At 40.6% G+C, this 144,179-nt stretch overlaps 2 protein-coding genes across 2 annotated transcripts; one reads left to right on the top strand and one right to left on the bottom strand.

Moving 5' to 3' along the window:
• Window positions 1–22,680: 22,680 nt before the first annotated feature.
• Window positions 22,681–71,137, bottom strand: LOC117346185 (vomeronasal type-2 receptor 26-like). The gene is made up of 6 exons (XM_033915587.1): window positions 70,896–71,137; window positions 69,788–70,079; window positions 52,860–53,621; window positions 28,585–28,809; window positions 24,639–24,765; window positions 22,681–23,576 (listed from the first exon to the last, which is right to left on the bottom strand). Exons 1-6 carry the CDS (start codon window positions 71,135–71,137, stop codon window positions 22,681–22,683), a joined length of 2,544 nt encoding a protein of 847 aa, XP_033771478.1.
• A 13,725-nt stretch (window positions 71,138–84,862) lies between these two features.
• On the top strand, window positions 84,863–128,882 carry LOC117346184 (vomeronasal type-2 receptor 26-like). Its single transcript, XM_033915586.1, has 6 exons — window positions 84,863–85,108; window positions 85,150–85,218; window positions 92,835–93,356; window positions 97,653–97,880; window positions 122,125–122,251; window positions 127,987–128,882. Exons 1-6 carry the CDS (start codon window positions 84,863–84,865, stop codon window positions 128,880–128,882), a joined length of 2,088 nt encoding a protein of 695 aa, XP_033771477.1.
• The last annotated feature ends 15,297 nt before the right edge of the window (window positions 128,883–144,179 follow it).

The following is a 144,179-nucleotide window of genomic DNA, read 5'->3' as shown; positions in this document are numbered from 1 at the left end:
AATGGTAAAATTTTTATGGAATAATAAAGTTCCTCACATTGCCCTAAGAAAGTTAAAATGTACAAAAGAAAATGGTGGGGTTAATTTCCCAAGCCTTTACGATTATCATCTGGTCTTCCTTTACAAGCAAGGATCTAACTGGCTGTTGGATATGATCTCTACACCTATGCCTGCTTGGCTACAACTGGAGCATCGACTATTTGACAGTCAATGCTTGAAGTTTGTTCCCTTTACATCAGCGGAGGAGAGAATTCGATCTAATTCTATAATGGCCTCCACCAAAACTGCTCTTTCTACCATTGATTGTCATGCTCCTCTTCCATGGAATAGTATTTACAGTTCTGCTTTGTGGCGTCCCTCATCTGAAGATCCAAGGTCAATACATGGAATGGAAGTCTCTGTGTAAGCGAGGCATCTGGTCAATTTATCAGTTGCAGCCAGCTGGTGCTTTCCTGGGAAAAAAAAACCCAACGATTCCAGAACCTTGGGAGTGCTGCAAATGGACGTGTGAATCACAGGCTCCTCCATCCCAGGCTTTTTTCTGTTATTTTATGAAAGATTTTATGATAATTCTTCTTTCATTATGGCTTCTACATCTAAACAAAGCAATATGGAATCATTTATATGTAAGCCAAAGAGACAAAAGCAAGAACAAACAGCTTCTTCTAAGATCTCTTTACCTAAAGAAATCACAGACAACGCTGAACTTATGGATGAATTGAGAAGGATTGGATTATTATTGAAAGGAAATTCTGAGAAATTAGCAGAGCTCAGAGAGGATGTTTATAACTTGACAAGGCAGAATGAGATTATCAATGACAGAATTGAAAAGATGGAAAACAGACTGAGCAATATAGAACTTAGACAGATTCAAATTCAAACTGATCAAAAAAAGATCAGCATTTTGGAAAGACAGATGGAAGATATGGAGAATCACTCATGTAGAAATAATGTGAGACTTTTAGGATTAGAGGAAGGGGCAGAAGATAAAGATACAATTTTATTTCTAGAATCTTTTCTTCCAAAACTTTTCAAGCTTACTTCAAAGTTTCAGTTGGAAATAGAACGTGCCCATAGAGTTCCTATGAGAAAAGCAACGAACCAAAAATATTCTAGGCCTTTGATTCTAGGCCTTCGATCAACAATCGCATGTTAAGATATCAGCAGGCCATGGAAATATTAAAATTGGCCAAAGAAAATCGAAATTTGGAATATAAGGGGAAAAAAATCTTCTTTGTTCCTGATTTTGCTAGCTCCACAGCTAATTAAAGAAAACAATTATTGATGTTTAGGCTTCAATTAAAGCAGCTTGGTGCAAGATATGGTCTTTTTTACCCGGCTGTCATGAGAGTCACATATAAAGATAAAACAATTCAATTCACTAATCCAGAGAAGCTAAAAGATTTCATTTTTCAACAGGAAGAACCTATGCAATAATTGGACCACATATTTAATGAACAGGGAATTCTTTGGAAGCAGGAGTGTAAAGAATATATGCATTATATGGATACAGTTAAGTTGTTTCATCTTTAATTCACTATATTTGAAAGAAAAATGTTTTTTTCAATTTAAAAGATAACAGGCTATGGAACTTTATCAACAGGCTATGGAACTTTACCTATGGCAACAGGATTGATTCAAGATTCCAGGGAAGAATTGTTGTTTGATCTTTGCTGACTCCACGAGGACAATCTTTGGATGTTTGAAGCTTGCGTCACTTGGAGCGTGAGTGCTATACTTGGGACCCTCTTGCAGGTATGCAGAGATGCCACTTCTTCATGTTTGGGTGAGGAGTTAGCTCCTGCGAAGCCGCCTGGTTCCGGGTCTGAGCCTTGATCTGAAGGTGACTCATGGCGGCTCTGGAGATCATCCATGATGCCATCTTCACCATACTGTGGTCTGCTGCAGGCTGGGGGGTTTAGGCCTCGGCTCCCTAAGAAAAACTTTGCTTGCGCTCACAGCCATCTGGACTGCTGGGCTGAGGCCGAGCGCCGCCGCCTTGTTTTGTTTTATGGTGTCTTTGCAGGGAAGAATTTGTCTTATTTCCTCCCCTCCCCTCCTCTGCAAGGTTATGGGGAAAGTCCCAATGTAAGCGTGTTTCTCATTGGCTGTTTGATAGCTTAATAATGCAACACCCATCCCATTCCTTTGATATTCCTTTGATATCCTTTGATATTCCTTTGATATTATACATGAATTTAAATTAATTAAACTTAATTTTGAATTAATCAATTTCTGATTATAATACTATTTTATGAATACTATTTTATTTGTTTTATATTAAATATGGATAGTTGGGAAAATAGTTGATTCCATATTTTTAAAGGAAACAGAAATAGATTATTTACCTGGATAACATATTATTTTTGAAAAGGCAGAATGCAGATATATACTTTATCCAAGAGTCACACTTATCTGAAATTGAATCTAAAAAACTTGAAAATGATTAGGTTAAACATTGTTTTTATGCTTCAGCTGTAGGGAAAAAAGCAGGAGTGGCTATTCTGGTTCATAAGAGATGCATGGCTAGTTTTACGTTAAAGGATAAAGATTCTTCAGGAAGATGGGTATATGTAGAAATGAAGACTGGGAATAGTTCAATGGCACTCTTGAATATATATGCCCCTAAATCCAATCAATTAGAATTCTTTGTTTCTCTTCAGAAACTAATTTTACCACTGGCTACTACGAATTTAGTAGTGGCTGGAGACTTTAATGCTGTAATGGATCCATTGATAGATAAAAGTCCTAGTAGACTAATTAAATCAATGGGACTTGATAATTTGATACAATCTTGTGGTTTAGAAGATATATGGAGAATATTGCATTTTGATGCTTGGGAATTTTCCTTTTGTTCTCATGTTCATAATTCATTTTCAAGAATAGATTATATTTTTGTTTCAGATTCATTAGTTCAAAATGTGATGAAAGCTACCATAGATCCAATCATATTATCAGATCATGGTGGGGTATGGATTGAACTAAGATTTGATGTAGAAGATGTGGTAAGACCTGTATGGAGATTCAATAATGCATGGCTTGCTGATTCAAAATTTCTTGAAGAAATTCAAAATAAGATAAAAGAATATTTTCATATTAATGTTTCCACAGAAATTACAGATGAAATATTGTGCGATGCATTTAAAGCAACTTTAAGGGGACAAATTATTTCTTTTGCATCATATGTAAGGAAAAATCTTAAAATGGAATTTATTAATTTGGAAAAAGAAATAAAGGAATTAGAAATAAAATTAAAAAAACAAAACAACAACATTTAAGGCCTTAGGCTAAAAGGACTTAAACTTTTTTTTATTATGCCCTTCTATGTCACTGTGCTTCTAATCCCTACTTCATTTCCCTGCTCTTACCCAGTTTTCTCCCTCATTTTCTCTTTGTGCAATTGATATTATCTTATCTGTTTGATACAACCACTCCCATTTCTTACTATTTGGAATTCCTTTCTTTCTTTTTTGGGTCATAAACCACTTAGCCCTCCGTTGTCAGATTGAGTGGTACAACAAGTTTCCAAATAAATAAATATGTGATCTGTGACAGTATGCCAAGCATTTTCAAAACTCACAGACTGCCGACACCTACCTACTTTGAGAGTCAGTTACATGAGAGAGCAACTTTATATTAGCATGTTTCCTAATGAGGTATGTGAGAGTCTGCAAACCTAAGTCCGAATATAGATGACTGTGAGTTCTTTACTGTCATTGCTGACCAGATTAATAGTAACTATTCTGTCCCATGTATCATTGGTGGTGACTTTAATTTAATTCAAGACCCACTCAAAGATTTTAAAAAATCCATTTACCACCACAGGAAAACCAATGCTTGGCATAAATTGAATGACATTATAGCACATTTTAATTAATTGACCCCTGACGCATCACACATTTAGATGATCAAGACTATACTTTTTATTCTGCACCTCATTCTTCATATTCAAAGATCCATCATTTTCTAATCATTCGCCCAATGTTCAAATTAATTGTGCAGTCAACATTAAAGAAATTAGTGTCTCACTTGGATCATGCCCCTGTTCTGCTGACTTTGAACTTCACTTATACTAAAAAACAACAGAGACAATGGAGATTTAATTCTTCTTTACTACAAGATAAGAAGTTTCAAAATCACATAGTCAAGGCTATACAAGAATATTTTCTCATGAATAAATTTGAAGACAGCAACAGGATATCCATTTGGAATGTTTTTAAAGCATATATTAGAGGATTCACAATATTGTATACTGTATATCACAGAAAATGTGCTATGCAGGAACTTCTTGATTCTGAGAACAAAACTGAGCAATTAGAATTACGGTCAAACCTCAGTTTGCGAGTAACACGGTTTGTAAGTGTTTTGCAAGATAAGCAAAACACTCGAGCAAACTTTAACTTGCAAAACGAGCACTGACTCGATCAACAATCGCGTCCACCCCAATACCTGGCCTGCCAGAGAGGGAGGTGTGGGTCTGAAGGCCGGCTCTGTGGGTCTCCTTTATGCCGCTTCTGGGAGGCAATTATAATTTCTTTATAATGTCACTGGGGTACTAATTGTTAAATATTAGTGGAAGTCAGAAAAATATTAGAGTTCAAATAAAAGAACTGTCTTCTCATTCAAATTGGTAACCAAACTTCAGGATTGCAACCGTCACGTTTGAAAGTCACTCAGAGGTATAGAGTTCTTCAAGAAGAGAGTTGCGCCCTCTAGTGAAGAACCAAAGTATAATTTTCAGTCGTTGCAACTTTATTAGTTCTGGTTACGCTCCAAGTTTGATTACAAAAGTAAATAAATAAATAAATGTCTTTACAGTCTTTCAAACACTTGTATGAAAATACTTTGTTTTTTCTTATCTTTACAAATCTTTTCAAATGAACATCGCTCTGTGAGAAAATTGAGAGCAGCTTGATAATTCAGTTTATAACAGGTTTGGGGTCTCTATGTGGCCCCGTTTCGATTCCTTCTTCAGGAGACCCTATTGTATGTAAATTGAAAAACCTTTTCAATGCTGTTAGAATGCTTCAAGTTTGCGATGTAGTAACATCTGAAATATAGAGTATATATAAACAGCCGGGTATGAGAGTAGAAATTTCACTATCCTCACTACGGTAAAAATTCTAAATTAATTATAAAGCTACTATAGGAAGCGAGGCACAACAATACATACCGTCAAAAGAACGTTGTTGGTGCTGTGAATTTAAACTGTCAGAGAAAACATAGCATCAGCTGTCTGGTTTAAAAGAGTACAGGGGGAGGAGTTTATTACACGTCAGAATTAGAATTAGAACTGACGTGATTCCTAGAATGTTGGTGAATAAGTACATAGAGTGATGAGTTACTGTTTAGCATTAAAAAATACTATTTAGCATTAAAAAATACAGGGAAGATTTTAAATGTTATTGTAAAGACAGTGAAATATGACTGTGTGTAGTCTAAAAGCCTTGTTCATAGGAAAGCGATCCATTCCATATCACTATTTAGGCCATGAGGCTGCAATGTATTTAAAGTGAAAATCCACTTTTGTTCTTGTCTCCAAAGTATATGGGCCACATCTTCTCCTCTGATTAAATTAATGACATTGAGCACTGAAAATTTGAGATCTGTGATCGCATGTTGGTGTAGTAACCAGTGCTGGACTAGGGGAGCCTCTTTTACTTCAGAGCGAATTCTACTAATATGTTCTCCAATCCTGATTTTGATGCAACGAGTGGTACAACCTACATACATACATACATACATACACTAGAGAGCGCAACTCTCTTCTTGAAGAACTCTATACCTCTGAGTGACTTTCAAACGTGACGGTTGCAATCCTGAAGTTTGGTTACCAATTTGAATGAGAAGACAGTTCTTTTATTTGAACTCTAATATTTTTCTGACTTCCACTAATATTTAACTATTAGTACCCCAGTGACATTATAAAGAAATTATATTTGTACCTAATTTTGGGGCATAATGGCATCTATGGGATGGGAAGCACACTCCTACAATGATCAACAGGCCAATGACTTATTAGCATCTTTTCATTTATTCATGTCAGAAGATACAACAACCATTCCCACAGATTGGGACCACATAGAGTCTTTATTTAAACGAATAGCTCGTGCAGATCTACACGCAGCCATGCTTGCTGAATATTGTCACCTGAAGAGGATCCCACGAGGATTGAGGATGAGAACAGCGCCCAGACTGTTTTTAGATAATCCTAATTTTTTGGACAAGTGGAATGCAGTGCTTAATAAATGTTTCATAGATTTAATGTTACTAGTAATAGAAACAACAAAAACAGAATTACAGACATATAATATTGAGTTAGATCAAGCTAAGGAAAGTTTAAAATCTCTAGATACTATAGATGACTACAACCAAAAATTAACAGAACTCAATCTTAAAATTACTGCATTTAGAGAAGATTTACGTAAGAACAAAATCAAAAAACTAAGACGTGATGAACTTGATTACACAAAAGGTTTTGTCTATCCGTGGATGGACAAATCTAGTAGTAATAAAAACAAAAAATGATCTACATATACACACACATCCTCCGATTCCTCAGATGACGACAAAACATCTACTTCTGTCCCCAAACAAACTCAGTCGGTCCATTTTCAGGAGGGATCATTACCAAACCCACGCAGACCAACCAGAACAAAATACAACAGGGTTCCACCTTAACATCCAATGTATTTAATCTGTCACATAGAAAGTTAACCACGGCAGAACTATCTGTACTAAACAAAGGGTTATCATTTGTGCCAACTAATCCATATCAATCTTTTGACACCAGAGTATCCATGTTTAAATTTATCAGAAAATGCAAACTCAAACATTTTTTTCAACTGAAACATTGTCATCTACTACTGACAATGTATTAAGAACTAAATCTACATGGTGTCCTCCAGGAACAGTGGATTCTCATATACAAACTTTTGAGAATTTAGTATTAAAAGATATTAACATTTTGGAACAAAATTCACTTAAAATACGCCACAATTTAACTAAGTCTCAGCATCTTGCTTTACAATCCCTCATGTCTGATCATAACATTATTATCCGCCCTGCAGACAAAGGGGGAGGAATAGTACTTATGGACTCTGATCAATACGTAGCAGAAGCCTTACGTCAATTATCAGATCTAAATTATTATACTCCTTTACAAGAAGATCCTACCCCACACATACGAGATGCCATTTCCACACTTCTAGTATACGCCGTAGAAGCAGGGACCATTACAGATAAAGAATTTCAGTTTCTTTCATGCAAACACCCTAGAATCCACGTAGAGACCCCGAACCTGTTATAAACGGAATTATCAAGCTGCTCTCAATTTTCTCACAGAGCGATGTTCATTTGAAAAGATTTGTAAAGATAAGAAAAAACAAAGTATTTTCATACAAGTGTTTGAAAGACTGTAAAGACATTTATTTATTTATTTACTTTTGTAATCAAACTTGGAGCGTAACCAGAACTAATAAAGTTGCAACGAGTGAAAAATATACTTTGGTTCATCACTAGAGGGCGCAACTCTCTTCTTGAAGAACTCTATACCTCTGAGTGACTTTCAAACGTGACGGTTGCAATCCTGAAGTTTGGTTACCAATTTAAATGAGAAGACAGTTCTTTTATTTGAACTTTGAGCTTCTGGGAGGCATGCACATGCAGAGGATAGAGAGAAAAAAGCCCAGGCAAAGCTGGATAATCCCAAAAGCTTCTCCTCTCTCTCTCTCTAGAGAAACTCCTACAAACAGCCAAATCAGTCAGGTCAAGATGGAATCTGATGCTCTCCCCGCCCCCAGGGCACAGTCTCTCCCCTTTCCCAGTTCAAACACGACTTTCCCAGCTGAGGACACGGCACCTGACTATGCCCCTGCTGCAACTTTTCCTCTGCAGTGTCATGGTGTGAGATTGCACATCAGGCACTCGCTCTCATTTTATTTGGGTCTGCCACTAATTAGATGCTACAGCATGGGAGGGAGTGAAGCCACAGACCTAGCTTGGGATGGTCATGATGCAGGCACCAGGATGCGATGCCAGAGGAGAGTGTCTCAGTGCTGCCCACTGTCCCCTGCTCCCACCCCCAGCTCCCCTTCCACCACTGCTGGACTATGAAGGATGTATGCTGCCTGCACTGGGTGGGGGGCTTGGCAGCACCTGGCAGCAGCGCCTGCTCCTGTTCACCTGGCTGCAAGTGTCTCTTCATTGGCTTCACCCAGTTCTCAGACTATTTCTTGCTTGACTTGCCCGACTATATGTGCTGGGGACATTGTGGAGAAGATGCGGTATATAAATCCAAGATTTAGTTTAGTTTAGTTTAGTTTAGTTTAGGAGGTAGGGCTGGTCTCAGTTAGGGCACTGGTCTTTGATCTAAGGGCTGCCACGGGAGCAGATTGCTGGGCATGATGGACCACTGGTCTTACTCAGCACCCCTCACGGAGGTGAGAAAGAAAAAGAAAGGGATGGGGAAAGCAAAGAGAGAAAGATGATTTGGACCACAAGAGGACATAGGCCTGTTTTTGGGATGTGGAACAAATCATCTGAGTTTCCATTACTTCCTATGGAGAAACTCGCTTTGATATATGAGCGCTTTGGATTACGAGCATGCTTCTGGAACGAATTATGCTCGCAAACCAAGGTACCACTGTATTATATCAAGCTAACCCTTTTGATATAGTTACCCTAAAGAATTTTCAAGGGCTCCAGTACCAGCATAATACAAGATTGAGTAAACAGGCAGCTTCCCAGGTCTTTATGCAACATGCCAAATATTATACTGACAATAACAAATGTGGACACCAGCTTGCCTCTTATCTAAAAGGTAAATACAACAAAACTGTTCTCTCAGCTATAAAAACTGATGGAGTCGAAGTGGCAACTGATACTCATTATATTTTGTCATGATTTCATGAATATTATGATGAACTTTACACCTCTGAGATTGGCTCCAATGTCACTATTGACCTAGTTTTACATGACTTGACCTACAACACTATCAGATGAGGATAACTTAGTAGTAAACTCTCAACTCTCCTTACCAGAATTATTTGTTGCTCTTGCTAACATGGTAACCAAAAAGGCTCCCGGACCTGATGGTCTGACTATGCAGTTCTATCAAACATTTCAAGATTGGCTTCTTCCACATCTTCTGGAAACGTCAATCGCTCCTCCTAAACTTACTTGCTCCACTTCATCACTGACGCTGACCCATTCTGCTTCTATTCCTTTCTCTCCTCTCTTCTACCTTCCAAAGTATTTAGATCAATGCTGTCTTGTTAAAATGTTTATTTTATTTTTATTTTTCCTCTAACTCTACTTTTCACTTCTCTATTACCCTCCAGGTACTTTAGTTAGATTGTGAGCCTTCGGGACAGTAAGGGAATTTTCCAAGTACCTTTCTTATTTCTAATCTTAATGTATATTTTCTGTAAACCGCTTAGAACCTAACGGATGTAGCGGTATATAAGAAATAAATTACATTACATTACAAAATTACATTACATATGCTTGAATTCTTTAACTAACTAACTATTTACTACTGGTGACATAAGTGACCTTCACAGAAGCCACTCTCATAGTTCTTCTTAAGACAGGTAAAGATCTGTTAAATGTCCAGAATTATAGGCCCCTCTCCCTCATAAATGTGGATGCAAAACTCTACAAAGCTTATGGCTTACAGGATCCTTAAAGTTATTACCAAATTGATTGAGCCAGATCAAACAGGTTTCATGTCCAGTAGACTGCCAAGTGACAACACAAGAACATTCACCAATATCATATAAGAACATAAGAAAATAAGAACATAAGCAGAGCCTCTGCTGGGTCAGACCAGAGGTCCATCTTGCCCAGCAGTCCGCTCACGCAGCGGCCCATCAGTTCCAGGACCTGTATAGTAATCCTCTAGCTATACCCTTCTATCCCTTTTTTCTTCATCCAATCCCTTCTTGAACCCCGATACCGTACCCTGTACTATCATACCCTCTGGAAGTACATTCCAGGCATCCACCACCCTTTGTGTGAAGAAGAACTTCCTAGCATTGGTTCTGAATCTGTCTCCTCTTAATTTTATCATATGCCTTCTCGTTCTTGTAGTTTCTGAAAATTTGAAGAATCTGTCCCTCTCCACTTTCTCTATGCCCTTCATGATCTTGTAAGTCTCTATCATGTCCCCTCTAAGTATCTGCTTTTACATGGAAAAGAGCCCCAGTTTCTCCAATCTCTCAGCATATGAAAGGTTTTCCATACCTTTTATCAATCGCATCGCTCTTTTCTGAACCCTCTCGAGTATCACTATATCCTTCTTAAGGTACAGCGACCAAAATTGGACGGTGTACTCCAGATGCGGGCACACCATTGGCTGATACAATGGCAGGATGACCTCTTTCGATCTGGTTGTAATGCCTTTCTAGATAATATCTAGCATTCTATTCACCTTCTTAGAGGCCGAGGCGCACTGTGCCGATGGCTTCATTGTGTTGTCCACTATTACCCCCAAGTCCTTTTCTTGGGTACTTTCACCCATTACCAGACCTCCCATCATATAGCTGTAATTCGGGTTTCTGTTTCCTACATGCAAGACTTTACATTTCTCTACATTAAACTACATCTGCCATCTCATCATCCACTCTTCTAGTATGTTCAGGTCCCTTTGTAATTCCTCGCAGTCCTCTTTGGTCCAAACTCCATTAAACAGTTTGGTGTCGTCTGCAAATTTTATTACTTCGCAATTCGTCCAAGTTTCAAGTTTTATTATTTTTAATATACCAACCATCAGCATGTATCTGGCCGGTTTACAATGCTAAAAAAATAAAATAAAAGGTAAAATAATTAAATATGGGGGAGGTTTGAACATTAAAAAGACAATTGACAAGTACTTACATGGATTTGAGGGTAATAAGGGGGAAGGGAAGGTAAATAAATACATTATTAAAAACAAAATTTAAAAGAAAAGGAAGGAGGGGGATATGACATCAGGAATGGGGATCGCTTTGTAGAAGCAGTTGAGATAATTTTGCTAGCTGTAAGTGAGAGGATATTTAGAAATTGTGGTTTGCATCTTGAAATAAGAATGTCTTTAGTTTAGTCTTGAATTTGTCGAGAAAATTTTCATGATAGAGTTGAGGTGGCATGGCATTCCATAAAGTTGTAGCAACTACAGAGAAGTTTGTTTTCCTAGTGTAGTAGAATTCCTTGATGGAAGGGACGGCCAGTAAATTCTGATCTGATGATCTTAGGGTCCAAGAAGGGTAGAGAGGGATGATGAGTTTGTCGAGAAAATATGGAAGACGTGAGAGTTTGATTTTGAAGACCAGCATTAAGGTTTTGTAAGTGATACGGTGCATGATGGGTAACCAGTGGGCTTCTTTCAGAAGAGGAGTAACGTGATCATATTTCCCTACTTTATATATAAGTTTAATTGCTGTATTTTGGATAAGCTCCAAACGACGTAGTTCTTTTTGTGGAAGTCCATTATATAAGGAATTACAGTAGTCTAGATGAGAGATGACCAGTGAGTGGATGAGGGTTATGTTAGCATTAGTTTCAAGAATTGAAGTTAAGGAATGGATAAGCTGGAATTTGTAAAAGCAAGTTTTTGCTACAGAGCTTATCTGATCGTGAAAGGTTAAATCTTTGTCTATAGTTACTCCGAGAAGTTTTATTATCAGTTTGATTTTTACTGAGCAGGATTTAATGCAGATTTTTCCTGTTATTGTTTCATTGGTCCTGATCGGGAAAAGTATACCACAAGATTTATTGATGTTAAGGGAGAGTTTATTTATATGGAGCCAATCACTGATTTTGTCAAGTTTATTATTAATTTCTTGTATTTCATTTATTTTTGAAGAGTCAACAGGGTGGAGTAGTTGAATGTCATCTGCATATGCAAAAATTGTAAAACTGATGGACTGAGCTAGGGTGAGAAGAGGGGAAATAAAAATATTAAATAGTAAAGGAGAGAGGATAGAACTTTGGGGGATGCCGTAGGTTTGAAAAATAGGGGTGAAGTTTTCTCCTTTGAGTTAACTTTAAAGTTTTATTCATTAAATAAGAGATAAACCATAAGAGAGCTGAACCAGTGATACCGCAGTTCCTAAGACGATCAATAAGAAGGCAGTGATTGATAGTGTCGAAGGCAGCGGACAGATCAAGAGATAAGAAGAACAGATTTTCGGTGATCAAGAAAGTAGTGTATAGTAATGATAAAACCAAGTAAAGATAATTCGGTAGAATAATAGGAACGGAAGCCTATTTGGTGGGGGTGGAGCACGTTGGATTTATCAATAAATTCTGTGAGCTGGTTATGTACTATTTTTTCCGTAAGTTTGGAAATGAGCGGAAGGTTGGCAATGGGACAGAAGTTGGCTGGAGATGTGTTATCTAGATTTTGGCTTTTCAGTTTTGGAAATACTAAAGCAGATTTCCAAGCTTTTGGGATGAGGTTAGAAGTTAAGGGGTTCATAATAAAAAAAAACATCTAAAAAGTGTCCTAAATGGCTACTTGGACGATCAAAAAGCCTGATCATCCAAGTACCCATAACCAAAGCTGGTTTTTAGACATATCTAAAAACAGCTTAGGCCTTTCCCCTGCCTCTAAATGCACAGAGAGAAAAGAGGTGTGTTTAGAGGAGGGGAAAGGGCAGGAAGTGGGCAAAAGGTGGGCCGACCTACACCTAGGTGTACAACAGGTATAACAAAACAGTTGACAGGTTGCCTAGTTGGCACTTAGACTTTTTTGACTTAGATGAAGTCAAACCAGGTCTAAGTGCCGAAAAAGGGACCGCTGAGCTGATGGCCGCTGGCGCGATCAGTTTTGTGGCCCGGCAACCTACCCACCACAACCATCGTGGCAGAAGAGATGCCTCATCTCCCCTACCGCGATGCGATCACCCTTCTACCCAAACTGCCGCAACCCACGGCAGGAGAGATGCCCAATCTCTCCTGCCGCGGGTTGAGGCAGTTCGGGTACAGGAGTGATCGCATCGCGGCAGAGGAGATGGCCAATTTCTCCTGCAACGATACATCACCTCCCCAACGATATCAGGGAAAGAGGGAGCCCAAGCCCTCTTGCCCCATCGAACCGCGACCCCCCCGATGATATCGGGGCAAGAGGGAGCCCAAGCCCTCTTGCCCCGCGGCAGCCGCGGCACCCCCGACAATATCATGGCAACAGGGAGCCCAAGCCCTCTTGCCCTGTTGAACCGCGACCCCCCTGATGATATCAGGGCAAGAAGGAGCCCAAGCCCTTTGCCCCGCGGAAGCCGCGGCACCCCCGATGATATCAGGGCAAGAGGGAGCCCAAGCCCTCTTGGCCCAGCGATCATGCCCACCCAACTTGATATGGCCTGGAAGGAGATCAAGCCCTCCTGGCCTCGGCAATCCCCCTCCGACTCAACGGGCCAGGAGAGAGCCCAACTCTCCTAGACCCTGGCGACCTCCCCCTCTGACACAACGGGCCAGGAAAGAGCCCAAGCTCTCCTGGCCCTGGCAACCCCCTGACTGGATTAGGCCAGGAGGGAGCCCAAGCCCTCCTGGCCCTAGTGACCCCCTACCCCCACCCCCACTACAATACGGGCAGGAGGGATCCCAGGCCCTCCAGCTCTCAACACAACCCCCTCCCCTCAATGACCGCCCCCACCAGTACCCCCGATTGGACCCCCCCACCACCCACAACCTCCCGTCTGACCCCATGATCCCCCACCCCTTCCCCGTACCTGTAACAGTTGGCCAGATGGACGGGTGCTAAGCCCGCCCATCCGGCAGGCCAGACGGGTCCATAATGGGGCCAGATTGGCCTAGGCGGCAGAAACCCCACCCACAGGTTGGGCCTGAGGTGCCTGGGCCAATCAGAATAGGCCCGGGAGCCTTAGATCCCTCCTGTGGGCAAGGCCTTAAGCACATGGGCCAGTCGGGGGGTCGCTGGGGCCAGGAGAACTTGGGCTCTCTCCTGGCCCGTTGTGTAGGAGGGGGGTCGTCGGGGCCAGGAGGGCTTGGGCTCCCTCCTGGCAATATCGAGTCGGGGGGCTCCCTCTTGCCCCGATATCATCGTGGGTGCCGTGGCTGCCACGGGGCAAGAGGGCTTGGCTCCCTCTTGCCCCAATGTTGTCAGGGGGGGTTCGCGGTTCGACATGACAGGAGGGCTTGGGCACCCTCCTGCTTGGATCGTTGTGGGGGGGATTCTGTAACCGGTGTTGTTTTTGACAGACACCGGTTACAGAATCCAGCTTTTAGGTGAAGGACTGGCTCCTCCTTCGCCTAAAAGCCCTTCTGTTGGACGTTTGGGGCTTAGGCGTTTTTTTGGTTCATTATGGCCAAAAAGTGTAGACGTCGTGGGGGTGTACTTGTAGACGTAGTGGTGATCTGGGCGTTTAGTAAAGTCTGGCCATAATCAAAACAAGGACGTTTGTTTTGGTTATAGACACTTTACCTGCTTTTGCTTTGAATGTTTAAGGTCTTAGGCCAAAAGAGGACTTAGACGTTTTTTTGGATTATGCCCCTCTAAGCTTTTAGTTACCATTTCCAGTATAAATAGGCTGAAAATAGAAAAGATTTTTTTTAGAATTGAGGGAGGGATGCTTTCTGATGGGTTATTAGGGGCATTTATAGATTGGAAAACTTTAAGAAGGTCAGCCAAAGATGGAAGTTTAAAGTTAGAGAATGTGCTGAAGGATAAAAGATTAGCCTGGTCAGAAGGATCTGGGAGTTGTTTCTAGAACATTTATAAATACATTGAACAGCAGCAGCCTGAGTACCGACCCTTGCAGAACACCACTCATGACCCTCCTCCAGTCAGAGTAGTAGCCCTTCACTCCTACCCTTTGCTTCCTACTCACCAACCAATTTTTGATCCATCTCCTTCTACCCCATAGTTCTTCAGTTTCTGTAGTAGGCGTTCATGGGGTTCCTTGTCAAAGGCTTTTTGGAAATCGAAGTATACGATGTCTATGGGGTCCCCTTTGTCCATTTGTTTGTTAATTCCTTTGAAGAAGTGCAATAATTTTGTTTGGCATGATCTTCCCTTGCAGAAGTCGTGCTGGCTTGTTTTCATCAGTTTGTTTCTTTCTAGATGCTCATCGATGCTGTCTTTTATAATAATAATAATAATAACAGTTTATATATCGCAATACCGTGAAGTTCTATGCGGTTTACAAAGATTAAGCAAAGGTACAAATTGATTGACTTTAAGAGGGGAGGAAGAAAGAGGGTTAATAGGACAAGAAATCCATTTTTGAGGAGAGAGTGATCAATAGAACAAGTTAATTGCTATAGAGGGGAGAGAGAAGAGAGGATCAGTTGTCTAAATACTTTAGGAACAGGTGTGTTTTCAGACATTTCCTAAATTCCTCATAAGTAGTGGGCGAAAGCAATTGTTGTAGGTCTTTACCCCATGATGCTGCTTGGTGCGAGAGAAGATGTTCATGGTGTTTTTTCAGTTTACAACCTCTCACTGGGGGGGAAACGAAGTTGGAATGTGAGCTTCTCTTGTGTCTGTTGGCTGAGAAGACGAAAATGTCAGTTATATTTAGTTAGATTGTGAGCCTTCGGGACAGTAAGGGAATTTTTCAAGTACCTTTCTTATTTCTAATCTTAATGTATATTTTCTGTAAACCGCTTAGAACCTAACAGATGTAGCGGTATATAAGAAATAAATTACATTACATTACATTACATTATATATTTAGGGGCAAGTCCGTGTAGTGCTTTGAAGCAGAAGCAGGCAAATTTAAAATTTACGCACGCCTCCATTGGCAGCCAATGCAGCTGCCGGTATTAGGGTGTCATGTGGTCAAACTTCCTCAGCCCAAAGATCAGTTTGACTGCTGCATTTTGCATCAATTGTAAACGCTGTATGTTCTTTTGGGAAATTGCTAAATAGGCGATGTTATAGTAGTCAAGTAGACTCAGTACGAGGGATTGGATTAGGGTTCTGAATGCCACTGTATCGAAATAAGCTTTAATAGATCTGAGTTTCCAGAGAGTGAAAAATCCCTTCCTGATCAAGGAGTCCACCTGGTCTCTCATGGTTAGGTACTGATCCAAAGTTACACCTAGTATCTTTATGGTAGGTTGGATAGGGTCATTTATCAGCGTTTCCACCAGCTTTCCCGAAAAAGAAGTCAGACTTACCGGTTTCAAGTTTATTAGGATTTTATATACCACCTATCAAGATTATCTAAGCAGTTTTTACAATCAGGTAGTCAAGCATTTTCCCTCTCTGTCCCGGTGGACTCACAATCTATCTAACGTACTTGGGGCTATGGAGGATTAAGTGACTTGCCCAGGGTCACAAGGAGCAGAATGGGGTTTGAACCCACAACCCCAGAGTGCTGAGGCTATAGATTCAACCACTGCACCACACACTCCTCTGACTACTGCGCCACACACTCTCCGGGTCCTTTTTTAAAGATGGGCGTAACATTAGCTATCCTCCAATCCTCCGGGATCACGCCTGTTTTCAGGGATAGGTTACAAACCTGCTGTAGTAGTTCCGCTATTTCCTCCTTTAGTTCCTTCAAAATCGTAGGGTGGATTCCATCTGGGCCTTGGGATTTGTCACTTTTTAATCTATTTGCTTATGTACATCTTCGAGGCTTACCTCCATTGATGTTAATTTTTCTGCTTGATTTCCTGTGAAGATTTTTTCAGATTCTGGCATGTTGGATGTATCCTCTTTTGTAAATACTAATGAAAAGAACATGTTTAGTCTATCTGCCACTTCTTTCTCCTCCTTCACCGCTCCTTTCCTATCTCCGTCATCCAGCGGTCCTACTTCCTCCCTTGCCGGCTGCTTCCCTTTAACATATCTGAAGAAATTTTGCACTTCCCTGGCTAGCTTCTCTTCATATTCTCTTTTTGCTCTTCTGTCTACGAGGTGACATTCCTTTTGATGCTTCCTGTGCTCTTTCCAGTTCTCCCTGGTTTTGTCATTTTTCCAGTTCCGGAATGAATATTTCTTGTCTCCTATCGCTTTCTTCACTTCTTTAGTTATCCACGCCGGGTCTTTAGTTCAGTTCTTTTTGCATCCTTTTCTAAATCTGGGGATATACAGATTTTGCGCTTTGCTCAACATGTCCTTTAATAATGACCAGGCTTGCTCTACAGTCTGTGATTTCCTTGAGATGTTCCTAAATTTTTTTTACCATTACTCTCATCGCTTTGTAGTTTCCTTTCTTGAAGTTCAAAGTCATCACTCTGGTTCTCTTCCCCTTCGATATTCCTACTTCAACCTTGAACTTGATCATATTGTGATCGCTGTTTCCCAACAGTCCCACTACTTCCACTTCCTTTGCAGGTCTTCTTAGGCCATTGAGGATTAGGTCCAGAGTGGTATTCCCTCTCGTCAGTTCTCTGACAAGCTGTTCCATGAAGCAGTCCTGTATAGCTTCCAGGAATCCAGTCTCCATAGCACATTTTGAGTTTCCAAGATTCCAGTCTATCCCGGGATAGTTGAAGTCTCCCATAACAATCGTGTTACCACTTTTGCATTCTCGCCTCATCTCTGCTTTCATATCACATGCTAGTCAAACAGACCAACATTTACTATGGGATTAGATGTCAAAAAGGCATTCAGTAGAGTCAAGTGGCCCTTTTTATTTAAGATTTTTATTTAGCATGGTTTGGCTTCTCTTTTCTTTCATTGATATGGTCAAAGTTCTATATTCATCTCCCACTACAAGAGTATATATGAATGATATGTTCTCAGCTCCATTTTGTCCTAGTAGGGGGACAAGACAGGGATGCCCATTGTCCCCCTATTGTTTAACATTTCACTAGAACCATTATTGATATCAATTAGAGCCTCACAGACCATCAAAGGATTTCAATTTACAGATTCAGATATCAAGTTATTTGCTTACTAGTCTTTTAGCCCGTTATATTAACGGGTGCTAGAATATATGCCTGTCTGTCTTTCTTTCTTTCTGTCTCTCTGTGTCTTTCTCTCTCCCTGGCCCCCTTTCTTTGTCTGTCTTTGTGTGTGTTTTCCTGCCCCCTGTGCAGCAGCAGCAGCAGCAGCATTTCCCCTCACCCCCCTTCTCTTCCTGCAATCTGGCCTTTGGCCCTCCCTTCCCTTCCCGCGATCTGGCCTTTAGCATATGTCCAGAGAGGAGTATTACTGTCCCTTTAAGAAAGTTTTCGCAGCCACCGCTTCATTCCGTCTCCTTTTCCCTCAGTCCGTCGGGTCCCTCCGGGGGGAGGGGCGGGGAAACTGAGGTCTGCATGCCAGCGAGCCGCTAGGAGAAACGGAACTGAATCCAGGGATGGAAATGAGATGGGGGAGATGGTTGTGTGCGAGATCCTCCTCCTCCTCCTCCTCCCCCACCCCTTCCCAGGTCACCGCCAGTCAATGAAGGGCTGCTGCGCTTCGGGGGCTGAGGGCTTGTGGCGGGGCTGCGGTATGAGCCGTTTTAATTGTCAGTTTGTGCGTGCGGCCGTCCTCGCGCTTGGTCCACTGTGCGCACGGGCTGCCTCTGCCCTTGGGGTCGCTCGGCGGCGATGCCTTCTCCCTCGGCGCCGGTCCCTCTCCTCTGACCCCCCGCTGCCGCAGCATTCTCTGGGAGCTCTCTTGGCGATCCTCCAGTAAGGGCTTGTGGAGGCGATATGCGGCTGTCTGCGGTCCCGGCTTGTGGAGTGGATCCTGGTGACGTATTAAGCGCGCATGCATACTCTCGCCAGCACAGCGTGACAGAAAAGGGATCAGGGAACACGCAGTGCAAGTGCTAGCATTTTATTATTTAAGATGCAGATGAGGTGCATTACACAAGAGGCTACACCTCTCCTTTCATCAGCTTGATTACTGACTACTCCCATTGCTCTGGATACAAATTAAATGTCTCCAAGATGGAAGTCATGCCACTAAACTGCTCAGGTGTAAGGCCCGATATTCAGTGGTCCACTAGCAAACTAAAATATTTGGGGCTATATTTTGAGTCTTCTGTGGCAGACACTGTGGAGTATAACACAACCTATATCCTTCATTCAATTTGAGCATGACAAATAAATGGTCTCCTATGAAGTTATTGTGGTGGGGACATTTGGAATCCATCAAAATGATGATCTCACCAGTAGTGAACTACATCCTGAGTATTTTTAAAAGCACAGGCTTATGCTAAGATTGACAAACTACTGACTTCATTCTTGTAGAACAACAAACCTCCCCGAATTAGCATGAAGAAACTAAAGAATGATAAATTGAACGGGGGAGTCAACTTCCCAAATTTTATGGACTACCACATTGCTTTTATAATGAGACAAACCTTTAAATGGATCAGTGGCAGTAGGTCTCATCCTCTTCCCAAGTGGCTAGTACTGGAGCGTTGGATTTTGTCTGAATTCCCAGTAGAAGTGGTCCCCTTCTCAGGGAAAGCTGACTGTTTGAAGATTAACAAAGTTATCTCCACCACTAAACTGGCACTACAAGAATTGGATAAAATCCTCTCCAAGTTGGATGAAACTACTTCCATGCCACTAAGTTAGATCTCCAGTCTGCTCATACAAAACAAACCTATATATTGGCCGACTTGGAGCAATGCTGGCTTATGGAAAATATCCCATCTTTACTCACAATCTTCTTAGAAAAGTTTCTCAGCTGTTGCCTCTAAATATAACATATTTTCCACCCAACATTTCAAGTGGTTACAAATCAGATCAGCCATCAGTACATTATTGAAAAACCATAATCTTAGAAAAGACAAACCTGCATATTGATGGTTACATGTGATAAGATTTCCTCAGTTAAACAGGAGGCCACTAACTAGTATAAGATTTTAAGGAAATATATGTCCTTCACCATAGAGGGTCTTCATTCTATTTGGGAAAAAGACACTGGTATTTGCATTGACAGTTATGTATGGCCACAGATATGGACTGAATCTTTCAAAACTCTGCGGTCTTCTGCAATAACCCAGTCCCTCTTTTTCCTTCTGCATAAATCTTTGTGGACTCCAATAAAATTGGCCAAGATTTCTAATAAATTAGATAAAGTAGATGATAAGTGTTGGTCATGTCACTTTTCTGTTGGATCTCTAGATCATATGATCTTTTCCTGTGCTATTGTTCACCAATTTTGGTCTCAAATATGGGTCACAACCTGAAATATTCTAAATCAGGAGTCCCCAAAGTCTCTCATTGAGGGCCGAATCCAGTTGGGTCTTCAGGTTTTCCCCAATGAATATACATTAAAAGCAGTGCATGCACATAGATCTCATGCATATTCACTGGGGAAATCCTAAATAACTGATTGGATTAGACCCTCAAGGAAGGACTTTGGGGACCCCTGTTCTAGATATTATGGAATCCCTTACCTTGGTGATGGTGATCTATGGTCAACATGGCCTCAATACTGTATTACATGAACCCTCAGTTCACGTGCTTAAAGCATTACTCTCAATTGCATTAAAAACTATTCTAACCCATTGGAAAAATTCATCCTCACTATTGCACACTGCTTGGTGGAACATGGTATGTTTATATTACATTAGGGATTTCTATTCCGCCATTACCTTGCAGTTCAAAGTGGATTACAAAAGAATTATCCAAGATATACTACAACAAGAACTTACAAAAAAAAAAAAAAAATTGGTCATTTTCAAAAAGAGTAAGAAATGGGTAAGGTTATTTGTTTGGGGTAGTTGGCTTTAGTGAGAAGTGGAGTTTGAGACTTGCGGTATTATTTCTTTTTTCAGAGTTTTCTTGAAGAGTATGATCTTTATTTCTTTTGTAAAAGTCAAGGGATGCCGTCAGTAGATTGGCGATTTGGTTGTCTAGTTTGGCTGCTTGAGTGGCCAGGAGGCCATCATATAGTTTTTTCCGTTTGACCTCCTTAATTGGGGGGTATGAGAATGGGGTGTGAGTTTTCCTATGTCTGGTTGCGGTGTTGTGGATGAGGCGGTTATTCAGATAGTTTGCACTGTCTCCATATAAAGTCTTAAATAGTAGGCTTTAGAATTTAAATTGTATTCTTGCTGGGATTGGAAGCCAGTGCGATTGGAAATATGCTTCTGTAATGTGATCATGTTTCTTTAATGAGTAGATGAGTCTTAGTGCTGTGTTTTGGATAGTTTGTAGTTGTTTTGTTATGGTTGTAGGGCATGGGAGGTAGAGGATATTACAGTAGTCAAGTAGGCCTAGTATTAAGGACTGAACTATGAGCTGGAATTGAGTTTTCTCGAAGAATTTCCGAACTTGTTTTAAGTTTCTCGTGACTAAGAATGACTTTTGCATTGTTTTATTGATTTGCGGTTGCATGGTGCAGCATCTGTCGATAGTTATTCCAAGCAGTTTTAGGGTGGTTTGTATGGGGTAGTTGATTGCGTTGATTTCAATGTTGGTTATGGTTGGTATTTTGTTTTTTTCTAGGAGGATGAATTTCGTTTTATCTGGGTTCAATTTCAGTTTGTGATCTTTCATCCAGGTTGCAATTGATTTTAGTGTTTGGTATATTGTGTTCGTCATGGAGAGTTCAGGTTGATCGAAGGGTATGAGAATGGTAATGTCATCGGCATAGCTGTAGGAGGTTATGCCTTGTTTGTCCAGGTGAGAGCTGAGGGAGGCTATATGTTTAACAACCAAATATGATCTCTATGCAGCAGAAAAGAATGGTTGCACTGCAGGATTATTGTGATCTTATGAGTCAAGGTAGAGACTAGATACCAAGTCCTCTTAGGTGATGGAATGGTTGAATTGTTCTTCTTTTGTTTTTATAGCTGAACAGTCTTTTATTCAATTTATTTTCATTGACATAACTGCATTGGTAACACTCTATTTTTATACTTTTTGTATTTTCTATGGGTTTCTGCATTTATTTTACTTCTTTCTTAAATTTTAGGTAATGCTGTACATGATTGGTGCAACTTCACAGATAGTAATATCTATATGGCAATACCTTTATTCTTCTTGACCTTGGGTTTTCTGGTTGTTTTCTTGTTTGATATATAACACAAATTTCAATAAAGTGTTTGAACTAAAAAAAAAACTCACAAACTTCCATTAGCTGGCTTCTTGTTTCATGCTCTGTGGAGGATGTAATTAGTTGAGTTTAAGGTCATTTTCATATTTCCTTGTTTTCCAGATATTTTTTTTTTTCAGTTTGTTTCGTATATTCATACTAGTAAAACATTTAGGATTGCACGCTAAGTGCTAACGCGTCCATTATATCCTATGGACGCATTGCCACGTGTTAGCATGTAGTACGCACTAATTCTTGGCGTATGCTAAGACGCACTAGCGCACCTTAGTAAAAGGAACCCTTAATGTTCTTTTGAATTTTTTATTGTGTGGAAACTGATATGAAGACCCTTTTTGTCCAGATTGCTGAGAAAAGAACAAAACCTTTTGTTAAATATAATATATTTAGAATAAGATTGTGTTGGAGTGCTTGTAAACTTGCCAGCAGGTACAATGGGGGCAGCCAGTTTGAAAATATAGACATGAGTGGCAATTAGAAGTGAAAATGGTGATTTCATGACTTGCCAAATTACTTTATGAGAGACTCCTTAGAAAAGTAGAGTATTGGAATGCAAGGTTGTTAATTGCAAACTAGCTAAAGTCAGGAAACAGAGAATGGGCAATTATCTAAATGGAGAAGGGTCACAAGTGGAGTACCTCAATGGTCTGTACTGGGATTTGTGTTGAATAATGAGGCAACATTGAGATGGTCCATTATTTCCAGAAACACTAATCATTCTAGTTTTTTGTTAGGTATTTCCTGCTGTTCCTATCAGGTTTCAGCAGAATAATGTAGCACTTGGGAATAAAGATCCAGCCCAACAATCCAGCACTAGAGGCCAGAATAGCAAATATCTCCACTGCCACCATGTACTTGCCTTTGGTGCTCAGGTACGTTGGGATGAAGGAGACCCACACACTGCAGAACACCAGCATGCTGAAGGTGATGTACTTGGCCTCATTGAAACTGTCAGGTAGATTTCTTGCTAGGAAAGCTACGATGAAGCTGACACCAGCCAGAAATCCCAGGTAACCCAGAACACAGTAAAATGAAATTACTGACCCTTCATTGCATTCAATTAATATTAATCCAATTTCTGATCTCATATTATGATACAGGAATGGGGGAGCAGTGAACAACCAGGAAAGACACAGAACAATTTGAATAAGAGAACAGGAAAAGACTATAGAGTTAGAGAACCTGGAACCCATCCATTTCCGGAGCTTGCTTCCAGGTTTGGTGGCATGAAATGCCATGACCACAGTGATAGTTTTTGCTAGTACTGAGGAGAGAGCGATGGAAAAAGTGATCGCAAACACAGTCTGTTGGAGGAGACAAGTCATTTTTTCTGGACGTCCAATGAATTCCAAGGTGCAGAGGAAGGAGAGCATGAGGGAGATAAGGAGAATATAGCTCAAGTTCCGGTTGTTGGCTTTCACTATGGGAGTGTCATGGTAATAAATAAAGATCCCCAGAATGGCAGCAGCGATTAAAAAGAAGATAATGCTGATAAGAGTCAAAGCTATGCCCAAAGGCTCTTCATAGGAGAGGAAGGTTATAATTTTGGGGATGCAGGCATCTCTGTCTGAATTGGACCATTGGTCCTCTGAGCATATTATACAGGTATCCATATCTGAGAATGAAAAATATTGTCTCATTATCTCATAAATAACATCAGTTACAGGATTACAAATGAACACTTTTCCCTCATATTAATGCATTTTCAAAATCAATTTTAGCAGACAGTAATAAACTTGAAACAAGTAACAATGATCTTCCTGCAAATCTTATTATACATAATCTGTTAAAAGTGTTTGTGTCTTAAGCGTTCAGTTCTGAAGGATTTCATATCTCTTACACAATGGTGGTGCAGTTTTATGTATTCCACTAGGACATGAGACCACAAGTGAGATAGTCAGATCAGGACATACTCCATTCAAGCAGGGTTTTACAGAAAGCTCTGCAGGAGACAGACATGGGGGAAGCCACTGCTTGTATTTGGGTTTCTGCCAGGTACTTGTGATCTGGATTAGCCACTGTTGGAAACAGGAAACTGGGCTAGATGAACCATTGGTCTGACCCAGTATGGCTGTTCTTATGTTATGTTATGAGTGAGAACAAAAACCAGGGGAGAAGCCTCCACCCACAAGTCTAGAACCAACAAACAACAGTGGAGGTCCAAAAAAGTTGGTATGTAATTTTATTAGTGTGCTGTTTATATGTTCCTATGAGTGCCACATCATTTAAAAAATCTATACATGTACTGTATGTGCCACCAATTATACAGTGAAGCTGCAATTTTATTTTTCTTTATTTTGTATGAGGAAATATACCTTAGAAGAGGACTAAGGAGACGTACACCCTAAGTAATTTGTGTAAAGCCCTGGCCAAAATGAGCACTTGTATTTATCTATGCATATCTTTGAACTGATATAAAACCTCGTATTTCTTATCTGCTACTGAAAATCAAGATATAAACCTATCTCTGCTGCTTAACCATGTCAGCGGCTCTCCCACCCAGTTAAGTAGCACTGAATACTGACACAATAATTTATACATTACATATCTATTTGTGTACTAACATTATCTAGATGCCAGCCCTGAATATCTGAATTTTATAGTCAAGGCTGAATGTTGACCCAGTATTGAATATAATCAGTGCTGGGGCATGTCACATTATAATGATATCACTTACCAGTTTGGTTGGAGACTTCTCCCTTTGGACAAGGGATACAATCATAGCAGCAGATGGGCTTTCCTTTCTTGGTTGATTTCCTGAATCCAGGAAGGCAATCTGGGCTACATCTGGACTGTGGAGGTGTCTGAGGATGGAGAGAAAAATCTGAAAATCTTGAAGTAACCCTGGGTTGTGACTTTTCAAATGCAGCATTACATTTCTCTCTAAATAAAGGCAATTATGTCCACTTAGAGTCAATATTTAACAGGCAGCAGTGAGAATTTTGCTCTCTGTCAATGGAGTTATTCTCAGATATTCAAATCTGGGCCCTGTTTGTGTTTCATCTTTGAATATCTAGTTATTTTTGAGCCAACTTTCATGTAGTTGCTTAATTGGGGAATTCATCAAGGGTTACTAACTGATGTAGCACTTTCCATTGATTAGCAAGCACTAAATGGTAAGATTGCTATAAGAAAATAATGGGAGTCAACATTTAGCACATGCTAATGGTTAGCATGTACTAAATTGGTTAGCGCCCCTTGATGAATTCTACCCAAGCTGATATTCCATACCTAATCAGTCAATGGTAGCATGTACAGATCGGACAGACTTTTATGCGAGTCAATTTATGTGCTAAACCTAGCCCTTAAAGAACTTAAGTGGTCAAGTGTTGACTCCTCCCCCAGAAAGCCCTAACATAGCAGGCCTTTCAGATAGGTGATAATTTAAATTTCAACAGCACTTTATAAGTGCTACTGAAAATTAGTGTCTAGTCCCAACAAAGCAATTAGATCAGTCAGTGGTTGACTAAATTGATTTGAATATCAACCAGTTAGTCTCTTGAGTCTTTATGAAACAATTCAGTAGAGTCTAGGGGTTAGGAATGAGCACCATTTAATTGGAAATATAAATAATATATTAAACTAGTTTGACTTGGAATCAGTCATTCAGGTTGATTGGGGAATGTATTGAACAATGTTGTTTGATGCCGTTTTTAACCCAAAACAATATGAAACAAACCCTCATCAAAAGTGGGCACGTTACATTGGGATCACTTTAGTTAGATGTATTCTCACTTTCAAAAAACACTTATCAAAGTTGGCAGTCAAACGAATTTATGGCTGTTGATGTGTTATATTGGGCAAGAGTATTTCTTCAATGGCCAACTACAATAGTTGGGAACTAAGGTCTATGTCTGAAAAATAGCAAAGATAAATCAGAATGAGCTGGAGATGGCTTCAATGACAGTCCCAGTAATTGGGAAGTAACGGTAAGTGCCAGACAGACTACTGTAATTCGATCTATGCCAGTATCATAAGAACATAAGAATTGCCGCTGCTGGATCAGACCAGTGGTCCAAAATGCCCAGCAGTCCATTCACGCAGTGGCCCTCTGGTCAAAGACCAGTGCCCTAACTGAGAGTAGCCCTACCTGCATATGTTCTGGTTCAGCAAGAACTTGTCTAACTTTGTCTTGAATCCCTGGAGGGTGTTTTCCCCTATGACAGACTTTGGAAGAGTGTTCCACTTCTCTACCACTCTCTGGGTGAGGAAGAACTCCTTATGTTTGTACGGAATCTATCCCCTTTCAATTTTAGAGAGTGCCTCTCCCTACCTTGGAGAGGATGAACAGCCTGTCCTTATCTACTAAATCTATTCCCTTCAGTACCTTGAATGTTTTGATCATGTCCCCTCTCAATCTCCTCTGTTCGAGGGAGAAGAGGCCCAGTTTCTCTAATCTTTCGTTGTACAGCAACATCTCCAGCCCCTTAATCATCTTAGTCGCTCTTCTCTGGACCCTTTCGAGTAGTACCATGTCCTTCTTCATGTATGGCGACCAGTGCTGGACCCAGTACTCCAGGTGAGGGCTCACCATGGCCCGGTACAGCCTACTCATCTTAGGGCTCCTTTTATGAAGGTGCGCTAGTGTTTTTAGCGCATGCATCGGATTAGCGCCCACTAGCCGAAAAACTACCACTTTAAATTCAAAGGAAGATGTGGTATATCAAGTATAAATAAACCATAAACTTCTATGGTTTAGGTCTTAAAAATGGGTAAAACAGAGCAGAATTAAATATGCAAATGTATGTCACATTAATATGTATAACAACTTCATTACGTGGACCTTCATCATTGGCCAATAAACTTTATCTGTATAAATATTTTTCTTACTTTATGGCCTTAATTTAAATTTAAATCTTAGATAGAAATGTTTAAATATAGATATTCACTTTCACTTTAAAGCTACTTATCTTTATAGCTGAAATGACCCGGAGTCATCCTCTCCTGGGTCATTTCAGCTATAAAGATAAGTAGCTTTAAAGTGAAAGTGAATATCTATATTTAAACATTTCTATCTAAGATTTAAATTTAAATGATGAAGGTCCACATAATGCTTCCCACTGTAAGTTTCTAATTGGCGGTGGAGTAGTGGGGCTGAGGCTATGTAAAAAAATCAATATTATATTTGGATATTTTATGAAAGAGGAAGTTGTTATACACATTCCAGATTTAAAAGTGCATGAAAAGATTTTACATCATTATTTGGGACATTAATATGTAAGACATATTATATAGAATCAATTATCAAAAGTTTAGTGCTTCTTTTACATAGGTGAGCTAGGGCCTTAACATGCACTATAGCGCACGGCAATTTTGTGCATGTGCTAAAAACCCTAGTGCACCTTCATAAAAGGAGCCCTTAGTTTGAAAACAGAGAAGATATTATAGCAGAACCTTCCCTGCCACTGAAATACCACATAAATAGGAAAATATTACTCAAAACAGTCTCATAGGTCAACAAGCATAGAAAACAGCCTTCGCTGTCTAGGGAAACTACGCTATACTGGAGCTCAAAATCATATCATTGGCTGATATTACAAGGAAAAAACAACACTTAAAAAACCTCAAAGTGCTAAAAATAAACCTGATAATATGGAAAATCAACCAAAATGTTCTCACAGCAGGAAATGGAGCTAACTACACAAAAAGTTCTTAAAATAGAAAAAGAGAGCAAACTTATCTGGAATTTTCAGCTGAGGCCAGTCCAATCTGTGATTTATTATAGAAAATCATTTTTGCCCATTGTACCTTTCTTAAAGCAGAAACTCATTCATTAGAAATAAAAAAAAATGTTCCCACAGCAGGAAATTTAACTGCTTGATTTTCCATATTACCACTTTTTTGTTTTTTTTTAGCACATCAAGTAAGCAAGTGCTGTACAAGCATGTATTCTTGATTGAACCAAAGCCCTCTTTTACTACGGTGCGCTAACTGATGCATGTTAATCTATGGATGCGTTAGCTTTTAGCGCACGCTAATTTGATTAGTGAGCGCTAATTGGTTAGTGCACCTTAGTATAAGAGAGGGTAAATGCCTTAGTGTCCTTTTTGTGAAAGTTTACCAGGCAACACAACCTACTTGCTGGAGTTCAAAATATGTTTTTCCTGTTTTTTTCAGAATATGAAATTTACCACTTGCTTCCTTTTGCCATTGGAGGGCAGCATGGAGCAGTAGTGTGCACAGTTTGAGTGACAGGGTACATTATTTGAGTGGCACTGTGTACTATTGATGATATAACCCCAGACATGAAAAAAAGTTTTTTAAAAAAGCTGAATAAAAGAAAATAAATATAATTTGTTACCATAGGATATGGTAAAAACAGTTATTTTAATAGAGTTTAAAAAAGGTTTGGATAATTTCCTATAACCAAATTATGTAAATCACACAGGATTTCCTTTTTTGGCCTATACGTATACACCCATTAAGTTTTAGGTGCCTAAATTTAGTTGAGTTTGCACTTGAAAAGTTGGCTAAAAATATATGCCTAACTTATGTGTCCGAATTTGGGTAATCATTTCTTGTAAATATCAGCTTTGATATTGTTAAATATATTTGTAACTACAAGATTAGTATGTTTGTGGTTTAGTGTCTTCCATCTTGTTTTCATGTTACTCAAATCTGACCTCTCTAAATGGCTCCTCCCACACGATCGCCATCTCATTGATGGTAAAATCCTTCCCCGATGGAGCATAAGGGTTATAACTTCCAACTATTTCCTTTCTTGTGGTACCATTGGCTAGAAGGATCATATATATATCAAATCCAATGCTGAGATCACCGTTCTCATCAAAAAAGATTTCCTCACCCAGAGCGTTCTTAAAGTGGAGGTTCTTCAGATAACGATGAAGCTAATGGAAAAGCAAATTAATCTTATTAGTGAAAATAATCATAGGGATACAGTGCTAACTTCAAGCACATCCAATCAGATCCTGATTTTATGAATGGGTTTCCTTTTGAAGCAACATGAAACAGTGACATTTGTTTCCTTAAATATAATTTCCAACATTTAACTATAGAAAAAAACTGCAGTTGACAAGTTGGTCAATTCGCATTTAATTTCCTGCCGTATAGAAATTTGATGGATATGCACTGTAAACATTTTCAGCTTGGTTCGTCTTTAGTTCAATTGTCTGGTTCATCTTTGTACTTAAAACCATTTACAGCGATGTAGTTTCTGTTTCTTTATTGCTGTTGGCTGCTTTATCAATAAAAATTTTTTTTAAAAGAACACCATTTTCATTACTCACTTCATTCTTTATCATTAAAGTCAATGGGGAAAGCAATTTTGCACATGGCTGCCTAAAAGCTGGCTTCTGGACTCCACTGGGGAAAGTCTATACTTACATGTGCCCTGTAGTCAATTCTATGGAGAATAAGGGAAGGTTGCGAAGGTTAAATGAGCAAAAGCATGTTATCCTCTAATGTAGCTCTAGTTACCTGGACATGGAAAGACAAAGCAGGTTACCGAAACATTGTGAGATATTCTGACTAAGCTAAGTACTATTTAATAAATAACATTTAAGTTAAGTTTATGAAACAGTAAACTAAATTAGTCCGTTGAGGAAAGGACACTTAAAGCCACGGACTTTGAAAGTTTTTTGAGTCTCTGGTGGTTTCACTGAGGACTGTGAGAGATTGGCACTGAGAAATTTTAATGGTTGCTGTTTGAATATAGTAACAGCCACCCAGGGGGGGGGGGGGGGTGCCTGAACCACAGACAAGATGGACGCCTGATTCTTTCTCTCCTCCTCCACTGTCATTATTATTATTGCCTGCAAGACTTCTCCTTGCTCCCTTTCAAAACTTTACTATCACTTTACTGATATAGGAAGATGTCAGCTTCGAAACCATGCAAGATGGATGTCTCTCCTAGTTCGACTGCTGGACTAAAAAGAACTAAACCAGATCCACCGACACCAGAGAAAATGGCACCTGAAAAAAAGGCTGCTACCTCCAGCGATGTCATGCTGGATGAACTCAGAGCACTAAGAGAACTGACCACCAAACATTTTGAGGCTACAAAAGAATTAAAGGAAGATTTAGCTGGAATTAACTCTTCTCTGTCTCAGTTTCAGCTGAGAATTTTTTTTTTTTTAAATCTTTATTTATTTTCAAAATTACATTAAGTGTTAAATATTTTCATTCACAGTAACAATAAATACATCACTTATAAGCAATCAATTGGTACATTACATAAATTCTTATCCCCTCCCCTTTCCCATCCCTCCCCACCATATATTCCATTATCATATAATATATGTAATAATAAAATACCCCCCTCCCTACACCATAAACTGATAAATATACGGGAAACAATTTTATTTAATCCTTACAATATTTTGTTAATGGTTTCCACACATCCTGAAATTTCTTAAAATATCCCCGTTGTAAAGCAATAAATCTTTCCATTTTATAGATATGACATAAAGAATTCCACCAGAAGTTATAATTTAATCTCCTCCAATCCTTCCAATTATATGTAATTTGCTGAATGGCAACACCAGTCATTATTAGTAATAATTTATTGTTGTTCGCAGAAATCTGACTTTTTGCTCTCATTTCCATACCAAAAATCACAGTATCATAGGATAATGCCACTGGGTTATCTAATAAATTATTAATTTGGTCCCAAATTGATTTCCAAAAATTCATAATATATGGGCAATGAAACAATAAATGATCTAAAGTTCCTGCTTCTAGATGACAATGCCAGCATCTATTAGACAAAGAACTATCTAATTTTTGCAACCTAACAGGGGTCCATAACGCTTTATGTAACAGAAAAAACCAAGTTTGTCTCATAGATACAGACACCGTACATTTCATCCTCCAAGACCAAATTCGTGGCCATTGAGATGCAGTAATTTCATGCTTAATCTCAATGCTCCAAATATCTCTTAAACAAATTTTTAATTTCTTTTTAGTAAATCCACTTAATACTTTATACCACTGGGCGGCCTGGTGTCCCAAGAAGTCTGTCTGAAAACAAAGAAACTCCATACTATAATGATTATTAAGGTTTTTCCAATCAGGGAACCCCGCCTGAATGGCACGCTTCATTTGTAACCATCTAAAATTTTCTGATTTATTAAGTCCAAATTTATGTTGCAACTGTGAAAATTCAAGCATAGCACCATTAGAAATAACATCATCCAATATACATATTCCTGCTACCATCCAATGCTTCCAGACTAGCCTTTCTCCGCCAATTTGAATCTTGGAGTTTATCCATATAGATTGATTTGTAGATTTATAAATTGGAATAGTTGTTAAATTGCTTACATACCATAAAGTTTTCCATGTATCGGCTAATATTCTATTGTCTTTACTGTAGCTAGGCATTTTGATACTGAGCATATGGCATAGGCGCAATGGAGACATGAGTTGCCATTCTAACCACAACCAGTCTGGAAGTTTTTCCATGAGTTCTGGGAGGATCCAATACATACCTTGGCGCAAAATATAGGGTTGATGGTACCTATAAAAATTTGGAAAATTTACCCCTCCCTCTGAAATTGATCTTTGTAAGGATACCAAAGCCACTCTAGGAGTTTTACCCAGCCAAATAAATTTTAACAGAATGCTATTTAATTTTTTATAAAAGGACCCTTGAAAATATACTGGCAACATACCCATCTGATAACAAACCACAGGCAAAATCATCATCTTAATAGTTTGGACTCTCCCCCACCATGAAAGGTGTAAAGGATTCCATTGCTCACACATTTCTGTAACCTTCTGCAATAACGATTTTTCATTTATTTTCATTGTTTCATCCAATGTATTTTTAATCCCAATGCCTAAATATTTTATTCCATCTTCTTTCCAAAGAAAAGGAAATGAATCAAACAAACCTTTTGTACAATGTACGTTGAGTGGAAGAATTTCCGATTTAGACCAATTTATCTTATACCCTGAAAATTTCCCAAATTTCTCAATCATTTTAAGTAAACATGGAATGGTTGTCTCAGGATTTCTTAAATAGAGCAAAATATCATCCGCATAAGCCGAGATCTTATATTCTCGATCCTTATAGGGAATACCCTGAATCTCCTCTGCCTGTTGAATAGCTAATAACAAGTGTTCCAAAACAATATCAAAAAGCAAAGGAGATAAGGGACAACCTTGTCTAACCCCCCGTTGCAACCTAAAACTTTCTGAAAAATTGTTATTAATATACAGTTTAGCAACAGGGGAACTATACAATGTTTGAACCATTTGTATAAATCCTGAGCCAATGCCAAACCATGCCAACGCTTGGTACATGAAGGTCCACTCAACATGATCAAAGGCCTTCTCTCCATCAAGGGATACAGAAAAAATCAGATCATTTAAGGCTTTTGACAAATTCAGCATATGACATGCAAGCCTAGTATTGTTAGAAGAATGTCTTTGAGCAACGAATCCTGTTTGGTGCATTCCAATAATAAAAGGGAGAGCTTTAGCTAAACGTATAGCCAAAATTTTAGCTAACAGTTTTCCATCAACATTAATTAAAGAAATAGGCCTGTAGTTTGAAACCACTGTAGGATCTTTATTTGGCTTAGGCAAAACTATAGTTAATGATTCTGCCATGGTACCTTTAATACAACCTTTATTTAGTTGAGACTGAAATAAATTTAAAAGATATGGCAACAGGGTAATTTGAAATGATTTATAAAACTCAACTGTAAACCCATCACCACCTGGAGTGGATCCAACTCTAAGGGACCTCAATGCTATCTGCAATTCATTTATCGAAATTGGTTTTTCTAACTTTTCTTTTATATGATCAGGAACCTTCGGTCCTTCAATCAAATTTAAAAATTCAACTTCTTCCTTTTCTTTATCTAAATAAGGCTCAGAAGAATATAGATCTTTATAAAACTTCAAAAATTGTTTTAAAATAGAATCAATTTGAGAATAAGAATTCCTTTTACCATCTTTAATTGCAATTATCTTAGTTTTCCTTTTTTTTGCTTTCAAATAATTTGCCAATAATCTTCCCGCCTTATTTGAATTTCCATAATACAACGCTTGTTGAGAAAATAGATCTTTTCTAATCAATTTAGAAGAAATCTCATTATACTTTCCTTTCACTTTCAAGAGGTCTTGTAATGTAGAATATTCCCATTTATCAATTAATTTTAATTCTAATACCTTTATTTTTTGTTCCAGGTTAAAAAATTGTTTTTTAATTTGTTTTTTAATATAAGCTGAAAATGAAATAATTTGACCTCTTATGGTTGCTTTAAAAGCATCCCATATCGTTTCCATAGAGATATCTTCCGTATTATTAATTTGAAAATATTCATTCATTTTCAATTGTATTTCCTCTATAAAATTTGGTTCCTCCAGCAATGTATTATCAAATCTCCATATAGGTCTACTATCGTCTTGATCAAGTATTTTAATTTTAATCCACACTCCCCCATGATCAGACAAAATAATTGGATCTATGGAAGCTTCTGTTACTTGTTGAACTAATGAATTTGAAACAAATATATAATCTATTCTTGAAAAAGATTTATGAACATGGGAGCAGAACGAAAATTCCTGATCATTAAAATGAAAAATTTGCCATATATCTTTCAGATCACAATTTTGTATCAAATTATCTAATCCTAATGATTTCATAACTCTGCTAGGTTTTTTATCCATGATAGGATCAATAACAGCATTGAAATCCCCAGCCACCACTAAATTAGAAGCAGCCAGTGGTAACAATTGTTGTATAGATTTAAAATATTCAAGTTGGTTCAAATTAGGTGCATATACATTGAAAAGCGCCATGGAAGTATTTCCCAGAACCATATTCACATGCAACCACCTCCCTAAAGGATCAGCAGCAATTAATTTAAAATTTGCATTACATCTTTTATTTACCAGTATTGCAACGCCTGCTTTCTTCTTAACAGCTGGGGCATAAAAAACATGTTTAATCCAACTTCCTTTTAGCTTTTGAGACTCTAAGGCTGACAAATGAGTTTCTTGAATGAAACCTATATCTATATTTTGATCTTTCAAAAATAAAAGTGTTTTCTTCTTTATTGGATGGTTTAAACCATTAACATTTAACAAAAGTATTTTACGTTCCATTTATACATTCATCCCTATCATATCTGTTATCTAACAAATAATTCAAACTATTATAATATTCCTTTGAATCCAACATTTCCCTTAATTTATTATGCATCAAATCCCTCCCCCCTTAATGTTTTATAAAATATATTCATAATATCCCACAAACCCCTCCCTAATCCCACCCTTATCCCTCCCCTACTTATATTGCGATAACTTGAAGTCATAGGAACAGCCCAACAAACCCTCTCTCCTCCCCCATAAGTATTATATATTACTATTTCTTCTATAAAATACATATTAAATCCATCCATACATTTAAAAGACTTTAGTTTTCTCATTAAATACATCCCAAACATATATCATATTCTTCTGCCTAACTCCATTCCATAAAACTGAATAAATTAATATTTAATTTTGTTAAATATTTAAGACCTATTGACCAAAACATATTAAAAAATTTTACCACATCATTTATCTGTAATAAAACTTTTTTAGACTAAAAAACATATTATAATATTTCATAAAATATTCTCATTAATCATTAATAAACTTAGGATTACATTATAAGAATCAAGCTTATGTTTTCTGCTTCAGGGCTGCTATAATGTCTTCCAGTTGATACACCTCATCTGTTAACCCATACTGCACCTGATCTCTGCACAGATCCATGTTGGGGCAATAGGTGCGGATCTCCAGTCATGTGTATACCAGCTTCAAGTGGGTTTGTTTGTCTCTCAGATCCTCTTCAAGGCACTGAATATCATCCTCCATCACTGCAATCTCTTCTCTGCTATTTTACTCCTGTCATCTCAGGTCACTCAAAGCTATCTTAAACTCTTACATTCTTTTGCAGGAGTCAAACTCTGTGACTACTTGTTGAGCCTTCAGCTCATTGTTTGTCTGTACAATGGTGAATGCTATGGCATCTCTCAGCTGAGTCGCTGCTTTCATTTCAATCTCTGCCTGGTCCTTTTTGTACTGACTGAACTAGAACCACTGCTCCAAAGAAATGTTTCTTGCTGGCACCCAAGTTGGATTGGTTTTGTACGAGATATTTGTTGAGTTTATGTTCAGTGAAAGGCAGGTCCACTCTATCTCCAAGATTTCCATTTTTTTTCCCCTTGATCTAAGTTCAACTGTTGGCGTGTCTCTTGTAAAAAGGAAAGCTGCTCAAAGGCTTCACTGATCTTTTGCTATAAAACTTTCCAGGACTCCTTCAATCACTTCCACCTCTTTATGTAACTCGTGATGCACATGGTCCTTCCCCTAATCAATAGCTGTGTGATTCTCACAGAGCAACAGGCATTCAATATCCACATCTAAATTCAAGTTTGTAGCCTGTAGGGCCCGTTTTGCTTCTTCTTCCATTTGAATCAAAGATTCGATCTCACAATCCACTGCAGCCATGCGTGGTGCCAAAGTCACTTGCCATTTGTCCAAATCAACAAATCAATCCTTAAGGCGAGTCCCGTTGTCATGTTCATCCCATTTTGTCTGGTTATTCATTTCACCGCGGAGAGTCTGTCCCTCCCAACGAATTGGGTGGGAAGCCGACTGCTGCGGCTCTGATCCAGAGACAATCCGGTGACCACTAATGTGCCAGTCAGACAGTGCGAACCCCGCTCCCGGCCCCAAGCTCAGTGCGGCCACCTCAGCAGCAGCCCGTGAGGAAGCCGCAAGGGGAATTTAAAAGCCAGGAACTGAGCGTTCCCTCTCAGGGAGCGCAAGCAGAATGTGCCCTTCCCATGGGAGCAATCGAGGCCGCCCCTCACATAACCAACGAACGCACGCAGTGGTCAGCGAGGCACCGGCTCTGACTCCACCTCCGCCGCTGCCCTCTGTGTCAGCTTACTCCAATGCTCCAACGCTGACCCCGCAGTGCCAGACCCTGTCCCAATAGAGCCCAGGACGTCTCTCACAAGCACTAGGAAACCTTCTGGATGCACAGACCAGACGAATCTCACAAGGCCCCATCCGAAACTCCTCCTCCCCCCTCTTAGAATCCTTTTAGTGTCAGGCATACATGACTGTCATCAACACTCCCCCCATTCATTTGCTTTCACCAATCTGCATTAGAATCCATTTCAGTTAAATTTGAAGTTATTCTAATCATTCTAATACAGTTATTCCCTCAGTTACAGCAGCCATATCGGTATCCATTAAAGTATATGAAGAAAAAGAAATTTCCTATATTTCCTTTAAATCCAAACATTTCTCATTCATGTAATCAACTAAAAAACAAAATTTAAAAACACCCTACCCATCTCCTAAAATTTTTCTTCCATAAATAAATTAAACTTTAAATCATAGGTGTTTCTTGTGATTATAAAAATTCCTTAAGTTTCCCTGGATCATCAAATTGATAAAATTTCTCTTTGTAAGTAACTCTCATTAACAGCTGAGAATTGAAAAACTTGAATCTCGTGCTGATTCTGCAGCTCTGGAGTCTGCTCAGTTTCAAGATCTCACTAACAAACATATAAAGAAACTGGAACAAGATCTTGAAGACCTCGCCAACCGTAGTAGACGCAATAATTTGCGCATTATTGGATTAAAGGAAGGAATTGAGGAAAATGATTTGACTGCCTTTCTAATTAAATGGCTCCCTAAAGCCCTAAATCTTGATCCTGCCTGCACACTGGATATTGAACGCTCACACAGGGTCCCTTCACATGTGCGCCTTAATCAACCTCTTCCACGTCCTGTGGTAGCCAAATTTCTGTGGTTCCCCCAAGCTCTCCAAATCCTCACTGCAGCTAGGACCCACCAAGGACTGACCGTTAATGGAAGAAAAGTTCTGATTGTGCCTGACTTAGCAAAAACTGCTACCAGAAAGAGGAAATCCTTCCTTGCAATGAGACCGAGATTAAAGGCTATGAGTGCACGTTTTGGTCTCCAGTATCCAGAATGGTCATCACAATAAATAACTCTACTAAAGTATTTGACTCACCCGACCTCCTGCAAACATACCTTGATCAGATCCAGCCTTCTTGCTCCAGTCTGTGATCGATTCTTCCTGCATCATCTGACTTCACTCTCTCAAAGTTTATCAGCATTTGCTGAGTTTGCCTGCTGTTGCTTCCTGGTTCTGCTGAACAAGGCCCGAAATTTCTACAAGCCTGCCGAAATCTGACCCACCTTATCGGAAGAATCTCATGGACGGCTGCTTCATGGCAACACGGATCCCTTGTCCCTTGTCCCTCAAGTGCAGCATTTTGTTCTGTTTTAGCAGGCTGCCTTCTTTTTTCTGACACGATCTGTTTGCCTGCTTCTAATTTCCCCTATTTCATCGAGATAGTATTTACAAAAGAAGAATTCCTTCTAACCCTGATTCTTCCCATTCTATGACTGTTCACTATACTTTTTTTGGACAAGATCGCTTATATGTTTTTCTTTTTTTCTCCCATTTGTGTTTTTATCAGCTAAAATGGCCCCTGTCCTCCACTGCAGTTTCCAGCACATGTATTAGTATTGCTTCATTCTTTTTGCTTCTCCTCTGATTTCATCTTTCTATCATGCTCTTCTCATTTATATTTCTCTAAGAGATTCCTTATACATGTTGACAGTAATTTGCAAATCTGGTTTTATGAATTCAGTCCGATATTGCTTCCTTTTAAGTTTTCTTTTCATATTTACACCTGTATTTTTTTTTCTCTTCGTTCGTCTGCTTTTATCCAGCCATGCATTTTTAGCGCTGCTATTATAATTTATATTTTACCACCTCGCTCTGTTTCAGATCTACTCTTCTGGCGTTTCTCACATATTAATTTATAACTATTTATTTTCATCACTTCGCTTAATCTAATGGAACGCGGCATGACTCATTATGAATTCTGCTGCCTCTCTCTTAATTTTCATTATCTGCAATGCTATTTTGAATCATCTGTTTATATATGCATGAATTGTTCTTATTTTTTCTTTTTTCTACACTCTTTGGACTCCTTATGGCAAGTGGCTCTGATTTTAACTTGTATAATTAATAAGCTTAATATTGCTCCCTCTCTCTCTCCTTTCTGTTCTCTTAGACTGTGTTATTTCGATTCGTCCATTTTCACTAAGCCATGAATTCTTATCTTTTCTATGATGCAAGTCTCTTCCTTTTCTATTCTCTCTCCGATTTGCTTTAACGGTGCCTTCCTCATATGAATTAATATCTTTATGATTGAAATGCCCCATACAGTCTAGTCATTTATTATATAGTTCATTATAAATGTGGTTTTCCTCTACCCCCTTTTACTTTCATGGTTTTTATTGATATACCTTAAATTAATTTCTCTTTGCTAAATTAACTTGCTCATGAGATTTGTTGATATCCATCACTGGACTGTGTACTGCACTTCTTGAATTACCTTTTGCTCTTTTCCCTTTTAAGACTAAATCAGACAGATGACTTTTACTATTCCCTTTGTATTTGACTGCATGAATTTTACTCTGCTGGTATGAAATGCCTTAGTCCCTGATCTCTGAATTGGCATTTATCACGTCCCTTCTGTTTAATCTAACTTTGCTTTCTGCTCATAACTTATACTGATAGCTTATTGTATTTATTCTATTTTTTCTTTCTGTCCTCCTTTACAATTATTATGAAATGCAATCTGTGTTTTGCTTACTTCACTATTTATTGTTGTCAGTCCCAATAATGAACTTGTACCTTTTCACTAATATGTACTTTCTCTTTATATTTTTATATTTTTATATATATATACATAGCTCCTACTCTTTGCTGCCCTTTTTCCAATTACTATGAAATGCAATCTGGATTTTGATTACTCTACTATCTATTGTTATTGTTCCCACTGATGAACTTGAACCTCTTCACTGATATGTACTTCCTTTATTTTTTTTTATTATTTGTATATACATAATGAATGCATTTTATTGTCCTTATTCTACGAATATGAATTGCAATCTGAATTTTGACTACCCTACTATTTATTGTTATTGTTCACTATGATGAACTTGACCTGCTTCTTTAATATGTACTTTCTTTATATATTTTTATAAATATATGCATAACTTCTGCACTTTACTGCCCTTTTTTCCATTAATATGAACTACAAGCTGAATTTTGATTACCCTACTTTTTCCTGTTGTTGAACTTGAATCTCTTTCCTACTTTGTACTTTCTTTACTGATAATCCTCACCTATCTCTTCGATGCTGTGCATACACATGAAAGAATTGACTACTATGCTCCACACTGTTTCATATATATTACTTTATCTCTCTGGTTCCTGTATGTTATTGTTTTCTTCTTCTTTCTATACGCTGTTCATACCTATGCTTCGACTATTCTTTTCTCTACCTTTCTGTCTCCTTTTCTCTTTCCTTTGTCTGAATCTCTAGATCCATTAGTACAACTTGGAGGTTCTCCTTCTTATGGCGTCTCTTGCTCTGTCGCTTTTCCCCCATTTTTCACATTACTTCCATCTGGCTGGGCTCTTTATGCTCTCTATGCCTTCCGCTGGTACTGTACCTGGAGATCCACCCTTTCTCTCTCTTTTCTCATTCTGCTTCTCAGCTTTCAATTTTTCATAGGATTAATCCATTCCCACATGCAATATGGCTGCCTCTAATGCCTTATCAACACTTACATATGTATCCTGGAATGAAAACGGCTTACGACACCCAGTTAAACGTAAAAAAATTTTCACTCATCTTAAAAAATTGAAGCCATCTATTGTTTTCTTGCAAGAAACTCATATCTCTAACATCTCCCACTTTTTGGGCTCTAAGGACTGGCTAACTTACATTGCTGAATCTCCAGCAATTGGCAGGAAACATGGAGTTGCAATCTTATCCCATAAAAATATTTCTCTCCAACCTCTAGAACTTAAACATGACTCAGAAGGTAGATGGCTAATAGTTAAAGCTCAAATCTTTACGCAGGTGGTTCTACTTGTCAATATATATGCTCCTAATACTGACTCCCCTGAATTCTTTACACAACACTTTCACTCTATCGCTGAATTTGATCCACTTCCAATCATACTAGCGGGCGATTTTAATTTGCCTCTAGACCTTTGGTTAGATAAACATTCTTCCTCCTCCATCACCCATTCTAAAGCTGCCTCTACCCTTCACTTTCTTATTAAACATTATAATCTATCTGAACCTTGGAGACTTCAACACTTCAACACTTCAACATAGTAGGGAATACACGTATTTCCCTTCACTGCACAGTAGTTACTCAAAAATAGATTATTTTCTCATTTCCTCCTCTTTAGTTCCCAATTTAACTACCACCAACATTAATAATATAGTTATCTCAGATCATGCCCCGATATCCATTACTTTACAGTGCTCTGCCACCCAACAAATCAGATCTCCAATATGGAGACTCTCTAATACTCTATTAATGGATGATGTTGCTAAACATAGACTAGCTAAGTTTATTGATGAATTCTTTCTCTTTAAAATGTCTGATTCTATTGATGCATTGACTATTTGGGAGGCTTTTAAGGTTTCTCTTAGAGGTGAACTAATCTCTATTCAAGCTTATCAAACGAAGAAAAATAAACAGAAACTTCTCAATATTGACTCTCAAATTCATACTCAAGAACAGGCCTTCTTTGCCTCCAATGATAAAAGCCTCTTACCAGAAATATATAAATTGAAATATTCTTATAATAGACTGGCTAGTCTTGCCGCACAACAAGACATTTTCCTTACCTCTACCAAATATTATGTAGAAATGAATAAGAATAGTAAAATGTTAGCTAACTACCTAAAAAGGAAACGACTTAAAATCCAGCTCCTATCTATAAAAAGCTCTACTGGGCATTTATTATCCTCGCACTCTGACATTTCTACAGCCTTTCATTCTTTTTACTCTACATTATACTCCTCAGAAGTTTCTGAGCAACCTGATTCTATAAATCATTTTCTGGCTTCACTAAAATCTCCTAAACTCTCTCAAGCTGACTGTGATTTCCTACAAAAGCCGTTTGACGTCTCTGAAATAATATCATCTATAAAGCACCTCTCTTCTGGGAAAAAACCTGGATTAGATGGGCTTACCGTAGAGCTTTACAAGGCCTTCCAAGATAAGCTGTCCCCAATACTTACTTCTCTATTCAATTCTCTTAGCTCTCAGCGGATCTCTTCCAGTCATTTTCTTGATGCTGTAATTACGGTTATCCCTAAACCTAACAAAGACCTCCAACAAATCTCCAACTATAGGCCCATATCACTATTAAATGTTGATTACAAAATTTATGCCACAGTCCTTTCCCATAGACTTCAGCACCATATTAGTAAACTCATCTCTTCTCACAAGTTGGTTTTATGCCGGGTTGACTCATTTCCGACAATTCTCGCCTTTACTTCCACCTAGCATCGATTGCTAGTTCTTTTAAAGCTCCATGTATAGCCATGTCACTAGATGCCGAAAAGGCATTTGATAGAGTGGAATGGTCCCATTTGTTTCAAACAATGCAATGGTTCGGCTTTCCTTCTAAATTTTTAGATTATGTCCAAATCCTTTATTCCAATCCCAGGGCCTCTATAATTACTAATAATATTTTGTCACCCTTTTTCATTTTGCACCGTGGTACCCGTCAAGGATGCCCCCTTTCACCGTACCTTTTTAATCTGGCACTTGAGCCTCTTCTTTTAGCCATTAATTCTACTACAGGCATCTCGGGCATTCTACACGGCAATGCAGAATATAAATTATCGGCCTATACAGATGATATTCTTCTCTATCTCACCAAACCTGATCATTCCCTTCCTGTTCTCTTTGATCTCATTCAATCCTTCTCTGTGTTCTCAGGTTACAAAATAAATAAACAAAAAACAGACGTCTTACCCCTCAATAACTATTCTTCTCCTGAATTAATTCAGCCGTTTAATCTTCTATGGTTCCCGTCACATATCAGATACTTGGGAATTAATCTATATACATCATTTCCTGCTACGATCAAACACAATGGTGATAATTTGATAACAATCCTTAAATCCTTGTTACAATCCTGGCATCCCCTCCATCTCTCATGGTGGGGTAGAGTTGAGACGGTTAAAATGGTTGTAGCTCCAAAAATTAACTTTGTGCTTAGCATGATTCCCCACTTATTTCTACCCCTTTTCTACAAAACAGTAGATAAACACATTTCTGCCTTCATTTGGAATCATAAACCCCCCAAAATTGCCCTTAAAAAGCTTAAAGCCCCAAAGGATAAAGCTGGTGTTTTTCTTCCAGATTTTCTACTTTATCATAAAGCTTTTATTTCTCAACAGGCCAGTAATTGGTTTACTTCTTCCCATACATATCTTCCGCTTTGGCTTCAACTAGAAAATGCTCTTTTCCCGGCCTACCCTTTACTGGCCCCTATTTTAACTTCTGACACTATATTCCACACTATTAATCCTATTGTTTCTCAAACAGCCAAATGTCTGCTTGAACTTGATGAAGTCCTAGACATACCTATCAAGAATTCTGCATATATTTCTCTATGGCACAACTCCCTATTCCTCATTAATAAAACACCCATATTTTGGTCTAAATGGGCCACTCTTGGAGTTCAATATTTAGCGGACCTTTGCACTCACTCGCTTCAACTTTTGACATTCTCAGAACTACAACATAAATTTGATCTCCCAGCCCCTTTCTTTTACCAATGGCTCCAACTCTCCTCTATGATTAAAAAATCTAAAATTCTACAATTGAGGAACACTGAAACTTCCACTATGTTTCATTTGCTTCCCAAACTCCTGAACACAGGTCACGTCGCATCTTCTATATACAAACTTCTTCTTATTTCCCGACCTGATGTACACCCCCCCCCCTCCAAAAATCATGGGAATTAGACTTAAACTGCAGACTTTCGGATTGAAAATGGGAAACTTTCTGGTCCAAAACAATCCGAACCATCTCTTCAGCCAATTCAATGCAATCTATGTTCTTCCTCCACCACAAAGCCAATTGGATGCCCCAAAAATTACATGTTTCAGGCCTTCTACCCTCCAACACTTGTTGGAACTGTAAATCACTTCCAGGCACCTTATTGCATATAACATAAGAACATAAGACCATAAGAAACGCCTTCACCGGATCAGATCAAGGTCCATCTAGTCCAGCGATCCGCACACGCGGAGGCCCATTTAGGTGCTCCTTTTTGGAGACCCGGTTTTCCCGTATCCCTCAATATGATCTGCAAGAAGGTGTGCATCCAACATGCGTTTGAAACCCAGCACAGTATTTTCTGCCACCACCTCCTTCGGGAGAGCATTCCAAGCGCCCACCACTCTTTGTGTGAAACAGAACTTCCTGACATTTGTCCTGAACCTGCTGCCATTCAGTTTTAGGCTATGACCTCTTGTCCGTGTCACATCTGAAAATGTCAGTAATGCTGCTTCCTGGTCAATTTGATCAAATCCCTTTAATATTTTAAAAGTCTCTATTAGATCCCCACGCAGTCTTCTCTTTTCGAGGGTGAACAGTCCCAGTTTTCCGAGGCATTCCATGTAGCTTAAATGCCTTTGACTAGTTTCGTGGCTCGCCTTTGCACCCTCTCCAACAGAATTTTATCCTTCTTAAGGTATGGAGACCAGTGTTGGACATAGTATTCTAAGTGTGGTCTGACCATTGATTTTTGAATGTCAATGTCTGCAAAATTTCTGGGCAGATGTTTGGTCTATTATTCAAAAATTCTTCCATCTCAACATAAATCTCTCCCCTACAATAATTGTCCTTAAATCAGAGACACCTTCACTTAACTTATCGACATCTCAATATGCTTTATTCAACACACTTCTTATAGTTGCCTTACGGCTTGTTTTATCTAATTGGAAATAATTTGACTCCCTAAATGTCCATTTTTGGTATAAATCTGTCTTATTACAACACAAATGAGAGATGTTGATTTCTGCAACTATGCCACTAACAACAAAAGTACATTCTAAATGGTCCAATTTTACTGACTACCTAGACTCTCTTTAAAGCCTTATTACTAGTATTCTAGACTTCTCCTACCTACTTTTTCTCTTCTATATAGTGTTTCTTCTTCTTCTCTTTTCCTGTCTTTGATCTCCAGGGGTACTGTCTCTTTTTCTCATTCTCTCCCTTCCTCTTTTCTTTTCATAATCTTCTTATTCTTTGCTTTTTCTCTTTCCCTCCCCCCACCCCTTATATATTGTTCACTAGCTTTATAGCCCGTTACATTAACGGGTGCTAGAATGTATGTGTGTGTCTGTCTTTATTTTTTTCTCTCTCTCAGCCACTTTCTATATTTCTCTCTTTCTTTGTTTTGGCTGTCCATCACCACCTCTTGCATGCTCCCCCTGTCCATTCTCCCTTCCTTTTACCTCCCCTTATCCAGCAGCAGCCCTTCTCCCTTGTTTACCTCCCTCCTGTCCATCAGCACCTCTTCCTGCTCCCCCTGTCCAGCAGTACACCTACCTTCCTTTCCCCCATCCATCAGTAGGCCTCCTTTTTCCCCCCTATCCATCAGCACCTCTTCCTGCTCCCCCTACACCCCCTGTCCAGCAGTAGGCCTCCCTTCCTTTTTCCCCCCTGTCTATCAGCACCTCTTCCTGATCCCCCTGTCCAGCAGTAGGCCTCCCTTCCTTCCTTTCCCCCCACCCCCTGTCCATCAGCACCGCTTCCTGATCCCCCTGTCTAGCAGTAGGCCTCCCTTCCTTTTCCCCCCCCTGTCCATTAGCACCTTTTCCTACTCCCCTTGTGCAGCAGTAGGCATCCCTTCCTTTCCCCAACCCCCACCAAAGCAGAATCTCCCCTCTGTCTATCCCCCCAACAGTCCAGCATCTCCCGTCAATCCATCTTCACCTCTGTCTGCCGTTCACCATGTGGTCTATCCGCTGCCGACAGGCGGGGTCCAGCTCTGGCGCGTCGCTCACGCAAAGCAGCGGGAGCAGCGCCACCAGCAGCAGTGCCACCATCAGGAGCCCTTCTCGAGGGAGCGGGACAGGCTGCTGAGGAGCTTCGGGGGCTGCTGAGATGGCAGAGACGGAGCAGCCGAGCTGAACTGGCATCCCCCACCCCTCCCCAGTGCCAGTGACGTTCTCCCTCTCAGCGAGCCAGGCTGTAAAAAAAGGAGACTGTGACGTATAAGCGCGCATGCGCACTCGTGCCGTCGCGATGGAACAGGGAACACGTGGCGCAAGTGCGCATGCACGCTTAACATTTTATTATTATTGATAGTAACTTGGATATCTACTATACCAGTCTGAAATGTAATACAGTTGTATGTACTTGATCTTATCCTATTATAATGAATCTTTTACCCTTCTCTGTTTTTCCTTGTATCCTGGATATGATGCTTGATATTGTTCTGACTTGTTATTCCCCTTGTATTTTGTAAAATTTTCAATAAAATTTCATGGAAAAAAAAAAAAGTAACAGCCACCTAATTGCTATTGATGTGATCTATTTCTCTGGAGCATATCTTCTTTTCAATGACTAATGGACTTGGATGGATTTTTTTTTTTTCAACAGAGATTCATTTTAAGTGCTTTATTTTGGGCCTGCTGCTTTAAGCAATATTCTTCATCCCTATAACTTCAGGATTCTGAATTATTTCCATTCAGAACAAAACAGAAGAAAAACAACAGTTTCTTGGCAAATACATCCTTAACATCAGCAAAAAAGTTTTTCAATCATACAATTGTCCATGGAATTTCAAAACAACTCTTAGGTCTCTAGTAAGGCACAGGATTTGTACAGTCCATCTGTCCTGTAGCCTTCACTTCTTCCTGAATTCCCTATTTCTTTAAAGGGTTTTAAACCCAGGCAAAAGCCTGGCTGCGGCCTGCACATCAGGTTTTACCAATTCCTGCAGGTGGTAAGCATTTCTAAAACCTTTACCATTTTTCTACTGCCACAAAATGATTAAAACATTTGAAAGGAGCAGGGTTCTTCCTCCCAGAATTGTTTTGTTGTCTAGAACAGTGTTCTTCAACCTTTTTACACCCGTGGACCGGCAGAAAAAAAAGAATTATTTTGTGGACCGGCAAACTACTAGGACTAAAATTTAAAAACCCCGTTTCCGTCCCATCTCCACTAGCTCGGTCCCCACAAATCATCTGATCCCATCCACACAAGCCTCAGTTATGATTTTATATTGAATGTATTTTATTAAAGTATAAAAAGAAACAATATTCTGTACAATTGTCATTTTATAAATACAAATAATTCAGAGCAAGGATCAACAAAACCCCTGTCTCCCCTCTCCTTCACATATATCCCCTCTACTATCAAGAAAACTGAACAAGCCAAATTATTACAGAATGCTACACAGAAATATCATGCTAACAGAATACTGCAGTCACACATGACAGGAATAGTTTTAGGGGAGTGCAACTAAGGCAACTGCCCCCTGGTCAGAGAGCGCCCTAAGCAAGCTGGAAGCTAAAGAAGCACTACCTGGGTTTTGCAGTCCCCAGTTATGTCTAACACCAGCTCTAGCAGGATATATATTTCAAATCTGATATATTCTAATCACAAAATAGAAATAAATGTATTTTTTTCTACCTTTTCTCGTCTCTGGTTTCTGCTTTCAATCTTCTTTTCACTCTCTTCCTTCCAGCGTCTGCTCTCTCTGTCTCTTCAATCCAGCATCTGCCCCTTCCATCCACTGTCTGTCCTCTCCCCCTTCCATATGGTATCTGTCTTCTTTCTATGCCCCTCTCCCCTTTCCATCCAGCTTGTGCCCCCTCTCTCCTTTTTACATGATTCATTCCAGCTTCACTGCTCTCTTCATTTTTAGCTCTCCTACACCAGATCTATCATCGTTGTCCCTCTCTGCTTATTTTTCTGCTGACCCCTTCCTATCATCACTCTCTACTTTCTCATGCCTGTGTCTCCCCTTCCCCTCCTCTAATCTCTCTGCCAGCTTTTTCCTTCCTTTTTTCCTTCTCCCTTCCCTCCTCCTCCTGTCCAGCAGTAACTCTCTTCCCTTCCTCCCCTCCCAGCAGCATCTCTCCTTCTCCTTCCCTCTAGGTCCAGTAGCAGCTGTCCCTTTTTTTCCCTTGCCCAGCAGCTTCCCAGATTCATTTCCCTCCTCCCCTCCCAGCAGAATCACTCCTTCTCCCTCTCCAGTAGCAGATGTCCCTTTTTTTCCTTGCCCAGAAGCTTCCCAGATTCCTTTCCCTCCTCCCCTCCCAGAAGCATCTCTCTTTCTCCCTCTCCAGTAGCAGCTGTCCCTTTTTTTCCCTTGCCCAGCAGCTTTCCAGATTCCTTTCCCTCCTCCCCTCCCAGAAGCATCTCTCCTTCTCCTTCTCCAGTAGCAGCTGTCCCTTTTTTTCTTTGCCCAGCAGCTTCCCAGATTCCTTTCCCTCCTCCCCTCCCAGAAGCATCTCTCCTTCTCCTTCTCCCTCTCCAGTAGCAGCCCTTTTTTCCCTTGCCCAGCAGCTTCTGATAGTGGCTTTCTCCCCTCCCAGCAGCTCTTCTTACTTCCCAGTGCAGCGATTCAGGAAGGCAGCCTCAGGTCCTTTGTTGGGTCGCACCACCTCTGAGGAAAGAGGAAGTTGCATCATCAGAGGCAGCCGCGACTCAGCAAAAGCCCCGAGGCTGCCTTCGTGAATCGCTACGCTGGGAAGTAAAGGAGAGCTGCAGAGAGGGGAGAAAGCCACTGTCGGAGGCTCCCCAAGATCTCTCCGGCCCAGCGCAGACTAGAGAGTTGCACGGGGACAGAAATCCCACCAGTCCACGCCAAAGTCCCACCCGTCCCCACGAGGAATCCCTCCGTCCCCACCCATCCCTGCGAGGAATCCCCTCCGTCCCCGCCCGTCCCCGTGAGGAATCTCCTCCATCCACGCCCGTCCCTATAAACTTCAGAAATAGTTATTCTATTTAATTATACTACTGAATTAAAGGCTCTGGTAGAAACCCATTTACAAATAAGCAAAAAGACTTTATTAATTTGGAAATATTAATTGGGAAGAATACATACTTTGTAAACGGGTTTCTACCAGAGCCTCTAATGTTTATAAATTTTTATCAACACAACTAATATACTACTTTATCCTGAAGCAAAAAAAAAAAAAAAAAAACAGAAATAGAATTCTTTTCCTACCTTTGTTGCCTGGTTTCTGCTTTCCTCATGTTCTCATTCAATTCCTTCCGTCCACTGTCTCTCTTCCCTCTGCGTCTTCCATTTGCTCTTTTACTATGCCTCTCCCTTTCTCCCCCCTTCCAAATTGGTCTGGCACCCATCTTCTTCCCTCCGCTCCCCCCATGGTCTGGCATCTCTGTCTTCTTCCCTGCCAGCATCTTCTCCCCACTCTCTCTTCCCCATTTCCTTTCAGTGTCCTTCTCCCTCCTGTCTTCCCCATGTCCTTTTAGTGTCCTTCTCCCCCCCCCTCCCATCCACCCCATGTCCTTTCAGTGTCCTTCTCCACCCCTTTGTTTTTCCCATGTCCTTTCAGCATCCTTCTTCCCCATGTCCTTTCAGCATCTTTCTCCCCCCATGTCCTTTCAGGGTCCTTCTCCCCCCTCCCGTCCTCCCCATGTCCTTTCGGCATCATTCTCCCCCCCTGTCTTCCCCCATGTCCTTTCAGGGTCCTTCTCCCCCCCCTCCCGTCTTCCCCATGTCCTTTCAGCATCCTTCTCCACCCCTTTGTCTTCCCCAGTGCTTTCAGCGTCCTTCTCCCCCCTCAGTTTTACCCATTTCCCTTAAGCATCTTTTCTTCTCCACTCCAACTTTCCTCCCTTTCTTCCTCCCTACCCCTTACCTTTGTGGCGCTTCCCCACCCAACCGACAACAGAACAGGCCCGGTCGGACAAACTTCCCTGCCCTGTAGCCGCAGATCTAAATTACCTTCTTACAGCTGCTGTAAGAAGGTAATTTAGATTTGCGGCTACAGGGCAGGGAGGTTTGTCGGACCGAGGCTGTTGTCGGTTGGGGAAGTGCCACAAAAGTAAGGGGACCTGGCCGGCTGTGCTGCACCTGGGGCAGACCGCCCCCCTCCCTTGGTACGCCATTCGAGCTGCAAGGCTACTCTTCTTCTCCTTTCCTGCCCTGTCTGCAGAACAGAGCCGAACGGAAGTCTTCCCGACGTCAGCGCTGACGTCGGAGGGAGGGAGGGCTTTGTTTAAGCCCTCCCTCCCCTCCGACGTTAGCGCCAAAGTGGGAAGACTTCCGTTTGACTCTGTGCTGCAAGCAGAGCAGGTAGGGAGAAGAGCCGCGCGACTGAGTACATCCAGCCCCGCAGGAACCCCGCGACCCTCGGAGGCGTCCCCATGGGATCCCCGCGACCCTAGGGGGTGTCCCCACGGGATTCCCATCGTCCTCGTGCAGCTCTCTAGCGTAGACTTCAGATGTTGATCTTGCCGGCCCTGCGCGGACCGGCAGGAAGTTGAAGTAAGTCAATCTTGCCGGCCCTGCATGGACTGGCAAAAATTTCATGTGGACCGGCACCGGTCCGCGGACTGGCGGTTGAAGAACTGTGGTCTAGAACTCACCCAAAACCTCCCTTTCAGCTAATATAAAACATTTGCTACTATATTACTACTTCAGAATTTTTCACAGCTGAATTCCTGGAATTATCTTCTTTCTTCACACAGTCCTTTACACCAGATTCCAGCCAGGGTTTAGCAACTGCTTAATAAGAAAAGGAAAAAGTGGGAAATCCTTTTACTCTCTAAACACTGGCAATAGTGTTCAGGATTTTCTCTAGCAGTTTCTTTACCAGCTTTCACAGTCCTTAATCTTTCTTCCAGGCAGATTTACAACTCTCCTTAAGATAGGGTGACACTTTAGTTAGTATGCTTTATGTTTTTAAACATCATAATGTCCCAGTAGTTCAGTTGAGCATTGAGCTTTGCACTCAGGTCTCCATGGGTGTGTCTTCAACATTTTCCCCATTGTTTTGCATCTGTTTTATATTCCTCCTCTATTTCAGAGTCCTGGACCTCATGCTTTTGCTGATATGTTAACTCAGGGAAAATAACATCAGGTTTAGAAAGTTGCCTTTATTGATGAGGTCTCCATTCTTTATCCCTGGTTCTAGTCTCCTGTGGATTGGCTGGAAGCTGTTTCTCCACTGGGATTATGCTTTGCTCTGTGCTCTCCTGAACTGCACATCTGGAACAGTTAAGGCAAAGGCCAGGTGGCTGCTAGCTTCTGATTGATGCTGCTCACAACAGTTGCTTAGCCTGGTTGCCTTTAGCCTCTTTGCCCACTGTGACAACATAGATGCCATAAGTTAATTAATTGGTGGAATCCCAAGTGGCGCCTGTAACTTATAATAAGAAAGATTCCATTTCATCAATTTCCCTACAAACAGTCCCACTTAGGGCTCCTTTTACGAAGCCGCGCTAGCAGCTTTATCGCACATAACTTTTTAGCGCGCGCTAACCCCTGCGCTAGCCGAAAAACTACTGCCTGCTCAAGAGGAGGTGGTAGTGGCTAGCGCAGCTGGCAAATTAGCACGTGCTATTACGCGTTAAACCGCTAACGCGGCTTCGTAAAAGGAGCCCTTAAACATCTAGACATCACGTTTAACTCAAAACTACCCTACCACAGTCAAATTAGCACAGTAGTTCGAAGCTACTTCCAAAGACTATGCATGTTATGCTCCCTCTCCAAATTACGTGATCCAGCATCCATCAACTGATGTAATAGAATAGCCCAATGCTGTTTATCACACTGTCTATGTACTATACACCATCAATCATGGTGTATATTACATAGCCAGCATCCATCAATTCATTCATTAATAATTTCATGGCGGAATTACTGCAATTCTCTCTATAAAAGCATAACCCAGAAGGAAATAATATACTTACAGATCATGCAAAATACTGCAATCAAAGTTATATTCAGTGCCAAAAAAATATGACCCTGCTATGCCACTACTCATTAAGGCCCATTGGCTTCCTATAGAACATAGAATAATATATAAAATCCTTTTAACATTCAAAATCCATTCCACCAACTCTGCAGATTTCATAAACAGATTGCTCATTCCATACACCCCCCAAAGGTCCTTCCGCTCCACATCTCAAAGCTTACTTGCTATTCTATCCTTGAGATACATCAATACAATGCTCTCAAACATTTTCACGGTTACAGCTCCTACCCTCTGGAACGCCACACTAAACTCCTTAAGAGAAGACACATAATTAACTGATTTGAAGTACAAATTAAAAACCTACGGGGCTCATAATCAAAAGAAAAAACCATCTAAAAAGTGGCCTAAATGGCTACTTGGATGATCAAAAAGCCTGATCGTCCAAGTACCCATAATCAAAGCTGGATTTAGACTTATCTAAAACCAGCTTAAGCCTATCCCCTGCCTCTAAACGCACAGAGAGAAAAGAGGCATTTTTAGAGGAGGAGAAAGGTGGGTGGGAGGTGGGCCGACCTAGACCTAGGTGTGCAGCAGGTATAACCAAAACTTTAGGCAGGTTGCCTAGTCGGCACTTATACATTTTGACTTAGACCAAAAAAGGGGCCGCTGAGCTGATCGTGGCTGCTACGATCAGATAAGCGGCCCCAGCAACCTGTCTACCCCCTACTGCAACGTACGCTGCTGGAGAGATGGCTCATCTCTCCTGCCAGTAATGGTGATCGCCCAACCCCCTCCAAACCGCGGCACTTCGGGGTGAGCATCGCGGCAGGGCATCTCCCCTTCCAGTGATCCTCACCTAAATGCCGCAGTTCAGAGGGGGGGGGGGTGATCACCATTGCTGGCAGGAGAGATGAGCCATCTCTCCTGCAGTGATCACCCCTCCCCCAGCTCTTACGATTGGGCAGGAGGGAGCCCAAGCCCTCCTGCCCTGTGATCCCCAACACCCCTGATTACGATCAGGCCAGGAGGCAGCCCAAGCCATCCTGGCCTCTCGCCCCCCACCCCCTACAAGATCGAGCAGGAGGGAGCCCAAGCCCTCCTGCCCCACGATCCCCCAGATTATGATCGGGGCAGGAGGGAGCCCAAGCCCTCCTGCCCAACGATCCCCAACCCCCAATTTTGTTCAGGGCAGGAGGGAGCCCAAGCCCTCCTGCCCCGCAGTCCCCCTGATTACGATCAGAGCAGGAGGGAGCCCAAGCCCTCCTGCCCAGGCAGTCCCCTACCCCCCACCCCCACTACAATATGGGCAGGATGGATCCCAGGCCCTCCTGCCCTCGACACAAACCCCCCAATGACTGCCCCCCAAACTCCCTATCGGCCCCCGCCAACCCACAACCCCCCCGCTGACCCCCTGACCCCCCAACCCCACCCCCTTCCCCGTACCTCAAAACATTGGCCGGACGGATGGGTGCCAAGCCCGCTTGGCTGGCAGGCCAGCCGGCTATGGAATGGGGCCGGATTGGCCCAGGCAGCTGAAACCCCGCCCATAGGTGGGGCCTGAGGCACCTGGGCCAAAAAGTAATAGACCCAGGAGCCTTAGGCTCCTCCTGTGGGCTGGGCCTTAAGCACATGGACCCAATCTGGCCCATGTGCTTAAGGCCCCACCCACAGGAGGAGCCTAAGGCTCTACTTTCAACATTTAGGGCTTCTACTTTCAACATTTAGGGCCTTAGGCCAAAAGGGGACTTAGACCTTTTTCTTGATTATGCCCCTCTAAGCTTTGGAGAATCATGTTTAGCGTCACCTAAAAAAAGGGGCCATGATAAAAAAGCAAAAGTCCTTACCTTATGCAGTGATGCTGCACTGTTGTGACACCTCCCTTCCCTTTTCTTGTTGTACCGACTATAGAAAATGTAAGCCAGAGTTTTCCAGCACTTATCTGTCATGTAGTTCACAGCTATGTAGGTGCAGCTGAGAGCCGCACAGCAAGTGTACGGAAGCCTTTTAAATCCTTATGGGTTTTGGCGCATTTGCTGTGCTAGCCCGTGCTAATTTGTTTGATATAAGGCCCTAAAGCAAATTACCTTCCATGGCAAAAAATCCCCAAATCTCTCCCTTTCTCCATTCCATATGGTGGTATTCTCAGAACTAGATGTGATCATGGCATGTAGTGCATGTGCCAAGGCGTACACAGCATTGTATACGTTATAGCTGCTCCCAGAGTTCATGTTGCTGCAGTGGATGAAATGGGAATGTACTTTATTTCCACTGCAGGATCGTTGGATGCTCTTGGGGCACTGATCATTACACAGTTCCTTCCACCACGACTCTATAAATGAATTACTTGGAAACTGGGCAAGATTCACCTCACGAACAAATTTATAAAATCTTGGAATATTCTTTTTTGCCATGATGAAGCCTAAGGTGTTTTTCTTATCATCATAGTTTGAGAAAATGGTCAGTTTTAAATCACAGATGGTGATCCAAATCTTTTTAGATGCTTTCCAGATGTTTATATTTTTTATTACCTGTATAGAATCTCTATTACAATAGAAAATAATCACTTTAGTTGAAGTTGATGCGATCTGTAAAATAGTACTGGAGAGATGGAAGTTTTGTATGAATTCAATGCAACCTCCACTCCGCTCAATCCCTTCTCTCAGTATCTGCACAGCCCTCATGCTGTTTTCATCATCAGATACAAGGATACCAACCCAGGTCCAGTCAAAATGCTTTAGTAACCTGATTATCCCAGTGCAAAGGTGTAGATCACCAGGGACAGTCCGGTAGAAATTAGGAAACTTAACCATGTCACTCATGAAAAGATTCCCTGAGGTGTAACTGATCTGAAAAATAAGATTGAATGTATCACTATCTTTGTCATGTTAAAGTATGTTTTATTCACTTTTTAAATATTTAGAAGATGACTATACTGCTAAGTTTTGGTGTGGCCTAGTGGTTAAAGCTGCTGCCTCAGCATCCTGAGGTTGTGAGTTTGATCCTTTCCTCTTTCTTGCAACTTCTACTGCAGTTTGGTAAAAGCCAGTGTAATATTGTATAAGATAGGGAAGCTAATGCTGGACTAGAGAATGACACGGGGAAAAAATTTGTCCTCGTCCCCATGACCACTGTCCCTGCACCATCCCTGTCCCTGTGACCATTGTCCTCGCCCTGTCCCCGTGACCACTGACCCTGCCCCATCCCCATCTCCTTGACTATTGTCCCCACAGCATCCATACAAGCCTCAGTATGCAATATTTAGCTTATTCATTCATTATAAATCAAAGTTCTGGCTGCTGAACTAGAGAAAGAGATATTCAGCTGGCATGGTTTTGTTTATAAATGTTTATCAACACAACTAATATACTACTTTATCCTAAAGCAAAATAAATAATATATATTTTTTCTACCTTTGTTGTCTGGTTTCTGACTTTCTCATCTTCTTCTCATTCAATTCCTTTCATCCACTGTCTGCTTCTCTCTGCATCTTCCATTTGCTCTGTTACTGTGCCTCTTCTTTCCATCTCTCCCTCCACCTCCCCCCAGTTAGTCTGGCACCATTTTTCTTCCTTCCACTCCCTCATAGTCTCTGTCTTCTTCCCTTCCAGTGTCTTCTCCTCACTCTATGTTCCCAATTTCTCTTCAGTGTATTCTTCCTGCTCTCTCTTCCACATTTCCCTTCAGAGCCTTCTCCCATCTCTTTTCCCCATTCCCTTTAGCATCTTCTCTCCAATCTCTCTTCCCCATTTCCCTTCCCCATCTGTTCCTTTCCACCATCCCCCCTCTATTCCCCATTTCCCTTCAGCATCTGTTCCTCTCCACCCCCTTCAGTGTCTGTTCCTTCCCACCACTCTACAGCACTCCTTGCATGGTCTGAGCATCTCTCTCCCACTTACCTTTGTGGCGCGTCTTACTTTACAGTTTTCAAGCCGCCGAGCAAGCCTGAAGTCACGTGCATTTGCGGGTGGAAGCTTCTCCTATGATGCAACTCCCTTTATTTTTATTTTCCATTATGATGTATTTAATAATTTTCCTCTCCCCATTGTTTCCCCTTCGTAATATGTATGTCAATGCGTAAATGCTTCATTCTTTTTAGTTTAGCCATGTTTTTTATCTTATTTTTTTTAATATTCTATTTTATTGTTAACCATGATAAACGGTATATCAAAAATAAAGAAGTTTGAAACTTGATTTATTCATTTCTTCTAATAGCAGGAGTGATCCCCGCCATTCTGTATCTTAAAATTGATGGCCAGCTTGAGGGTGGATAATAGATTTACATACAGCAGGACAGGTAAATCCTGCTCTGATCCACAAAACAGGACTGCTGAGATGTTTTTAAATGCACGTAAGTCAAGACATGCAGCAAGTACATCCATAGACATCTGGGCACAGAGGTGGGTATGCAAGTACACTGGGCCCCCTAGCCCTACCCTGCCCCACTTGTGCTACACTCACACCCCACCCACACCCTGCCCCCCACATCCTGACCTATCCCCTTTCCCGCCCCATTTATTTACCTGTTTTCTTATTTACTTCATTTCCACTTTTATTTTTTTATTTTATTATAAAATTAAAAACAAACAACAAAGATTACCATACCAGTGCCAGTGTAGTTTTAGTTCCATGCAAGCCCCAAATATCTCTGAACAAATTCCCCTTCCTTCCCTTCCCACCTACTTGCCCAGGACTTTAACTCTGAACCCTTTCCATACATATATAAAAGTGTTCAAATGCATTGTAAAGCAGTAATGCTATCCGAAACATAAGTCTATATTAATAACCTTTTGCAATTCCTCTCAACTGCCTCATTCTTTGTCATCCAAATGTAACCCATATGTATATATAAACAATAAAATATATAACTCCTCTAATACGTTCCACTCCATGTATGTTAATTTGTAACAAAACAAAAAGGCAAGTGGTCCATCAAAGAATCCAAAGTGGAACAAAAGAAATCGGCAGACAATAAGGAGATTCAAATCAGATTTATTCAAGGTGCTCCCGGGAACCATGCCTGATACATTTCGCCAAACAAGGCTGATCAATGCTAACAGAAAACCATGTCTTTCATACACAAAGAACCACCCTCACCCAGTATGGAATAAGTAATCACAAACTAACCCCCCTCCCTTTTTACAAAAGCACAGAAGTTTTTAGTGTCGGCTGGTGGTCTGAATTTTCTGCATTGCTCTGATGCTCATAGGAATTCTATGACTGTCGGTGCAGTGCAGAGCATTCAGCATGCTGGCTGGTGCTAAAAACCGAAGTTTAGGGGGATTTGGGTGTGATTGTATGTGATGATATTAAGGTGGCCCAACAGGTTTAAAAGGTTGATGGTGAAAGAAAGTGGCGAATGTTACGCTGATCTTCAAGAAAGGTTGGAAGGGAAATGCGGGAAACTACAGACCAGCGAGTCTGTCCTCAGTATCGGGAAAGATGGTAGAGTCGCTGATAAAGGATCGCATCATTGATCACCTTGATGGACACAGGCTGATGAGGACCAGTCAGCACGGTTTTAGCAAAGGAAGATCTTGCTTTACAAACTTACTGCACTTCTTCAAAGGAGTAAATGGGAAGATAGACAAGGGTGAACTAGTCAACATCGTATTATCTAGATTTTCAGAAGGCGTTCAACAAGGTTCCGCATAAAAGTCTACTTTGAAAAATTGCGAGCCATGGAATCGAGGGTGATATCCTCACGAGGATTAAAAACTTGTTGCGGATAGGAAACAGAGAGTGGGGGTAGCCCTTATCTGCCGTCATCTTTCTATGTTTCTATGTTTCTATGCTTCTACTCAGACTGGAAAAGTGTCAAGAGTGGAGTGCCGTAGGGTTCAGTGCTCAGGCTTGTGCTCTTCATTTATTTATAAATGATCTAAAAATTGGCATGACAAATGAGGTGATTAAATATGCAGACGATGCAAAGTTATTCAGAAAAGTGAGGACACAGATGGATTGCAAAGACCTACAAAGAGACATAAATATGCTCGAGGAATGGGCTATGAAATGGCAAATGAAGTTCAACATGGATAAGTGTGAGGTGATGCATGTTGGTAACAAAAATCATATGCATGAATACAGGATGTCTGGTACTATACTTGGAGAGAGCCCCCAGGAAAGAGACTTGGGAGTACTTGTAGACAAGTCAATGAAACCATGAAACCGTCTGCGCAATGTGCGGCGGCGGCGAAAAGGGCAAACAGAATGCTAGGAATGATTAAGAAAGGGATCACAAACAGATCTGAAAAGGTTATCATGCCATTATACTGGGCCATGGTATGCCCCCACCTGGAATACTGTGTCCAACACTGGTCACAGTACATGAAAAAGGACACAGTACTACTCAACAGGGTCCAGAGAAGAGCAACAAAAATGGTTAAGGGACTGGGGGAGTTGCTGTACAACGAGAGGCTAGAGAAACTGGGCCTCTTCTCCCTTGAAAAGGGAAGATTGAGAGAGGACATGATCAAAACATTCAAGGTATTGAAGGGAATTGACTTAGTAGAGAGAGATTGTTCACCCTCTCTAAGATAAAGAGAATGAGAGGGCACTCACTAAAGTTAGAAGGGAAAAGATTCTGTACAAACTTAAGGAAGTTCTTCTTCACCCAGAGAGTGTTAGAAATCTGGAACACTCTTCTGGAGGCTGTTATAGGGGAAAGCACCCTAAAGGATTCAAGACGAGGTTGGATAATTTCCTACTGGAACAGTAGCGGCAAATCTTATGTTCTTATAGGGAGATATATGGCCAGTAGGAAAAAGGAGGTATTATTGCCCCTGTATAAGACTCTGGTGTGACCTCATTTAGAATATTGTGTACAATTCTGGATGCCACACCTTCAAAAAGATAAAAAGGATGGAGTCGGTCCAGAGGAAGGCTACTAAAATGATACATGGTCTTCATCATAAGCTATATAGGGACAGACTTAAATATCTCAATATGTATACTTTGGAAAAAAGGCAGAAGAGGGGAGATATGAGAGAGATGTTAAAATATCTACTTGGTGTAAATGTGCATGAGTCAAGTCTCATTTAAAAGGAAGCTCTGGAATGGGAGGGCATAGGATGAAGGTGAGAGGTGATAGGCTCATGAGTAATCTAAGGAAATACATTTTTACAGAAAGGGTGGTGGATGCATGGAACGGTCTCCCAGATAAGAGACTGAATTTAAGAAACACACATTGGCTACCGATTTCACATAGAATAACATACAAAATTGCGTTGCTTACATTTAAAATTCAGAAAACTAATACCCCAATATTCTTATATTGGTACTTGATACCCTATTCCCCAGCTAGATCTCTTAGATCAGCAGATCAATACTTACTAACCATTCCATCATTGAAAGTAATAGGTACTAGAAGAAATACAACCTTTTCTATTTTTGGACCTCAACTCTGGAACAAACTTCCAATCTTTCTGCGCGCCGAAACCTCTAGAAAAATTTAAAAGTAATTAAAAAACTTACCTTTATAAAGATGCATTTGAATCTTAAATCAGATAATTTTCCCTTCTTATGATCTCCCTATTTATTCTTGGATTCAGTCTTCTTTTAAAAATGTATTTTTCACTTAAATTTCACTTAAATATTAATGATTTTTTTTATTGTTTTTTATTATACCTTTCCTGAAGTTGTTCTTCCTTAAATGTTTTTCTTTTGGTTTTTTACTTTAAACAAATGTAATTTTATCCCTGTATTCTTTATGTATTTTTATTTATGGATATGCTTTTATGTCTATTGTTTAAATGATTCATTTAGTTCCCCAATTTTATTTTTGTTATATGCATTGAAAATATTTGATATTGCGTGAAAATCAAAATTTTAATAAACTTGAAACTTGATAAAGATGTGGGATCGCTTAGAGAGGAAGAGATAATGGTTACTGCAGACGGGCAGACTGGATGGGCCATTTGGCCTTTATCTGCCTTCATATTTCTATGTTTCTTCTGCTCTTTTGTAAAGGGGGTGGGAATAGAAACATGTATACAAAACTGAACCATAAGGCTCTGCATACAATGCAACACTACAAAACAGTGGTGCATATCCCCCAATACTGTACAAATTATAAAGATAGCAGATGTAAATTTGAAAAAAGAGAAATAACAAATCACTTTTCAAATTAACAAATGAAAGTAAACTAAAAATGGAAAATAGAAAATAAAATAATTCCATTTTTATTGGACTAATACATTTTTCAATTAGCTTTCAGAGGTCAAAACCTCTTTTCTTAGGTCAGTAAAGTATACTGCTGTTACAGTATCCAGTCTGACCCGAGGAAGGAAAATTTTGTCTCTGAAAGTTAGTCAAAAATGTATTCAAATGAGTCCATTTCCATTTTTTAATTATAAACAGCTACAATACTACTTTATCCTAAAGCATAAAAATTAAAAAATATAATTTTTTTTCTACCTTTGTCATCTTGACTTTCATATAGGCTCTCTATCAGCTGAATTATGTGTTTGGGTATTCCTATTTGCACTAGAGTACTCCATAGTTTATTGTATTCTACACAGTCAAAAGCTTTGCTGTAGTCGAAGCAAAGGTATAGGGGGTTTTGGTATTCTTTGCTCTTCTCCAATATTCATCTAACATTGAACTAGGACTCGAGCATGAGTTGATGGCACCTGACAACCTTTGTTGTCCAGTTTCTGCTTTCCTCATCTTCCTGTCATTTTCTTCCTTCCATCCACTGTCTGCCCCTTCCAGAAACTGTCTGCCAACCCCCTTCCATCTTTCCATTTTTCCTCTTGCCCTCCCCGCCTCCTTGGTCTGGCATCCATCTTCTTCCCTCTCTTCCCTTCATTGTATGGCAACTCTGTCCTTCCTCCTTCCCTCCCTCTCTCTCTTCTCATTTTCTCCACTCAGATCTAATATTTCTGTCTCTTTCCCCCTTCGCCTCCATGTACTGGCATATCTCTCTTCTCTATTTTCTGCCTCTGTCTAAATTAAATTATCTCTTACTATTCAGTCCTCAGTATCTCTCTTTTCACTGTTTACCCACAGATTGCCACCCCCTTCCTTCACCCCTCCACTATCTCTCTAACTCTTCTTCCTTCATCCAGCATATACCCTTTTTCTTTATCCCCTCCTTCCATCCAGTGTTCTCTTTCTCCACTTCCATTCAGCAACTGCTCTCCCCTCTCAACTTACATCCAATGTCTGCCCTCTTCGCTCTCTCCCTTCTCTCCACTTCTATCATCTGCCCGCTTCTATTCCTCCACCCCAATTCCATAGCGTTATCCTGCTCCCTTACCTCCTCACTGCTGTGATAGCAAGCATTTTACAAGGATTTCTTGAAACTGGACACAAAGCTAAAAGTTGATAAATAGAGATGATGAAATGATGAGCCCTGGATAGTCTTTTCCTACAGGCACTAAAATATGTTAGGGACTCCTACAGCTGATAACTTCAAATTAGATAGGTTAAGCATGTATATTTGATAGCATACATATGATTTCTTAACATATCTTAACAAATTAGGGCCCTTTTACAGTAAATGCCCCACAGCTTTGTAAAAGGGTCCCTGAATTAACTTAATGCATCTTAATTCATTAAGAATTTATCCGAGTGGCTATACAAGTAGCCGGACCAACTTCATCCACTCAATATAATAAACCCCGGCTATATATCACATCCCCATATTAATAACAGGATGGTTATGAAAGAATATTTTGATACTCAATCCTCAGAGGGAAATTGTACCCGTTGGCTCAAGTGTACGAATACACTGAACCCACTCTTCACGGGATCTCATGGGATCAAAATATATCATATTATGCAAAATATTTATTAAATTTTTCTATATTCAATATGAACAAAATCACACAAAAAGCATTCTTTACCATGCGCAACCTTCGCAAAATTAGAAAATTCTTCGGCAAAGAACAATACAGACTCATAGTTCAATCCCTAGTCCTAAGTAGAGAGCTGCACGGGAACGGGGATGACGGGAATCCCGCGGGACCCGCGGGGATCCCGCGGGTTCCCCCATTGGGTCACGGGGATCCCGTGGGGACGCCCCCTAGGGTCGCGGGGATCCCGTGGGGACGCCCCCTAGGGTCGCGGGGATCCCGTGGGGACGCCTCCGAGGGTAGCGGGGTTCCTGCGGGGTTGGATCGCAGCGGGGTTGGTCGAGCCGCGAGGGTAGTCTCCTTCTCCTTACCTGCCCTGTCGCAGCACACATCCGAACGGAAATCTTCCCGATGTCAGCGCTGACGTCGGAGGGAGGGCTTAAGCAAAGCCCTCCCTTCCTCCGACGTCAGCGCTGACATCAGGAAGACTTCCGGTCGGCTGTGTGCGGCTGCGGCAGGGCAGGTAGGAAGAAGGCAATGGCGAACGAAAGAGGGGGGAGGGGGCGGTTCGCCCCGAAGAATGTGCACAGCCGGTCAGGTCCCCCGATCGACCGACAACAGGCCCGGCCGACAAACCTCCCTGCCCTGTAGCCGCGAATCTAAATTACCTCTTACAGCAGCTTCACTACTCCAGCTGCTGTAAGAAGGTAATTTAGATCGCGGCTACAGGACAGGGAGATTTGTCCGACCGGGCCTGTTCTGTTGTCGGTCGGGTGCAAAAGCGCCACAAAGGTGGAGGCAGGGAGGGAGGAAAGGTGGAGTGGAGAAGAAAAGACGCTTAAGGGGGGAGAAGGCCGCTGAAAGTACTGGGGAAGACAAAGGGGTGGAAAAGAACGCTGAAAGGACATGGGGTAAACGGGAGAAAGGGGGGGGAAGGACCCTGAAAGCACTGGGGAAGACAAAGGGGTGGAGAATGCCACTGAAAGGACATGGGGAAGACAGAGGGGGGAGAAGGCCGCTGAAAGGACATGGGGAAGGCAGAGAGGGGAGAAGGATGCTGCCTGACAGGACATGGGAAAGATGGTGGGGGAGAAGGACACTGAAAGGAAATGGGGAAGAGGGAATGGGAAGAAGACGCTGGCAGGGAAGAAGACAGAGGTGCCAGACTATGGGGGGAGCGGAGGGAAAAAGATGGGTGCCAGACCAATTTGGGAGGGGGGAGAAAGGGAGAGGCACAGTAACAGAGCAAATGGAAGACGCAGAAGGAAGAGAGACAGTGGATGGAAGGAACTGAATGAGAACATGAGGAAAGCAGAAACCAGGCAATAAAGGTAGGAAAAATTTTTTTTATTTTTTGCTTAAGGATAAAGTAGTATATTAGTTGTGTTGATAAAAATTTATAAACATTAGAGGCTCTGGTAGAAACCCGTTTACAAAGTATGTATTCTTCCCAATTAATATTTCCAAATTAATAAAGTCTTTTTGCTTATTTTTAAATGGGTTTCTACCAGAGCCTTTAATTCAGTAGCATAATTAAATGAAATAACTATTTCTGTAGTTTATAGTGACGGGCGGGGACGTAGGGGATTCCTCGCGGGGACATAGGGGATTCCTCGCGGGGACGGGCGGGGACGGAGGGGATTCCTCGCGGGGACGGGTGGGGACGGAGGGGATTCCTCGCGGGGACGGGTGGGGACGGAGGGATTCCTCGCGGGGACGGGTGGGGACGGAGGGATTCCTCACGGGGACGGGTGGGGACGGGTGGGACTTTGGCGGGGACGGGTGGGGACGGGTGGGATTTCTGTCCCCGCGCAACTCTCTAGTCCTAAGTCTACTGGACTATTGCAATATCCTCTACCTTCCTTGTCCCACCTACCTAATAAAACAACTACAGACTGTCCAGAACACTGCCCTCAGACTGATCTATTCCCTTCGAAAATTTGACCACATCACCAACGCCTTCCTAGATTCACACTGGCTTCCAATACAAGCCCGCATCCAATTTAAGCTATATTGCATAATATTCAAAACATTAAACGGAACGGCACCCTCCCACTTAAACAACCGCCTAAATAGGAACCTCTATTCCAGACAAAGGAGAACCCAGTCCCCTTTCTCCTACCCCCCTTATAAAGGAACTAAGCGCAAAAAGATGTACGACAACCTACTAGCAACACATGCAGCTAAATTGGACCCCTCCATCACCAACCTACTGACAGCTTCAACTGACCTCAAAGCTTTTCGAAAAGAAATCAAAACCATACTATTCAAGAAATACATTCTAATTTCCTAACCCCACTCCTCTCCCCTCTCTCCCCTTCTTAGGATCCTCCCTTCAACATGTGATTTAGACCTAACGCCTTTAACTGTATTCCTCTTCCTGAAAACGTCCAGCTATCGTTTAGATGTATTAGGCCCTACGTCGTTAATTGTATTCCTATTCCTGGAAATGTCCAGTTATCTTTTTGTTGTAATCCGCTTAGAACTGCAAGGTACAGGCGGAATAGAAGTCATTAATGTAATGTAATGTAATGTAATGTAATGTAACTTGTACTTAACTTATAAAGTTCGTTCTTTCTTTTTTTTGAACTTATTTAAAATAGGAGCGCCTCCACCAACATGACCATGTTTCATGTACTTTCCTCAGGGTCGAGGCTCCCTTGTTAATTATCTGCAAAACATTAAACATAGCGTGAGTATCAAAACTTTTACCCAATCCCACTATAATAAATTACTAATTCAAAAATTCAAAAATTCATATGGCTAACCACGTTTCACCCCATGACTTAAAAGCCCACGATTCTAGCTTACTTTCTTGTGAGATTCGCTCCTCTCGATGTAGAATCATTCATTCTTTGAGGGCGTCTGTCGTCATTTCCGCTTCTTTTAAAACCCAGGCAAGGACACGCCCCCCCCGGGAATTGAAAAAACACAGACCCAAAACCAGTACTGAATATAAATAATTATGTGTTTAGTGGAATTGATATAATTTATATGATGGACATCCAGTCGATTTCTTCATTTAACCCACTAGGGGACAAAGCCTCCAACTGATAAATCCATTTTTGCTCTTTTATGTTGAGCGCTTTTTTATAATTCCCACCCTCCTTCCCGATTTTTACACAATCAATAATTCGCCATTTTATATCAACCCAGGTATGATTCGCCTGGATCCAATGATTAACAATTGGTGCAGTATCTGTTAATGTATGTACCCTGGACTTGTGCTCATTCATACGTATCTTGATAGAACGTTGCATTCTACAAACGTAAATCTTGTCACAAGGACATTGAATAACGTAAATAACATTAGTGGTGTTACAGTTAGTAAACTCTCTTGAAGGTACCTCTATGCCTAACGTGGGGTGAATCCAAGTTTCCCCTGCCATAGTAAGGGGACACCACTGACAACTCCCACACCCCCTATGATATCCCTGTGGGCTTGAATTACATGGAGAATGAATTATCTCTTCAATATTGCGATGTCTTTGAAAAGCAAACAGGGGGGCCTCAGGCATGTCTTTCAACAATTGAATGACATGCCAATGTTGTAACAAAATTCGCTTTATTTTCATAGATAACGTGGTGTATTTCTGTACATAAACCAAATCGTGTTTCACAACCTGTCTCCTAGTCGACAGGAGTAAGTCACGGTTGGCATATTTCACCCTGATATATGCTTTCTTAATAATAGACATAGGGTACCCCCTTTGGGAGAACCGTGCCCATAGTTGTTTTGCCTGCACCTTATAGTCCTCCAGAGATGAACATAATCTACGGATACGTAAGAACTGACTGGTAGGTAAATTAGAACGAAGGGAAAGAGGATGGAAACTCTGGTAATTGAGAAAACTAGCCCTATCAGTAATCTTTCGGAATAAGGAAGTTTGAAACATGTTTTGAAATTTCCTTATATGAATATCCAAAAAATCAATTTCTTCTTGTTTAATCTCAGCCGTGAATTGAATACACGGATCAATGGAATTTATCCATTGTATAAATACCAACAAATCTGATTTAGGCCCAGACCATATGAAAATGACATCATCCAGGTATCGTTTCCATAACTTCACATGACGAAACAAGGGGTGAGTATAGATATGTTTTTCCTCAATATCTGCCACATATATAGTGGCAGCCGAGGGTGCAAGGGACGCTCCCATTGCGATTCCGTGAACTTGCAAAAAATACTCCTGTTCAAAAAAGAAAAAATTCTTTTTCAATACCAAGGTGGTAATATGTAAAAGGAACCCCGGTGTCAACCTAGGGAGCCAAACATGTGAAGTAAATATACCTTCCAATATGGTAAGGAGTTTATCAACCGGAATCATGGTATACAAAGATTTTATGTCCATGGTTACTAACCAATCTTGTTCATCAATGACTTGTACTTCATTTAAAATTTGTATCATATGCGTGGAATCTTTTATAAATGAAGCAGTTTCTTTAGCCACTTATTGAAGAAATATGTCCAAGAACTTGGACAACGGTTCCAATAAAGAATTTTGCATAGTTACAATTGGTCGGCCAGGAGGAGTAGTGGTGTTCTTGTGTATTTTTGGAAGAAACTTGATTCTGGGTAATCGGGGGTATTTCTCTACCAGATAATCAGCTTCCTTCATGGTCAAAATATTATCCTTTCTTGCTTTATCAACTGTGTCCATAATTTCCTTTTTTAATTCAGCTGTGGGGTCCTCAGAAAGACGTTGATAAATGTCCAATTGGTTGAGCTGAGAATAAGCTTCCTGGAGATACGCTTCCCTTGATTGTATTATAATAGCACCCCCCTTATCAGCACGGGTGATGACCAACCGCGCATCATTTCGCAGGGTTTGGAGGGCTCCCCATTGTTCACGGGACATATTGAACACCACCATGGACCTAGAGTTTTCAATTTCCATGATGTCTTTTAGAACCAATTCTTTGAAAGTTTCAATATGATGATTTAATGGCCCAGGAGGACACCAACTTGATTTTTCCGTTACAAGAGAACCATCCCCCCCCCATTGAGGTATGCTCTTGAAAAAATATCTTCAATTGAAGTTTCCGAAGGAATCGATATATGGTTCTCTTGTAACGGAAAAATCAAGTTGGTGTCCTCCTGGGCCATTAAATCATCATATTGAAACTTTCAAAGAATTGGTTCTAAAAGACATCATGGAAATTGAAAACTCTAGGTCCATGGTGGTGTTCAATATGTCCCGTGAACAATGGGGAGCCCTCCAAACCCTGCGAAATGATGCGCGGTTGGTCATCACCCGTGCTGATAAGGGGGGTGCTATTATAATACAATCAAGGGAAGCGTATCTCCAGGAAGCTTATTCTCAGCTCAACCAATTGGACATTTATCAACGTCTTTCTGAGGACCCCACAGCTGAATTAAAAAAGGAAATTATGGACACAGTTGATAAAGCAAGAAAGGATAATATTTTGACCATGAAGGAAGCTGATTATCTGGTAGAGAAATACCCCCGATTACCCAGAATCAAGTTTCTTCCAAAAATACACAAGAACACCACTACTCCTCCTGGCCGACCAATTGTAACTATGCAAAATTCTTTATTGGAACCGTTGTCCAAGTTCTTGGACATATTTCTTCAACAAGTGGCTAAAGAAACTGCTTCATTTATAAAAGATTCCACGCATATGATACAAATTTTAAATGAAGTACAAGTCATTGATGAACAAGATTGGTTAGTAACCATGGACATAAAATCTTTGTATACCATGATTCCGGTTGATAAACTCCTTACCATATTGGAAGGTATATTTACTTCACATGTTTGGCTCCCTAGGTTGACACCGGGGTTCCTTTTACATATTACCACCTTGGTATTGAAAAAGAATTTTTTCTTTTTTGAACAGGAGTATTTTTTGCAAGTTCACGGAATCGCAATGGGAGCGTCCCTTGCACCCTCGGCTGCCACTATATATGTGGCAGATATTGAGGAAAAACATATCTATACTCACCCCTTGTTTCGTCATGTGAAGTTATGGAAACGATACCTGGATGACGTCATTTTCATATGGTCTGGGCCTAAATCAGATTTGTTGGTATTTATACAATGGATAAATTCCATTGATCCGTGTATTCAATTCACGGCTGAGATTAAACAAGAAGAAATTGATTTTTTGGATATTCATATAAGGAAATTTCAAAACATGTTTCAAACTTCCTTATTCCGAAAGATTACTGATAGGGCTAGTTTTCTCAATTACCAGAGTTTCCATCCTCTTTCCCTTCGTTCTAATTTACCTACCAGTCAGTTCTTACGTATCCGTAGATTATGTTCATCTCTGGAGGACTATAAGGTGCAGGCAAAACAACTATGGGCACGGTTCTCCCAAAGGGGGTACCCTATGTCTATTATTAAGAAAGCATATATCAGGGCGAAATATGCCAACCGTGACTTACTCCTGTCGACTAGGAGACAGGTTGTGAAACACGATTTGGTTTATGTACAGAAATACACCACGTTATCTATGAAAATAAAGCGAATTTTGTTACAACATTGGCATGTCATTCAATTGTTGAAAGACATGCCTGAGGCCCCCCTGTTTGCTTTTCAAAGACATCGCAATATTGAAGAGATAATTCATTCTCCATGTAATTCAAGCCCACAGGGATATCATAGGGGGTGTGGGAGTTGTCAGTGGTGTCCCCTTACTATGGCAGGGGAAACTTGGATTCACCCCACGTTAGGCATAGAGGTACCTTCAAGAGAGTTTACTAACTGTAACACCACTAATGTTATTTACGTTATTCAATGTCCTTGTGACAAGATTTACTTTGGTAGAACGCAACGTTCTATCAAGATACGTATGAATGAGCACAAGTCCAGGGTACATACATTAACAGATACTGCACCAATTGTTAATCATTGGATCCAGGCGAATCATACCTGGGTTGATATAAAATGGCGAATTATTGATTGTGTAAAAATCGGGAAGGAGGGTGGGAATTATAAAAAAGCGCTCAACATAAAAGAGCAAAAATGGATTTATCAGTTGGAGGCTTTGTCCCCTAGTGGGTTAAATGAAGAAATCGACTGGATGTCCATCATATAAATTATATCAATTCCACTAAACACATAATTATTTATATTCAGTACTGGTTTTGGGTCTGTGTTTTTTTCAATTCCCGGGGGGGGCGTGTCCTTGCCTGGGTTTTAAAAGAAGCGGAAATGACGACAGACGCCCTCAAAGAATGAATGATTCTACATCGAGAGGAGCGAATCTCACAAGAAAGTAAGCTAGAATCGTGGGCTTTTAAGTCATGGGGTGAAACGTGGTTAGCCATATGAATTTTTGAATTTTTGAATTAGTAATTTATTATAGTGGGATTGGGTAAAAGTTTTGATACTCACGCTATGTTTAATGTTTTGCAGATAATTAACAAGGGAGCCTCGACCCTGAGGAAAGTACATGAAACATGGTCATGTTGGTGGAGGCGCTCCTATTTTAAATAAGTTCAAAAAAAAGAAAGAACGAACTTTATAAGTTAAGTACAAGTTCATATTGAATATAGAAAAATTTAATAAATATTTTGCATAATATGATATATTTTGATCCCATGAGATCCCGTGAAGAGTGGGTTCAGTGTATTCGTACACTTGAGCCAACGGGTACAATTTCCCTCTGAGGATTGAGTATCAAAATATTCTTTCATAACCATCCTGTTATTAATATGGGGATGTCTTAATTCATTAAAGCATGTATTAAAAAGTTCTAACGTACATTAAACCATGAGTTAATATAATACACCATATATTTTAATTACACTGGACTTCAAATTTGCACAAGTGGTAATGGAGGATCAAGTGAATTACTGAGAGTCAGGAGGGCACCTATGATTTGAACAATGGCTTCCACCCAGTGCTTTAATGACTTATTACCTGTCCCATTAATTCTTTACGTTCAGGTAGTTTTTTAGAAGTGTTTGTTTCTACCTTGCAATTGAATTCTGCATTTTGTCACAGGCATAGGCAGCTGAACGCTTTTTTGTTTGAGGGGGGGAAAAAGTTCCACCCTAGATCCCATCCAATCTCCATCTCAAACCCTGCCCCCATAATAGTACTAATTGTAAACCTATTTTTTTCCCATTCATTTTTCATATATACACAAAATATAATGTTATTAACAACACGTAATGGTTAACTACAAAATTAAACTACACAAAACACAATGTTTGCTTCTCAACATTCATTCCTATCAGAACACCTGGCCTTGGTCACACATGCAGAACACAGATAACCCTGATGCAAATACAGGACCACAAACTAAAAGTACTAATATATACAAACAAATCCCAGCGTTGAGATCAGGGTGCTTCCATCGGCCTGCTCCAGAACCCTTCATTCAGCAGCAGCCTACCTATGCAAAAACAGGAAATTGCTGCTGAATGAAGACTTCTGGGGCATGCCAATGGAAGCACACCAATCTTATTGACGTTGCCCAAAGATTTAAAATAACGAACACCAGGGAGGAGGTGGATGTAGGGGAGTCGGGAGCCCAAGAGAGAGGTTGTGCGGCACTGTCCCACTAGGTGGGAAGGAAGGCTTCCTGTGTAGGCTCAAAATAAATTTAAATTTAGTTGCCTTTGTTACAAACTCCTCTTCAAAATGGCACCCATTTACTTATCTGAATTATTTCCTTTACTCAATCCAAGCATTCACGCAGTTCATACAACCTTTTTACTTTTCCATCTGTCAAAGGCTGTTGTTATACAAAAAACCACCAATCTTTGCTTTCTTATCAGGTGGCTTTCTGGGACAAAGAACAGAAACCTTTGTTATTGAGTTCCATGTCTTACAATCATTTTCAAAAGCAACTGAAAACATATTTGTTTGCAAATTAATCAATTTTTTTTAGTTTGTATTATTTGTTAAATTTTGTAAATCAAATTGAACTTATCGGTTATGCAGTATAGAAATGACTTGTTCTGTGATACACACCAACAATGTAAAGTTACAGCAGCCAGTGGGGGAGCAGAGCTACCACCAATTTTTAGAGAGGTCATGGCCTCTGTGCTCCCCCCCCCCCCGATCTGATGCCTATGGTTACAGCTATAGTTGAATGGTTAATAATCAGGAACCCTTTTACAATATAGATTGCATAGTAAATACTTTGACTCCTATAGGAATTGAAGGGGGGCTTACATTAAATTAAGGAAAGGTTATAGAAGAGGATAGGAAGTGAAATCAAAGATGTTGCCTGACCTGTGGGTAGTGGTATATTCTAGAGAAGCTATAAAGCTCACTCGACTCCTGAGATAGAAGACCTTCAATCACAGCAGCCATTGGAGCAGATGTTTTGCAGCTGTAGTTTGGGATCCCGGTGTCCATTCCTGAAAGTATATTTATAGCAGCTCTATACGATAATAATACATGGTTATAAGGTTCTTCAATGTGGAATCCAACTGTGAGGTTGGGTAAGAGCTCTGAGCTGTTGTTAATCTCCTCCACCGCAGAGACAAAAGCTAGGACATTGTAATAGTTCAAGGGTATATGACTGTAAGGACAATGAATGACAGATAATATGAAAAATTAGCATCAAACTAAAAGATACAAAAAGCTATTAATTTTAGAAACAGCGCTCGAGGTTTATCTCTCAGGCCAGAGCAGATAAATGCACATCTTTTCCAAATGCAAGCAGCCTTAATCACTTGACCCTAGCACCTCTGGAGTTTTTGTTTTGCCATCTATAAACTCAGCAACCATGATTATGCTGGAGCTAGCAAAGGTTTATTGAGGAAGTGGTACCAGGGAGAGATGGCATGGTCGGAAGTATCAGTCAATGTTCCCTGTCTTCACCAATGAAAATAACATCAGACTCCTATTTAAACAGCTAGAATTTCATATCAAATGCAAGTGTAGATGTGCCCCAGAATGCAAGAAATAAGAAAAGATACATAAAGGGAGGGCAGGTGGAAATGGCAGAAATGAAAGGAAGGGGAAAGAGAGGGGAAAAATTAAAAAAGAAGGGAAGAGGCAGTGAGATGAGAGGGGAATAAGTGTAGGAAGGGAGAGAAAGAAGAGAAGATAGGAGATGAGAAGCAGGAAGGGGCATTTACAAGCCAAACCCTTCTGCATTAGTCCCCCTGAATGCTGCCCTCTCTTGTACCCACACTACCCTCATTCTCACAGCATTCATACTAGTATAATATGGAATAAATAAACAGTAAATAAGTGTTTATAGCTTTGAAAACTTTTCCATCCAAAGGTCCCTGTAACATAAGTTAGTTACAGCTGTAGATCATGCCTTGAACAATCAATATAAAAACTGCAAGCATATCATAGATTGGAGCTCATCCATGATGATACTTACGAGGTTCTTCCAATTAAAGAAGGGTAAAATATGTGGGATGGAGGAAAAATTGGATAAACGTTCTGTGTAGCTATGAGTCCCCCAATCATGATGTCTCCATCCCTATAGTATCCTTGTTGTGGTTGTTGTAGTCGGTTTCCTACTCGTAGTCGTGGTTTAAAGTTCTCAATTGTGCACTGACATTCGGCCGTCTTCCACAGGATGCTACAGCACATCAACATCAGAACCAGTAGAGCTTCCATTTTTAACATTATGAAAAAGTTTCTGTGAAAATGTTTGCCCTTCCTCCTCCAAATGTCCTCCATGGGCATAGCATGGGATGCTTTATGGTTCCTGATGGTCCTATCCAATTGAATATTTGAATGATAAATAGAAAATGCATTTACAGCAAAAGAGAATGAAGAAAGACAGTGAAATTACGATGCTGAAGGTGAGGTGACCGCTCTATTTCTAGCTGAGCTCCAACTCCTCTGGGGGTACCATGAGGTCTCTGTTGTGTCTTCCAGATCAGAGGTCAAGCCTTGAGGGATATCTGCACCTGTCATCTGAAAATATAGGTTGTTTCTTTCAAATATAATCTTATGGATCTTGTGCCTTCATTAACTAGAGACAAATAGTAATTTGATTGGAATTCTGGTACAGGATATAATGCAATAACATAATGATAACAGAAAAAGATGAAATAGCCTTTCATCCTGCACAGTTATTGATTGGATACATTTGAGATTCTGGTCAGATCTGTTATTTTGAGTTGGCCCATAGTTATGTTAGGTGGGCCTTCTCAAACTACCACCACCGCCACATCCTCTGCTACCACAGCCTCATACACTTTCTCCTGCATCTTACCTCCTCTTCTTCTGCTACTGGATCTGGCTTTTGCTGCCACCCTCTCCTGCCTACAGCCCAGTAACTCCACTTTCTGGTGTGCCTCGTTTCCTGGGTGGCAGCAGCGACAGACTTCTGCTACTTGTGCTGACCCCACAGGCTTAGGGTTACCAGATTTTACAAATATAAAATCTGGACCCATAGCCCCACCCCCTAGGCCCACCTAGTTCTACTCAGTCCTGCCCTGTTCTGCCCTAGTTATGCCTTAGCCCTGCCCCCAACCTCTTCTCTTGCTCAGAGCTGTATCGCAAGGGTTACTGTGCATGTGCAAATATGACATGATGACATCACACATATGCATGCATTTGTGTGACATCACTACGCTGTATCTGTGCATGCGCAGGTGCCCTCCCAATGTGGTCCTGAGCTGGAAGCCCAACCCCTCCTACCCCAGCAACCCCCCTACCTCCCACCCCCACTAAGATACAGGCAGGAGGGATCCCAGGCCCTCCTTACCATTATGAACCCCCCACAACCGCCTCCCCAAACCCCAAGTTGGCCTCCTGACCCTCCCATCTGCCGACCCTGTGACATCCCCACTGGCCCCATGACACCACCCATCCCCACCCCCGACACCCACCTTACCTGAAAGAAGTTGGCCGGATGGGTCCCAAGCTTGTCCACCCAGCAAGTCCACCATTCACAGAATGGCAGACCTTAGGGACTGATTGGTCCAGGTACCTCAAGCCCCTCCCACAGGGGGGGGCCTTAGGCACATGGGCCCAACCCAGCACATGTACCTAAGGCCCCTCCTGTGGGTGGGGCTTGAGGCACCTGGGCCAATCAGGCCCTAAGGCCCACATTCTGTGTATGGCAGGCCTGCAGGGCAGACGGGGTAGGGACCCATCCGTCCATCTAACTTCTTTCAGGTAAAGGGGATGTTGGGGGTGAGGGGGTGGTATCACATGGTCAGCGGGTGATGGGATTCAAGGGGCCAATCAGGGGTTTGTGGGGGCGGTTGGGGGAGGGTTCTTTGTGAGCAGGAGGGCCTGGTATCCCTGCTGCCCATATCTTAATGGGGGTGGGGGTAGGGGGATCACTGGGGCAGGAGGGCATGGGCACCCTCCTGCCCAGATCATGTTGGGGGAAGTCATGTTGGGTTGGGTTTCCAGCTCAGGACCACATTGGGAGGGTACCTGCGCATGCACGGATACAGCGTGGTGATGTCACACAAATGCATGCATATGTGATGTGCTTCAGGGCAGGAGGAGTTGGGCTCGCTCCTGCCTGATCCGATCGGGGAAGTAGATCGCTGCAGGAGAGATTGGGCATTTCTCCTGCTGCAATGGCGATTGCCCCTCCCCTCGATCCGCGGCACTTCAGGGTGAGGATCACACCAGGGGAGATCTCTCATCTCCCCTTCCATGATGCTCACCCCGAAGTGCCGCGGTTCGGGGGGGCAATCACCATCACGGCAGGGGAGATGAGCCATCTCTCCTACTGCGATCATTGCTGAATGGGATGTGTGTGGATTCTGTTACCGGTGTTGTTTCTTACAGACACCGGTTACAGAATCCAGCTTTTAGGCGAAGAACTGGCCCCTCCTTTGCCTAAAAAGCCTGGTTTTGGGCGTTTGGGATTTAGGCTGTTTTTTGGTTGGTAATATCTTATAACTGTATTGGTGGTCTGGGCGTTTAAACAGCTGAACTTAGATGTAGGCCAGGGGTGTCCAACCTTTTGGCTTTCCTGGGCTGCATTGGCTGAAAAATTTTTTTCTGGGGCCACACAAACACTGCAGCAAGACAGAGGAGGGAGCCAGCAATACAGTAAACACCCAGGGGCAGCAGAGGAAAACACTGCATTGCCCTCAACTGAGTTCGCACAAAATACTTCATGGGGCCGCATGTGGACACCTCTGATGTAGGCCATTCTCCCCAAAAAAACCTCATTTGGGATTTTTTTTTTTTTTTAGAATGGACATTTTCTCTTCTTCTACTTTCAGTATTTAGGGCCTAGGCCAAAAGGAGACTTAGACTTTTTTTATTATACCCCTCCCCAGATCTTATTAGCATGAGTGTGTGAAGCAAACTGATAAAATCTCTAGAAAACAAGGACATCTGGAAATAACCTTAAAATGAACAAAGCACATCCCCCCAGAGACTAGAAGTCAGTGAATGGCAATCTGTGAGTTTTGAAAATGCTTGACATTCTGGTACATTTCAATCCTCTGAAGCAACCAGCTCTACTCTGTAACACCTTTGGACATGTCCAGAAATCCTCTTCTGTAATACGCCTTGAACAGCAAGGTAATGGCAGAATAAAAATCACTAATGTAATATAATATTTATTTATGTATTTGGAAACTTGCTATAATGCTCAATCTGACAATGCAGGGCTAAGCAGTTTACAACCTAAAAAAAGTAAGAATATAACCCCAAATAATAAGATATGAGAGAAGTTCTATCAAAACTACAAGATAATATCAATCATACAAAGGGAAAATGAAGTAGAAAATTGGGTAAGAGCAGGGAAATTAACCCCCTTCTTTACAAAGCCACACTAGCTTAGTTAGTGCCGGCTGTGGAGGTAAGATTGCCGACGTTCATAGGAATTCTATGAGTGTCAGAGTTCTTACCGCCATGGTTAGTGCTCAAAACAGTAGTATGGCTTTGTAAAGTGGGAGGTAAGTGGGGATTTAGGGAGTAGAAGCATGGTGACATAGGATATTAACCCTTAAATTAGTTTAGGTATTATAAGCCTGTTTATAAAGCCATGTTTCTACCTTAGCTTTGAATATCTTTAAAGAAAGATTACTAAATATGGTTAGTGGGAGACAGTTCTAGGTAGCTGGTGATAAAAAATATATACTTATCTGTAGCAGTAGTTCGAGGACAGCATGCATATATTTTCACATATAAGTGATGTCATCTAAGGAGCCTGGTGCAGACACTGCCAAGTGTACTGTCACTTAAAATTTTTGAATGGTGCCCCCACCGTGCACATGCTGGTGTCTTCCCACCTTGCGTCAATGCGTGAGACCATCAGTACAGTATAATAAGCTAAAAAGACAGCTAGGGCAGGTGGGCAGGTTGTGAGAATTTATGACTACTGTCCTCAGAGAACACCTGTTACAGGTGCTTTGCTTTCTCTGAGGATAAGCAGGCATTATATTTTCACATATGGAACTCCCTAGGAGAGTTTAAATATATGAACCTGGCATAATGAAAGAGGGCTGGAGGGAAAGTTGTCTCTCAGGAAGTGAATAGATTTTGCAAAACTGCTCATTCAAACTGACTGTTTTTTCTAGAATTCTGTTGCAAACATTAAAGGGAGATAAATGTATGTACTGAGCACTGGGTAATTGCTTTGTAGATTAACATGGATCTGGAATGGTCAAGTTGCACCCATACAACCCAACCCCACTCCCACTTCACTTAACCCCCTAATTAGTGATGCTTTTATCTTTGATAAACCAAGCCTTAGACAACCTCAGCTATAGCAACTATAATAAATAAACCACAGACACTATATTGATGGTAAATTCAGGCCGCAGCTTTGTTTATTAGGGTACAATTAAATAAACAATTACACTTCTCCCTCCGTATTCGCTGTGATAGGGGATTAACAGAATCGCAAATACAGAAAAACCGCAAATAACTTTTTCATATGTTATTCGCTGTTTTCTATTAAAAACCATCGTGAATATGGTGAAAACACAAATAACATGGCGGGAGACCTGGCCTGTTCCTGAAGGAGAGGCAAAACATGGTGAAGAAAGTGCTGGGAATCGGCGATTTTCTCTGTAAATGCTTGGAATCAGCGATTTCTCTATGCAAGATGATGTAAGTTTGGGGGAGGAGCCAACAAGCTAAAAAACTTGAATAATCGAAACCGTGAATGCTGAAACTGCGAATACAGAGGGAGAAGTGTAATAATTGTTTCACCTCCCAATCTACAAACATTGCGCTATTGACAAATATAAAACTGTAAGCCCCTGACCGCACCATGTTAGCAAGAGCCTAGGGAGTAGGCATGGACCTCTATGCCCCATTCCAGGTCACCTGCCTCAAAGAATATTTACTCCCCTGAGCTCACTTCCCAGTAATAACTCATCCCCTGATGAGCCTGGGAGTGGACATGGACCTCCTAGCCCTCTTTTCGGGGTCACCTGACCTGAAGCATAACCCGCTTACCTAAGTTTGCTTTCAAATAATCGCTCAAACCTTGTAGCTCAGGATTGATAAAAACACAATTTTAGCTCCTAGTACAATCTCTAATCCTAAGTATCCTAGACTATTGCAACATCCTCTACCTCCCCTGCCCTGCAATAATGATTAAACAACTACAGACAATTCAGAATACAGCTCTGAGACTCGTCTATTCATTGAAAAAATATGATCACATTACTGAGGCATTCATCAATTCTCATTGAACACAAGAACACAAGCAATGCCTCCGCTGGGTCAGACCTGAGGTCCATCATGCCCAGCAGTCCGCTCACGCGGCGGCCCAATCCAGGAAAGAATACAATTTAAATTCTACTGTATACTATTTAAAACTATAAATGGAGACAACCTACCTAAACAACAGCCTCATCCAAACCACCTTTACCAGGCATAGAAAAACACACACCCCATTCACTTACCCCCAATCAAAGAAGTAAAAAGGAAAAAACTATACAACGAACTACTGGCCACTCAGGCAGCGAAGATAGACAACCAAGTCTCCAACCTATTGACAACAACCCCAGACTACAAGATGTTCAGGAAAGAAATAAAAACTATACTCTTCAAGAAATCCCTTAATAAAGCTTAATACCATGATAAAGCTTAACCCCCCTCTTACCATCCCCTCCCTAACCCCAGATCCTACTTTTCCCTCTCTTGGAAACCTTCTCTGATCTAACATTGTAACCCTTCTTCCATAACTCTTTTTGTAATCCGCTTTGAACTGAAAGGTAATGGCGGAATAGAAATCTGTAATGTAATGTAATGTAAAAGGAGCCCTTAATTACCTTAATAGGTTTGATAATAATTTTTAATGTTTGAATACAATTAATTCACAGAAGATTTAATATAAATATAATAAGACTAGATTGGATACATTTTCATGAGAGGATAAATTAATTTATTAAAAGAACACTTTGAGAATAGGTAGGTTAAGTAGAATTATCAAAATATTAAAATAAAAGAGCTATTGGTTCCCTGCTAATGTGTTAACAACTTCCTGCGCATGCGCTGAATTTTTAGATGAATGGCGCAGGGATGTAAGTTGATTTTTAATGGCGTCAAAACGTAGTATGTGGAATGCGCATTTGCCAAATTCATAGAGGAACTGTGCAGGGGCTTAAATTGACCTTCGATGGTGTCGTAGTTTAGAACGCTGCATTTAGCGGTACACTAGCCCTAAGTAAAGTGGGACACATGCATGCACTAGTGTTTTAAGTGCACACATGAAATTACCGTGCACACCGAAATTGCCGTTTGTCTACCGATTTTATGTAGCGATTAGTAGCTTCGTGTATGGATGATTTCAGCTACGACCACATAGCTTCTACATTACCGGTCTCTGCTTGGTCCTGCAGCGTCTGATGGATGAAATCTCCCATGCGTATGAAGTTGGTGCCCCGGAAATTAAGTACCTTTGTTTTTGTGATTGATTTAGGGAATCCTTTCCTAAGGTTGAACCATACCATGTTATGGTCGCTGGAGGCTAGCGTATCTCCTACCGAGACCTCTGAGACTCTTTCCCCGTTGGTGAGTACCAGGTCAAGGATCGCCTGGGCCCTAGTGGGCTCCGTTACCATCTGTTTTAGTTGTGCACCATTTATGGAGGCCAAAAGCCTCTTGCTGCTGCTGGAGGTTGCTGAATATGTGTTCCAGTCTGCATCAGGCATGTTGAAGTCCCCAAACAGTGTCGCCCCGTAGAGTGATATTCTCTATGTCTTCAATTAATTCCGTGTCCATGTCTTCCATTTATCTTGGGGGTCTGTATACCACACCAAGATACAGGCATTTATTGCCACCTCTTGCCAGGTTAACCCAAAGGGACTCCCCGGTGTATTTGACATCTGTGATCCTGGTGGTTTTGATTTCTTCTTTAATGTATAGTGCTACCCCACCACCTAACCTGCCCTCTCTATCACAACGAAGTAAATTGTACCCCTGTATAGCCATATCCCACCCCTGTGAGTCCGTAAACCATGTTTCAGTTATTGCCACCACGTCTAGGTTGGCATCCCTTATTTCAATTTCCAGCTCTAGAATTTTATTGCCTAAACTGTGAGCATTAATATACATGGCCCTCCACACATTGTGTTTTCTAGGTCGCTGTAAGGCGTTTTCCACCTGAGTCTGTGTGGCTCCTAGAGAACTGTTTGCTATGTGTGCCCTTACCTTGGAAGCAGAGTGTCGACTCATCCCATCAGGATAGTTCCTTTCCGCACCAGTACATGAGTAGGTACCCTCCCCCAACTTACCTAGTTTAAAGCCCTACGAAGCAGGCGGGCTAGTCGGTGTCCGAAGATGTTCTTACCTCTGCTGGTCAAGTGGAGTCCGTCTGGTCCCAGAAGTCCTTGTAACGCCTCTCCATGATTCAGGAATCCAAAGTTCATATCCCGACACCATCCTTGTAGCCATTCGTTGGTTCTTAGGATACATTCATCTCTGGCTCTTCCCTTGCCTCTGACTGGAAGGATTGAAGAGAAGACCACCTGTGCACCCGTCTGCTTCAGCCTTGCACCCAAGGCTCTGAAGTCTCTGGCGATGGTCTCCTGGGTGTTCCTTGCAGTGTCGTTCGTACCTATGTGGATAAGAAGCATAGGAAAATGGTCATGAGGTGTGAGTAGTTTACCCAGGTTGGTGGTGACGTCCTGTATCCTGGCTTCAGGTAGACAGCAAACCTCTCTCGAGAGTGTATCCGGTCTGCAGATTGGTCCCTCGGTGTCCCTCAGCATGGAGTCCCCAATGACTATTACTCTGCGCTTCTTTCGTTGTGGAGGGGGGGGAGTCGGTCATCAGATGGAGCTGCTTGTTGGGTCAGCTCCTGTTCTTCGTGTTGGGTCTGTTCTTGATCGTCATCAGCAGATTCTTCTTGGAGAATCTGGAATCTGTTCCTCAGGACGAGGTGAGGGGTTGACATAGGGTTGGCCTGTTGGGGAGAAAAAGAAGAGGATGAAGAGATTGAAAAAGGGGGGGATCTCCTTTGTTTGCCTTTGCCTGTGGAAGAGGTCACCAGCTGTCAGGTGTCATTGTCGCTGGCCATTGCCTGTATCCCAAATGTTGGTTTCAAAGCTGATGATTTGGGCGTCTCGAGAATGGACTTGTCGTGGGCATGTTCTGTGACTTGAGACAACTCCTGAACGACTCCGTCGATGTAGGCTTCATCCTCACGGATGCTCCTCAGGCGTTCCACCTCCTCCTTGAGGCTCCACAGTTCCTGCATGAGGGCCCCATCCAGCTGAGCGGCCTCCTCTGTCTGCGTGGAGACTGTAGTGTAATGCCGAGGGATGGACTCGGTCTGCACGGAGACCTCTGTCCATCGTCCTGGATCCTCCTCCCTCCGCACGCCATCCGTGATCTCCTCCTGGATTCCCATGGTGGCTGAAATTCTGGAATTTATTGTAGCCTTGGTGCTTCTAGTCCTCCCTGCCATCTCCAAGTTGTGATTTAGGTCTGCCTGTCAGAAAATTAGAGAAAAAAAAAGAAAGAGAGAGAAAGTTAGAAAAAGCCGACTGAGAGTTAGTGTGAGATTGCGAAAGATATTGATGTCTGAGAGATTAGGGTGTCTGAGAGATTAATGCGAGATTGTGAAGGGTTTGATTGTCTGAGAGATTAAGACTTATGAGGGCTCTTTCACAAACCGGCCATTAATATGGTGTGGTTTTAAAATGACTGGTAAGGAGATTAGTTGAAACACAGATTAGGGGTGTTCTAGAGAAATTTTAACAAACTTTCAAATAGTTGATTAAATGTTTGTATTTTGTAGATTTTCAGGATTTTCCCAATGAATTTGCATGAGTTCTTTTTGATTGCACTACTTCTATTGTATGCATATTCATTGGGGAAATCCTGAAAACCTAACATGCTGAGGGCCGTGGTTGGATGCACCTAATATAAGAGGTAATCCTCAATGTGCAGCTATTAACAAGAGTCCAAATAGACCTTCATTCTCCTCCAATCCCATCCCATCTGCCAAAGCAATCCAGGGCTTCTCCACTCACACCAGGCAAGCATCCCATTTGGATTCTCCCCAGCTTTCTGGATGGCTCAAAACCCAGCCTCCCTGTCTGTTCTTTCTCACACAGAGATGAAGTTTTCCTCACCCAACTCTGTTCCTGAACAGGCCTCCCCGTGTACCACTCTCAGGGGGCTCATTCTCCCATTTCCAAAGCTTTCACTTAAACTCTGCTCAACCACCAGGAGCTGCTTTTCTTTTTCCTCATTCCTCCATTGAAATGCCAGTCTGAGATAATCCACTTCTCTCTGGCCACCAAACACCTCCTGTTCCCTATTACAGCTACTTTTATCCCTCAGCTCTCCTCCCCCAGTGTCATCCTACTGTCAGTCATTTACAGTAACCTAAATTCTCTAGCATAACATAACCGACTTACTGCATGACTTGCTGTCAAATCATATCTGTCCTCTGGGTTCACCACTTTTCCAGACAACCATCGCTCCTCCCCCTCTGCTCAGGCATAGGCTAAGCAGTCTCAGTAATAGGGGTTACCATAAAGCTCCAGAGAAAGGAGGACAGATTCAGATATCCAGGTTTTACTGAGGTTGTGGGTTCAAGCCCTGCACTGTTCTTTGTGACCCTGGGCAAATCACTCAATCCTCCATTGTCCCAGGTATTTTAGACAGATTATGTGCCCACCGGGACAGATAGGGACAAATGACTAACTACCTCAATGTAAACTGCTTAGGCAATTGATAGGTGGTATATAAATAACTAAAACAAATGGAAGCGAGGAGGATGGATTGAGATATCTGGATTTTATTTCTGTTGGAAGCAATAGGAGTAAAACCCAGATTTTTCAATCCATCTGCCTTTTTTGGAGCCATAAGGTAACCTTAGAGCAGGATGACTGATACATGCTGCTCATGCCAACCCCACAGCCTTCCTTCTGATGTAACCTCCTGCTCTGAATAGGTGGAGTACGTCAGAAGGAAGTCTGGGACTATTGTGTTCCTTCCTTAGTAATCCAACACCTTCTGTTGCAGAGCAAATTGGATCTCCCCTTCTTACCATCCCGAACCTCATCTTTTTGATCTCTAACCACAAGGCTTTGTAATAAGTAAAACAAATCTGCTTAATACAGATTTATTTAGCAGATCTAAGCTCAGTAAATTCAGTCTTTCTACCTATACAGAGGGTTGAGGCAGCTGCTCTAACCACTAGGCCACTCCTCCACTCAAGCCAGTCGTTCTACAATCTGAACATTGACTCTGTAAGTTTTGGAAGAGATAACAGAACAAGGGTCAGGCTGCTTTTATACCTCCACCACTTCCTGCACTGGGGACCTGAATTCTGTCATTTTGCTTTCTCCCTCTTTATCAACTTCCATGCCTCTTCCAGTGGCAAAGATATAAGGGGATACAGGTCAACCCATTATTGGCTAAGGGCCAACCAAGACAAATCAGCAATGGCTGACTTTCTCCCCTCTCTGCCACATCTGGATCCAGCCTTCACCCAGAAACTCCTCCCTCTCTCTAAACTTCCTCCTTCCTGGTGTATCGGGGGAAATGAGGCACATCGGCTACATGCATCAGCCCTCAAGACTTCCCTCTGCTATGCCCTGCCATCACCAATGTCACTTCCTCTTTTCTTTCTGGCAGGAATCTATCAGATGTCTGCATTTACCCATACTTGTCCTCTTTTTCAGGTATCCGAATGGCTTTTCAAACCAAGCACTTTGTCTGGGTTTTAAAAAGCTTCCAGCTCAGGACCACATCTGGAGGGATCTGCACATGCATGAGGTGATGCGTCAAAACCACGTGGAGCATTGCCATGCAGACAATGGCGTACAGGACTTCTGTACACCACTTAAAACCTGTTATTCTTAGCGCTCAGAGGGGGGGTGTGGGGGGAACCCCCCACTAAACTGAGAACTGTTTGCGCTTACGTTGGGTCCCCACTACACTGAAAACTGCTGATTACCCAAAAAATGAAGGAAAATGGCAGTTTACAGTGTAATGGGGTTTCCCTCCCAAACACCCCCCCCCCCAACATGAGCGCAAACACTTCTCAGTTTACTGGGAGGTTCCCACCCCAAACCCCCACTCACAGCGGTAACAGGAACACTTTTTAGCACAGAAGTCCTGCGCAGGATTGTTGGCGTGCCATTGTCAACACATCAGTGTCCCACCCAGTTTTGTTTCAGAACCCATGCATGGATACAGCACGGTGTTGTCACAGAAATACATGCATATGTGTGATGTCATCATGTCATATCTCCACATGCATAGAATCCCTTCTAACACAGCTCTGAGCAAAAGAAGAAGTTGGGGCAAGGCTGAGGCATGACTTGGGTGGAACAGGGCAGGACCGGGTTTAACTGGGTGAGCCTAGAGGGTGAGGCTATGGGTACAGATTTTATATTTGTAAAAACTGGTAACCCTAAGCCTGTGGGGTCAGCACAAGTAGTGGAAGTATGTTGCTGCTGCCACCCAGGAGTTGAGGCAAACCAGGAAGGGAGTTACTGGGCTGTAGGCAGGAAAAGCCAGATCCAGTAGCAGAAGAAGAGGAGGTAAGATGTACGATAAAGTATATTTAGCTGTGGCAGCGGGGAATTGTGGCAGTGTGGTAGTTTGAGAAGGCCCACCTAACATACAGTAACTGTGGACCAACTCAAAATAACAGATCTGACCAGAATCTCAAATGTATCGAATCAATAACTGCGCAGGGTGAAAGGCTATTTCATCTTTTTCTATTATCATTATGTTATTACATTATATCCTGCACCAGAATTCCAATCAAATTAATATTTGTCTCTAGTTAATGAAGGCACAAGATCTATAAGATTATATTTAAAAAAACAACCTATATTTTCATAGTAAATACAGGTGACAGGAGCAGATATCCCTCAAGGCTTAACCTCCAAGCAGTAATGCACAGCATAGACCACCTGATACCCCTCAAGGTGTTGGAGCTCAGCTAGAAATAGAGCAGTTACCTTTCCATCAGCATTATAATTCCACTCTTTCTTCATTCTCTTTTGCTGTAAATGCATTTTCTATTCATCATTCAAATATTCAATCGGAGTAGACCATCAGTAACCACAAAGCATCCCCTGCTATGCCCAACGAGGACATTTGGAGGAGGAAGGGTGAACATAACGTTAAAGATGGAAGCTCAACTGGTTCTGATGTTGATGCTTTGTGATATCCTGTGGAAGATGGCCGAGTGTCAGTGTACAATTCAGAGCTTCAAAACAGAAAGACCACTACGTGGATATTATAGGGATGGAGACATCATGATTGGGGGACTCATAGCTACACAGAACTATTATCCATTTTTTTACTCCATCCTACAAATATCCCCCCTATATATCTGAGTCTTTTGGGTAAGTATCTATGATATGTTTGCTGGTTTTATATTGATTGATCAAGGCATGTGCTACAGTGCAACTAACTCATGGTACAGGGATCTTTGGATGCTAAAGTTTTCAAAGCTAGAGACACTTATTTACAGCTCTTTTTTTCCATGTTATGCCTAGTATGAGTGATGTGAGAAGGAGGGTAGTGTGGGTACAAGAAAGGTCAGCATTCAGGGGACTATTGCAGTTGGGTTTGGCTTATGTATGCCCCTCCCTGCTTCTCTTCTCCTCTCTTCTTTCTCACCCTTCCTACACTCATTCCCCTCTCTTCTCTTCTCTCCTCTTCTCTCTTCTCAGTGTCTCTTCCCTTTATTTTTTTAAATCTTTCTCTTCTCTTACCCCCTCCGTTCATCTTTCCCATTTCTTTCTACCCTCCCTCAATGTATCTTTCCTTATCTCTGCAGTCTGGGACGTATCTCTGTTTGCACTGGATATGAATTTCTGCTGTTTTTTTTAATTAGTGAGGTCAGGGAACTTTGACCGGTACTTCCAACCATGCCATCTCTCCCTGATACCACTTCCTCAGTAAACCTTTGCTAGCTCCTGCGTAATCATAGGTGGAGAGTTTATGGATGGGCAAAGAAACAGAGGTGCTAGGGTCCAGTGTTTAGGGCTGTGTGCATTTCTGCTAAACTTTGAGCACTGTTTGTAACCTTAATAGCATTTTGTATATTTTATTTTGATGCTATTTTTTATATTATCTGTTATTTATTGTCCTTAAAGTCTTTCATCATTGAAGTATTATGCTAGGTGCTAGGGTCTAGTGATAAAGGTGGTTCATAGTCAAAAGCGCACGGCGACAAAGGCGCGCCAAGACAACTGAGTGCAAGGCGGAAGCCCACGCCAAATAAAAACAGTGTTTTAAGGGGCTCCGACGGGGGGTGTTGGTGGGGAACCTCCCCACTTTACTGAATACAGATTGCGCCGGCATTGGGGGGGGGGGGGTTTGGGGGGTTGTAATCCCCCTCATTATACTGGAAACTTAACTTTTTCCCTGTTTTTTAGGGAAAAAGTGAAGTTTTCAGTATAATGTGGGGGGTTACAACCCCCAAATCCCCCACAACGCCGGTGCGATCTGTATTCAGTAAAGTGGGGAGGTTCCCTACCAACCCCCCTTGTCGGAGCCCCTTAAAACACTGTTTTTTTTTTTGCGTTGGCTTCCGCCTTGCGCTCAGTTGTCTCAGCGTGCCTTTGTCGGCGCGTGCATTTGACCTGTCACCGATAAAGGCTATATGCATTTGGGTAGGATGTGCATTTATCTGCTGTAGCTGAAGAATAGAAAATATAAGGAAGGAAGGAGAGAGAGGGAAAAACCATTTAGGGCTCCTTTTACAAAGGTGCGCTAGCAGTTTTAGCGTGTGCTAATCCAGTATGTGCGCTAAAAACGCTAGCGCACCTTTGTAAAAGGAACCCATAATTTCTGCTAAGCCTTAATAGATTTTTGTAGCTTTTATTCTGATGCTAATTTTTCATATTATCTGTCATTTATTGTCCTTAAAGTCTTGACGAGTTGAAGTATTATGACTTCCTGGCTTTTGTGGCTGCGATGGAGGAGATTAACAACAGCTCAGACCTCTTACCCAACCTCACACTGGGATTCCATATTGATGAACCTTACAACGACTTATTATTTATGTGTAGAGCTACTGTAAGAATATTTACAGGAATGGACACCGGGGTCCCAAACTACAGCTGCAAAACATCTGGTCCACTGACTGCTGTCATTGAAGGTCTTCCACCTGAGCATTCGAGTGAGTTTTACCGCCTCTCCAGTGCATACCACTACCCACAGGTCAGGGAGCATCTTTGATTTCATGTCCTATCCTCTTCTAGAGCCTTTCCTTAAAGAACATCAACCTTCAGCCAATTGAAACCAAGGCCCTCTTTTACAAAGCTGTGCAGGTGAGTGCCTCGCGGCAAATGATCCGATGTCTTCAATTCCTATAGGAGTCTGAGCATTTACTGAGTCGTCCCGCCCTGTCAGGCTTTGTAAAATGGGTTCCAGATTATTAACCACTCAACTATAGCTGTGACAAAATGCAGAATTCAAATAGTGAGGTAGAAACAAACACTTCTACAATAAAACTACATGAAAGTAATTAATGGGGCAGATAGTAAGCTATTAAAGCCCTGGGCTGGAATCCAGTGCTCAAATCTAGAGAGTTGCGTGGGGACAGAAATCCCACCCATCCCCACCTGTCCCCGCCAGGATCCTCTCCATCCCCACCCGTCCCCGTCAGGATCCTCTCCATCCCCACCCATCCCCACAAGGATTACCTCCAGCCCCACCCATCCCCATAAAAAGCAGCAATTACTTCTGACAGGATCATCAATTCCACAGTTTCTTTTGTGTTTGCGCTGCTGTTTTCCTTGTGGAATCTCTTTGGTGGAACCCTTTTTTGTTTTCTGTTTAGGTAATTAACTTATAAACCCCCTCTTTTACTAAGGCTGACGTGTCCATTATATTATATGGACGAACCCTGCTTCCAAAGCCTTCCATCCCCGTGAGAGTCCCGTGGGCCAGAAGGGGGTCCCCATGGGAGTCCCATGGGTTAAGGGGGATTCCCACAGGACTCCCGCAGGACCTGCAGGATTCCCATGATCTCCGTACCTGTGCAGACCTCTACTCAAATCCTATTTGCCCTTCTGATATTACTTGTGACTCTCAGTAACTCACTTCACTCTTTAAGTCCAATATAACTAATATGTACGGTGTATTGCTTTAACTCGTGGTTTAATGTATGTTAGAACTTTTTAATGCACACTTAATGAATTGACACATGTTATGTGAGAGGTTAAGATGCATTTAGTCAATTCAGCAAGTACTAAGGGATCTTTTTATAAAGCTGTGGAGCATTTACCACTGCTGCATCTTTACCGTGGCTTTGTAAAAGGAGCCCTAAATTTGTTAAGAATCCAAATGCATGCTAACAAACACACATTATTGTTTTGTATAATTTGAGGCTATAAGATATAGGAGTCCCTTAAACCTAACATAGTCTACCACCTGTCGGAGATGAATATCTGGGGCCATCATTTCACCAGTGCATCAATACACCATTTCATCTTCTCCATTTGTCAACTTTTAGCTCTTGTGGTCAGTTTCAAAAAATCCTTGTAAAATGCTTTCTATTGCATCAATTGTTTTGAAATTGTTCTCAAAGGGCTTCTTCAGGAGCCGTAGCAGATAGACAGGGAGAAAAATGGGAGAAATAGAGGAAACTTATTGAGACAGTGGAATTTAAGTTCAAGAATTAGAAAATATCACTGAGCCTGAAATTACTGAAATTATTATTATTTTTCTGACTTTGCTTAACTACCCCTACTACTATTTATCATTTATATAGGCTGAAAGGCATATGCAGCACTGTACATTTTAATGTATGTTATAACTTTTTAATAAACGCTTAATGAATTGACACATGTTAAGAAGTTTAGTGCCATGAAACTGCATTGATCTCAAATGAACCTCAATTTATCAACAGATTACTTATCCCATATTGTACTCCTCGCACTTTAAGATCAACTAACCAAAATCTTCTAACAGTCCCATCACTAAAAATTATTGGAACTCGTCGCACTGACATTTTTTCTGTTATAGCCCCACAATTATGGAATAGCTTGCCCCAGTATCTTAGAGTAGAAAAAGATTTGAAACAGTTTAAAAGTAGCTTAAAAAGTTTCCTTTTTAAAGACGCATTTAATGTATGAAACGATTTTTCCTAATTCTTCTCCAATTTATTTTTTTCTCTTCTCTTTCCCCTACCTCATGTTTTTTACCTTCAAATTCTTTTTTTTTTTACAATTGTAGTTTTACCCTTTCTTTCCTTATGTGTCCGTTAGTCTGTATGATTTTATTTTTAACATTGTACTAAATTTTTAACTAACCTGTTATTTGCATTACTTTTTGTAAATCGCTTAGTAAATTAAATAAGCGATCCAACAAATCAAAAATAAACTTGAAACTTGAAACTTATATAGTCACAGTTGTTTTAGCTGCATAAAATCTCAGTCCTTTACAATTTTAAACCTCAATAGAAGACCGTCACTCCGTGGAAGATTTTGCCAATGATGTGGTGGTTTGAGCTTGGGCTCTGCTGATAAAACCTGAGGCTTTTCTTCCATTTGAGTGGACTCTCAGCTTCACACAAGTGGAGTCATTTGTAGCACTGTACATTTTGACATTTATAGAGGGTCCCTGCTTGAAAAAGCTTACAATCTAACTGGACAGACATAAATGACATATAGGGTTGGAGATGCAGAACTCAAGGTGAGAGGAATTAGGAGTCAAAAGCACTCTCAAAAAGGTGGGCTTTTAACTGGGTCTTGAACGCTGTCACAGATGAATCCTGCCATAGGGATTCGAGCAGCTTGCTCCTAGCATATAGTGCAGCAAGGTAGAAGGAGTTGGCAGCTGAAGAGAAGGGTACAGTTTGGAGGGCCTTACCAGCTGAGTGGAGCTCATGGGGGGGGATCATAGGGGGAAATAAGTGATGAGAGATAGTGAGGGTCAGCTGAGTTAGAGTGCATTTGTAGGTCAGCTTAACTAAAGGTTTAAACTGGAGGCAGAAATCATAATTTTGTAAATTATTTATATGTAAAGGCCAGAATGCTCAGGTAAATATGTATAGTGAGAGAACAATGTTTGAACTGATTTGTGTTCTTTCACCCCATCATTCATTTGTTTTAAAATTGCCTTCCTTAATGATGGCTAAAAGGTTTCCTATAGGAGATGTAGATAACAGAAATAATGAAGCACATATAAAAACATAAGAATTGCCACTGTTGGGTCAGACCAGTGGTCCATCGTGCCCAGCAGTCCGCTCATGCAGTGGACCTTGGTCAAAGACCAGTGCCCTAACTGAGACTAGCCCTACCTTCATACATTCTGGTATGTGAATTGTAGAGAGGTATGCAGTGCCTATGGAAATATTTATACTTGCTCTGTGTCAGATTCGCTCTGTATGCTGGCAATAAGAAGGATGAGAGGGAACTTCCTTGCCCTTGCAAGGTCCTATCTCTTTTGGGTATAATACCTGGAGGTTAAACTACTAGATCAGAAACCTTCATTGCTCTCTTTTAATCCTTCCTAATCCTTGGAAAGAGAAAAGCTACTCCCCAGCTGCAGTTCAATGAGGATGTGGTTATCTTCCATGCCAAATCTAAATTTATAAGCTTGCAGCATAACTCTATAACAGGGTGACTGGTAAAGGCCCTGGTAATGGCACCTATTTTAAGCCTGTTCTATAAATAAAAGTACTTAGGGCTAGATTCACTAAGCCCACCAATCAAGTTCCAACTACTTAGCGACCCCTTTGCAACCCAATTTCCCTCTGACCCAATTCACTAACCTCTGTCCTAATCATCCTCCGATCCACGCATGCAAATGAGGGGGAACAGTATTGTAGTCTCTCACGGAACCGATCAGGAAAAAATATATCCAGTTGTTCAGGGTCTAAGGACAGGCTGAGTGGGGTGGTGAAGCCAATTTGGATTTCTCATCTATTTAGTTCAGTCTACACTGCAGATGGAACAGGGTAAATAGAACCAGGGTGGCAGCCACCATATTGAGTATCAGATTCTTTTTTGAGGGCCTTAGCCTCACTAACTCTACCAAACATTTTGTTATCAGATGCATGATGAAATGTTGGGAAGGCTTACAAGCAACCCCTCCTGACAGGAGGCTCCCTAATGCTGTTGAACATCTTGCATTCTATATGCCATGATGTGTTTGAGGTTCTGTTGTTCAAGTGTACCTTTTCACTGGCCCTAATCCATGAACTGGTCCCTAATTCCATACCCTTGCCAATACCTTGTTTAGAAGGAGCTTTGGAAATCATAATAGCGAGGTCTAAGACAGACCAATTAGGTAAGGGTTCATCACTACCTTAAACATATACAAAGAGGTACTGACATGTCCATTTGCTAATTTTCAGGCTTACATGGTACATAGGCCTTTGGGCCCCTTGTACCTTCATGAAGATTGTTCCCCATTTTCCCGATTCCATTTTGCTAGAGTCCTTCAACTATGCTTAGACAAGGTAGAGATGCAAAGAATGTATTTCTGGATGAATTCATTTAGAATAGGGCAGCCAAGTATGTGGCATCCCAGGGCCTCTCAAAGCAACAGATCATGACCCTCAGCAAATAGTCCAATGCTTATAGACAGTATATCAGGCTTGACCAAGTCTCATACACCCCTGTATAATAGTGTCTAAAAATGTCTGCCCAGGAGAGCCAGAGACTGATTTGGATATGTGGACACTCGTTTATTCACTGGGCGCAGATAAGAGCACAAGCAAGATCCATGGATGAAAATATAGGACTGCCTGGATCATCGGTAGCTGTAATAAGATTAGGAACCGGGGGATTATGTGGGACCAGTTAATGCCTTCCATTCTATGGGCTCGCAGAACCCAACCTTCCCCTAGGGCCCTCATTATATATTTAGGTGGCAACAACCTTACTTCTACTAACAGTGTGCTGTTGACAAAGAAAATGCAAAATGATAGTCTTGCTCTGGCCGGCATTCTTCCCAGAACCACACTGGTTTGGTCCCATATCATTCCCAGGCTAGGTGCAAGATCTCATCAGGTGGTTGAAAGAATTATAAAAAAGATAAACATATGAATGTACAAGTTCATGCCAAGAATAAGGGGTTTGCATGTCACACATGAGTTTCTCAAAGATAGTTGCCCGGGTGTATACCAACCCGATAGGGTGTACCTGTCTGGCATTGCTTTGGACATATTTATCAGTACACCACAGGATGTCATTGATAGGGTTACCAGATTTTGCCCCACCCTGTACTGCCCCCAGGCCTGCCCCATTCTACCCTAGTCCCATATGTTCCAATCCAGCCCTGCCTTATTCTGTGCCCCCAACCCCAGCCCCTCGCAGACCTCATTTCCTTGGGCCAAGACTGGAATGAATCTATGCATGAGCAGATGTGATGTGATGATGTTGCATGCATGCACGCATGTATGTGACGTTACGCTGCCATATCCATACATGCACGGATGCACTCTAGGCTCGGCCCCATTCTCAACAGCATTTTAAAACACTGACAAAGTGCCAGGTTAAGAAAAGCCATATGGATGCCCTGACAGTCCTCTAAAAAGAGGACATTTCCAGATAAATTCAGACGTCTGGTTACCCTAGTCATCGAGACTATTTGGATTAACATAGGGCTGTAGCCATAAGCCTTGATGGGAAACCTGGGATAAGTGAGGTTTCATTATCCCGGGTGGTGGCAGTCATCACAGCTGGGTCATAGACACAGCATCCAACTAAGAAAAACACAGTGTTATATTTGTTGATAGCAAAAGAGCGGCAACGTATAGCATTGCAGAAACAGGTGATATGAACACTCAAAGAAGGCCGTGTGGCATTGACTTTGACAACCAATGTGTGAATGGCTCCTTCCTTGAATTGAAGAGAAGAATAATAGACTGGCCATATATGCTGTACAATCCACAAAAAAGTTGGTTGTTATAAGAATTAATGTGCAGTAATATGTATCCAAATGAACATTGTTAATGGTTTTGAAATATTGATATTTGCTGTTTGGGAAGATGTTTGTAGTTTGGCATTTATGGCTGCAGATGTTAATAAAATCCACAATTGTCAAAGAGCAATGGATTTGTGTTGTGCTTCCAGGTGTCCTGGGGGAAATGGTGAAGAAACAAGTGCCGAGTGCCAGTTTTTAGTATCTGACAATGTAATTAAGCATTTAGAGGGAAACTTGAGAAAGAAATTAGTACCCATTATTATTCTCTTTTTATTGTTCTTTTGTTTCATTAAGAAAAAGAAGCAACCGGAATATGAAATGGAAAAAAATTATTTTCTCTGCTCGCTCTCCCTGAGAATTCAGTTCAGCTCTTTGATTACTGTGTTCCAACTGGCTTTGTCATCTCACACTTTTTTCTTCCTTCTTATATTTATTTATTAACTGCTTTTTTTCATGAAGAGATTCATCAAAAGCAGTTGTCAATACATTTTCCTTATCTGTTCCGATAGGCTCACAATCAAAGTGTGGAACATGGAGCAATGGAGGGATTAATAATAATAATAATAATAACTTTATTTTTCTATACCGCCATAGTCAGGTGACTTCTAGGCGGTTCACACTGTAAGAAGGCTGGACATTCAGCGAATAACAAGGTCACAATACAATACATTAAGTGACTTGCCCAGAGTCTCAAGGAGGATCTTGGGATCAAACTCACGACAAAACACGGAAACGTGAGACTCAATGTATATCAAAACAAAATATATGATGAGTATTTCACTTGTGCAATTAAAGGCATAAATCTTCAAAATTAGTAGATCAAATCTTCAACCACTTTGTGTGAATGTACTGTAAATGCAAATGAATAGAATGCGAACAAGGGAAAAAGACTCAACTCGGGACTCAAGTGTCCTCACAAACCTTATCAGCGCCTCCTCATCAGCCTAAACACCCTTGTTGTATTTAGCGTGCAAAACTCAAATGTGCCTTAATTTACTCGTTCCTAAATATTAACTTAATTGATGGCTGAAGAACTTCAATCTGCAAGTCCGCCATATCAATTCGGAATGTGTGTGTTATATGCCGAGTAGAATCCCGTGTTTGCCCTGAAGCAGCTTTTTTGAACTGAAATGCTGGCCAGCGTCAGCACAGGGATTTTAAAAATAAAAGACGTAATGATATGTTCTCTGTGAAAGCCCCTACATTGTGGAACTCCCTTCCAAATTTTATTAAAAACGTAACAGACCTCGTCGCTTTTAAGAAAATTTTAAAAAACATATTTATTTCAAGATGCATTTGATTCATGAAACATAACATTTTAGGTTCCCACATTCTTCTTATCTCATCTTAGCCCATTACTACCCAATGTGCTTTCCTTTTGATGTCAAATTCTAATATATAACAAAATTGTAACTTTCCCCCTTCCTTCCCACCCTTTCCTGTTTGTCCAATTTTGTCTGTCTGTTAATTGACTTTTGTAAACTAAATGTATTACCACATTCTGATGGTTTTTAAACTGTACATCACTTAGATATTGTTACAAGCGATTCATCAAATGAAGATTAAACTTGAAACTTGAAAACTTCTGAACTTGAAAAGAATGCTGATTTGCAGATTGAAGTTAAAATTTAGTTATATGTAAATTAAGACACATTTGAGTTTTGCACGTTAAACAAGGGTTTTTTTATGCTGATGAGGAGGCACTGAAAAGGTTTGTGAGGACACTTGAGTCCTGAGCTGTGTCCTGAGGCTTTTTTCCTTGTTCACATTCTATTTATTTGCATTTACAGTATATTCACACAAAATGGTTGAAGATTTGATCTACTAATTTTGAAGATTTATGCCTTTACTTCTACAAGTGAAATTTATTTTGTTTGTGATATCAAACTCACAACCTCAGGCTACAGCTCCACATAACAGTATAAACATCTTCTAAATATTTGACAAGTGAATATAACATACTTTTACATGACAAAGATTGCGATGAATTCAATCTTTTATTTTTCAGCAGATCAGTTACAACTCAGGGAATCTTTTCATGAGTGATACAATTAAGTTTCCTAATTTCTATCGGACTGTCCCCAATGATTTACACCTTTGTGCTGGGATAGTCAGGTTACTGAAGCATTTTGGCTGGACTTGGGTTGGTATTCTTGTACTTTATGATGAAAACAGTATGAGGGCTGTGCAGATCCTGAGAGAAGAGATTGAGTGGAATGGAGGCTGCATTGAATTCATTCAAACCTTCACAGAATCTAAGTCTTACAAGCTAATCGATGAAATGGTGAAAAATTATAAACTTTACAACATCATCCAATCATCTTCAACTAAAGTGATTATTTTCTATTGTAACAGAAATTTTTTGGACCTTGGAAAATCAATGAACAGTTGGAAACCATCTGGAAAGATATGGATCACTATTGCTGAAAGGGGATTTACCCTGCCTTCACACTATGGTGATGGGAAAAACAGGTTAGCTTTCACTGTGGGAAAAAAGAATATTCCAAACTTTTATAAATTTGTCCGTGAGGTAAATCTTACCCGGCTTCCAAGTAATAGATTTACAAAGCTATGGTGGAAAGATCTGTGTAATGACCAGTGCCCCAAAAGCATCCAAAGACTATGTGGCAGTAATCAAACATCTGGCCCTCTCAATCACTGTGACATCATAAACTTTGGGAGCAGCTATAACGTATACAATGCTGTGTACGCCCTGGCACACGCACTGCATGCCATGGTCACTTCTAGTTCTAGAAATACCACCCTATGGAAAGGAGAAAGAGAGAGATTTTGGGAGTTTTTGCCATGGAAGGTAATTTGATTTAGGGCTATTTTTATCAAACAAATTAGTATAGGCCGGCACGGCAAATGCATCGAAGCCCACCGAGATTTAAAGGGCTTTGGTACACTTGTCATGTGGATCTCGCTAGTGTGGCTTCATAAAAGAGGCCCTTGATTTGATTTAATATATTTATATAGCACTGTTCTAACATTCGAGGTTCTGTATTCTTTATATGTACATAATTGAAATTAACAATAAAATTACTAACACAGACAAAGCTTAACAGCATAATCTGTTAAATATTATTCCCCCCTTTTACAAAACTGCAAAAGTGGATTTTAGCACCAGCTGGTGCACTGAATGCTGTGCGCTGCTCTGACATGAGCATTGGCGCAGCGTACATCATTCAGCAGTCTATAAGCCATTACTAAAATGGATGTGGGGAAATCCACTTATTATTCCTAGGATAAGCAGCATAATATGTTTGGGTTATTAAGTACTTGGGACTTGGGCTGGCCACTGTTGGAAATAGGATACTGGCCTCGATGTATCTTCAGTCTGTCCCAGTAATGTTAACTTTTATGTTCTTTTTAACATTTTTATAAATGATATTGCTGAAGGGCTGTTGGGAAAAATTTGCCTCTTTGCAGATGATACCAAAATCTGCAATAGAGTAGACATCCTGGATGGTGTGAATAACATGAAGAAAGACCTGGCGAAGCTTGAAGAATGGTCTGAAATTTGGCAGCTAAAATTTAATGCTATGAAATGCAAGGTCATGCATTTAGGCCGCAAAAGCCCAAGGGAATGGTACAGTTTAGGGGGTGAAGAACTTATGTGCATGACATAAGAGTGGGACTTGGGCGCGATTGTATGTGATGATCTTAAGATGGCCAAACAGGTTGAAAAGATGACAGCAAAAGCTAGAAGGATGCTAGGGTGCATAGGGAGAGGTATGGCCAGTAGAAAAAAGGAAGCATTGATGCCTCGGTATAAGACTTTGGTGAGACCTCATTTAGAATATTGTGTATAATTCTGCACCTTCAAAAAGATATAAAAAGTATGGAGTAGGTCCAGAGGAAGGCTACTAAAAAGGTGCATGGTCTTCATCATATGACGTATGGGGGACAGACTTAAAAAACTCAATATGCATACTTTGGAGGAAAATCGGGTGAGACGTATTGATAGAGATGTTTAAATACCTACGTGATGAAAATGCGCATGAGTTCCAAGTTTCCAAGTTTATTATAAGATTTGATTAATCGCCTATGCCAAATTCTAAGCGATGTACAGCTAAAAATACAAAGTTAGGGGAAACATACATGACTAATAAAATTAATATTAAACATATTAAAATATCGTAAAAATACATAACATAAAATAACATGACTAAACATAACTAACAAGACTGACATACATGATCAAATAAAGGGAAAGTTATAGGAAGAAATACAATTAAATATAAAAGAAACAATTAAGGTAAAATAACATTGGGAAAAGGGGAAAAAATTTAATATAAAATATTAAAACAAAAAGAATTCAGTTAATCACTAAAAGCGTCTTTAAAAAAGAGTTGAGTCTCTTTCATTTGAAAGGAAGCTCTGGAATGAGAAGTCATAGGATGAAGTTAATAATAATAATAACTTTATTTTGTATACCGCAATACCACAAGCAGTTCAGAGCAGTTTACAGAGGAAGAGGCTGTACATATACAGTGATGTTACAGGAAGTATTGTCAAGTACATTGAGATAAATATCAATTACATTGATGGGCCGAGCGAGGTTGGGTATAACCGGAAATATGTCAGAGATACAGCAGGTCTATCAGTGATGTAACAAGGTGGGGGGGTTAGAGAAATTTATCAAAGAGGCAGGTTTTTATTAATTTCCTGAAGGATTGGTAGGAGGGTGCAATTGAAATGAGGGTGGTTAGACAACTATTCCATTTGCTAGCTTGGAATGATAGCGTTCTATCATGGAATCTCTTGTAGACACAGCCCTTCAGGGAGGGGAAGGCAAACAGGTAATAATAATAATAATAATAACTTTTATTTGTATACCACGAGCAGTTCAGAGTGGTTTACAGAGGAAGAGACTGTACATATACAGTGATGTTATATAGAATATTGTCAAATACATTGGTAACAAATTTCAATTACATTAGTGAGCCGAAGGAGGTTAGGTATAACTGGAAATATGTCAGAGATACAGCAGGTAATGCAGTGATATAGCAGGGTAGGAAGGAGTCAGAGAAATTTATCAAAGAGATAGGTTTTTACTGATTTCCTGAAGGATTGGTAGGAGGGAGCACATGAAATGAGGGTAGATAGACAATTATTCCATTTGCCAGCTTGGAATGACAGTGTTCTATCAAGAAATCTCTTGTATACAAAGCCTTCAGGGAGGGGAAGGCAAATAGATGGGCATTATGTGTGCGAGTGGTGCCAGGAAACACAAAGTTTTATGATAGATAAATTGGGGATGAACCAGTTATGGTTTTGAAGCAGAGGCAGGCGAACTTGAAGATGACCGGCAACCAGTGAACCGGCAATCATGATCTGACTTTTTGAGACCATAAATGAGACAGACAGCGGTATTTTGGATGATTCTCAGACATTTGATGGTTTTGTTGAAGGATCCCAAATATATGATATTGCAGTAATCCAAGGTGCTTAAGATTAGAGACTGAACCAGCAATCAAAAGGACGGGAAGTCGAAGTAGTGTTCTACCATAGTGAGAACAGAGGAGGTGAGTTGTTCAGTTTCTTGTGTCAGTTAGGTTATGGGGATGATAACTGTAATGTCATCTGCGTATATGTATGATTTCAAGTTTAAATCGGAAAGCATGTGTCCCAGAGATGCCATGTAGAAATCTCTTGCATACACAGCCCTTCCGGGAGGGGAAGGCAAATAGATGGGCACTACGTATGCAAGTGGTGCCTGGAAGCACAAAATGGTGCAACAGGTAAATCAGGGATGAACCTGTTAAGGTTTTGAAGCAGAGGCAGGCAAATTTGAAGATGACCCTTGCCTCCATTGGCAACCAGTGAAGTTTTCTGTAGAATGGACTTATATGATCTGACTTTTTGAGGCCGTAGATGAGGCAGATGGCAGTATTCTGAATGATTCTCAGGCATTTGATGGTTTTCTTGAAGGATCCCAGATAAATGATGTTGCAGTAGGCTAAGATACTTAAGATTAGGGTCTGAACCAACAATTGAAAGGAGAGGAATTTGAAGTAGTGTTTGATGGTTCGGAGTTTCCAGAGGGTGCAAAAACATTTTTTAATCTGAGTTTTGGTGTGGTCTTCAAAAGTCAGGCATCAGGATGACTCCAAGGAGTAATCTAAAGAAATACTTTTTTACTGAAAGGATGGTGGATGCATGGAACAGTAGAGACAGAGACTGTGTCTGAAATCAAGAAAGCCAGGGATAGGCATGTGGGATCTGTTAGAGAAAGGAAAAGGTAATGGTTACTGTGGATGGGCAGATTGGATGTGCCTTTTGACCTTTATCTGTCATCATGTTTCTATGTTTATTAAGTGCAAAATTGTTTTCCCTCTTGTGTGAATAATGGAAATATGAACCAAACAGGTGAATGAACTAAAGACAAACCAAACTAAAAATGTTCATAGGGCACATCCCTCAAATTTCTATAGGGCAGGAAATTAAATACAAATTGGCCAACTTGTCCACTGCAGTTATTTTCTATAGTTTAATTTTGGAAATGACGTATACGGAAACATGACACTGTTTTCATGTTGCTTCTAAAGTAAACCCATTCATAAAATCAAGTTGAGATTGACCCCCTCTTCTATTAAACTGCACTAGCAAATTTTAGCACAGAGAGCCGTGCTAAATGGCCTTTGCTTCTCCCAATGCTCATAGAGTTCCAATGAGCGCCTGGAGCAGCGCAGACCATTCAGCATGGCTCCCGCACTAGAAACTGCTAATGCAGTTTAATAGAAGAGGCCCTGTATGTGCTTGAATTTAGTAATATACCACTCCAATTAGCTTCATTAAAATTAATTTGCTTTTCCATTAGCTTCATCGTTATCTGAAGAACCTCCACTTTAAGAATGTTCTAGGTGAAGAAATATTTTTTGATGAGAACGGTGAACTCAACCTTCATTATGATATTATAAAAATCTTCCTCCTACCCAATAAAACATGGAGTAATGAAAAAGTTGGAAGTTATAGCCCTTATGCTGCACCGGGGAAGGATTTTACCATTAATGAGAAGGCGATCAGGTGGGAGGAGCCATTTACACAGGTCAGATTTGAGTAACACAAAAAACAAGATGGCAGATACTAAACCAGAAAAAGATACTACTGAAAAATTGGCTAGAACATCTTAAACCTGAGGTGGGAAGTCTGACAAAACAATTATTCAATGGGAGAAAACAGGATTTAAAGTAGTGGACATCAGTATGAGCCCATCATGGATAACGTGAACCTCTGGCTCAGGTAAAGTCTCAAAAGTGACCAGCACCAGACATCAGTCTAAATGAGAGTTGCCTCATACATCATATAGTCCATAACAAATTCATCACCTGTGAAAATAATGATACTCTCAAATGAAAAATTGCAGACTTAGCACTCAGGAAAAAGGGGAATGAAGGCATACAAACAACATACATTCCCTAAAAACTAAACCAACACAAAATAAATAAAGTGGACTGTGTGGGGTGGGAATGAAAAAGAAAATTAGTAGAATAAATTAATCACACATAATTTTGAGTTTTGATAAATAAATACATTAACATTTGTGAATTAATACATAATACATAATTGTCAAATCTTGCTGAATAAATATCAAGTATATAAAAAACCTTAAAAAAGCCCTGAGAAAATTATTTTACATACTAATATAAAGTGCAAGTGCAGAAATTCCTATCGTAAACATATTGCCAGAAAACAAAAACAAAAACTAACTTGGAAGATGAAATAAATATCCCAACATTTAATAAATGACTTAATATCAAGCTAGTAAAGTAAAAAACATTGCCTAAGCAGATGTACAGAGGCTAAACTAAACGCTAAATAATCAAACTATAAAAATATATGTATGTATAAAGTGCCAATCCAAGAATTCATTGGTGAAAATTAATATGAATATAAAGTGCAAATGCTAAAAACTTAATGACAAAACTGGTAAAGATAATAAAGCACAAACACTACAAAATACATCCAGGGTCCCAAAATATTAAAACCCCAAACACATACACACACATCACCACTCAATCAAAACGTATGAATGTCACCATACACATATCGTGCATGTAGTTACAAATAGAAGATCTCTTTTACAAAGCCATGGTAGCAGTTTATACCATGGCCCTTGCTGCTTCAATGCTCAAAGGATTACTATTAGTGTCAGAGCATTTAGTGCTCCGGGCTGTAGTAGAAACTTCTCCCATAGTTTAGTAAAAGGGGGGAGGGATATATACAATACAATATATTACAATACAAGGTTGCTATTTATAAAAAATGGTTACCAGATTTAGTCACCTAAGTTGGGCCTCTCTTGTCAGCCACATTTAGAAGCCTAACATTTCTACTGCAACCTCAATTACATTTAAGTGTTTAAACTTAATAGGTATATATAGGCCATAACATTCCATTTTAAAAAAAATATATTATATGATTCATTCATTTTTCCTTTTATTCAGGTGTTTTTAATTTTTTTTCATGTGTTGAGCAATGTCATCAGTAGTACAAACTATCACTCAAATAATGTACCCTATCATTTAAACTGTGCACACGACTGCTCAGTGCTGCCCTTCAATGGCAAAAGGAAGCAAATGTCAATCTCATATTCTGAGAAAACTAGGGAAAACATATGTAAGCAGTTTATGTTTTCAGGCAAACTTTCAAAACAAGGACCCTATACTGCATTTAGTTCAAGGAGGAACAAATGCTTGTATAGCACTTGCTTCCCCAAAGTCAGGTGCCAGAAATCTAATTTTAATAAAAATGGAGCTCATTTTCTAAAAAGAAAAACATCCAAAAGTAGCAGCTCATTCACAAACCAAGCTACAGAATGTACAACCAGACTATGTATCACTTTGTTCAGTGATATAAGGGAAAAAAGCGACTTCTCAATAGTACAAGCATTTAAAATTTAATATGTGTAAGGTACCAAAAGGAATACAGGACACTTGGGAGTTTGACATGGATAAAAAATTAGATGAAATTCAATGGAAATTAGTATGGATTTCAATCAAAACATCATTGCATTCAGCAAGCTTGATTCAATCTTCTTTTTTTTTTTTAGTGCACAAGGCTTTGTGGATTCCTTTAAAATTGTCAAGAATAGATGACTTGAAAGGGAAATTCGGTTGGACTTATAAAGATAAAATTGAAACTATGGAACACATGTTACTCAAATGTCCATATGTAGCTACGTATTGGAGTAAGGTTTGGTCAACCATATCAACTTTGTTTTCTATAATGAAACCACTAACTTACTCGATAATTATATTATAAAACACAACTATTGAATAATTTAATAATGAAAGCAATCAAAACCATATTATATAATTGGAAGGATTTTTCTAAATTGTATTATGATAGTTGGTGGAACATAGTATGCTTATACAGTAAATATGAGAAAGTATATGCAATTAAGAATGGCAGTTTGAGAAAATTCAAAAAAGTATGGGATTGTTTAGTTAATTTACCATATTTTTCATTCTATAAGATGCACCTGACCATAAGACACACCCTAGATTTAGAGTAGGAAAACAAGAAAAAAAAACATTCTGAACCAATTGTGTACTAATATACAGTATACTAGGCTCTGTACCCTGCCCCCCTCTCTGCCAGGCTCTGTACCCTGTCTCCACTGACCTGCCAGGCTCTGCACTCTGTTCCTTTAATATATACACAGCAGATATAAATTCTCAAAACTGACACATTTTGTTCACTAAATTGAAAATAAAATCATTTTTCCTACCTCTTTTGTCTGGTGATTTCATGAGTCTCCTTTCTTCCTTCCTTCACTCAGGCCTAACAATTTTCCCTTTCTATTCCCTCCCTACCATGTCTTGAGTTTGTGCCCCCTCCCCATCACTGCCTTCCAGCCTTTGTCCTTCATCCTCTCTTTCTCCCTGCCATGCCAAACAGGGCTGCCATCAGAAATTTCTGGGCCCCTTACTGAGCAATCCTATTGAGCCCCCCACGCACCCCTTCCCCCCCGAACCCCTTTCTTCCATGGGCCGAATACACACATACTTTTCTCTGTCACCGCATTCTTTGACCAAAAGATTTGTAAGCCTGCAACCACATCAAGGTAGACTCTTTCAGCAGGGCCCTAACCTAACCTAAACTAAACTAATCTATACCTATCTATTCTAAACTAACATATGTCTAGCGCGCACAAACCCCTGCTCTACGTGGGAAAAATAACACCAGCTCAATGCTGGCATTAGCATCTAGCGCGCGTGGCGTACGCTAAAGCCACTATCGTAACTTAGTAAAAGGAGACCTATTTTTATTAGTTAATTATTATTATTATTTTCCAATGCTCAATATGACTTCCTTTTTTAAGGTTTGACACTTGTGCCAGAATATTTTTACTAAATTTAAGAAGTATTTGCCCTCTTTCAAATGGCATAGAAGTTAAAAAAAGGGACAGGCATTAATGAAGTCATTAGGTTCAATCTAGCCATTTATTTCTACATGAATTTAAACAACTAAAAAAAAGATAAATATAGCTCATCCAGTCATACAAGAAATGGCTCTACAGCAGAGGTGCCCACACTTTTTGGGATTGCGAGCTACTTTTAAAATGACCAAGTCAAAATGATCTACCAACAATAAAAAAAACAAAAACCACAAAGCACACTGTATGCAGAGAAAATGTTAATTATCATTTATATTCCGCAGGTTTTCAAAGAGGTCAAGTCAGACGATTCTATGCAATGTCACCTCAGGAACAACTATACAAAAATAGACAAATATACCCCCTCCCTTTTTACTAAATCACAATAGCGGTTTTTAGAGCAGGGAGATGCACTGAATGCCCTGTGCTGCTCTAGATGCTCATAGGCTCCCTGCGCTATAAACCGCTATTGCAGATATAAATTCTCTAAACAGACATTTTGATCACTAAACTGAAAATAAAATCATTTTTGCTACCTTTTTGTCTGGTGATTTCATGAGTCTCTGTTTGCACTTCCTTCTTCTGACTATAAATCCAATATTTTTTTCTATCTGCCCCTCCCCTTTTCTTTCTGTCTCTCTCCCCCTGCCCCCCCAAAGCCATCGCGCCAATTTCTCCACTTCCCCGATTCTTTCCCTACCCCCTAAGCCATCATGCCGATTTCTCCCTGCTTCCACGAGCCAGGCCAGGAATGTACAAGCGCCGGACTCACAAGACTTCACCTCTGATGTCAATTCTAACGATGGAGAGGAAGTTCCAGGCCATCCAGGCAGTGATTGGCTGGCCCAGAACTTCCTCTCTGATGTCAGAATTGACGTCGGAAGTGAAGTCTTGTGAGTCCGGTGCTTCTATGCGCCTGGCCTGGCTCAGGGAGGCAGGAAGAAAAAGATTGCCAAGGCAACGTGATCGACTCACATTGCCTTTGCGATCTACTGGTCGATCGCGCTCGACCATTTGGGCACCCCTGCTGTTATGGTATCCTGTCCTGACCTGAGGAAAGGGGTTTAGTCCCCAAAAAACTGCCTTATTTCCATTTCCTATTTATAAACTTTAATCAATAGATACAATACTACTTGATTCTACGTAAAGCAACAAAATAATTTTTTCTACCTTTTGTCGTTTTTGTTTAATCATCTTGTCTTCACTCTTCTTTCTAGCCAGCATCTGTCCGCTCTGACTTCCATACAGCATCAGCCCCTTCCATCCACTGTCCGCCCTCTCCCCGTTCCATATGGCATCTTCCCTCTTTTTATGCTCCTTCAATAAACTGTCTATCCTGTGCCCCTTCTCTTCTCCTTTGTACATGATTGATTTCAGCTCTGCCACATCTCAATTTTTCTCTCTCTGTCACCACCCCATCCCCTATGCTCTGGCATCTCTCTCTTCTCCTTTCTTTCCTTCGCACCCCACAGTCTGGTATCTTCCCTTCTCTGATTCTCTAGTATCTCACTCCTTTCCTTTTCTTCCATCTCCCCCTCCCCCTCCATGCTCTGACATCTCCTCCTTCCTTTCCCCCTTCCTTTTCCCTTGCTCTGGCATACTTTCCTCCTTCCCTCCATGCCCTGGAATCTCTTCCTCCCTCCCTTCCCTCCAATCCCTGGCATCTTGTTTCATTCCCTCCCTCATATTTTTCTCCCTCCAGTTGGGTGCAGCAAGTCTCTCCCCCTCTGCTCCCTTTCCTCCTTCTGTCACCCATGACCTGGCATCATGAACTTCTTCAGGCAGCAGCATTCACAATTCGCTGCTGTTGCCAGCTTCGGGCCTTCTTCTCTGTCGGGTCCTGCTTTCATGGAAACAGAAGTAGGCAGGACCTACAGCACCACAAGAAAGGAGGAAGGCAGGCTTTGGCATCATGGCCGCCATCAGGGCAGTACTACCAGTCCTGCATTCAGGGGCCTGGAGCTGACAGGGGGCCCGGGCTCCCCAGTGTTCTTCCTAGCGCTTTTCAGCCGGGCGCAATGCCCAGCAAATTTAGATGCCCGCCTGGCTGTCATCTGCCGAATCCTGCTGCTGCCACTGCTTAATGCGCAGCCTGAAGAGCCGCCAAAAACCTGCCGGACTTTAAACAAAAAAACCCCCCAGCAAGCGACTCGAACCCGGCTTCCCTACGAAACCGGCTTCCCTCCCTCCCTGCGGTGCTTAAGCCTGCCTTACCCACCGCCGATTCCTCCTCCTCTGCCCCGGTCTGCCACCATCACCGCAACTCCAAGAAGTTAAGGTAAGGGCCAGCATGCAGCAATTGCATGCCGCTGGCCCACAAGCATTCCCCTGTCAGAACTGACATCAGGGGAAGGCTTGTGAGCTGGCGGCATGCAATTAACACATGCTGGCCCTTCCCTTCCAGGAGTTGCAGTGCAGCGGTGGTGAGCAGGGAGCAGCAGTGACCAGCAGGGAACAGCAGCGGGTGGCATTCAGCCTGTGTACCCCCCACGAGCAGGACATTTTAAAAGGTATGATGGGGATGTGGGGGTGTTTAAAAAAGTTATCTTCGCTGAATAAGACGCACCGACATTTCCATCCATTTCTGGGTAGAAAAAAGTGTGTCTTATGGAGCGAAAAATATGGTAAAGGCAGGGCAGGATTAATCAATAGGCCAAGTAGGCACATGCCTAGGGCCTGAAATGGTTAGGGGGGCCCGATAAAGGAGGGCATCAACATTGGTTTTTCCAAATGGTGATGGACCCCTCCCCGATCGGCAACATGGGCCCCACCCCAATCGGCAACGCAGCCTCCCTATCGACGGAAAGTAAGACAAGCAAGCAATGCGGGTAAGAAAGGCAATGGGAACTGTAATTGTGCAAGCGGTGCTGCTTGCCCAAAGCTTCCCTCTGACGCAGCTTCCTATTTCCGCCTGGGCACATGGTGGGGTGGGGCAGGGCAGGGGGCCCAGTGTACTTGGGTGCCTAGGGGCCCTCAACAAATTAATCCTGCCCTGGGTAAAGGAATAATTATTTGGCTTATTTGTGTATATTGTTACGGCACTCCATTACTATAGCTTTGTTTTTTATATTATATTATATTATATTATTATATTATATATATATATATATATATATATTATGTTTGTGTTTCATAGCCTATTATTTTGTTGTGTTGTTTCTTATTAAATTTTCAATAAAATATTTATGAAGAAAAACATCGCAAAAGTGGCAGATAGACATTATTTTGCTGAACCCTTCCAATTCGCTATTTTCAAACCCTATTTTCTAGATGAATTTCTATGCTGTTCATCCGCAGTTCATCTAAATCTTCAAATTGGCATGTTAGAGCCATGGTGTTGGTGAGACTAGGGTGGGCTTATCACTTGGATGTTTTTCTACCATAATCAAACATTGGGGCTAGACCTGTTTTAACAATGAATAAATGGCTTAACAATGAATAAATGGCTTAACGTATCCAATCAACGCTACCATAAAAATCCTCGGAGTCATATTGGACCGATGCCTCACTCTAGAAGATCACACTAACACCCAGGTCAAAAAATGCTTTTCCACCCTTTGGAAACTCCGCTCCATCAAACATTACTTCGATTTCCCCACCTTCAGTTTACTGGTCCAATCCTTAATTCTAAACTCCCTGGATTACTGCAATATCATATACCTGGGCGCCTACAAGAAAACCACTAAACGACTACGACTTATCCAGAACACCGCCGTCCGCCTCATCTACGGGCTCAAAAAATCAGACCACATCAGCCCTTTCTACAGGAAACTTCACTGGCTACCGTTCGAAGCAAGGATCATCTTCAAATTCGCTTGCCTCTGCTTCAAAACCCTAACTGGCTCAGCCCCGATATATCTGTCACGCCACTTCACCTTCCCAGGTTCTAACCGTACACGTAATGCACACCTGTTTGCCTACCCCTCCCCAAAAGGATGCATCCACAAAAGATTCTTCGACAGAACCCTCTCCTTCCAGGCTGGCAAATGGAATGACTGCCTGTCCACTCTCATCTCTCTTGCCCCTACTTATCAATCGTTCAGGAAATCGCTCAAAACATACCTCTTTGACAAATTCCTCTAACCCCCGCTCCTCCCCTACCGAACTAATTATCCCTTGCCTATCTCCCCTTCCCTTCCCCTCCCCCCATGCAACAGTTACTAAATCTTGTTTGTAATTATCACTGGCTTTTTACCATATAATTGCTAACTAACTCTCTACACCTACATTGTATAAATCGCCCTGAACTGTCTTCTTGATATGCTGTAACCTCGATGTTAACTTCGCTGTAACCTTGATGTAACTTCACTGTTAATGTACAGTCTCTTATCCTGTAAACCGCTCTGAACTGTTTTGTGGTATTGCGGTATACAAAAAATAAAGTTATTATTATTATTATTATTATTATAAATGCCAGAAAGGTGTCCAAACTGACCAAATGACCACTGGAAGAATGTATGCATGAACCCCACATTCCCTGTGCTCATTAACCCCCTTCCACCCCCACCCCCAAATTTTTGAATAAAACAGTACATGCCTGCCTGTATGACAATTTCAGATATCATGTCCAGTCTTAATAGGTTCCTGGCATAGCCTGGTGGATGTGTAGTGAACTATAGAGATGGGGAAATCCTGAAAATCCTGAAGGCCCATATCCTACTCTAACCACTGCACTTACAGTGGAGTTTGTGAGCCTTCCAAATTCCATCTTAATCCCACTCTACCCACATCTAGGTGTCATCTGCACAATGTGGTGCACAGTTGGGTCTAGTAGGTTTTGGAGGGCTCACAATATAAGGAGGATATGGTGAGATGTGTACCTTGGATTTTATGTGAAATTCACTTCAGTGCTCCCTAGAGTGCCCTACTGCTTTGCTGAGATGTTATTGTGGCCAGTCTACTATAATTGCTGGCCCTTCCTATATCCCAAAGGCTTGTTTGGTGCATTTTTGTTTTGGGCGTGCTTTTTTTGAAAATGGTTCAAAAAGAAAGACAGACTGAATATGAACATATACATTTCTGAAAAAAAAAAAACCCCAAAAAACAACCCAAGATAGATGTTTTGAAGTTTTGGAAAATGGTCATCTTTGGCACTAGATATATGTATAGTACATCTTCCACAAAACATTTAAACTCAGAATTAGATGCGAGATCGAAAATGTCCCTCCATGTAATTGCTTCGTTTTGCCACCAGAGGGCACAGTACTATGCTACATTGCTCGGTTGTTTGCACTATTAAACAATAGTACTATATTTCCCCACATATAGGCCACCCCTCTACATAGGCCATACCCATGTATAGGCCACAGAAAAGGGTGGCCTATGTTTAAAAAACAGAAGATAAGCCGCCCCATGGTATAAGCTGCTGCTTATCTTCTGGTACCTCCCCTGCCTTTTCCATTCATCTCCTCCCCAGTACATTTTTTGTAAGCCTCCTCGCTGGCACGGGCTCAGGTCTTCAGCGGTGCAGGGCAACTACGATCTCTTTGGCATCCGGCCTGCCCCCATACCGCCTGCTGAATAGCCAAAATCAACTCTTGCGGGACTCGTGAAAACTGACCTCAGCCACTCAGCAAGTGGTGTGGGGGCAGGCTGGATGCCAAAGAGATCACGGCTGCCCTGCACTGCTAGAGACCCGAGCCGTGTGCCAGCGAGGGGGCTTATGAAAAAGGTACCGGGGGTGGGGGGATGATTAAAAATTTTGTAAAACTCATGTACAGACTGTGGCCTATTTATGGGAAAATACGGTATGTCTATTAATAAATAGTGTGAATTATTGAGATGTAGTACTCAATATTTGAGCAATACGAGGGTGCAGTAATAAACAATATTATGCACTAATTGAGCCAAACCCGACGATTATGTAGATGGGAAGTAGGGCAAGTGCTTATAGCTCTAAGGGACCATCGTGGGCCAGAATGTCCTTCCCTTTTCCCCACCCAGTTTTAAAGCCCCCACCCTCATTTTTTAAAATCCAAAAGGATTGCTGGCATGGATGTGATTCTCTAGCAGAGAAGGTGGTTTCCTCGGTGCTATTCTCCCAAGTAGATACAGGAAGTTGATTTGGAGGGGAAGCAGACCATGGCAGAGGAAGAGCATCAAGGAAGCTGCCAGCAGCACTAGAGAATCACTGCCACTCCAACAACTTCTTCCATTTTAAAAAATGAGTGAAGCTTGGGAACATGGTGGAGTGAGAGGGGAAGGACATCTTGGTCCACTGGGCCACCTAGAGTAGTTTATTTTTAAATGAAGGGAGTGATGCTGGATGACAGGGTATTTGGTGGACCCAGGGGGATAGGAAGGGGGAAGGAGGAGGAGGAGGAAAGGGAAGATGCTGGATGAGAGAGCATTTGATGGGTGAGGAAATCAGAAGAGGGGGCAGGGATGAGAGGAATTGGGGTCCAGCAAGTCTAACACTGGCCCTGAATTGAGCAATTATGTATACTTCTTCTTAGCACATGTTTATCTGTTGACTAAATCAGTCTATAGAGGAGACCAATGCAGGGTGCAAAGCCTCAAGACCACCAGGCAAACATGTAAGTGGACATACAGTGTCACCAGCTAGAGTCCGCGCTAACCTTACAGTAGCCCTCCACCAGGTGACAGTAAAAGAAAATGAGGCACGCTTCTGCAATGAGGCAAAAGCCCTACAGGGAGTGCTAGTCTGAACCACTGAACACTCCTTCCTTTAGACAACCCAGACACCATAAAGGCACAACCATATAAAAACACAAAAGAGTTTGGTTTCAAAAATGAAAAACAAAGGTTTATTGTACAAGTCTTTTCACTTAAAGTAATAGCACAAAATAAAGCATTCTGAGAAAAACCATAAACAAAATCAGCAGTAATAACAAATGATGATGGTTCACAATTCAATGTAGAGCAGGGGTATCAAAGTCCCTCCTGGAGGGCCGCAATCCAGTCGGGTTTTCAGGATTTCCCCAATGAATATGCATGAGATCTATTAGCATACAATGAAAGCATTGCATGCACTGCTTTCATTGTATGCTAATAGATCTCATGCATATTCATTGGGGAAATCCTGAAAACCCGACTGGATTGCAGCTCTCCAGGAGGGACTTTGACACTCCTAATGTTGAGAGACTGCTCAGGATCTGCCAGGTTTCAAGATGGCCATTGGCCACCATAGGTCTGGCAGTTGTAGCTTGGCCACGCACACTCTACAGCTTGTGATAACTTTCAGGGTTTTCTTCAAAATAAAGGAAGGCAAAAATCAATAATTACTTGAGTGCATTTCTTAGCTCATTGCATGTTTCTAGTAATTGTTCTTATCTAAAAGCAGGTGATTATTTGAAAACATTTCAGTTCAGAAAAATGGCTCAGCTAGAAACTTCCCTTTAAAGCAATAAAGCATTAAAAAAGAAAAAAAAACCATTGCTTTAAAGTCCAGGTTGCAGAAATCCTTCTGGGACACACAGCTTCATAGGTCCTTTATCAGTAGCAAAACAATACTGTCTGGCACAGTCAATAAAAATTAGTCTCAAGATCCAAAAACAAAAAATTATTCCCAAACAAAAACTGTTTCACCAGGGGTGCTACAAGCACTTAGTTGACTGATACACAACTTTCTGCCAAGGCCTCTGTTCAGGTTTGGCTTTTTTGGGAGGACAGCTTTAAGCAACACTTCACACAGGAGAAAATACCTTATACTAAGTCCAGAGGTTTAAGCCAGTTCCATGGCTTCTACCAGCCTTTCTTCATAGGAAGCATGTCACCCACCTCCATATTTTGATATTAACTCCTTTCGATTGTTGGTTCAATCACATGTCCTTAGTCAGTTGGACTATTGTAACATTGTTCATCTTGCTGGTACTCAGAAAAATCTTTATAGATTGCGCATAATTCAGAATGCAAAAGTCAGATTGATTTTCGACTAAAAGTATGATCATGTCACTGTTTTTATCTTCGACTGCACTGGCTTCCAGTTGAAGCACAGGTTAAATTTAAGCTCAGCTGTGTTTGTTTTAAGGTATCTTATGGAATCTTTTATCATTACAAACTCTAAACATTCTAGAAAATCTCACTCATTATTTCCATTCCCTTCTATAAAAGGATGTAAATATAAGAAATTTCAGGAATGATTGCTATCTTTTCAGGCAGCCTTATGGACCAGGGATTTAACACATATATTCATATTCCCAAATTCATATCAACAATTTCAATGTGCCTTAAAAACGTATCTTTTTAAGGAATCTTTCGGAAGTTAGATATTGGATGTTTATTCATTTGTATTACTAGACTTTGTGAACCACATAGAACTTAATGGTATTTGTGGTATACAAGTGAGTTTTATGTTATAAATTCCTGCGGAACAGTCAGCTCTAGATCAGGTAATTCTTTAATTCTACTCGCATCTAACATCTCCACATCAGGCTTTTTCTCAGGCTGGTGGCTGTTAAGAGGCAATACCTTAGGTTCTGCTCTGCTCCTTCTGGGCAGCCAAGGGTGCTGCTTCCTCCTTGTTGCTGGCTCTTCTGATGTTCTCCTTGCTGCTGCCTCCTCTATTGACTCCAACGCGCTTAACCCTCACCAAACAGGGTTCCGTTCCAATCACTCCACTGAATTATCTTTACTCGGTCTTATCACCAACGACCACCGAAAATCTGTTCTTCTTGTTTCTCTTGACTTATCCGCTGCCTTCGACACTATTGATCACTTTCTTATTGATCGTCTCAGGAACTGTGGTATCACAGGTTCAGCACTTTCCTGGTTTATCTATTACTTTAATGAGCGAAACTTTAAAGTTCACTCTAAAGAGAAAACCTCACCACCTATTTTTCAAACTTACTGCATTCCCCAAGGTTCTATTCTCTCCCCACTACTATTCAACATCTTCATTTCTCCTCTTCTCACCCTAGCTCAATCTATCGGCTTTACAATTTACACATATGCAGACGACATCCAACTACTTCACCCCGTTGATTCTACAAAAACAAACGAAATACAAGAAATTAATTATAAACTTGACAAAATCAGTGACTGGCTCCAAACTAACAAACTTTTCCTCAACATTAATAAATCCTGTAGTATACTCTTCCCAATCAGGAACAACGAAACAATAACAGGAAAAATCTTTATTAAATCTTGCTCAGTAAAAATTGAACCAAAAATAAAACTTCTTGGAGTAACCATAGACAAAGACCTAACCTTCCACGACCAGATAAGCTCCATCCTACTACACTAGGAAAATTAATTTCTCAGTAGCTGCTCCAACCTTATGGAATGCCATGCCACCTCAACTTCATTATGAAAATCTTCTCGATAAATTCAACAACTGGCACCATGGAAAGACCAGGAATATCTTAGATCCAAGCAAGCAAACTAGTTCTGGTGAACCAATGATGAATGTCTGGTGGCCCAATATTACTCATCATAGGTGTCGGAATGGGGGAGGTCTAAAGGGGCCATGGCCTCCCCAAAGATTGATGGTCAACAATTGATGCCCACCCTCCCACCCATTTCCCGATGTTGTAATTTATATCATTGGGCAGCTGCCATGCAGTCTCAATGAGCAGTCCTGCCCCGGAACTCTTCATTCTAATTCCAGGGGCAGGACTGCTCGTTGATGCTGCAAATTTAGAGCTCCTTTTACTAAGGTGCACTAGCGTTTTTAGCACTCGCAGGATATTAACACAGGATACTAACTCCAACTCAATGCTGGCATTAAGGTCTAGCGTGCGCAGCAATTCAGCACACGCTATTCCATGCATTAATGCCCTAATGCAGCTTAGTAAAAGGAGCCCTTAAAGTACAATGCCGGGAGGAGGGAGGAGGTGGAGTTGGTGACAGCTGTGCCATAGGATTTCATTGGGGCTAGGGTGGAGCTCCTGGGGCCCCCCAAACCAAACACCATTCCGCTACCAATGCTCGTCATTGGTTATCACTGAATCTTGATGATCACAAAGGCCAGTAGTGGTCTGTACTGGGACTACTGCTTTTAACATATTTCTCAATGATCTGGATATGAAAATAACTAGTGAGATAATTAAATTTGCTGATGCCACAAAGTTGTTCAAAGTTGTTAAATCACAAGAGGAAAAATTGCAACAAGACCTTGTGAAACTGGAGGTAAAAATGGCAAATGATGTTTAATGTGAGCAAGTGCAAAGTGATACATGAGGAAAAGAGGAGCTCAAATTATAGCTGTGTGATCCTGGGTTCTGTGTTAGGAGTCATAGCTCAGGAAAAGGATCTAGATGTCATTGTTAAAACCCTCAGCTCAATGTGCAGCAGCTGATAAGAAAGCAAATACAGTAAAACCATGGATTGCAAGTGTTTTACAAGACAAGCAAAACATCTGATTGCATTTTAACTTGATATACCAAGCAATGTCTTGCAATACAAGTACATACAGTATACACGCATCACAACTGAGCCGATGGTTCTTCTCTCTCTGATGCTGCAAGAGTGTAGTGACTGTTATAAATGAGTGAGGTCTTGCAATGCAAGTACGTATAGTATTTTGTATTACAATTTTTGGGTTGTTGAATGAATCGTCTGAGTTTCCATTATTTCCTAGGGGGAAATTTGCTTTGATTATATGAGTGAATTATCAGGAAAGGAATGGAAAACAAAGATGGAAATGTTACAATGCCCTTGTAACGCTCTATGGTATGACCGCACTTCAAACACTGTATGCAGTTCTGGTCACCATATCTCAAAAAAGATATAGCAGAATTAGAAAAGCTAAAAAAAAGGGTAACAAAAATGATAAAAGGGATGGGTCGACTTCCCTATGAGGAAAGGCTAAAGCAGCTAGGGATCTTTAGCTTGGAGAAGAGATAGCTCAGGGGTGATATGGTAGAGGTCTATAAAATACTGAGTGGAGTGGAAAGTATAGATGTGAATCACTTGTTCACTCTTTCCAAAAATTCTAGGACTAGGAGGCATGAGATGAACTATAACAGTAGAGCTCAGCACGGTTTACAAAAAATTAGAAAGGAGAACAGATACAATTTGGTTTTGGAATAGTATGGAGAGGAATGGAATTTACAATTTTGAAAATAGCCAAGTGTTCAGATGTTTTTTTTTTTTAGTTCAATGTTTTTTATTAAGTTTCCAAAAATCATAATACATAACAGAACATAAAAATAATTGCAAAGTACATGGTCCAAGCACATAAATAAAAACACAACATTGCAGTCGTACATCTGGTATAAAGCTATGCAAATCTTGTACAAATAGTATACATGTTATCACAATATTGTATGTTTAAGTAGTTTGTCATTTTGCAAGAAGCATATATTTTAATAATACGAAAGATAGTTCAAATTTACAGTTGAACAGTAATGTAGTAAGGGAGACCATACAGACTTATATTTGCCAAGAGCATTCCTTTTTTCTGCTAACACCCGTTCATATTTACCATGAAGACATATAGTATTCCACCAAGCGTGGTAATCAACCTTATCTAAATTTTTCCAACAAAACAAAACATTTTGAATCGCAAGAGACAGCATAATAGTCAGAAGGTGCCCTTTGTATTTATCTATATGTAAGGACAGACCATGAGACATTAAAATCAGGATTCTGATGGTTAATGGTTCAGAGATATCTAAAATAGAACATATAGTATCCCATACCTTTTCCCAGTAGATAGTCAGGTGTGTGCAGTCGAACAGCAAATGTTCTAAAGAACCATCCCTACTGTCACAAGACCAACAATTAGATGATGAGGAGGGATCTATTTTATGAGATAAGGATGGAGTCCAGACAGCACGATGTATCAGGAAGAAAATGGACTGTAGCACTGAAGCAGATCTGATGGATTTATGTATAGTTAACCATGCGGAGCACCAATCGATGGCGTCAGAAGGAAGATTCAACACATGCTGCCATTTTATTTCAGAGGACAGAGGTTCTTTAACAGTAGTCAATTGGATCAACTTATACCAGAACGAGGCTTTGCCGGTGAGTGCTGTAGATGATTCCAAATAAGAACTTAGGCTCGGTTTCTCATTCAAAGACTGCAGATCCGGGATAGCGGCGCATAAACAATGATTAAGCTGAATCCAAGTGAAGAGCTGAGTTTTAGGAAGGCCCCAAGTATCCGACAGTTCTTGAAAAGACATCCAGCCCTCGGAATTTATCAAGTCCCCAACTGTCTCAATGCCCTTCTGACGCCACAGGGGCCAGAGGAAAGATTCAGATTGGATTAAAAATCTCTGGTTATTCCAAATCGGCAAGAGAACAGATTGTTCCCATTTGTGGGTCATGGTGGATTCAAGGATCTGAAGTGCAGATTTATATGACCGAAGAATGTAATCATCTTTATCCATACGACGCAGAGTATGGCCAGGCAGAAGTTTCATTCGGACCACTCCATATAAAGAATGTTCCATATCGATCCATCCTGGTTTATCTATAAGACTGGTGTCAATGTGACCATGGACCCATTGTCGGATAAGAAAGGCACTATGGTATTTATAAAAGTCAGGGAAGTTCACCCCTCCCTCTTCCTTCGTCATTTTTAATTTTTTAAGAGCAATGCGAGGCTGCTTTTTATTCCAAATGAATTGTGTGAGGATAGAGTCCAAGGAATTGTAGAAGGAGCGAGGCAAGAAGAAAGGCAGCATGTTCAGTACGTAATTAATTTTTGGAACAATCATCATGCGCACCGCTTCCAGTCTGCCCCACCAAGATAGGTGTAGTGGAGACCAAGCAGAGGTCGTGTTTTGAGCAATCAGTAACAAGTAATCAATATTGAGTTGTGTGGTTTCTTCTAGGGAGGGACCAAAAAAGACTCCTAAGTATTTCATTTTCGTAGCGGACCATTGTACTCCAAGCTTTTCCACCTCGGGCTTAACTTCTGGGCAGTTGAGAGGCATAACCAGTGTCTTATTCATATTCAATTTGTATCCAGATATGTCTGAGTAGTGCCGAATCGAGGTTAGTAGATGTGGGAACGAAGTAGGAGAGATGTAGAGGAGTATGTCGTCAGCATAAGCCGAGATTTTAGTCTGAGTTTCTCTTAGCTGGAACCCTACAATGGATTTATTATCACGGATCGATATTAGTAGGGGTTCCAATACCAGATCAAACAGCAATGGGGATAATGGACACCCTTGACGAGTGCCACGTGACGGATGGAATGTAGAAGACAACGTACCATTTATATATGTTCTCGTTGAAGGGGATGAGTATAGTATCTTAATCTTCTTAATGAAATCTGCAGAGAATCCATACCAAACCAGAACTTTAAATAGGAATCCCCATTCAACTCGGTCAAAGGCCTTCTCCGCATCTAGCCCCACCGCAATAAGATCTTGGCGGCGATCTTGAGATTGTGCAATGATGTGTGAAAAAGTTCTGGAGTTATCCGTGGCGAACCTCCCAGTGATGAAGCCACTTTGATCCGTACTGATTAATTTGACTATAACACTTTGCAGCCTGTTTGAGAGCAGTTTGGCATAAATCTTCGCGTCTACGTTTATGAGGGATAGAGGCCTGTAATTTGAGATAGAACGCGGATTTTTGTCTGGTTTTGGGAGGACTATGATATGGGCCTCAGTGAATGATCCATGTATTCGCCCAGATTCAACGACGGAAAGAAGAAATCGTAGGTAATAAGGGTTAAGTACATCCTGGAATTCTTTATAAAACTCCACAGTAAGCCCATCTGGTCCTGGAGCCTTATTAGATGCCATGGAGTTTATCACCTGTGAAAGCTCTGTTAGACTCAAGGGTTCATCCAGTTTAATATTATCATCTTGGGTCAATATAGGATGAGAGAGGTCATCCAGAAATTGTGAATCAGGTTCATTATTAGCCAACTCGGAAGTGTATAACGTTTCATAAAAAGATTTGAAAGCTTGAGAAATATCTTTGTTAGTGGTTAAAATATCTCCATTATCTAGTTCAATAGCAGCAATGTTCTTTTTTTCCGTTCTTTTTTTAAGATAGGAGGCCAGCAAGTGACCGCACTTGTTGTTGTCAGCAAAATAAGAAGCAGACTGATGAAACACCGAGTTTGCAGCAGTTTTACCGAGCGTGGAGTTGTAAAGAAAATGAGCCTTCGCCAATCCATTGAGAGTTGAGACGTCAGTAGGATTGCTTTGATGTTTTGATTCCAATTCCTTGATGTCATTTTCCAACTTCAGAGAAACTTCCAATTGGGCCTTCTTAGCTTTAGCTGTAAGTGAGATAATAACTCCCCTGATATACGCTTTAAAGGCATCCCAGCAGGTAATCCAGGAAGTATGTTCCGGAAGATTGAAGGTAAAGTATTCCTCAATAGCCTTACGTATATTTATTTTGAATTGAGTATCTTGTAGCAAAGAGGAATTAAAGCGCCATTGGCGGTGGAGTGGTTTATCAGTGTTACATTGAATTTGGATTGAGATAGCTCCGTGATCCGAAACTGATATGGGTAAAATTTCTGCAGAGGTGATTGAGTCGCATAATGACTTATTGATTAAAAAGAAATCAATCCGTGAATAAGACATGTGAGGATTGGAGTAAAATGTGTAATCCCTAGCAGAGCCATGGATGGATCTCCATACATCAACTAGGTGGAGATCTGAGATCATATGATGAAGAGCAAACCACGATTTAGATTTTTTATATTTGTATTGGGAATTTCTATCAATATCCGGATTCAAGACCATGTTAAAGTCACCTCCCAATACCAAATGTGAGTCTGGGTCAAGCAATACTGATGAGGCAATTCCGTGGAAGAAATCAGGATTGTCTAAATTTGGGCCATACAAGTTAAATAGAGTGAACCTCTGCCCACCATATGCAATGTTAACCTTGACCCATCTACCTTGCAAATCATGTGAGGAAGATATGACATTAAGATCCGGGATTCTACGAATCAAAATCATAACTCCCCCCTTTTTCTCTATGGCAGGCGAAGAGAAAGCAGGCATAGCCCACCCTAAGTGTACTTTGTCAGACGCCACTCTGTCTAGATGAGTCTCTTGTAGCATAATGATGTCCGGTTTTTGTTGATCTAGGTATATTAAAATTTTTTTCAGTTTGATTAAGTTGTTCAGCCCTTTGGCATTTAAGGAAATACATTTAAGAGACATGAAAGACAACTAGGTGATTCATTATGAATGAACTGCTGTGTACCCATAAAGGAAAATATTTGTTAGCATGCCTTATAACCAGCAACTGTAAAGGACCAAAATAACTAAAACATGACCTAAAGTCACACAATATAATTCCCATGTGCACTGTGAGAGTGAAAACAGCAGCCAGAAAGGCAAAGCACCCTTATTAAGATACAGTATAAATCATACATGAAAACATGAATATCAGAGCTGGATATAACAGTTTTATAACTAATAAAACACTCATACATGCAACTGAGCTCTAATATATTAATACAGACAGCTGGATAATAACACAGACATATTTGATGAAGCAGCTGAGCAGCTATATCATTCAAACCTGATGAATAGGAGTGGGAGACTGCAGTTCAATGAATGCAGCCAGATCCTCAGGATTTGTATAATCTTTTGTTTGGTTATGGAGAGTGACTCTCATCCTAGCCGGGTAAAGCATTCCAAATTTAGCATTTAGCTGCTTCAGCTGGGGCCGATAGGAGAGCAATTTTTTTCTTCGTGCTGCAGTAGTTTTACTCAGGTCAGGCAGAAAAAGTATGGTGTCTCCCTCATGTTTCACAGGGGCTCTAATCTTAGCACGCTGCATGACATCCAGGACATGCTGGTAACGAAGGAGTTTGAGGACCACCGGGGGTATCGATCATTCGGGTTCTTTGAGGATGGCACTCTGTGAGCCCTTTCAATTTCAAACTCACGTGTAAAGGTGAGGTCTAATATTTTAGGGATCCATTCCTCCAGGTATTTGATTAAGTCGCGGTCGTGAGCCCCTTCCTTGAGCCCAAGGAGACGGATGTTACAGCGCCGAGATCTATTATTGCTGTCTTCCATCTCTGTCTCTAAAAGAGCAATTTTTCTGGTCTGAGCTCTCAGCTCAGCCATGTGCAGAGTGGTGGCATCCATCTTGGATTCCAAAGAGAGAACTCGGGTTTGCAGCTGTGAAAAGTCAGAAGTTAATGTTGAAAGCTTCTCATTTATTTCCTCAGTGGCAGATTTGGTATCAGTCACAAGATTTTTCAACTCGCGAAGTTCAGCGAGTATCTCAGCGTTACTTCCGGTTTCGGGACCGGGACCCGGCAACGGAGTTTTTGAGGGGGACGGGGGATCAGGTTTGTGGCGTTTATTTACTTTTTTATCCGCCATTCACGCCCAGAAAGTTAGCGATTTCAATCGGGAAAAGCTTAATCTTGCCTGCTTGATGTTAATTTCGCGATTTTACACGCTAAAGCTGTGCTGTAATTTGCGATTCTGCAGATGGGTGCAGGAGCTTCACATTCAGGCTGCCATCACACGTGGGCTCAACAGCGCCCCCCCGTGTTCAGATGTTTTTGAAATGGTTGGAAAGAGCTCAGATCACGCAGTTGAATAGGAAAATTATTCCACAGCTCAGTAATTTTGAAAAGTATGTAACACTTTTCAACATAGGAAAGGACAATTTAAATTTTTGAGTAGATCTGGTAATGTCAGATCTTACAGTAATCAGTGTCTTGATGTATTTGTTGTATTTGATGATATTTGCATCAATAAAACCATTTGAATCCTAAAGGAGGAAGGATGCCATGCAAGATCTTAAATGTTAAGCAGGCACATTTAAAATAAACCTTGGAAATTATTGGAAGCCAATGAAGATTTTGCAAGAGCAGAGAGACGTGATCAAATTTACTTTTTGCAAAGATCAATCTAGCAGCCGTATTCTGGATCAGTTGAAGTCTTTGAAAGCTTTGCTTGGTCAAGCTTAAATAGACCAAATTACAATAATCTAGCCACAAAAGGATGATTGATTGAACAAGGACAGCAAAGTGTTGATGATGGAAACAGGATCTCACTTTCCTCAACATATGGAGGCTAAAGAAACATTTTTTTACCAGAGAATTAAGATGGTCATTGAATGGTCACAGAACTTTACTTGAGAATTCAATCTGCAGTGAGGATCCTGAAGGCAACAGAATGGACGAAGGTCAACTACTAAGCTGCATTAGGGCTAAGCCAAAATAACTTTGATTTGGACTCATTCAGTTTCATTTGTACATTAAGGGCCCAAGACTGAAGTTTCATTATACAATCTATTATATTCCCAACAAGGTTAGTGAGGTGCGAGTCTATCTCAAGGAGAACAAAGATGTTAGCTGCATACGTAAATAGTGTTTCACAGGGGGATAAACAGAAAAGTTTCAAAGTAGTCATGTAGATGTTGAAAAGAATAGGTGATAAAGGTGATCCTTGCAGGACTCTGCATAAAGGCTTCCAAGAGGATGACATGGTGCCATTCACATTAACAGTATATGAGCGAGATCGTAAGAATTTTGAAATCCAGTCTAAGACTGTGGAATCAATACCTATCTCAGAAAGTTGGTAAATCAAAATATCATGGTGAATGATGTTAAAGGCCACCAATAGATTGAATTGTAGCAAAATTGCAAACTTATTTCACGCTTACAATTGCTGAACCTTAGAAATGAGTGAGATCAGTAGAGATTCGGTATTAAGATTAGGTCTGAATCCATGTTGGCAAGATAAAAGAATGGAAAATCTCTCTAAATATGATGAAAGCTGAGCAGATATAATGGACTCTAGAATTTTGGTCAGTGGAGGAATATTCACTATAAGTCGATAGCTAGATGGTGAGGATAGATCTAAGTCAGCTTTCTTCAATGTGGGGACAGAACAATGTGACCCATCTCTGCAGAAAAAGACCTGATGATAAGGCCAAATTAATAATTTTTTTTTTTTTAGTAAACCACAAAAGAACAGGAAACAAGATCTGTGCCTGTGAACCCAGCTATAATATTTCTATCAGCTTTTTAGAAATTACTTTGATAAAAAAAATCCCTGTGCCATAACAGCACATAACAGCAAAGAATCCATGTTCACAAATCATAACATCTAAAAGTCTCAATTTTCATAACTGCCAATATTAACAGAATGTCCACGGAATCCGTTATTCTACATGGCAAATTTAAATGTATGCTTAGATGTCACTAGTCCCTAGAGCCCTGCAGAAAAGGCTGTACTACCCCTCTTGTGGGTAACGGAGAAAATTAAAACCCTTACCACAGAAACAAATGTTCACAATCTATACTAATATACATTGTAAAATACAAACTATAAGACTACACTCCTGCAACATACCGATATGACTGACTAAACTCCTGCAACTGACACAAATAGAAGCTAGAACATAAAAGATCACGGGTCCTTCTTATACTTGATTTTCCCTACATAACTAAATAATAAGAATAAAGTACTTACAGTTATACTATTTTACACTCAAATTCTCTGGTAAATCACCAGTCAGTCAATTTGCTGGCTACAACCCACCAGTCAGCTAGCTATAGCCTGCCAGTCAGCTGGCTACAGTGCACCAGTCAATCAAGGCCTGTATACCCTCAGTTGGCTCACCAAACTGATCCGGGCAAATACATGTAAAAATAAAATAGGATATTAGAGAGTGCAAGAGGAAAGGCAGGGCAAAGGTCCCAAGCCCCCTCAGTAGGAATTTTCTCATATAGATATGAAGGGAATGGATCTAGAGCACATTTGCAGGATCTTAATTTCTGACACAGGCTTGCGACCTGGGCCTCATATACAAACTCAAAGGCTGTTCAGATTCTATCTGCTGGAATTGCGATTGGATAAGTATCACCCAACACCAGAAAATTATAAGAAACTAATGATAGAAAAGAGTCTCTTATAACAGCAACCTTTTCATTAAAAAATTTCGCTAAGTCATTCACTACTGGGGAGGAAGAGTGTATTGATGAGTCATTGTTGGTAGTTAATGAGAGCCAGATGTTAAACAAGGTGCTACTTTGATTGTTGGATCTGATAATTTTATCACCGTATAAATTTTTCATAGCTTTTTTAATGTTGCATTATAAGACCTCCATGACTGTCTGTCAGCAGGAGATCTTGATTTTTTCCATTTACGCTCCAGTGCTCAGCATTTCTGTTTCAGTTCTCTGTGATAAGGAAAGTACCAGGGAGCCTTACGAGAGTAAGAAACAGTCTTAGTTGATAGAGGAGCCAGTGAACAATAGGTGGACTCAGAAAGGTTTACCCATCGGGCCTGAAGGGAGAAAGCAAACTGAGAAATTTGGACCATAATTATTCACTCGCAATTTTCTTCTGGAAGGTAATAAGTTTTGGAGTACAAGATTGAGCCCCAAGATGGGACATTAAAACAGGAAGACATGAGGCACCTAGAAAGTGGATAAGACCATGGAACATGTTCCCAGTGATGATCCTCAGCTAAAGTTTTATGATTGGTAAGATCAAGAAAGCTAATGATATCGAGAGAGTGCCCTTTCATGAGTTGGAGCGGACTTAAGAGGAGGAAAACCCAGAGAGGTGAGGAAACTGCTGAGTTTGATAACATCCTTATTAGCGTTATCGTCTAAATGAAGATTAATGTCACCAATAATCAATAGTCTATGGAATTTTAGGAAAGCACTTGTTATGGTCTCGAATATTAGCTCAGAAGATTTATTCTAAGGAATCAGGGAGATGATAAAATAACAGAATACCTAATGGATGGCAGGAGAGCTCATCATTAACAGTAGCTAGCATATATTCTAGCAATGCATCGCTACCTTTTTGAAGAAGCAGTACTTCAAAAAATGATTTATAGAGAAGTGCCAAACCAACTCCTTTCCGGCAGTTTCTGGAAGAGAAAAGACCTCGATAGCCATGAGAACAGAGCTCATTTTGAATAAATAAATCATCTTTTGCAATCCACAATTCAGTAATGCACAAGAAACCAGGATCAAGATCCGCTAGTAGGTCATTTAGTATTTGAACCTTGTTGCATACTGATCTGGCATTGTAATATATTATCAGGACAGGAGTAAGAGAGTCAGGGGCTAGACTAGGTAAGTTAGTAATTGGTACAGGCTTTACAGGCTTTAGAGAGGCATAAATGATATCCCGGAAAGGTTTTTCAGAAGAATAATTTCATCCCGGAATGGTTTTTTAGAAGAATAATTTCTAGTACGCACCAATATGGGAATTCTAAGGTCAGGGCAAATCACACTGTTACTGTTTAAGCCAAGTACCTTGGGGAGGAGAGAATTTGCACAATGAGTGGGATTAAAACATAGAGAGGGTAAGAGAGAGAGAGAAGTCAGAGAGGTAACTTCATGGTGAAAATTAACAAAAATCACAAAGTCCAGTCTAACGGCTAATGGGTGGAGAGAATTATAAAACTGACTGAGCTAAAAAAAAGCTTGATGCTGCAGGTAAGAGACAGACTGGCCTCCCTTTCCCTCACTGTGCTGGAGAAGACATGGCCCTGTGCTGGATCCGAGCCTTTTAAAGGGCAGGAAGGCAAAATGGCTGCTCAAGAAGAAAATGGGTGGGGCTTCATGCTAAAGAAAAATGAAGCAGGCTGTTTTCGGTGCAGTGAGGGGGATGACTGAATTCCATTCCTCTCACTGTGCTGGAGAAAAGATGGCCCGATTCTGGTTCTGAGCCCATTAAAGGGTAGTAGATTTCATACAAATCAGAGAAAATATATATTCACTGGACATGCATTTAAATTCTGGAATTCATTGCTAGAGAATGTGATGAAGGGATTTAGTTTAGCAAGGTTTAGAAAAATGTTTGGAAAATTTCCTAAAACAAAGTCCATAAGTCATTATTAAGATGGACTTAGGAAAATCCACTGTTTATTCCTAGGATAAGCAGCATAAAATCTGGTTTTCTCCTTGGCATTTTGCCAGGTATTTGTGACCAGGGCTCATATTTAGGGAGATATATATTGCTGCATTTGAAAAGTCACAACTCGGGGTTACTTCAAGTTATTTAGATTTTTTCTTAATCCTCAGACACGTCCGCAGTCTAGATGCAGCCCAAGTTGCCTTCCTGGGTTCAGGAAATTAACTAAGGAAGGAAAGCCCCTCTGTTGCTATGACTGCATCCCCTGTCCAGAGGGAGAGGTCTCCAACCAAACTGGTAAGTGATATCATTATAATGTGACATGCCCCTGGGCACTAATTATTCAGTACTGGGTCAATATTCAGCCTTGACAGTCAATGTTTGAATTTTTAATGGTGGATGCCATGACTATAAAATCCAGATATTCAAGGCAGGCATCCAGGTAACCTTAGTACACAAATAGATGCACAGTATATTATAAAAAAACAAGCTTATCCAACCTAAGCGATTCATCAAATTAAAATAAAACTTGAAACTTGATACGGCTCTAGAAAAGAAGAGGATGGATTGAGACATCTGGGTTTTACTTTCACTGAAAGCAATGGAAGTAAAACCCGGATGTCTTAATCCATCCTCCTTTTTCTGGAACCATATAGTAACCCTAGTCCAACTTATGGCCTGTAGGCCAAAACACAACCCTCCAAGAGCTACATGATGGGAGAAACATGATGGGAGACAAAGGCTAGATGCCCATCCAGTCTGCACATCCACAGCATCCACTATTTCATCCTCTCCATAAGAGATCACACATCCCTGTTCCATGTTTTCTTGAATTCAGACATAGCCTATCTCTACCACCTCTCATAGAGACTATTCTATGCATCTATAACCATGTCTGTAAAAAAGTATTTCCTTAGATTAACTCCTGAGTCCATTACCTCTTAACTTCATCCCATGCCTCTAACTCTGGAGTTTCCTTTCAAATGGGTTGGGCGGGACGTGGGCTGGCTTAGACTTAGTCGTACAACATGTATAACTGAAAGTTATACAGCCCACGATTGACGGAACTTGGATGTTGTGACTTAGGCCATGTAAAATATGATCTAAGTCACAAAACCCACCTAAAGTCACCATATAAGCACTGAAAACACATAACACAGACCCCCACACACTGCCCCAGTAATCATTGACCTCCCATCCCCATAAAAATATTAATCACACCTTTAAAATTCAGTCTCCAGACCATCATCACCTGGCCGCCTGGCATAGGAAAGCCTAGTCGTCCAGCACAGAGGCAGCTTAAGTCATCTTGGGGGTAGGTTAGGGACCCATAGAGAGGAGGACCCATGCCCATAAGCCCCTGTAATCACTGCATTGATATTGAAACATGTGCACTGCCCTATACACCCCCACAACCCTTTTTTACTGGCATATAAGTGGCTCCTGCAGCCATAAGGGCTATTGGGGTGGTAGATAAGTGGGTCTAGGGTATTCTGGAGATGGTTTTGGGGGCTCACCATGACCTATAAGGGAGATGTAGTGAGGAGAAGCCACGGTACCCATTTTGTGAAGTTCACAGCAGTGCCCTGTAAGGTACCCCACTATTTAGGTGGCATGTCTGGGTGTTCAGTCCATCACTTTGCAGCCTCCTCCCACATCCAACAGGGCTTGTTCTAGGCATTTTTGACTTGGATGAAAAGTTGGATGGAAATGTAGTATAAAGATGAACAATTTAGCGGCTTGGACAATTAGATCGGCAGGACATATAATTAGACGATTTTCGAAACAAAAAAAATTTGGACGTATTTTTCAAAAATGTATCCTAGGCTGTTTTCTACTTTGGATGACTTGCGGCTTAGAAGCAAATGGACTTAGACGTCCCTTTCGATTATGCCCCTCCACGAATCTGGGAACCAGGCAGGGAAATTATTAGCACATCGTATTAAAGTACAACACTTGTAAAGCAACTTTACATGTATACGATCTGAACACGGTGAGCTCCTGTCAAAAGAGGAGGAGATCAATGATAGGTTTGTAGATTTCTATAAGAAATTATATACATCAGAATATCAGGGTCAGTAAGCATTCTTGTCACAATATTTGTCCCAGTTAGAACTAAATAAGCTTCAAGAATTAGAAGCTCAAAGATTAGAGGAAGATATAACAGAGGATGAGATACGAGAAGTAATACATCATCTTAAACTAGGCAAATCCCCAGGGATGGATGGTTTTACAGGATTGTTTTATAAAAAGTTTATATCTTATTAACCCCTCTCTTAGCAAAAGTATTTAATAACTTAAAAGACAGAGAACAATTGCCATATTTTATGAGATTAGCATTACCTAAAACAGGAAAAGATAATACATTTTGTGCTAGTTATAGATCTATGTCCTTGTTAGGAATAGATACAAGAATTATGGCCAGAGTCCTTGCTAATAGACTGTCATCATATATGCCTTCTCTTATCCACCCAGATCAGGTGGGTTTTATTGCTGGGAGGCAGGCATCTGATGGGATTCGCAAGATGCTAGATTTGATATGGAGGGCTAAAAAGGGCAGAACAGGTTGGGTAGCAGTCTCGGTCAATGCTGAAAAAGCATTTGACAGAGTTGAATGGAGATTCATGGATGCAGTCTTGAAGATTTGGGCTTTGGGAAAAGTTTTAGGGACTGGATATTCACATTATACAATAGCCCACTAGCATGTGTCAAAATAAATAGACTTTATTCTAATACATTTGAACTTCAAAGAGGGACAAGACAGGGATGCCCATTGTCCCCCCTGATTTTTGCATTAGTTATTGAGCCTTTAGCTCAGAAAATCAGACAATCTCAACAGGTAAAAGGCTTAAGGGTGGCAGGTGAAGAGCAAAAGTTGTCTCTGTTTGCAGATGATATATTAGCTATTGTGGAGGCATCAGAGAAGACTTTAACTACCCTTAAGGATATTATGGATGAATATGGCCAATTATCGGGGTTTAAAGCTAATTTAAATAAGACAGAAGTGATGAATATATCAACTTCGAAGGAGAGGATTACAGAATTGTAGAGATTAGTCCCTCTGAAATGGGTAAAGGGCTCCATTCGTTATTTGGGGATAACTTTGGGAGCTGATTGGACACTTTTGCTTCAGCAAAATTATATATCATTAGCGTTGGAGATTCAGAAAGACTTAGAAAGGTGGAATAAGTTGTTTATTTCATGGTTAGGTCATCTGGAAGTCATAAAGATGATGGTTCTTCCCAGGTTTCTCTATTTATTTCAAGTATTACCGATAGAAATCCCAAAACAGTTTTTTCTTAAAATGGAATAATATGAAATTGAGATTTATATGAGGAGGAAAGCATCCAAGGGTAGGAAGACAGGCAATGTTCAAGTCTAAGGTGGAAGAAGGGCTGGGTTTACCATCTTTGGAGAACTATTATAAAGTTGTACAGTTGAGAGCTATAGTTGAGTGGCACTCATCCCCATCTAAGCTGTGGGTAAGGGTAGAACAAGCAATGTTAAATGGGAGAGAAGGAATTAGGGATTTGAAATACTTACCATGGGTAGGAGAAAAAGATTTAATAAATATAAATAATCCTTTTAGTAAATGCTCATTGGTTATGTGGAAAAGTGTTAGGAAAAAGCTTTTAGGTAGAGAAAAAGGTATCTTTTTCTCCCCATATTATATACAAAAGACTTTGTATCAGGCAGGGAGGGGGGAATTTTTAAAAAGTGGGAGGCAAAAGAGGTAAGATGTTATGGCCAAATAATTGAGGAAGGGGAGGTAAAAGATTTTACTGACATGCAGGCTCGATATCAATTAGAAGCGAGGGATCTTTTCCCTTATTTACAGATAAAAAATTATATATTGACATATAAGGGGAAGAGTAATGGAGCCTTAAAGAAATCTGAATTTGAAAAAATACTAGGGGAACCAGTAGTAAAAGGGTGTATTTCCTGGTTATAAAAAATTATAAATGAAGATAAAGTAACCAAAACCTCATATATGAAAGCATGGGAAAGAGACCTGGGGAAGGAATGGTCTATAGACGAATGGGGGTAATTGTATTACATCTTTTTCAGATAGCTAGAGCTGCTACTTTGGTGGAAAATGCTATTAAACTTTTAACATGCTGGTATTCTACTCTGGTTCTAATTAATAAATGTAGCAGAGTGATGCTACTTGCTGGAATGGCTGTGGCAGAAGAGGTGCATTCTATCATATGTGGTGGGAATGCCAAAGGGTACAGAGGTTTTGGGCACAAGTATTTGGCTACCTGAGCAGACTAATCCAGACCCCACTTAAATTGAATGCTGAAATGGCACTGTTGGGAATAAAAATAGAAGGCTTATCATCTTCTCAATTTAAACTTTTGGATTTGGCATTTATAGCTGCTAGATTGACATTGGCTCAGCAATGGCGCATGCGAGATGTACCAACATTAAAAGATATGAGGGAATAGTCTGTGAGAAATATAGACTGTCAGCCCTATTAACAAATCAAAGGGCAAAGTTTAATGATATATGGGAGAGTTACATTCAAATGGAAAAAGAAGTTTAATGAATGAATTGAAAGCTATATTGTCTTATTCTTATAGACTGGGGAGCCAGGTCTCCAGGGAGGGGAGGGGAGGGGGGGGAGTAGGGGTTAGGATTGTTTTAATAGTAAGATAGATAAGTTGCATTATCTTCATTAGTGTATTAAGATTGTGAATCACATTCAATGATGATTATGTGTTGTAGCGATATAGGATTACTTTAATAATGGGATAGATAAGCTGCATTATCTTTACCTTTATTAGTTTACTAAGATTGTGAATCACATTCTTTGTTGATTTGTTTTGTGATGAGATCACTGTATTAGAATAATTATTACATTAAAAATTAAAAAAAGGAATCCCCAAGAGCAGAAAGATTCCAGAATCCCCAAATAGTAACAACATTCCATGTGGAATCCCAAATAGTAGAAAGATTCTGGAATCCCAGTAGAGATAAAGATTCCAGAATCCCCAAATAGCAGCAACATTCCATGTGGAATCCCCAAATAGAAGCAACATTCCATGTGGAATCCTCAAAGGATAGAAAAATTCCAGAATCTCTAAATAGTAGCAACAATGTAATGTAATGTAAAACAATACATAGGAAATCCCCAAAGAGAAGAAAGATTCCAGAATCCCCAAATAGTAACATTCCATGCAGAATCCCCAAATGGTAGAAAGATTCTGGAATCCCCAAATATTGGCAACATTCCATATGGAATCCCCAAAGAGAAAAAAGATTCCAGGATCCCCAAATAGCAGCAACATTCCATGTGGAATCCCCAAATAGAAGCAACATTCCATGTGGAATCCTCAAAGGATAGAAAAATTCCAGAATCTCCAAATAGTAACATTCCATGCAGAATCCCCAAATGGTAGAAAGATTCTGGAATCCCCAAATATTAGCAACATTCCATATGGAATCCCCAAATAGTAGCAATACTCCATGCGGAATCTTCAAAGGGTAGAAAAACTATAGAATCTCCAAAGAGTAGCAACACTCCATGAAGAATCCTCAAAGGGTAGAAACGTTCTGGGATCCCCAAATAGTAGCAATATTCCATGCTACCAATCCACGGAAAGCAATGGCTTCCCCCATGTCTGTCTGCTGCAGAGTTTTCTATGAAACCCTGCTAGAATTGAGCATGTCCTAATCTGTCTGTTTCAGCTGCGATCTCAGTGGTCTATTTAAAATGGGCCTTTCCATGTCTTAAGGAGAACACTCTAAGTCTAATTGAAAAACATGAACTGGATACTGCCAACAAAACTCTGCCTCCCTTGTGTAAGAGATTTGGAGTCCTTTAAAACCAAACGTTTCAGGCACAAACACTTCTAACAGATAATGCAGAATAAGATTTGCAGGAAGCTCATTGTTACTTGTTTAATATTTGTTACTGTATGCTAAAAATTGATTTTGAAATATCCTTTAATATGAGGGAAAAGTGTTCATTTGCAATCCTGTAACTGATGTTATTTATGAGATAATGAGACAATATTTTTCATTCTCAGATATGGATACCTGTACAACATGCCCAGAGGACCAATGGTCCAATTCAAACAGAGACGCCTGCATCCCCAAAATTGTAACATTTCTGTCCTATGGAGAGCTTTTGGGCATAGCTTTGACTCTTATCAGCATTATCTTCTTTTTAATCGCTGCTGCCATTCTGGGGATCTTTATTTATTACCATGACACTCCCATAGTGAAAGCCAACAACCGGAACTTGAGCTACATTCTCCTTATCTCCCTCATGCTCTCCTTCCTTTGCACCTTGGTATTCATTGGACGTCCTGATAAAGTGACTTGTCTTCTCCGACAGACTGTTTTTGCAATCATTTTTTCCATTTCTCTCTCATCCATACTAGCAAAAACTATCACTGTGGTCATAGCTTTCCAAGCCACTAAACCTGGAAGCAAGCTCCGGAAATGGATGGGTTCAAGGGTCTCTAACTCTATAATTTTTTTCTGCTTCCTTATACAAACCCTCTTGTGTGTTGTCTGGTTATTCACTGCTCCCCCATTTCCATATCTTAATATGAGATCAGAAATTGGATTAATATTAATTGAGTGTAATGAAGGGTCAATAGTTGCATTTTACTGTGTTCTGGGTTATCTGGGATTTCTGGCTGGTGTCAGCTTCAATGTAGCTTTCCTAGCAAGAAATCTACCTGACAGTTTCAATGAGGCCAAGTACATCACCTTCAGCATGCTGGTGTTCTGCAGTGTCTGGGTCTCCTTCATCCCAACGTACCTGAGCACCAAAGGCAAGTACATGGTGGCAGTGGAGATATTTGCTATTCTGGCCTCTAGTGCTGGATTGCTGGGCTGTATCTTTATGCCCAAGTGCTACATTATTCTGCTAAAACCTGATAGGAACAGCAGGAAATACCTAACAAAAAACTAGAATGATTAGTATTTGTACAAATGATGAATTATCTCAACATTTCCCTATTATTCAACACAGATACTAGTACAAACTAGTGCTCATTCAATTCTATGCTCTGTTTTCTGTTTTTAGCTAGTTTGCAATTACCAACAGGGCACCGCCATGTATTCCAATACTCTATTTTCCTAAGGAGTCTCTCATACAATAAAACATTCTAAAGAACATTGTAGATTTTATTAGCATGAATGTGTGAAACAAATTGAAAAAAAATGTCTGGAAAACAAGGAAGTCTGGAAATGGCCTTAAAATGATACCTAAAAAAGAGTGAGAAAGAAACTCCAAAGAATAAGTTATGAGAGAGGTTCTATCAAACCTACAAAATAATATTAATCACACAAAGGGCAAAAAGGAGACAATTGGGTAAGATCATGGAAATTAAGTGGGTATTTAGGGAGTAGAAGCATGGTGACACAGGGTATTTGCTATCAATCTAGTTTACATATGAATGAAACTGACCAATAAATTTAATGCCTACAGTGGATGATCAACAAGATTTTAGGTACGCTCAGAGATATGAAACTTCAAAAGGGAGGGGGAAACCCCCTCTCTCATATGAATTTACCGTCCAGTCATTGCGATCTTCATAATGTTAATCACTCTCTGAGACAATATGTGTAGTTTGAGTTATTTATAACTTTGATAAACTTCTTCTTGAATAATTTTTTCTTTTCTTTGTAATAATAATTTATCTTGATTTGCATACAGACAGAGATATCACCAAATGTTTGACTAAACACTTCACTTTACTTTAAACACTCTGGAGGGGAGGGGTCCCAACGTGGCCCTGTTATGGAATCTGTTTCAGGAGACCTGAATGAAAAGTTCTCAATTGGTGTGAAAGTGTAACCTATCTCCGTGATAATGTGGTTGTATCTTTGTATGGTGTACAGAATTATTTCAACCGACGATTCTGTACACCCTACAAAGATACGACCACATTATTACGGAGATAGGTTACACACCAATTGAGAACTATTCATTCAGGTCTCCTGAAGCATATTCCATAACGGGGCCACATTGGGACCCCCCAGAGTGTTTAAAGATAAGTGAAGTGTTTATTCAAACATTTGGTGATATCTCTGTCTGTATGCAAATCAAGATAAATTATTATTACAAAGAAAAGAAAAGAAAAATTTATTCAAGAAGTTTAACAAAGTTATAAATAACTCAAACTACACATATTGTCTCAGAGAATGATTTAACATTATGAAGTTCGCAATGACTGGACGGTAAACTCATACTGAGAGAGGGAGTTTTTCCCTCCCTTTTGGAGTTTCATATCTCTGAGCGTGCCTAAAATCTTGTTGATCACCCACTGTAGGCATTTAATTTATTGAAGTCAGTTTCATTCATATGTATTCCACATAATTTTCTGACTTCCAGCATTTAAGTTTTGTTTCCTGTTTTTTCTAAAGGAATCAATCTAGTTTAGGCATTGTAAGGCTGTGTAAAAAGCCATGTTTTTACCTCAGCTTTGAAAGTCTTGAAAAAAAGGTTACTAAGGGCTCCTTTTACGAAGGTGCGCTACAGGTTTTACCGCACGTACTGGATTACCACTTGCTATAGCACGCGCTAGCCAAAAATCTACCGCCTGCTCAAAAGGAGGTGGTAGTGGCTAGTGCATGCGGCATTTTAGCACTTGCTATTCCGCACATTAAGGCCCTAGCGCGCCTTTGTAAAAGGAGCCCTGAGTGTGGTGATAAAACAAAGATACTTACCTGTAGCAGTTGTTGTCCAAGGACAGCATGCATATATTCTCACATATAGGTGATGTCATTCATGGAACCTGATGTTGTCACTGCCAAGTGTACTGTCACTTTAAATTTCTGAGGATTTCCCCCACAATGCACATGCAAATGCATTCCTGCCTGACGTCAATGCATGGGATCATCAGTACAGTAAAAAAGCTAAGAAGACAACTAGGAGAGGTGGGAAGGTTGTGAGAATATATACCTGCTGTGCTCAGAGAACACCTGCTACAGGTAAGTATCTTTGCTTTCTCTAAGCATAAGCAGGCATTATATTCTCACAAATTGGACTCCCAAGCTGCCAGGATCTTTAGGAGAGTTTAAATACTGAATAAATATGAGCCTGGTGTAATGAAAGAGGACTGGAGGGAAAGATATCTCTGAAGAAGTGAATAGATTTTGCAGAACTGCTCATTCAAATCGACTGGCTCCTCTGGAATTCTGTTCAAAAAAAAAAAGGGATATAAATGTATGTACTGAAAACCAGGGAGCCGCTTTATAGATTTCTTCAATGAAAGCAGAGTGGAAGTGAGTAGCTGAGGCAGCCATAGCCCACACATTCTTAGATGACACACGGCTTTGAAGAGTCAGCCCAGCCTGAGCATATGTGAAGGAGACACAGTCTGCCAACCAAGTTTATTTATTAGGAATTATTATTAACTGCCTAAGGCAGTCTACAGCAAGTCCAATTTACCATAATACTTAGAGAGAAAGAGATATTGGTTACTGTGCCTCTTTGTAGATGATACAAAAATCTGCAATAGAGTAGACACACGCCGGATGGTTTGAATAACATGAAGAAAGACCTGGCGAAGCTTGAAGAGTGGTCTGAAATTTGGCAGCTAAAAATTAATGCTTAGAAATGCAAGGTTATGCATTAGGGCTGCAAAAAACGATGGAATGGTACAGATTAAGGAGTGAAGAGCTTATGTGCATGACAGAAGAGCAGGACTTGGGTATGATTGTATGTGATGATCTTAAGGTGGCCAAATAGGTTGAAAATGTGATGGCGAAAGCTAGAAGGATGCTAGGTTGCATAGGGAGAGGTATGGCTAGTAGGAAAAAGTAGGCATTGATGCCCCTGTATAAGACTTTGGTGAGACCTCATTTAGAATATTGTGTACAATTCTGGAGGCCGCACCTTCAAAAAGATATAAAAAGTATGGAGTCAGGCCATAGGAAGGCTACTAAAATGGTATGCTTTCTTCATCATATGGGGACAGACTTAAAGATCTCAAAGAGAGGAGATATGATAGAGACGTTTAAATACCTACATAATATAAATGCACATGAGTCAAGTCTCTTTAATTTGAAAGGAAACTCTGCAATGAGAAGGCATAGGATGAAGTTAAGCGGTGATATGCTCCGGATTAATCTGTGGAAATACTTTTTTACGGAAAGGGTGGTAGATGCATGGAACAGTCTCCCGGAAGAGGTAGTGGAAACAGAGACTGTGTCTGAATTCAAGAGGGCCTGGGATAGGCATGTGGGATCTCTTGGAGAGAAAAAGAGATAATGGTTACTACGGATGGGCAGAATAGTTGGGCCATTTGGCCTTTATCTACCATCATGTTTCTATGTTACTATTTTGTTAAAAGCATAACAGTAGTAAAAAGACTAAATATAAACAAAGATACATTGAGTAAGGTAAGCTCAAAATCAACCAATTGAAACTGCCATGAATAGGGTGACCAGGTTACCCATTTCAGAAGGGAGGCTTTTTGGCCAATGCTGGTTTTAAAATTAGATCCCATAGCAGTGTAGTATTTGGAGTCCATCATACTATACATAGAAATCAGTACTGCATGTCCCAAAATGCACCAGGATGACCTTGGCAGAAATCCAGGACTGGCCAAAAAGACTCCCTTCTGGAATGAGTCACCCTAACAATGAAACAGTTTATAAATATAACAACACTGAAATTCAAATAAAAGATATATAACACAGTGTCAGTAGAACACTTATGAAATAGCTAATAGCATATATCAGAACATTTAAATAACACAGATAGGATGCTAATGCTTTTCTATCATTCAGCATATCATCTAGCCGAAGAGATAAGTGCAGATATTAGATGGGTGGTACAGAGTGAGTTGAGATAAACAGATGGGAGGCTAAACTGTCACACAAGTAAAATGCAAGAAATGCATCACCACAGAAAACATATATTTTTGAACTTTGCAAACTTTTTCTAATAAATTTACACAATGAAACCAATCGCTGTAAGAAGCTTTGTTGTCTATTCTGCCACAAGTACAATGGTAACGCTAATTCAGAATTAATGACTTGCTGTGATACAAAAACAGACAAAGCAACATATGAAAATGATTGGCAGGTCAGGATTTCACCAAAAGACACTAGAGCTCAATATGTTGAAGCTGACAATTCTAAAGTATCATGCAAAAGTTTGCTCTCTAATAGAGATTAACACAGGGACACATTTTTCCCCTTCCCTGCGGGAACTCATTTTCCTATCCCATTCTGGTGAGTTCTTTTCCTGTTCCTGCTCCATTCCTGCAAGCTCTGTCCTCATTTCAGAAGCCTCAAACACAGCAGTTAAGGCAGGGCCTGCAGGACTGGGGCAGGGACAGTGACAGTGACAAAACTCACAGAGACGGAATGTGGAAATTTTGTTCCTGTGGGGATGGTGACAAATGTATCTCCATGTCATTCTCTACTATCTAACTCATTTTCCTGACTTTAGCAGAATGGCAAAAAACAAAAACCTCACAGAAAACCTCTTGGTTAGTGCCTGAAAACTCTTGTGGACACAACTGAACAAATTGTGTGTTTTCAGATTTAACGGATATTCAAGCACATGTTTCACTGGTTATGTGCAGTCGAGAGACAGATGTAATAATTCACGTGTTACCCTGGTCCCTTCTGAATAGTCCTGGAGCACAAGTCAAGCTCTTTGGGATGGGTAACAGGATATATTAAACAGAGTTCTGATTGTTCTGATTGTCAAGCTTGGTGCAGACCAGGGCTGGGTTAAATTCCAGAAGGCCATGAGGTTTAAGGCAACACCTCTCCCTCTCTATGCAACAGTCTTAAGAGAAATGCACTCTCATTCCAGGAATGATATTAAATTTATAATGATTTACTAGAAGAACTTCAGTAAACAAAAGTCTGTACTCGTAGGTAACAGATTGTTTATTTTAAGCTTCTATACTGCTACTAATGACTGGGGAGTCAATTCTGAGTAGTTTGCATGAGCTTCAGTAAATTGAAGAACCATGGGGTGGAAGGAGACGTACATAGATGGATCAGAAACTGGTTGGCGGGCAGGAAACAGAGGGTGGGAGTAAAGGGCCACTACTCGGACTGGGGGAGGGTCACTTGGTGTCCCGCAGGGCTTGGTGCTCGGGCCGCTGCTATCTAATATATTCATAAATGATCTAGAAACAGGGACGAAGTGTGAGATAATACAATTTGCAGACCTGAGGAGTAGTGGCTCGTGGCCAGTAGGGGGTGATGTTTATGGGACGGTAATGGAATGGATAGCAGAACATGAGAGTGCAGTATTTTTGTGGAGTTTTTCTACAAAAGTGCCTGTTTTTCGTATGATTCTGGGTAATTCTAATTAGATATGTGTTAGTTAGGGCCACGCCCAATGGAAGCGTACAAAAAAAAGGTGAATAAAAATCTAAATATAAATGAAGTTAAAACCAGAAAAACACACTACAGATTAATATAAGGGAAAGTATAATAATATCTGTTTATGTACTTTGCTGTTGGGCCAGATCATGAAGGAAACCAGAAGAATCCATCTTGGTTCTCTGTCTTTATCTATATCTTCTCAGTCTTGGAATCCATTTTGTTTCCAAGTCTTTGTTCAGGCTCTCAGCATCGTTGTGTTAATTAATACCACATGTGCTTGCTTTAGACTGGTTAGAAAGATAACGTGTCCCAAACTAAGATATAACAGGAATTAAATATAGTTTTGAATGAAAATTATTTATGTATGGAAGGCTTGGCCAAGCAAGTATAAATGAAGCAAGTGCTGGAGTGTGTGTATGGCTGTGTATTAAACAAAAGAATGGGTTTTGAAAAAACATATTATATATCTTTGCAACCTAAAGAAATCCTAAAGCAACATCTGGAAGTAATTAAGTCAGAGACTCCTGCTCTAACATAAGAGGGCTTTTGTGTGAAGCTGTCAGCTCCTCCTTCAGGCTGACAACTTTTTCAGCACTGTGTGCGGATGAAACTTAGCTGACAAGCAGGCTGAGAACTTTTCAGCATCTTTTTAACAAATAATTTCTCTTAAAATACTTTTGTGAAAATTATGATTTATATTCAAAAACGACTATAAGCAAACAAATGTACTTTTCTGAAACTTTTGTCTTTGTCTAACTTTTAAGATCACCCATGTTATTTTATTGGTTGTCAAACCTGATGATGTCATTGAGCCAAAAGTATATAATAGAGTGAAATGAGATATTAAAGTGAGCTCGTTATGAGAAGGCCAGCATTTGGCAACTATAACGATCTCCCATTAGCGCAACTGTTAATGCAAGCAATTATGCTTTGCTGTATTCTTTTGATCTCATAATGGAAAAATAGAAACAATAATTCAATAAATCTTAATTATAATTTTTAAAACCTTGCACTGGTGTCATTTTGCATGTTTTATTATTTTTCAAACCTTGAGGTTCATGAGGGCATCAACATTTTCCACTCTTTGCCCCCCCTGATGTGCTACCCATAAATGTTCTCTTTCTGCTTTAACAATTGTAGCTCACCCCCTTTCCTTTTGTATCTGTAATGAATTTGGTATGTATGAATTATTTTGTAATCAATTGTTTTAAAGTTTTTCCCCTATTTTAATTTGTAATACGCTTTGAAATATTTGACATTGCGTGTACATCAAATTTTAATAAAATTTGAAAAACTTGACCATGAGATCTATTTGATTGCACTACTTCCATTGCATGTAAATAGATCTCATGCATATTTATCTGGGAAATCCTGAAAACCCGACCTTGCAAGGGCCAAGATTGGATGTTCCTAATGTAAGAGGTAATCCTTAATGTGCAGCTATTAACAACAGTCCAAAAAGTCCTTCATTCTCCTCCAATCCCATCCCATCTGGCAAGGCAATCCAGGGATTCTGCACTCGCACCAGGCAAGCATCCGACTTGGATTCTCCCCAGCTGCTGGGATGGCTCACTACCGATCCTCCCTGTCTACCCTTTCTCACATAGAGGTGCAGTTTCCTCACCTGACCTGAACAGGTCTCCCCATGTGCCACTTTCAGGGGGCTCACTCTCCCACTCCCAAAGCTTTTACTTAAACTCTGCTCAACCAGCAGGTGATGCCTTTCCTTTACCTCAGCCCCAATTGCAATGCCAATCTGGGATAACCCCCTTCTCCATATGGGTACTGGCAAGGGGTTCAAGCCACCAAAGACCATATGCTCTCTTTTACAGGTGCTTATGTCACTCAACTCTCTTCCACCAGTGACATCCTACTGTCAGTCATTTACAGTACCCAATTTTTTCTTGCTTAACATAACAGACTTACTCTGTGATTTGCTGTCATAACATGTCAATCCATTAGGTCCACCACTTTTCCAGATAACCATTGGTCCTCCCTCTCTGCTCAGGCATAACCTAACCAGTCTCAATAATAAGATTGCTGTATAGCTCCAGAAAAAGAAGGATGGTTTGAGACACCTGGGTTTTACTTCTACTGAAAGCAGTTTACATGGGGCAATGAAGTGTTAAGTGACTTCCCAAGGTCACAAGGAGTTGCAGTGGTTATTGAAACCACCACAGGGTGCTGAGGTAGCTATTTTGACCACTAGGCTACTCCTCCCCTTGAGCTAATTGTCCTGCAAACTGAATATTAACTCCCAGTAAGTTTTGGATGAAATAATGGATCAAGGGTCAGGATGCTTCTCATCTCCACCACTGCCTCTACTGGAGACCGAGTTCTATCATTTTCCTTTCTCCTTCACTTTCTTCATCTCTTTTAATCAACTAAAGCCCATCCAAGACAAATCAGCAGTGGCTGTCTTTCTCCTCTGTCCCCACAGCCTGGCAACTCCCTCTCTCTCTAGACCTAATCTAATCTAATCTTCATTTTATATACTATATTTACTCCCTAAGGAGCTTGACTCAGTTTACAATTCATTAAAAAATGAAACATAGCAAGTAAAAATTGTAGAATAAAAACAGAAATTGGTTAAATTAGATGGATGGAAAAAGTTAGGAAAAAGTATGTTGAATTGCTTAAAATTACTATACGACAGCTAAAATCAAATAAACTATTGTGAAAACAACCAGGTTTTTAAACTTTTTTGAAATTGAAATAATTGATCTACCAGTCTTAGAGAATCTAGAAGTCCTCCCTCTTCCCAGTGTATCTCATCACCCTTGCAAGCGGGGACAACAATGTGCATCCACTGCCTGCGCCAGCCCTGCACACTTCTCTCTGCTGTGCCCTGCTTTTGCCAATGTCACTTCCTGTTTCCTTTCTGGCAGGATGCAGCAGCCTGCGGGGCTGACACAAGTAGCAGAAGTATATCACTGCTGCTGCCCAAGAGCTGAGGCACACCAGGAAGGGGAATTGTTGGGCCGTGGGAAGGAAAGGGTGGCAGCAAAAGCCAGATCCAAGGGCAGAAAGAGAGGAAACAAGATGCTGTGGTGGTGGCAGGGTTGGCAGTGGTGGTAGTTTGAAAAGGCCAACATAATTGTGGGCTCACCCAAATTAACAGATCTGACCAGAATCTCACTAACTGTGCAGGGTGAATGGGGTCATCTTTTCCTGTCATCATCAACTACATTACACTGTTATGTTATTACATTGTATCCTTCACTATCATTCCAATCAAATTAATGTTTGTCTCCAGTTAATGAAGGCACATGATCCATAAGATTATATTTAACAGCAACAACCTATATTTTCATAGTAATTGCAGATGAAGGGAGCAGACATGCCTTAAGGCTTGACCTCTGAGAAGTAAGGCACAACAGAGACCACCTGGTGTCCCCAGAGGTGTTGGAGCTAAGCTAGAAATAGAGTGGTCACCTCACCATCAGCATCTCAATTTCACTGTCTTTCTGCATTCTCTTTTGGTGTAAATGCAGAAGTCTACTTCCGTGCATTTTCTATTTATCCTTCAAATATTCAATTGGTTAAGACCATCACGAACCATAAAACATCCCCTGCCATGCACAAGGTTAACATTTGGAGCAAGAAGGGTGAGCATTTTCACAGAAGCTGTTTCATACTGGTTCTGATGTTGATGATCTGTGACATCCTGTGGAAGATGGCCGAGTGTCATTGCACACTTCAGAGCTTCAAAACAAGACAACAACATGGATATTACAGAGATGGAGACATCATAATTGGGGGACTCATAACTATAGTGACCTTAAGTTTATATACTCCTCCATCCTTCAATGTTCCTCCCAATTTAAAAACATTTAGCGCGTAAGTAGTATTATAGATGAACTCCTGCCTGTGAAATGCTTCCAGCTTTTATATTAATTGATCAAGGCATGAGCTACCAATATAACTAACTCATGTTTGAGGGATCTTTGGATACAAAAGTTTCCAAGGCTAGAAATACTTAGTTAATGTTTTCCAAATTATGCCTAGTATGAGTGATGTGAATGAGGACAGTGTGGGTTCAAGAGATGTCAGCATTCAGGGGGACTATTGGGGAGGGGTTTGGGCTGTGTCAGTCCCTCTGCTTGTCTTTTCTTATCTTCTCTTCTTTCTCTCCCTTTCTACACTTATTCCCCTCTCTTCTCTCCCCTCAACTCATCTCACTGCTTCTTCCCCTTTTTTGTAATCCCTCTCCTTTCCTCTTTGCCATTTTGTATCTTTTCTTAATGTAACCCCTCCCTCTTTGAAACTCACTATTTTCAGTCTCTTGAGAGGGAAAAGTTAAACAGAAAATCTAAAATTACCTTTAAAAAAATTTACAAAAAATAAAAGATTTTGTTATTTTATTATTACAGTTCTAAAAGATATATATCCAAATAACTTTAACATAAAATCCCAAATAAACTTTTCCTCATAGAATTTAGTCCTTTCAAAAGATTTTTCTCACAGATTTCAAATGTAAATATTCTCACAGGACTCCGTTGTTTATTTTACACAGCCGTTGGGTACCAGCGCTTCTTTTTTCTTCTTTTGAGATTCAGTTTTGATCAACAGCGAACCTACTTCCTAACTTAAAGAAATCAAAGGGAGCAAAATCTTAACACCTTGAAAAATATGTTTGTTGCTTTAATTTTCTTTAACTACCCATAGAAAAGAAAAAAATAATTGAAATTCCCTAACTGTTCCAACCCTGATGTATTTTAAACTATTCTCAAACAAACCCCAGGCCAACCTGTCTTTCAAACTGAACTCTTGCCAACTCTTTTTTTTCTCTCTCTGGCAGTTATAGAATCCTGACCTGTACTGCTACGTGATCTCATCAGACCTGATGCAGACATAAACATTCCAGAATTCTCACTCTCAGGCAGGCAAATACAGCATTAAATTACCCAGCTAACAAACAAAACTTTTCACTTCAAAATAAAAACTTCTATCAGATCTTCTGCCCTATAAACTATAACATATTTCAAACTTATTTTTTTGTAACCCATAGTTACATTCATCCTAGCAGTTTGGGAGCATCTCCATTTGCGTTGGATATGAATTTCAACCTATTCCAATAGAGGTCTAACAACATTTTCATTGGTGAAGTCAGGGAACATTGACTGGTACTTCTAACCATTCCATGTCTTCCTGATACCACTTCCTCAATAAACCTCCACTAGCTCCTGCTTAATCATGGCTGGAGAGTTTATGGATGGACATAAAACCTATTCTAATTTTATCCACAATTTATTTAATTTTTTTATAAATCTTTATTCATTTTTAAAACTCACAATAAGTGTAACATTACATTACATTACATTACATTCGGGATTTCTATTCCGCCATTACCTTGCGGTTCAAGGCGGATTACAAAAGGTTAGTTTAAAAAGACAGAGTTACAATGATTAGCTAGAGAGGTAAGTTGTAGGTCTTGTAAACATTTAGCAGGTTGTTGAGGGTGAGGTGGTTTGTCAAAGAGTTAATAGGTGGTCATAGTGGAAGTTCTTTTGTTATTATTAGTGCAGTAGTGGGTAGATCAAATGTCAGTTTTAGAGTTACTAAACGGTCGTGATGTTATTGCTGCTTCAGGAATTTCTTGAAAAGTTTGGTTTTTATTTCTTTTCTGAACGTCCTATAGTCTGGGGTGGTCATCAAGAGGTTGGAGATCTGGTTGTCCAGTCTTGCGGCTTGGGTGGTTAGGAGGCCGTCGTGTAGTTTTGTTCTTTTTACTTCCTTGATTGGGGGGGTATGAATGGGGCGTGCGTTTTTCTTTGTCTTGTAGTGGGTGCTTGGATGAGGCGATTGTTCAAGTATGATGGACTGTCTCCGTGTAGGGTTTTGAATAATATGCAGTAGAATTTGAATTGGATTCTTTCTTGGATTGGAAGCCAATGTGAGTTGATGAAGGCTTCAGTGATGTGGTCATGTTTTTTTTAATGAGTAGATGAGTCTTAAAGCTGTATTTTGGATTGTTTGGAGTTGTCTAATCGTAGTTGCAGAGCAAGGAAGGAATAGGATGTTGCAGTAGTCCAGTATCCCTAGTATTAGGGATTGTACTATAAGTTGGAATTGTGTTCTTTCAAAGAATTTTCGGACTTGTCTCAGATTTCTCATGATTGCGAATGATTTCTGAATTGTTTTATTTATTTGCGGTTGCATAGTGCAGCATCTGTCTATGGTCATGCCAAGTAGTTTTATGGTGGTTTGGATGGGATATTTGATTGCGTTTATGTCTAAGTTGGTTGTGGTTTGGATCTTGTCATTTTCAAGAAGGATGAATTTGGTTTTGTCTTGGTTGAGTTTAAGTTTGTGATTTTTCATCCAGGTTGAGACTGTTTCAAGTGTTTGGTGAAGTTTGTCTGTCATGTTAGGTTTAGAATGATCGTATGGGATGAGGATGGTGATGTCATCTGCATAACTATAGGTGGTTATGCCCATATTGTCCAGATGCGTTCCTAGAGAAGCAGTGTAGAGATTGAAGAGGGTGGGGGATAGTGGAGATCCTTGTGGTACGCCGCAGGGGTTTGACCAGGATTCTGACTTTTCTTTGTTTGATTTTACACTGTAGGTTCTGAGTTTTAGGAATCCTTCAAACCAAGAGTATACTTTATCTGAGATGCCTATTGCGTCTAAGATCTGTAGAAGGATGTTGTGATCCACTAAGTCGAATGCCGCAGTTAAGTCCAGTTGTATGAGAAGCATTTTTTTCCCTGTGCTAAGGTGTTGTCTGACGGTATCCATAAGGGAGCCTAGTAGTGTCTCTGTACTGAAGTTTGTTCTGAAGCCTGATTGCATGGGGTGGAGTAGGTTGTGGTCATCTATGTAATTGGTGAGGAGTTTGGCTACTAGGCCTTCTATAATTTTGACATATAGCGGAATTGAGGCTATAGGTCTAAAGTTAGATGGGTGGTTTTGTGGTGCTTTTGGATCTTTTTGGATTGGGGTGATGACGATTTCGCTGAGGTCAGCAGGGAATGTGCCTTCTGTGAGCGTGAATTGAATCCATTGAAGAATTGTGGTGCGGAATTTTACACTAGAGGTGGTAAGGAGATATGAGGGGCAATGGTTGAGGTCACAGGAGGCATGGCTGTATTTTTTGTAGAATTTGTTGAATTCTGACCATTGTATGTTGGGGAATTGAGTCCAAATTCTGTCTGCTGCCGTTGCCTCTTTTCCTGGAGGGTGGATTGTGATTGGGCTTTGATGGGATGGGTTAAGGATGAGAGTGGTTCTGGTGTTGGTAATTTTGTTCTTGAAGTGTTCTGCTAGGAGGGTGGGTGATGGTGGAGGAGTATTCGTGGTGGTTGTGTATGGTTTGGTGTCTGTTAATTCTTTCAGGATTTGGAATATTTTTTTGGAGTCTTGGGTTTCCGTGCCTATGAGGTTAGTATAGTAGCTTTTCCTCTTATCCCTTAGTTGATTTTTGTATTGTTTGTTGATTTTTTTCCATTCGGTTTTTGTACTTTAAGATCACTTAATATATCATCAAATTTGAATTCTCATCAAATATTCCCCCTCCCAAAATTATTCATAAGCAAAATAAATCATGAAATATTCATACACCCCACTCCCCACCCCACCCTGGGCCACACTACACCAAAGAGGTTCAAGGTGATTCACATTTATAGAAACCGTAAAATCTATGGGGAAAATACAAAAGCAATCAATAATTAAAATATCATACCATGAATATTACAATTAATGTAAACAAGTTTTCAAATTTTTATGAAACTTTAAGTAATTGATATCCATCCTAATGCAAACAGGTAGATTATTCCAAATTTTAATTGCAGCGTAAGCAAAAGAGGAGCTATGTTCTTGTTTATACCATACTCCTCTAATCTGTGGAAAATCTATATATATAAAATCAGATGTATCTGTGTGTGTGTGTATATGTGTATGTATGTATGTATGCTCCAGCATAACTCTGAAATGCATGGGCAGATTTCAATCAAACTTGGTATACATATCACTTACTATCTGGGGGAAAATACTGTGGGGGTGGAAAGGGAGTGACATGTAAAAATGATAAAATAATGACAGATAGTGTCTAATCCATAAACGCATGGAGAGATTTCAACCAAACTTGGTACACATATGACTTACTATCTGGGAAAATATACTGTGGAGGAGGGAAGGAGGTGACTAGTCCATAGTTTTCAGGCTTGCTGAGATGACAAGTTCCAGCCATGATCACTTTATACAAGTCTATTGATACTGGAAGATTGGGATAAATAAATATCCGGGCAACGCCAGGTGATCAACTAGTGTAGTAATAAAGTTTCACATAATCTGGTGGAAGAATAATGCAAATGAGAAAAATGCAAAATCAGAGTATCTGAGAGTCAGTCTATAATATATGATTAACTATGCAAGTTGATTTAAACTTAATTCACCTTTCAATTGATAACCAATGAAGATTTTTATTTGCTAAGGTCACGCTTTCATATCTTTTTAGACCAAAATTTAATCTAACTACAGTGTTCTGGAACAGCTGCAATTTTTTGATCAGTTTTGATGTTAAGTTCAAATATAAAGAATTACAGTAACATCTGAACCAACAGTACAAAATGATGTTCAAATAGCACCTAATAAAATAAAAAGTTACCCTCGGTAAGTTACTCAATCCTCCATTGCCCCAGGTACATTAGATAGATTGTGAGCCTACTTGGCCCGATAAGGAAAATGTTTCAGCACCTGATTATAAACCACTTAGATAGTAACATAGTAGATGACGGCAGATAAAGAACCGAATGGTCCATCCAGTCTACCCAACCTGATTCAATTTATTTATTTTTTTTAATAATTTTTTTCTTCTTAGCTATTTCTGGGCAAGAATCCAAAGCTCTACCCAGTGCTGTGCTTGGTCTCCAACTGCTGAAGTCTCTGTCAAAGCTCACTTCAGCTGATCCACACCCTTCCTGCCATTGAAACCCTCCGCATCCCATCCTCAACCAAAAGGCCATATACAGACATATGGAGGGGCATAATCGAAAGGGACGTCTAAGTCCATTTGTGTACAACTCGCAAGTAATCCAAAGTAAAAAACAGCCTAGGACACATTTTTGAAAAATACGTCAAAATTATTTTTTTCCAAAAATCATCTAATTATACGCCCTGCCGATCTGATCATCCAAGCCACTAAATCATCCATCTTTATACCACATTTCCGTCCAACTTTTCATCCAAGTCAAAAACGCCTAGAACAAGCTCTATGGAAACACACGAAAACATCCGAAGCTTGGAACAAACATAGAAATGATCAGAAAAAATGTCACAAGGTGGTGAAGGTTGCCAAAAAGGTCTTTGAGGAGAAAATAGCACGAGAGGACAAAAATTTCAAGCCCTTTTTTAGATACGTAAAAGGGAAAAAAAACCCGCTCGGGAGGCAGTGGGACCGCTGGACAACTTGGGAGGAAAAGGGTGTGTTAAGGATGACAAACAAATTGCAGACAGACTGAATTCCTTCTTTGTGTCTGTCTTTACCGCAACAATACCTGACACAGTGAAAGTGTTCAAGGGAGTCGTACAGGACAGCCTCACCACAAGTGGACTTGGACCAGATTTACCACCAGATCAACAAACTTAAAAGTGATAAATCTCCTGGACCAGACGGAATTCATTCGAGAGTCCTAAAAGAACTGAAATTTGAAATCGGAGAACTATTGCAAAAACGCCAACCTGTCAATCAAAACAGGACAGATACCGGACGACTGGAAGATAGCGAACGTCACACCGATATTTTAAAAAGGATCGAGAAGAGTGCCAGGTCTGTGAGTCTCACATCTGTCCCTGGAAAGATGGTTGAGGCGCTGATCAAAGATAGCATAGTCCGGCACCTAGACACACACGACCTGATGAGAGCCAGTCAACATGGGCTCAGGAAAGGGAAATCATGTTTGAC

The sequence above is a fragment of the Geotrypetes seraphini genome, chromosome 12 (genome assembly GCF_902459505.1).
Source record: "Geotrypetes seraphini chromosome 12, aGeoSer1.1, whole genome shotgun sequence".
Lineage (NCBI taxonomy): Eukaryota > Metazoa > Chordata > Amphibia > Gymnophiona > Dermophiidae > Geotrypetes > Geotrypetes seraphini.
The sequence above is the reverse complement of the archived record's forward strand: the minus strand, read 5'-3'. Positions and strand labels throughout refer to the sequence as shown.

What these genes read in the sequence shown, in the direction of transcription:
- LOC117346185 (XM_033915587.1), bottom strand. Translation starts at nt 71,137, where the DNA reads ATGGAAGCTCTACTGGTTCTGATGTTGATGTGCTGTAGCATCCTGTGG. An exon ending in TCTTTAATTGGAAGAACCTC is followed by an intron (nt 70,080 to 70,895) that starts GTAAGTATCATC and finishes TTGTCCTTACAG; the next exon opens with TCATATACCCTTGAACTATT. An exon ending in GAATATACCACTACCCACAG is followed by an intron (nt 53,622 to 69,787) that starts GTCAGGCAACAT and finishes CTTATTTTTCAG; the next exon opens with ATCAGTTACACCTCAGGGAA.
- LOC117346184 (XM_033915586.1), top strand. Translation starts at nt 84,863, where the DNA reads ATGGAGGAGATTAACAACAGCTCAGACCTCTTACCCAACCTCACACTG. An exon ending in TTTATAAATTTGTCCGTGAG is followed by an intron (nt 93,357 to 97,652) that starts GTAAATCTTACC and finishes CTTTTCCATTAG; the next exon opens with CTTCATCGTTATCTGAAGAA. An exon ending in GGGAGGAGCCATTTACACAG is followed by an intron (nt 97,881 to 122,124) that starts GTCAGATTTGAG and finishes CTTAATCCTCAG; the next exon opens with ACACGTCCGCAGTCTAGATG.